This window comes from Phaseolus vulgaris, chromosome 5 (assembly GCF_051622355.1).
Source record: "Phaseolus vulgaris cultivar YP4 chromosome 5, ASM5162235v1, whole genome shotgun sequence".
Lineage (NCBI taxonomy): Eukaryota > Viridiplantae > Streptophyta > Magnoliopsida > Fabales > Fabaceae > Phaseolus > Phaseolus vulgaris.
The window spans coordinates 1,261,074-1,391,953 of NC_143502.1; the positions used below are offsets into that span (position 1 = coordinate 1,261,074).

Sequence of the window (130,880 nt, forward strand, 5' to 3'; positions counted from 1 at the left end):
AAATCAAACTTTCTGCTGTGCATCTTTAGGACTGGAAGTGTTCTGTAAAATAATTGAGTTATGTTTCCCTAAGATTATAAGAAAACAATGAATAAAATTTAAGAGTAGCATGCATCCCTGATGCCAGATTGATTTTTAAATGATTCCAGACTCCTTAAAGGTATGAAGGTCAATTACATAGAGAAAATCACACATCTATCTTACATGTGATGCAAATGTAACATGCCTAGGAGTTCTAATCGTAATTGAGCATTCAATACACACGATAGAAAAGGACAAAAATAGTAGATAATGAAAATTTTATTTTAGGGGAAATGGAGAATCATATACTTTGAATGGTAACTGACAAGGTAAATTCCTTTATGCAAGCGCAGCAAAATTCCACAAAGTACAACAGAATTTTTCTATCATTATCAGTTTCATCACTTATTATAATACTGAAAATATTTTTAAACAATAACTCATTCTACTTCTTCCTTTTGTTTTCTTTCATTGAGATTTTCCAGACACATAACACATTGAAGAATCAGAGAGGTTAGTCAAGTACGAACCTATCTGTCCAAGGAGCTCAACTTTTACACCATTGTGATCAATCTTCTTCCCTTGCATTGGTTCTACAGTAATCTAAAAATGGCAGCAGATAAAATAATATTAACAGTGAGGTTGACAATATATCAAAAGTTACTGAAACGCACCATGGTTTAAACTTAAACTCAATGGTCCAATATTATGAACAACAACAAATAACATACCTTCCCAGCAATGTTTTCTTGACTTTGGAAAAGTGGGACTGTAACCGTTTGACCATTTTCCTTTTTAAAGGGAACCTAAAAACCCACAGAAAGGAAATCAACCAAAACTAGCATGTAAGACACTACAACGATACAACGAAAATCAAAGCTATTGAAAGATCACAAATCCCCTCCCACCACCCTGAACTTCCACTAGCATCAACCTTTGCCTTTTGCAACATTATTACAAAATGCAATTGCTACAATGCGATGTATACCATTACTTATAAAAACAAAACAAAAATAGCTGCTTACCTGCTTCCGGTTCTTCCCATCGTTAAACGAGATCACGACATTACATGCAGGCTTGAAAGCTCCAAGCAAGTAATTCTATATATTTTGTTTAAATTTGGTTCCCCAAAAATAACCATAAAGAGTCGTCACCATCACCAAATCAAGTGAACCAAGGTTAGAACAACAAACAAAGGAACATAACCAAAACAAGAAACCCAAGAAAACAAAACTCACCATGCTGCTCAAAATTCAGTATTCTTCTTTCTACTTCAGTGCACACACCAACACCTGAGAAGCACAAATCTACTAAATTAATACCATTCAAACAAAAAACAATGCTCCTGGTTCACAGATCTTCACCCGAACCCAAATCAAAATAAGTCAATGTCCAATTGGGTGTCCATGATCACACTAAAACCCCCTTTTCACCCAAATTATCAAGTCCTACCATTATCCCCCTCCCAAACCCTAAAACCCGATATCTAACGAAATTGAAGAGGTACCGTGTGCGCGATTCCACGGATCAACAAAAGGAAACGGTGGAGAAACCGCGATTATCTGCCACGTGGTTTGATTCGGTGAGAAAGCGATGAACGAAACGCATAATTTGAAGTGAATCGGAAATTGAGTGAGCCCTAACAGTAAAACGTGAAAGGTAGAAGAAGTTGCAGAATCTTGTCTTCTTATTCTTCTGCGTTTCCACAGCCAAAACGCATTGTCGTTTCGTTCACGCTTTGTGTCGTCTTGTGTTTTCTTTCCGAATTCACCTCTGCTATGTCCCATGTGGACAGCAACAACGACAAAATAATAATCTTTTTTTTTTCTGATAAGAAAATATAATGTAGTAATTTCGAAAATTTTAAATAATCAAATTTATATTTTTTTCTTAAAATAATAAGAAATTTTTAATTTATAATAACAAATCAAAATTTATCACCAAATTACAAGAAAATTTTGGATACCTAGATGAATAAAATAAAAAAGAATTTCTTTTGTAAAAATAACATTTTGTTATTAATATTTAAATAAAAATAATATAAGAATACTATCTGCGTAAAGTAAATCATATTTTTTTTACATGGTAAAGTGGTAATGATATGAATGAAAAACTAGAAAATAAACAATAGCATATAATTTTAGGAAGAATAACAAAGAAATTTAATAAAATAAGATATTTATTTATTTTTTGTATTTTTTAGGAGTGCAATTAAGAAATAGTTTTTTTTTTTATTTTGTGGTGTAAATAGTAATATTGAGATTAAGCTTAATTGAGTTTTTTGAAGTCCAAAAATAATTATGCAAAAAAATGTTCATAAAAAGGATTAGAAGAAAAGAAGAGAAACATAATGTGAAATTCAAATTGGAGTTCAATTAAGACTACAAATCTCAAACCAAGAGGAATTAGGAAAAGGGAAAGAGGGTGGCAAAAACTACCAAGAAAATATTTTCATGGATTTTGAATTATGAAACTCAAATTTTCTCTCCTTTTTCTTTATAATTTTTTTGGTTAATTGGAGGGTTCTAGTTATAGGAATTTCATTTCATTTCTAAGTGTATTTAAGTTTCATTTTCTTTAAATCTCCAACTAGTTAAAGACTATAAATAACCAACAATGCTTCTTGTAAATTACTTTGGTCCTTGAAACATCTACACCAAGAAAGTAGTGAAAAGAATCTAGATAAGATATTTCAAGGAAAAGTAATTACTTAGCATGAATATAAGAGAGTTAATGTCATTAGATGAGGAACTTATGATAATGATATCATCGACATAAACTAAAACAAAAGGAGCAGAGTTATCGCATAATTTAACAAAGAGATAAAAGTCACTCTTGGTTGAATTGAAGCTTAGATTTTATAAGATATGATTGAGTTTTTGAAACCAAGATCGTGGAGTCTATTTAAGACCATAAATTGCATTTTTTAAGCTTGCAAACCTATGGCTAATGAGAAACAAAATTGAGCGATCGTTGCACATATACATTTTCTTTCAAATCTCCATTTAGAAACACGTTGTAGACATCAATACGATGTATTTTCCGTTGAGAATAAATGACACGAGTAAGAACCATACACATAGTAGTTGGTTTAACACTTGGATTAAACGTGTCAGTATAATCAAATCTTTTCGTTTCATTTAAACCTTTTACCACTGACCTTGCTTTGTGACGTTCAAAACTACCATCTACATTGAATTTGTTTTTAAAAATCCATTTACAACCCACAATAGATATTTTTTTGTGTTTACTTTTCAAATCAATTGTATTTTATTTTACTTAACATTTTTTATTACCCGAATAAAATTGAGTGTTGACTCATGGTTATTGACTTGAGGTTGAGTTATGTTGTCATTGGGTCACATATGCTTTATCAAATATATTAAAGACAATGCCAAATAAACGTGATTTAAAGTATACATAATGTAAAAAAATATAGTCTAAAATATCATTTAAAATACCAAAAATTTAAAAAAACATGATCTAAAGTACCCACAATTTATTAAACGTTGCTCATAATTGTCCACTATTAATAACCTATCACTTAAATAAATAAGCAACGTTTTTGCTATATTCTTTGATCTAAAGGCAAATAAAACTTACTTTTTAACAAACAACTAAAAAATATTGCTTAATCTCAATTTAAGTATTGTTTAACTGTAAACATGACCCTAAAGTAAGAAAATGGTGTAGGCTTTTCATCTTTCACTATGATTCTGACCACTCCTGTGATTCTGAAGAGTACTCTGTATGATCTTTTGAGGTAGAAGAAGGGCTTGATGAGATTAGAAGGGTATGATCTTTTCTCACAATGCAGCTACAACCTTTGCCTATCTGATTTAAGGCCTTCACCACCTATCATCAAATACAAAATCACCTTATAGAAAACAGCAGAATATGACAACTTTAGATGCCATTCAAGTTATGGAATGGAACTAGCTTGTGCAGTAGACTTACTGTACTCATGTGCAATCTCTTTTGGGGATCCCTCTGAAGACAATTTCCAGCCAAACGGCTCATCCAATAGAGTTGATGGCAATCATGGGAGTTGATCATTCTGCCATCAATAAGGGCTTGGCATTTTCCTTCCTTCAGTAGTGGTCTAGCCTGAACAAGAATCACCAACTAAATATCCTTGGAATTTGCATTTTTGTATTTTTTTTATAAAAGCTTTCATATTAGACATCATTATGCAACTTGACATATCAGTTAGGCTGACATCTCAAGTAACAACAATCATCTACCATCATATGAAAACAATATCATTCTTGTGTTTGCTTATGAACTCTATTTGCTAATTAGAGAGCTAATCATCAACTAATAGACATTTCAAAGAAATTTCAACTGTGACCAATCTAACTAATATCATGTTAGTTGGTTTAATATCCAACATTGCAGCAGAATTAAGCAGCAGAACATGCAGTGATGCCAAAAAGAAAGAAGAAATGATACTCAGTTTATATGCATAAAGCTTTTCTCTTACCCATCCCACCAGACCTTTATCAGCAACCCTTTTGTCTGTGGTCCTCATTCCAGTTATTAGCTGTAGCAGAACCACCCCAAAGGAATACACATCAGTCTTAATTGACACTTTTCCAAATTCTGCATATTCTGGTGCCATATAAGTCAGATTCCCAACACACTCTGTAGAGTATGAGGAGTCTTCAATCACAGTTCTAGCCAAACCAAAGTCCCCTAGCTGATAAAACACAAATATAACTTCTTAGTTGAACTTGATGAGGTGATGAATCTTTTGGCTGTGGAACCAAATTGCGAACTTACTACATGATCACTCATCATTAAAATAAAGTAAATAAAATGTGCATGTATATAGCAATATGGTGTTTCTAATATTCCATTATAAATGAAAGCCTATATGGTAGAGAGTAGATACTGCAATTTTGCAAAGGAAGAAGCATTGTTAATAAAATAAACTAGTTCTCCATTCTTTTGAAGACCATGTAATATGTATTTTGTTTTATATATCCTAATGTATTGACCGGATTAAAAAATGGATTTTAAGTTTAATTCAATCTTATAAAACTAACTTATAAAGTGACACCTAGTTATATACTACGAAATATCCTTATTTCTAGTCGAATTGATTTAAGATCTCCAACAGACTATGTATAGTATTACCAATACATCATGGTCATGTGTAAGAAGAATGTTGTTTGTTGTCATATTTCTGTATATTATGTTATTCTATGTAGTAAGATGAGGTTAGCACCCACTTATATATTACGAAATGTCTTTATCTATAGTCGATTTGGAATTTCCAACAGAGACTATGCATAATATTACCAATACATCATAATCATGGGTAAGAAGAATGTTGTTTGTTGTCATATCTCTGTGTATTATGTTATTCTCATGCAGGTATAGCAATCCTTTGGCAGCTCCATCAGCTACTTTCACCCTGTCTTGCCAATTAAGAAGTTTACGAGAATGTTCTACACAGTAAGAAGCCAAAGTTAGTATTTACTATCAATAAATGCACACATTCAAAATCTTGGTAGTGTAAGTTTGGTTTGATTTTTGTCATACGTGATAAATGTTGGTCCAATGAACCATTGCAGACATATTCATACACAAGAAGTCTATGGTTCCCTTCTGAGCATGATCCTAACAGCATCACCACATTCTCATGTATTGCTTTGCTGAGTGCATCAACTTCAGACTTGAATTCCTTCTCTCCTTTTCGGTTTGCACACATGTGTTGCTTAACAGCAATCTTCTGTCCACACAACTCCCCTTTATACACAGAACCAAACCCTCCTTCTGACAGAAAGTTCTTAGGGGAAAAACCTTGTGTGGCTGCATGCAACTCAACATATGAAAACTCTCTTTTTATGTTCCTTTCAAACTGTGGTCTTCTGTTATGGCACACAGAGCAAACAGATTGTGCAACCTTTTGGTGTGTTTCATGGTTGCTCATGTGCTGTTTTTCTTGTTCAACTTGTGGATTAGACATTTTTATTTGAGCATAAAGAATGAGAATGCACAATGCCCTTTTTGAAGGATTCTTCCAACCTTGAATATGGTGCAAGAAAAATTGGCCTTTTGTGAGACTATATATATATAAATATGCATGTTGGTGCTTGATTTTCCAAGGAATACTAAGTAGAAGAGCAATATAACTAAGGACCTTAAAACTATCTTTACCATATGACATTGTAGTAGATTCTTTTCACCCAGTCTTTGAATATACCTGAATTTTTAATGCTATCAGTTTTATTCCATTTGATCATACACTAATTTCTTATAATAATTTGTGGAGTTTTCATGATTTTATCTTGTGGGGTTAAGATTTTGAAAAGAAAAATGTTGAAGATAGAGACATCTCCATAGTAGGAGGAGTATTGTCTATGTGATGTTTTGGATTGAAATGTTTTAACTTTCGAAAACAGCTAAAATTAGAAACGTTGTTGAAGACACTGTTTGAGAATTCAAGATAAGAGTTGTACATGATTGGAATAACAATGTTCAAGAGATTGGAATCACAACTTGTAGGCTTTTCATGTATATTTTAATAATACCCAACAACAATGTTCAAGCAATTTCTTCACACACAAAAATCTTAAAAACGATTTTTAACCAATAAAAATAAGATTTAGAATATACAATTTTATGTTAGTTTTAATAAATTTTAACCAACTAAAATATTAGTATGCTAAAAAAGTGTGATCTTATGTCACTTTTCTTTTATACTAGTATTAGTTTTGGTTAACATTAAGTATAGAATTGGAATTGGAAAATGTAACATTTAATATCATAAACACACTTCCATGTACTATGATAAATTTACCTTCACCATGTTTGTCTAAATATTAAGTTGAGAGAGAACAAAGCTTAGAAATTGTACATAGAAAATGTCACTAAAATTTGGGGTTGGAAATTTTCTTAAAGAAACCATAGCGAATCCTTTTATTGAAATCTATTTTATTTTAATATGTTTCTATGTAAACAACCTTACAAGCAAAAAATATTTTTTCTATAAATTAAAATTAACTTATACTTTAATTAAAAATAAGATACTTTAAGTTATGGAATTCATAAAAGTGTTCCGAAAATTCAAATCCAGAAACATACTTTTTGAAAAAGAAATTTCAGTATTTAAATAATTGCCATGACATTATCAAATGGAGGGAGATTACTTTTAAATAAAAAAAAGTGAAAAGTATGTACCATGTCCATTATTATTTATGTAAGTGATTTTGAAAACATCAATGTAAACTATGTGTCCCTTGATGTTGAAATGTTAACTTCTCTATTTTTAATTTCTTCCAAAACAATTCCCATTTTAAAATAATTAAAATTTTCTATGACAAACGTTGCATAATAATTAAAAGTTGATTTCAGAGGGCTTCCAACAAAACCTAATTCAACTGGCATATAATTAGGTGTTTTATGCATGTTGGTCAGACAAAATTCACTAGCAATTCAAGTTGAATCTCCCTTTCATGTTTGACTTGAAAATACTTTAAGATTTTGGAGGAAATATTACAGATACGTTGGAAAACGAAGAAAGAGATAAAAACATTTTATAATATATAAGTGGGTGCAAACCCATCCTATAAGCTGATTTTATAAAGTATAATCGATAAAAACATTTCATAATATATAAGTGAGTGCAAACCTCACTTTCTAAGCCGATTTTATAAGTTGAGTTAAGTTTAGAGTCGACTTCTTAATAACTTACCTTATAAGCCGGTTTTATAACTGAAAACCTGATCATTGGAGAAAAACACCTTAACGTTTGACATCATACAGTTTATTGATAGGAGAAAACATTTTAAGCTGCAAGAGAGGATGAAACTAAATCCATCCATAATAATATTTCATCCCAGAAGATAAAATTCATCTGAACTCAACTGGGTAACCATATTATATCACAAAACAACCACTTGAACAAGTGGAAACTTTATTCCTTTGAAGGAACTAAACTTAAACATTCTCCCTTATTTCGCCTATATACTAAGCCTAGCATCTAACAATTGAGAAACCTCATTGGATTTTGAAATTTCCATTGCTTCACCATTACTAGTTGACTCATCATGAAAGCATGAGCTACTTAGAGGGATGCTCTGAATTGGAGGGGATGGTGGCTGTCTTAAATTCATGTGCATCATCAGACTTATGCTATTACTATCTATGGATTCTGAACTGTGGCTGTGAGCTATTAATTCATCTTCAAATTTGAAGGATTCCTTCATTTCATCTTCAGATTCATCAGAGTCTGATGCAGTATAAATCGAATCTGATCTTGCAGGGGAGTAATCTCTTAATATGATGTCACATGTTCTGCCTTCCACTATGTCAGTCAAAGCATCAACAACCTGTAGTGACAGATATGAAGTCAGGTAAAATAAAAAACCATCACCTTAGAATCTGCTCATACATTTTATCAAGTTGACCATGAATGTTATTGTTTTTCATATAATCTAGCTCTGTTTCTAACATATTCTTTACTTTAGATGATTGTTGTTAGTTGAAGTGTCACCCTAGCTGAGATATCAAGTTGCATAGTGATGCATAACATGAAAGCTTTTATAAAAAAAAACATATTAGGCATGTTCAAACTTGTTCAAAACTTATAAATAATAAAGAAAAGAAGATAATTTCCAAAATTGTAGCCTACCTGAGTCATATTTAGTCTCCTTTGAGGCTCCCTGCTTAGACATTTCTCTGCTATTCGAACCATCCAAAATAGTTGATGGACATCATGAGACTGAATGATCCTTTCATCAATTAAATCTGGATAGTTCCTCTTTCTTAAAAGTATCCTTGCCTGCAAGAAATTTTCTTTTGGATATTAATTGGCAAACTAATTATGATATTTAGTTATGTCTATTTATCAGAATGTTGGAGTTAAAACTTATAAATTAGACCAAACACTTCTAAAGAGTCAAAATAAAAAGAACATTATCAACAGTAGTTTTTAAAATTGGTTTAATTATTGTTTAAAATAATTAAAAAAATTGTCTTAAGCTTATAATAACCCTGAATTAAAGATTCACATAATAAATAATACATGAAAGTAAAAATGTGAAAGATAAATTATTTTTTATTTTAATTTGATGACTCAGAATAAGTTAGCCAGATTAAGTTAGGAATACGTATGAATTTTGGTATTTCATACTACCTAACTTTGCCCCACTCTCTAACTCAATATGGCCATTCTTGTCACATCTTCATACTATTATATACACACATATATACACACACACATATATATATATATATCACTCTTTTCTACCTACATGTGTATGAATGTCATATGAACTCTGAACACAAACCCCTGAATTTGTGTCTGCATTTTGATCCTATGACAGATAAAGATGACATGAAGTGGGAATCATGTGTCTAATCTAAAAAAAAAACAGCAGAATATGACAACTTCAGATGCCATTCATGTTATGAAATGCAACTAGCTTGTGCAGTAGACTCTGTACTCATGTGCAATCTTATGAGATCCCTCTGAAGACAATTTCCAGCTAAACGGCTCATCCAATAGAGTTGATGGCGATCATGGGAGTTGATCATTCTGCCATCAATAAGGGCTTGGCATTTTCCTTCCTTCAGTAGTGGTCTAGCCTGAACAAAAATCACCAACTAAAAATCCTTGGAATTTGCATTTTTGTGTTTGCATATGAACTCTATTAGAGAGCTAATCATCAACTAATAGACATTTTAAACAAATTTCAACTGTAACCAATCTAACTAATATCATGTTAGTTGCAGAATTAAGCAGCAGAACAACCAGTGATGCCAAAAAGAAAGAAGAAAATGATACTCAGTTTATATGCATAAAGCTTTTCTCTATTCACTGATCTGATTCTTACCCATCCCACCAGACCTTTATCAGCAACTCTTTTGTCTGTGGTCCTCATTCCAGTTATTAGCTGTAGCAGAACCACCCCAAAGGAATACACATCAGTCTTAATTGACACTTTTCCAAATTCTGCATATTCTGGTGCCATATAAGTCAGATTCCCAACACACTCTGTAGAGTATGAGGAATCTTCAATCACAGTTCTAGCCAAACCAAAATCCCCTAGCTGATAAAACACAAATATAACTTCTTAGTTAAACTTGATGAGGTGATGAATCTTTTGGCTGTGGAACCAAATTGCAATGAACTATATGAACTTACTACATTATGTGTATGTATTACATGATCACTCAACTGGTGTTTCTAATAATCCATTATAAATGAAAACCTATATGGTAGAGAGTAGATATTGCAATTTTGCAGAGGAAGAAGCATTGTTAATAAAATAAATTAGTTCTCCAATCTTTTCAAGACCATGTAATATGTATTTTGTTTTATATATCCTAAAGTATTGACAGAATTAAAAAATGAATTTTAAGTCTAACTCAACCTTATAAAACCAGCTTATAAGGTAAGGTTTACACACACTTATATACGACGAAATGTCTTTATCTCTAGTCGATTTTGGATCTCCAACAGACTATGCATAGTATTACCAATACATCATAATCATGGGTAAGAAGAATGTTGTTTGTTGTCACATCTCTGTGTATTATGTTATTCTCATGCAGGTATAGCAATCCTTTGGCAGCTCCAACAGCTACTTTCACCCTGTCTTGCCAATTAAGAAGTTTACGAGAATGTTCTGCACAGTAAGAAGCCAAAGTTAGTATTTACTATCAATAAATGCACACATTCATAATCTTGGTAGTGTAAGTTTGGTTTGATTTTTGCCATACGTGATAAATGTTGGTCCAATGAACCATTGCAGACATATTCATACACAAGAAGTCTATGGTTTCCTTCTGAGCATGATCCTAACAGCATCACCACATGACATTGTAGTAGATTCTTTTCACCAATATGCATGTTGGGGCCTTGGTTTTCCAAGGTTTACTAAGTAGAAGAGCAATATAACTAAGGACCTTAAATCTATCTTTACCATATGACATTGTAGTAGATTCTTTTCAGCCAATCTTTGAATATACCTGAATTTTGAATGTTATCAATTTTCTTCCATTTGATCATACACCAATTTCTTACAATATGGTGATTATTATTGGTTTGAGGAGTTTTCATAATTTTCATATGATGCAATAGAATACAATTTTCTATTACAAAATATAAAGTGTTTGATCATTAGTTCTCTTCCTTGATTTGATGCTTTCCATTAATTAGATAGTTGTAGGTCGCATTTATCAAGCTTGTGGTTGTGATTTTCTAGCTATATTTAACATTGTAAGAAGTTATATACAAATCAATATAGTTACAATAACAAAGACCAAGATTCCAAAAACCTTGATATATAGTCAACTTTTCTAAAATCTTCACACTTATGGCAAAAATGTGATATTTTGAAAAAGTAAAATCAAAAGAAAAGGAAAATTATCTTGTGGGGTTAAGATTTTAAAAATAAAAATGTTGAAGATAGAGACATCTCCATAGTAGGAGGAGTATTGTCTATGTGATGTTTTGGATTGAAATGTTTTAACTTTCGAAAACAGCTAAAGTTAGAAACGTTGTTGAAGACACTGTTTGAGAATTCAAGATAAGCGTTGGACATGCTTGGAATAACAATGTTCAAGAGATTGAATCACAACTTGTAGGCTTTTCATTAAATAGAAACCAATTTTAGAGACTAAAAATAATTAGTTGTTATATTGACTAAATTATATATTATTTTAGAGACTAAAAAAATTATTGGTTTCTAAATTAGTTTCTATTATTGATAAATAGTTTTAAATTGGTATCTAATTAGCTGCTAAGGTTTTAACAACTAATTATTTAGATTCTAAATTTGGTAGCAAAAATCTTGATAGCTTCAAGATTTTGGAGAAAATATTATTTGTCTGTTGGAGATCCAACATTGACTAGAGATAAGGACATTTCATAGTATATAGATGAGTGCAAACCTCATCTTATAAGCCGGTTTTATAAGATCGAGTTAGGCTTAAAGTCCACTTCTTAATATGGTATCTAACATTTCATAATATATAACTGGTGCAAACCTCACATTATAAGTCACTTTTATAAGGTTGAGTTACTTTTGTCACCATATAGTTTATTGATAGGAGAAAGCATTTTAAGCTTCATGAGAGGATGAAACTAAATCCATCCATAATAATACTTCATCCCAGAAGATAAAATTCATCTGAACTCAACTGGGTAACCATATTATATCACAAAACAACCACTTGAACAAGTGGAAACTTTATTCCTTTGAAGGAACTAAACTTAAACATTCTCCCTTATTTCGCCTATATACTAAGCCTAGCATCTAACAATTGAGAAACCTCATTGGATTTTGAAATTTCCATTGCTTCACCATTACTAGTTGACTCATCATGAAAGCATGAGCTACTTAGAGGGATGCTCTGAATTGGAGGGGATGGTGGCTGTCTTAAATTCATGTGCATCATCAGACTTATGCTATTACTATCTATGGATTCTGAACTGTGGCTGTGAGCTATTAATTCATCTTCAAATTTGAAGGATTCCTTCATTTCATCTTCAGATTCATCAGAATCTGATGCAGTATAAATCGAATCTGATCTTGCAGGGGAGTAATCTCTTAATATGATGTCACATGTTCTGCCTTCCACTATGTCAGTCAAAGCATCAACAACCTGTAGTGACAGATATGAAGTCAAGTAAAATAAAAAACCATCACCTTAGAATCTGCTCATACATTTTATCAAGTTGACCATGAATGTTATTGTTTTTCATATAATCTAGCTCTGTTTCTAACATATTCTTTACTTTAGATGATTGTTGTTAGTTGAAGTGTCACCCTAACTGAGATATGAAGTTGCATAGTGATGCATAACATGAAAGATTTTATAAAAAAAAAAACATATTAGGCTTGTTCAAAGCTTATAAATAATAAACAAAAGAAGATAATTTCCAAAATTGTAGCCTACCTGAATCATATTTAATCTCCTCTGAGGCTCCCTGCTTAGACATTTCTCTGCTATTCTAACCATCCAAAATAGTTGATGGACATCATGAGACCGAATGATCCTTTCATCAATTAAATCTGGATAGTTCCTCTCTCTTAAAAGTGGCCTTGCCTGCAAGAAATTTTCTTTTGGATATTCATTGGCAAACAAATTATGATATTTAGTTATGTGTATTTATCAGAATGTTGGAGTTAAACGTATAAATCAGACCAAACACTTCTATAAAGTCAAAATGAAAAGAACATTATCATCAACAGTATTGATTCTGTTCATGTACTTAAAGGTCAACTGAAGAAAAATATAAATTAGAATAAATGAACTACCAAATCTGCCTAAATGTCATAAATGATTGAAGAAAAGATCCAAAAGGGACTAAAAGTTTAGCATATTGGTGAAATTTATTTGAATCATGTTGATGCCTTGATGAGCTGAGGTTGTACTAAAGCATTAAGATACTTAAAATTGAAATTTCATGGCCTCTAGATTCTTACCCATCCCACAAGACTTCTTCCTTCAAGTCTTTTATCTGTAGTTCTCATTCCTGTTATTAGCTGTAGTAAAACCACTCCAAAAGAGTATACATCTGTTTTGCTGGACACTTTCCCATGTTCAGCATATTCTGGTGCCAAATACCCCAAAGTTCCAACAACTTCTGTTGAGTGTATTGAGTCTTCATTTTGATTTCTTGCTAATCCAAAGTCTCCTAGCTAATAAATTCACCAGGAAACAAAAAATGTTAGTTTCAATGAAGTTCAGCTTCTTTATGGAATTAACAGTGAGCTTATATAGTACTCTCAGGCTATCATGCCATTTTGCTGTCTCATTTTCACAATTGCATATTAAGTAATGCTCACAATGTATTCATTCTTAAATGTTCCATCAATTATTCAACAATTGAGCATTGTCAATAGTCTAGACTAAATCTTACAAAGCAATATTGCAATTTACATTTGAATATGTATGTCATATTTTAACTAGCATCATATGAGTGCATATATATGTAGATTCAAGACTTGGTGTATTACCAATGGTCGATGATCATGTGTTATAAGGATATTGTTTGGTCTCACATCTCTGTGTATCATGTTGTTCTTGTGTAAGTATAGTAACCCTTTGGCAGCTCCTATTGCTATATTGATCCTATCTTCCCAACTAAGAGGTGATCGAGAGTGTTCTACATCAATTTAACAAAAGTTAGTCTCTGATAAGATGTATTAAGAAAAACACAAGAAGAAACAAAAAATACTAAAAAAAATCCTGATTTCTTACCTGATAGATGTTGGTCAAGTGAGCCATTGCAAACATATTCATACACAAGAAGCCTATTAGTTCCTTCTGAGCATGAGCCTAGCAGCACAACCACATTCTCATGTCTTGCTTTGCTAAGTGCATTCACTTCTGACTTAAATTCCTTCTCTCCTTGGAAGCCTGCATTTTTATGCTGCTTAACAGCAATCTTCATTCCATTAAGCAGTCCTTTGTAGACAGATCCAAATCCTCCTTCTGACAGAAAGTTCTTGGGAGAAAATCCTTTTGTAGCAGCACAGAGCTCTGCATAAGTAAAATCTCTCTTCAATCCAACTTTTGGTCGTCTATTATTGCACACAGAACAAAGTGGATTTGCAAATTCTTCCTCCGTATGAGATTTTTCATTATTTCTACCGTAGTTCTCTCTTTTATTTTCTTTCAATTGGTTAATTTCTTCATTCTCTGAAATGTGAAATAGTGATTGGTTCCCTGCTGTTTCTTGTTCTATATTTGAATAGAGATTTCCCTCTTGGTATTGCTGGCCATACCGCAAGCTTCTGAAACTTGAAGTCGAGAGTTCTGTACTCCACTGACTTGAGACTCCAAATGATGTCAACATATCACTTGATGAAGACCTGGACACTGCTTGATGTAACATTGGTCATAGTCAGTTGTACAACTTAATCAACAAAAACAAATATATAGGATTTAAGTAAGTATCATACATCATTGGTTTTGGTCTAGTTCCCCCATTTTTTTTGTATTTTTTTTAATAATATTTTTTTCATGTGATGACAGATGATTGTTGTTACTTAAGCTGAGATGTCAAGTTGCATAGTAATGCCTAACATGAAAGCTTTTATAAAAAAAAAAAAGAGTAGTATCATACATCATTGAATTAATGGAGATTTTACTCAAGTTCTTCAGCTGTTTTATTTAGCAGTGAATGTTGCTAAAGGTTGTTAATGTGACTATTACCTCTACAAGAAGTAACTCAACAATGATAAACTTCCACCATAATTTTTGTTTGCAAGATTCTTGAGTAAAAATTGAGAATCTTCAGTACATGAAATGGAAGTAGATAGGATTGATTGACCAAAAGACTATCTATTCAAAGTTAACACAAATTTACCATCTCAGATATATTTGCAGACTCTTTGACAGATAGGGTATGACAGAACAACAGGATTCCTTGTGTTTATGGCAAGGATTTTCACTATTTGATAGCAATGACCACCAACAAGATTCAAATAAATATTTACTAAGTTATAATTGAATCTTCATGACTTTTCCATAGATTTGAGAAGTGATATCAATGGTTCAGTTAACACCAAAATGGAAGTATATTATTACAGTTCATCTAATTAAAAGCTTTTGACATTGTAGGTGGGGTATTGCAGATATTGCTGTATGAGGTTTGTTATGCTTTCCAATTTGTTGATACAATGTTTAGGGAAAAAGAGAGAAAACACATAACCTGTCTTTGACATTACATAAATATTAATTTAAATATATTTCTATACTTAGACAATATTGTTATGCCAAAAAATACTCACTCTGAAGAGAACGTTCTTCCTCTTCACTTCCTGGAAACATTTCTTTATAGCTTACATTTTCTTGCCTGTCAACAGGTGATTTGGTGCTGGCTGTTGATTTTGGATCTTTCAACCTCTCAATTGAATTGTCACTTGTTATCCTATACATGCCACAAGGATGCTGGCGCATGAAATACTTCAAATCTTTGTGGATCTGTCTGCTTTGAGGCAAAATGCTATAGCTTTAGCTCAGTGTATACACATAACATTGCATAGGTAGTGTATGAATTATTTGATATCATAAGCTAGTTTCTGTTTTTGTTAGAGAAACTAATTCTCCTTGCAGCAGTTGTGCAAGGTTCAGTACGAATTTCGCTTAAAATAATCTGCATAACTGAGTTCTGAAAATATTACAAATAATGGAAGATCCTATATATTGATTCTAGACATCATCTTTTTATGCTCAAAGTGGGATTTTTTTTGTACATTTTGTATTTGTTCTCTGAACATGTGCAATTCCATCATAAGTATAGAGCAAGACAAAACCATATGGGAGTTAGAAATACACCTAAATAAAATCAAAGTAGTCGCCTGAAAATCCTTGGCAGCATTAGAAGCAACTTCTGCAGTAGGGCCTACAAGCACTTCAATTTGGAATCCAATCTGTGAAACATCATTCCAAAGAAAATTTTCATCAACCATTTTCTTCTTAAACACTGTGTAAAGTTCTGTTCAGTTTATCATTAAACATGCATAAAACATTCATCATATTGATTTTAGTACATCACAAATATGTATAGATTTTCGGCTCCACATCTTGTGAAATTCCTTCTCTAACTGTGTTATGTGATATTTCAGAATTATATGTTAATTATATGGATTGTGCTAACCTCATTCGATTTACAGTAGTTGGAGATCTCCTTGATCTTCTCGTTCATAAGATATTCTTTCTTTTTTTTGGTATGCCATTTTGCAATTATTTTCTGGTTTGTTGAGCTGGTATCAAGTCTGACCATGTAACCCACTAAAGAGAAAAAGAAGTGAAAAAGAAGTTAGCAACATCAATCACAATTAGTAAGTAAAAGGGCTTATTCAAAATTTGACTTTTCTTCAAGTACTTTATTTCATATCCTTGTTTTCTTCTCTTTTTTATCAGATCAACCATCCCTTTGGTTAGATGAAAAAGAAAAGAAGATAAAAATAGAAAAGCTGAATGAAAATAGCTATGAAGAAGAGGAAAAGTTAGTGTGTTTGGTTTTAAGAGCAATACTGAACAAATGGAACAAAACAAATCAGTGAAATTGGTGAAAAAAATGGACTGAAAATAAGATATGGATCCTAGAACTTTGGTTCTCTCTCATTCATTTCCTCTCTACTTTCCTTCTACCAGATAAGGTAAGGGACAAAGAAAAATTTTGTGAAATCTTACTAGGCTTTCTTGGAAGAAAAGAAAACATACTGGGACTGCTAATCCAATCAAGGATAGCAACAATTATAAGCTGATCTCCAGCTTTAACAGAAAACTTTTCCAGGGCTCCAAGGATAGCCTTTGAACTAACACCTCTTGATGCATCCTGGATCACCACTACCCTCTGAGTTTCTGTAGTCATCGTTTTTTCTGCTTCAAACACTTTCTCTTCAAGTTTCCAACAAGTTATTAGACACAAAAAAAGGTGTGTTGAAGTTTTATGTGAACCTGTACATTTCCTAGACCAAATGACTCCACACTAAATGCTTAGCATTGCTTCAAACTTTTCCCAAATATGTCTGATATTTGTTTTTATATGAAACAGTGAAAATCATCAGCTACTGAGTATAAGGGGTTGGTGTTATATATACAATAAGGATTTGATATATTAGATCAAACATAGTCAAGTTAGGAAAACTATAAAAGAACATATTTATATATTGTAATTCTATCAAAACATAAATAATAGGGGACCTCTGAGATCAAACACATTGAATGTCAAATTCTCAAAACTTATTCTTTCTCTGACACACACTGATACTTATAGAAAAAAAGTGAGTTAAAACAATTCCAAAGGATAAGGGTAGTGATGAATCCATCAGAGCCAAGAGAGTGTTAGCAATAGCATATTCGCATATCCAAAAGGAGCTCTGAAACTTTCCTCCAGTTTATGAGAAACCAAGAGAATTTATTAGCTTAATTTGAGAATATTATATTCTTTTCCATTTACTTTTATGCTTCATTCATTGAAGAAGTTTTTGTACACATGTTGCAGAAATCAAAAACAGGAAGAAAGAGCTTAGGGTGTGGCATAGTAATCTATGTTCTGGCAAGAAATGTAACATTGTTGGCAAGAGATTTGTTTAATCTTTCTGGTTCTGTCTCTGAGTATTGATTGAGACTTTGCACGTGTAAGAGCTGGACAAGGCAAAGTAATTCCTTAAAAATTGAATTGACAGAATTATTATATTGCTGGTTATGGTTTTTGTGTGATTATGTCATCATCATGTTCTGAACTTTTTTTTTTGAGGTAAGACAGACCAATTCGGCATGGACAATATCATTTCATAGTTTATTTTAAGGTTTGATTGTACTTTAGTCTTCAAAATTTATAATAGATTCTATTTTTTAATTTCTTAAACTTGGAAACAATATTTTAGTCTTGAACATAAAGTTTAATTCTATAAGTTTGATGTTTAAAGCTTAACAATATTTTTAAAAAATATTTCCCTCCTCTAAATTTAATGATCAAAAACTAAAAAAACATGTTTTTTCAAAATGTTCAGATTCTAAAATTCTAATGGTGGCAATAGAGCCACACTCATCCTTATTTGATCTACAAATTCATAACTCTGAAAGAGAAAAAAATTCAAAGATAGACACTTTTGAATGATCTACAAATGCATAATTTCTAAAGGAGAAAAAAATTAAAAAAATAGACGTTGTTGTAATTTAGGTATGAAGATCAAGAGGTTATGAAGTATTCATATTGCAAGTGATGTAGAATTCTTATAATCTTTTATGTAATGTACTTCCATAATTTAATAAAAAAATCTCATCCTTATTTGATATTTTTATGTGTATTCATGTTCATTTTATTTTAATTTAAACCATTATCCATCATCCGTAGTTAAGAGTTTATTATTTATAAGAATGAGTTTTCTTCAACATTTTTCTTGTGTATACAAGGATATTGAAAATATAATCACAGGAATTTAAATTCTAATTAATAAGAATTTAATTAGAATATTGATATTCATGCTTTAAAAGAGTATATTATTTTATAAATTTTACATTAATTCTATATTTGTCTAATCACATTGAATATCACTGAGGTTGACATATAGTAAAATTGTTGATTTTTTATAATGATTATTATGCAACTCATTCTAAGAATAATTTCTGATTTGATGATATTATATATACAAATCTTTTTTATTGATTGAGTATACATAAAAGTTCATACTTTAAAAAAAAATTAATCAGAAGAGTTCAATAGAATTATGTGAAAATTTTCGTAAATATGTTTATTAGAAATCATATTGTGTATCCAACTTTTAAAATAACTATTTTATATTCGTCGTTCCATACTACCAATTCGAAATTTAGCATGAAAATCGAAATAATATCTAAACAAATATTTAAACAGATATTTAACGAGACTAATCAGAAACATTAAGTAATACATTCTTAATTATAAATCAAATTTTTAATCAAATCTAATAACAAACGGTCCATGATAATTATATAAATAAGCATAAATTTTAAAGAGTGTGAGTAATCATTTAGTATTAATTGTACTGAGTGCCGAACACTGAAATCTTATTTGAGCATCATAGTGACTTTTGTAAATACTATCTTAGCCTGAAGTTCACGGAGACAAAGAGTAGATAATGAAAGAAGTGTAAGGAGTTTATTCGAAAGAAAGGAGAGAAGGGTAGACTGACCGACCGACTGAAAATGAAGATAATCGTTTTCTTGATTTTAACCCCGTTCAAAAACATAAAAAATAATCAATTTATGTAATTTATAGTTAAATGATAAAATACTTTTATACTATTAGTGCATAAATAATTTATTCTACTTAAGATATATTGACATTGAAAATACTCTATTTTACTGTACCCAATTGAATATTTTCTTATATGAAAAAAAATGTTAATTTGCATACGATTTACTTTAAAAGTTTTATCTAAGTGATCGCTGGTTAATTGTCAATTAAAAAAAATGTTAAGAACTTATGAAAAGTAAACTTAAGTTCTAAAATATGGTGCAATTTTGAGTATAAAACACCTTTCTATTATTGATGATTTCAATTATCCTAGTTATAAACTACTAAAAATATAAATATAAATTAGCAATGTCAACTACACCAAAATTATTGAATACTCTAGTGCGGTTTCTTAATGCCACATAAAGTCATAAACTTCACCTAACTATTGTAAATGATAAAGTATTTATTATTAAAATGTGATTATTTTTGTTGAAATCATAAACTTTTGACGATTTTTACAATGCTTCCATAAAATAAGACCCCTTTTAAATATTTGCATGTAGTCTTTGTACATAATTATAAGTTTTCACAATTTTATTCCTTGTTATGTTATGTCACAAAGGTATGAGGACACATGTAAATTATAGGAAGAAACACTTAAAATTATCAATTAACATATAACACACATTAAACACTTTTGGGAAGGGATAAAACTATAAATATTTGCATGGCTTAAATAAATTTATCCCCAATGTACTATGGATTTTGATTTTAAGTACAAAATAATATAATTTTTTTCAAATTGAATAGTTCATAAATTAAATATTTTAATTTAATTTTCTTCTTATTTGTATTATTTTATTTTCCACTCGTTATGATGAATCAAAATATTTAAGATATTATTTATTTTAAAATTTGATGTTTTTGTTATATATATATATATATATATATATTATCTTGTAATAAGCTTTAGTAATGAAAATTATTAAAATAGTAAAAGTTAAATAATAAAATTGTAATTTAAAATATCATATATATTTTATTCTCAAGTCATGACATTATTAATAATTCAACACATGGTAAAAATGTCAAATGTGTATAATTTTGAATTTAAAATAATACTTCTCGAAATTGAAAGTTTAAGATGAAATCATATAAAAGTGTAAAAAATTATTGGTAAAGTTGTTTCAGTTTACCTTTTAATCTTTCCTTATTCACAAAACATATTAATTATTCCTTTTGTGAGTATTGGCAGTGTCATCAGAATGTGTCTTTTTGTTAGACATGAACCACACTTCATTTCCACACTCCTTTCTCATTCTCACCCTCCTCAGGTATTGTTCATTTTCAGCCACATTCCACACACTTTTCGTACTTTTCGTTCCAAAGTTGTGATCTTTTTCATTTTCTGCCATCTGGGTATCTCTCTAGTTTGCGTCTGAGGCCTTCCCCCGGAGGAGGGTTGGCACCCTTTTCATGCAATGTCACTTCCCTGAATTGAAGAACAATTCCCGTTTGTGCCTCACCACCGATGGAAGAAGGCTTTGTTCAAGTCACAGCAATGACAGTGTAAGCAATGTAACTTGTTATTGTTTTTTTTATGTTGATTTTGTTGTGTATTTTGATTCAATGCGTGTCATCTTTATTGCCAACCAATTGAAACCCATGTTGTGAGATGTTAGTTAACCTTGAACAGCCTGGTAAAGAAGAAAGGATTTGGAAGGGTAAAGTAAGTAATGGCAGTAGTAAATGAGAAACTAAGTGTTGATACTCCATTACATTTGATCATGATTTGTTATGTCCGTACACATGCATACTATTGGTTTTCAAATTAACGATCAAGATCACTTTACACCCTAGTGAGTTGCTCATTTTAGAGAAGTTTACTCCTGTGTCAAAAGGAACTAGGCTTTGGAGTGTGTATCTATGTAGCACGAATAATCACACGCACACTGGACACTAAAATATAGGACACGAAAACACGGATTTATATATTAGATAATTTCGAATCATCGTCCTTGAAAGACACTTTAGTTTAAATTTATTTAATGACAAATTAATTTGAATTTTTGGAAAAGTACTGTATTTATCTTTTTTATGATTGTGATAAGAATAGTGAGGAATTGTCAGAGAACTAAAAAATGTCTTTTAATTTGCACAATTATCCGATACATGTGGTATGCGTGTCAGTGTCCAATATGTGTAACCAACTGCACATTCCCTCTATTCGGACCTGAGGCCTTTTTATCTGGTTCCAATCATTGCCACCCTCTTGAATTACAGCCTTGTTCTCAAGGCTGGATGTAAGGTCTATCAGCCTTGTAAAGTGATTCTAGCATGCATTGGATTGACATTATCTGGTTACTACAACTAAATGCTTGTGATATTTCATGGAATCTTCTTTTTGCACCTTTTCTTGACATTTCTTCCACATTACTTTTACCATTCATAATTTATCTGTTTCTTTTACTTTTCCTTTGTGTGCTTATATTTTTACTAATTGGACTGTTGTGTTATCTGTCATTGGTTTAAGGTCAGACACCAGAGCTATCAGATGCATACAGCCATGAAGGTATATTTGTATTTCCAAAATTATGCAGTAAGTAGGATTTGCATTTTTAAATTGTTCCTAGTTTCTAACCATTATTTTAAATGGGGGACAATATTGGATGCTCACATTTGGAGGTCCAATTTTTAGATTGCCCATTCACTTTTTGAATTTTGATTAATGTGTAGAAGTTGAAACATGCTTTTAGCAGTGGCTGTGCTGTTGAAACATGATTTCTTGAAAAAAGTTTGAATAGTCTAAGAATGTACTTATTTGATGAACTTCCATTGCATATGGACCAAGTTTCCGTTGCCTATCTGGTTGATTATGCATGGGAATTAGAAAGAGATGAGTTAAACTGTGCTCATAAGGCAAAAGTAGTCAGCTAAATCGTTATATTAGTTTATGAATGTCAATTTTGTTTAGCTCTTACATTGAATTTTAAGTATCATAATTACCAATGGCAAGATATTTTCAGGTTCATCAGAAAGCGCAGAGAATAAGAAGGGAAAGTCAATGACAAGCAATGAGTATGTACAACTTGCCCTGCAATATTTTTTCATCGATTGTAAGAGACTGGAAAAGATGTTTTATCTGATGATATCTTGGTATATGTATTATTTTCTGCTTTGCTTCTAGCATCCTTAAGGTTGAAGAAGTTTATGAACAGTAATTGATGCTTAACTATCCTGACTAAGATGCTATAAATTCAAAAACCAAGTATTTGATCCAGTCTGGTTCAAAGCACTGAACACATGTTATTGCATTATCTTCCGGGGAAGAAAGTGGAGGAAGTGGGGAAAAAAGTACTTGATTGATAATGTAACCCATACTTATTTATTATGGCAGGATCCTGAAGAAACTGAGGAGATATGGAATTTCTGGAATCCTTTCCTATGGACTACTGAACACTGCATATTATCTCACAACATTTCTTTTTGTGTGGTATGTGAACATTTGTGTCTCTTATCATGCATTTTTGCTTCGTGTTTTCTTGGAGAACTAGTTTGTATAAGAAAGGAACTATAAAATTGTATTGAAAGTTCTTCACATCTTCCTTCTTCTCTATGTTCTCTCGGCAAGGATTGTTACGTGGAAAGTTCAAATTGCTCTACCCTTTATAACTATTTCAAGTCTGCACCTAGAAATAAACACGCTTTATGTTTGCTAGGTTTTTTTTTGTATGCAAGGGAGTCAAAAGGAATGATAAGGACATGATGGAGGATTCTGTTTTGATGTGTCTTATAACAGACCAATGGAGGCAGGGTGTATGCTGGTTCAGGTTCTTTTTGCAGGAAACAAAAACTGTGTTTTTTATGTGGTGTTTTGATTGTTGTGGAAATCCCTAAGTGTGTTTGCTGATCATCTAGTGGTCTCACATGTGGATGGTAGCAGTAGAGGTTGTGGTGGGGATTCAGACTTGTTGGGGGATGTAAGTCGAAGTTGTAAACTCCAACCAATCTAAGTGCGAGATGGACCCTGGCAAGTAGGAAGTTGGTTTCTGATAAAAGTGAGCTTAAAAGGAGCAAACAGGGAAAGCCAAAATCCAAAAAGGAGCGAATGGAAGATGCTGCATTGAAGTGATTAATTCTGTGACAAGTGCTACAATCGTGCCACTGCAAACTGGGTAGAAGGAATGTCATTGAGGTGGTGGAGATAACCAATATTTTGGTGTATTTTGATGGTTTTGTAGCTGCAGTTTGCAGTGCTTATAGCATTCCAATACGAGCACGGTGCTAGCTGAAATAGGATGTCTAGCTTATGCAGCAAACTTTATCTTTCTATTGCTTCTGGGGTGTTTGTTCATCTCTTTATTCTTTGGAGATTCTTAATGTGGTTTGGTTTATGTAAAAGGGTTGGGATACCCCTTTTGTATCTCTCTTAATTTAATTTCATTCTTTGCTGATCAAAAAAAAAATGTTTGCTAGGTTTTACATTGCTCCAGCACCTGCAAAGATGGGTTATGCTGCAGCTGTACAAAGGTAAGCACATATTACTGTCATTTCTCCTGTTGTTTGTCCATTATGGTTTGTTGGTATGAAGTTTAACAAATTCACAATGATGTGTAGATTTCTCAAAGTGATGGCCATGGTGTGGGCTGGTAGTCAAGTCACTAAACTTCTAAGAGCCGGAGGGTGAGCTACCTGAACCCTTTCACATTGTTGGTTTGGTTGTGTAATGCATGCTGATATGTTCCTTTCTCGTGCCCCAGTTAAGCCTAAAACTTTGTAAATATAGTTAGAAACAATAGATTGTAACTTTGTGATTAAGTTTGAGCGGTAAGGATGACATTTGGCATTTAGCTTGTAAACATTGTTCCGAAATTCATGAAACTGTAAATTTCGTGTCACGTGGTGGCACAGCGGTAAGGTTGTGCCTTGGTGACCAGTTTGTCATGGATTTGAACCCAGAAGCAATCTCTTTGCATGTCCAGAGTAAGACATGTGTAGAATGACCCTTTGGCATACCTTTGCATAGTGAGGAAACCTATGATTGTAGGGTATGTTAGTTTATTTTTTCTAATTTCCATGCTTCTAAGCAATCGAAGTTGTTAAAAATGTTTTATGTACTATATGTTGAAGATTTCTGAGATTTCACATCGACTAGAGATAAACATTTTATAGTATATAGGTGAATGCAAAACTTATTTTATAAGCCGATTTTATAAAGTTAAGTTAGACTTAAAATTCACTTCTTCTTAATATATGCTAGATTGTTCTGTCAGTGTTAGGTTTATTGTTTACATCTATGATCTGTAAGCACATTTAAACTAGGAAAATCCCTTTGTAAATTGGAATACATCAACATCTGAGGTTAGCACATGACAACCATTTGAAACAATGGAGTTACTTCTTATGCAGAGCATTGGCACTGGCACCTTTTGTTGACAGAGGATTGTCCTGGTTTACTGATAAGTTTAAGTTTGGATCACAAGGGAAGGTAAGCTTGAATTGAATAATACCTTTTTGTCCTTAAATTATTTGATCATTCTTGTTGTCTGTTGTGAGTTATTTGGTTTGACATGTTCAGGCTTTCATGGCTATAGTGGGATTCTGCCTTGCATTGGCTCTCATTGTATTTTTGGTCATCACACTGCTTTGGGCTTGAAGCTCTTCTCTTCCTCCTTAATAATAATTGTTGCCACATAATAATTGTTGCCACATAATAATTGTTTTCCTCTAAAATACACTATTGTTGAAATTTTAGCTTGTTATATATGACAATGTCTCACAAAATTGCACCTTTTTTTTAATGTATGTGTTACTTTTATGTTGTTTGGTTTCAGAAAAAACTAAATTATTCTTGCAAAGTAGGAGTGCAAGTGGAGGCAATTGCTTCCTGAACCCAATGATTTTTTACCTGCAACCAATCAACTTTTGAATTTCCTAAATTGACTTTCATTCCAGAATGAAAAATGTGGAATTAAAAAATATATTTTGGAAAAAAAAAATTGGAAAACCAAAATCTCATTCTGGAAAAGATATTATGAAATATAGAGAATGTATTATGGAAAACAAAATCTAGAAAAGAAATTTTGGTATTTATTTTTAAATATTTTTTTGAAGGTGATAATTTTTTTAAGATGTTGATGATCCAATTCAACATAATTCAATTACAATTGAATTGCTAAGTAAAAAATGAAAATCAACTTCTTCTAATTTAATTAAATTAAATTGAGTTATATTTGAAATCATATTAAATTTGACTCATTCATGATATCTTACTCCTAATGAAAATATCTCTTTGAAAAATACTTATAAATGAACAAAATTTGAAGAAGAAAAAAAAGCAAAACATTTTTTTCTAAAATTAAAATTTTCTCGTACATAAATTAAAAATGTTTTTTTAGATAAGTTAGTACACGCAAACAAATTCACTAATAAATAAGTTAATTAGCATTTCAAAAGGTTTATTTTTAATTTTTTTTTCTATAAGCTCTTAAGAAAAAAATTAATACACGTCTATTTTACAAAGGAGGCTTTTAGATCAACTTTCTCTCTCACCCAAATTTCATTATTAGTCTTAAATTTGGAGTGGTTTATTAAATTTAAAAATATTTACAGTTAAAATTTTACTTGGAGACTTAGTAGGATTATTTCAAAATGTGGAAGGTACAATGAAAATTTCAAAAGCATAAATATATAACCTCTATTACATATTCAAATTAAAATCATATTTTCTAAACATTATCAATATATGGTGTAAGAAGAATATGCCTTAATTTTTCTTAAATATACTCAATGATAGATCTTAACCAATAATTTTGGATTACCAAAATAATATACTTAAACTAAGCCTAATATTAATATGTCTAATTTTCATATAAAGCTACTAGAATCCATTTTTTACTAACTTCTGTTCTTCTTACACACATCCTTACCTATAACAAATGATATGGAAAAATTGCATCTTCCTTGATCAATAACAATATTGAATCCTAACTCTGCTCTTGAAGCAAAAACTTCTGATGAGAAGGTTCCCCCCACCCTTTATAAGGCCACTGAATATACTTATGTTTCTTGTAGTCTTATATATATTTGTGCTTCATAGGTTTGAATAAATACAGGTAAAGTGCCCTGGAGAATGAGTATTAGATACAGATACATAAAGCAAATTGAAGTATGGGGTATCAAAGACTGTGATCTTACAATGTTGAAGCAAAATTTGTCCAAAATTATAAACTTTTGAAAAAGAAGGAAAGGCCAAAGGTTAGTATTTTAGAATCAAACTCAAGGGCTCACAGCAGTATCACTGTGGCCATCTAAACTTTCCACTAATCTCCTTTTGGCAGATTTGGTTCTATAACACCACACCTCAAAAGCCTCACTCAAGTCAGGGTATCCAATTTCCCTACTTCTGATCCAGTCTGCCAAAATCTCTGCTTGATCATTTGATGGCAAAGTCAATATCAGTGACACAATTGCTCCCTCAATGGCCTGACACAAATCTTCACTCATCTTGTAAGGAAAACCAGTCTCCTCAACAGCTTTTGAATCCAGCAGTGGCTTCATCTTTCTGACATATGGAAACCAGGTCTTCAGCAATTGCACTCTACATGGAGATGGAAGAATCACACCACCATAACCAACTGCTTCCAAAACTTTACATGCTACTTCTATCAATTTCACTTTCAGCCCCCACATGGCATGGTCAAGTTTCTTGTCTTCAATGATCCCCAAAATTTTACTTGAGACTGCAGCCCAGTTAGAAACAAAATTCTTCATCAAATCCATCTTTGGGAGCACATTACACATCCATTCAAGATCAGATACCCTTTTCATTATCCTATCATACACGCCCTCCGGCTCAGGGGAAGTGTCCAAAAGCAAGGAACACAGATCTGTTTCAAATGAATGAATGATGTTGTACACACCCATTGTTACTGCTGATTGTACTTCGCTGTCGGATATGATGATTGTAGTATCTCCATCTTCACCCAGCATGAAGTCAATTTGCTCTTGGGCCGAGATTCGTAGCTCATCTCCGAATGGTAAACACGGCCCCTCAATAGACACTGCAAAGCGAACGGCTGAAACAAATATTTCTTTTGTAGAGCTTAAATCTCCAGGTTTGATGTTAGGTACTTTTGACATGGCCATTTAGCTGTTTCAATACTAAAATTTTGCAATTCTCTGTGCTCATCCACAAATTACCTCCATGTTCGGAAAATACACGCTTGAACAGCAATGAGCGATTTCTACCTATTGATTATGCTCATTGCAACAGAATAGCTTTAAGTGGGAACAGCATGACCACAGTCTGAGTCTCAAGTGCATTTCAGAGTTGGAAACATAATGATATGATCTATACGAAGTCCACTTTCATTTGTCAGTGAAATACTTGAAGGAGAAGAAGCATTCAGATTCTCAGGTGACACTAATCTTTCACCAGTAGTATACTAGTATCATGGCCAAGCTTGCAATGCAGATTTAACTAGAAATATTCATGTACAATACGAATCACCCTTCGAGCAACAGAATAATTTAAGCCTCTAATAAGCATGATACAGAGAATTAAAAACCAGGCATAAATTCCAGAAGGGTGCACATGCATTTTTCAAGCACAAGAAAAACCAGCAAATTGACATAAAACATAACAAATAGTCTCTTGCAAACTTTAACAAAAATAGCTCACCAAAATAAAGGTATTTAAATTAACCAAAGTTTAAGAAACACAATCACATCACAAGAAAGTACAGGGCAACACATGCACAGTCTTTAACATAAAACAAATGTAAAGGCTCCTCACTATGCTAAAATGTATGAGGGAAGGTCGTTGTATGTAAGCAGCTTTACCCTTTCATTTACAAAGAGTTTGCTTCTGAAATCGAACCCATGACCAACTGGTGACTAAGCACAACTTTACCATTGCGCCATGGCATGCCCTCTACACACACCAAAGTGTTTAGAAATGGAAAATCAGAGAACCTGCTTACACCACATCCATATTCTTTAACTCTGAAATGAACTAAACCAATACTCCTACCTACTGCTGGTCATTAATCAATTGAACATGATCACTCCTTTTTCAAAAATCATTTTGGACATATTCTGGTTAATTAGCATAATTTTTCAATCGAACAGTTTAACAAACAACACATACAAACTAGAGTATGAATATACTTTCCTTCACACAAGCATAACCATTCCATGATACAAAACATTATCAAGTTGAATTGGAGCCTATGGTTATTGTGTGCAGTGACATACTAATGCTTATTTCATGAGAAGAGATGTTATAGAAAGAAAAAAACACAAAAGGAAATAAAATATTACCCACAGATCACAAGCTTTCAAACTAAAGCCAGCATAAATAAAAAATAAAAAATAAAAATCTGGTCTCTCAGAAACATGTTACCAGCACCCATGACTTTTTTTTTTCTTTTGTCAAAGTATAAAAGAATATTTCAAGTGGAAACATAGACAATGACGAAGACCATTGAAAATATGAACCGTGAAAGCCAAATAAATCCAAAAGATATGAAAAATTCAAGCTAGGAGAACAGATATCAACACCCCCACATACACAAAAAGCAACAAAAAAGAAAAGAAAAGAAAAAAAGAAAAACAACATAAAGTAAAATAAATACATAAATAAAAGGAGAAAGTAATCAATTTGCGACTTGGGAAAAGCTTCAGTATCTTAATCAAACAAAAAAACTGGTTATCTTTGTGCTAAAAGAGTGTTTTTTGATAGATCAAAAAGCAGAGATTTTTACTTAAAAACACAAACATAACCATGTGACAGCATTAGAAAAAGAAAAAGACAAGAAATTTACCTTGCAATCCGAAAAACAGAGGAGAAAGAGTGCATGATTTCATCTTGGTCCTATCCTCACATATCACCACCAGCTTCATGGCTAGAAAATAGAAACCCTAACAATACTGTGTCGTTTAACTCCAAACTTTTATCATACAGAACTGAGATGCACTAAGTGCTGTTTAAGAATTAAATGATTCAGTAATTATTTAACATAAAAAATTATTACATATTTTTAAAAAAAAATAATGACATGATTTAATGATCTATAATATTATAACTAAAATTTATAAGTTGGATTTTAATGAATTTATATTGTAAGAAAGTTGTAACGATACAAAGGTTTTTTTCTTCAAAATTACAAGAAAGAATGAAAATTAAAAAAAGGGGTTTGTATAAAAATAATCTCAATACAAAAGTTTCAATCTTCTAATAATTAATTAGTTTTATTTTCATGTTTTTATTATTCTTCTTATATTTATTTAAAGTTATAGTTTTTATTATATAATAAGAGTGAAGATGAAGATTTATTTATTAATTTAATTGAAAATTTATCACAATAATGTTTTTCACATAGAAAGTTAAGTCATATACACGAGTATCTATATATCCAACAATTAACATAAAAATTCTTCTCATAATATATTCGGATAAAGATTTTTTTAAGAAGTTTATTTTTATATAAAATTTTAAATATTTTATAAAAACATACTTTGTTTGAATGAGAATTTTAAAATAAAATAAATTCTAAATATTAAATTATTCTATTATTTAAAATTATATAATTTTACAATTTTATGTGAATTTCACTTAAAAAAATTAAAATCTTTTGTATTTTTTCCGTATATATATCTCTCTTCATATTTTTAATTCTCAACTTTAATTAGAATGTTGTAGATTCAATTTTTAACAATAAACACAATATTTTAACATTAAAGAAAAATATTTATATAAAAATATTAGTTTTAAAAAGTCTATATTTATAATACACACATTAAACTATTTTCTTTATTTATAACAAATTCATGTAAGCATCTCCTCCCCAACTTAAAAATTGCTTATTTTAATGCTTACACAAGCCTTTTTTTTAATTATCTTTTAATCTCTAATTTTCAAAATTTTAAGGATTAAAATATATTAACACAAATTATTAAACTAAAATTAAAATCACAAAAACCAAACAATAATTAAATACATCATTTATGATGGAAGAGTCTATCTATTATATTTTTAATACCATTATAAATACATTTATATTCATGACTTAAATAAGTTTTGGGATCTATATTTTTTTTCAAGTATACTTAATTTGTTGACATTATTGTATTTTTAGATAATAGTAAAGTGAATAGATTATATAATGAAAATGGACCATATCAATCTTTTTATTAAGTACTCAAACTAAAAAATCAGAAGTGGTCCACAACTTATTTAAGCCTCTATTAATTAATTAATTTAATATTTTTTTTTCCAATAAAATGTTTTATGGATTTTTTAATATTATATTTGAAAATAAAAAGGTTGTTTTTAATATTTCTTTACCAAATAAAAAACTTAACTTTAAGAAAAAAATAAATTATAAAATTATTGAATATGGATAATTTGGTAACCCTATGAACATAAGAGAAAATGACAAAGTACTCTTGCTCAATTGAGCTATTGTGAGTTGATATAAACTCCTTTAACTTTTCAATTTCTATGGATACAAGAAAAAGACAAAAAAAAGTGAAAATGTTAAAAATACAGAGAGGAAATTGGTGTAAGAAACAGGGAAAACAGTTCTAAAGAATCTTCTCAAGATGTATGTTATTGAAAAGATCTTCCATCAAAATCAAGTTGTATTTGTTGAATGTTGTCTTTAGGCAACCTCTTCAAGATAGCAAGACCTGGTGAAAATTGAAAATAGAATCAGCAAATTCAGTGGAAAAAATAGTTGTTTAAAGTAAAAGATTGATAGTTGCAGAAACATTATTGTTAAATTTCACACTTAATATTACTTCAGTCATTGTATTTTATGATTACAGCATCAATTTTGTATTGGTTTGATGGAAAAACTGTGGTACCAACAAATAATTTTACTTGTGTGTGATTTTTTTTTTCATCTCTTTGTTAAATAGTATGATCTGGTTTGTACAAACTTTTTGCTGAGTACTTAGAAGAGAAGAAAATAAAAAATGAATCAAACTTCTTACTCTAGTTAAAATTAACTTTGCAGAGAGAAATTTGTGACAGTTAAATGGAAAGGTTGTATGAAAGTAAAAGTGAATAAACTGATTTGAACTTAGCAAGAAGTTTAATTCATTTTAGCTTCTACAGAGGTAGAAGTACTCACTGAAAAGAGAAATGATAGATCATGCATTGTTGGAGATCTCACATCAACTAAAGATTAAGACATTTCATAGTACATAAGTGAGTGCAAATCTCACCATATAAGCCGATTTTATGAGGTTAAGTTAGGTTTAAAGTCCACTTCTTAATATGCATGTGAGCCTTTCAGAATATTATTTTCATATGATTCTAATGTTTACCTTCAATAACTTTGTTGAGAGTAGACCACCATCTATCTGTTGGAATATGGTATTTATGCAGTGTCTCTTCTATGGCTTCATCATGCTTCCCCATCAGAACCTCTTGAAGTGTTGTAGCTGCATCCTTTGTTTTATCAAGGATATCTCCATTGTCTTCACCACTTCGTTTTTGAAGCAGATGGTGTAATGAAGAAAGGGTAGAAGCTATGGCAAACTGTGTAGCAGCAGTCCAGTGAGTAGAAGCTAATTGTCTCATATGGTTTTCTAACTCCTTCTTATATTCATCATTGTTCTCTGTTCTTCCAAATACTAGGCTACATAGATACTCAGCATTTGCTTCACCAGTACTTTGAACCATCTTGTAGAAAGCAGTTCCTTCATTTTGCAGGAGTTCCTCTGGTGAACTGTATTCAAGGACCTGGAAAGAATCGAGGAAGATGAATCTTAATGTTGAATCATCTTTATTGTCTTACACAATGTAAAAAAAGAATCCCCCAAATCTGCTAGGAGCAAATATGATATGAGCACAGTAAATTCCTTGGATTCAAGGTCAAGGATTCCTCCAAAAAGAACAAAGAACCTGATAATTCTCTTCTCCTTATTCATTTCAATTCATGGTTTATACAGTAGATGAATTACTACAGTAGTGACAAAATACAATAACAAAATGCAAAAAACAATATCAGAATGCAGAAACAACATTCCTCCTATCAAAATATGACATATGAGTGGTACAACAACCATACATGGATGACTAAGACTTTGAAAAACTCACATGACTTTGGTCTTTTAATTTTATGAGTCATGACAAGATCTAATGATCAATATTTATTCCTCTCACTCTCAAAACACTTGAGTTCAAATACATTTCCTATGAATGTAAGCTTTATTTCTTAATTGAGACTCACTTCCAAGTTGGTCCTCATACTAAAAAGTTTCCAATTTGGTCTCTAGTATGCAATTTTATCTAAGGGGTTGTAATACTGTGAAGTATAGGACTATAGGGACCAAGTTGAAGGTAGGTGTCATGTGTAGTGACTTAAAGTATTATATTTTGGTCCCTACACCATTCAATCATGTTCAATTTGGTTCTTATACTTCATCATAACTCCATGCCAATCTCATTGTTATAACAGTAACCACTGAGAACAACATTCAGGTATAGTGAGAACATGTTCTTCTAGTCCTTATAGATTCACAATACTTGCTGTATGAAAAAAATTAAATTTTTGTTACTCATGGTACTTGATCATACCCGGCCAGAATCAAGCAGCAGAATCCGATTGCAGTCAATGATTGTATTTAGTCTATGTGCAATGATGAGCATTGTACAGGACTGAAATTCCTGTCTGATAGTTTTCTGTATAAGGGCATCAGTTCTAACATCTACAGCAGCTGTAGCTTCATCCAGGACAAGAATCTTCGATCTCCGAAGCAATGCTCTACCTAGACTCAGAAGTTGCCTCTGTCCAACACTGAAATTATCTCCTCCCTCTGAAACCTTCATGCAGTGCAAAAGATTAGATTCTCATATTTCATCTTTTCAGTTGATAATTCAAAAGAAAATGTCTCTAGGAAAAAACCAATCATACAAAGGTATTAATAAGATTATGCCACAATCTTGATATGGTATGTTAATGTGGCTGATGTGTTGTAATGTCAGTTGGATTGGATCCTTAGCTGGTTGGGTGATAAGAAACTTGTTTTGAGATTATTTGTACAAGGGTTGAGACACCTCTGAAGTGTGTCATTTGATTTTATTTATTCTTTGTTGATAAAAAAAAAATTGTGTAACCTACCTGAGCATCTAGACCAAATGGATTTCTTCTTATTACGTCCTTCAGATGTGCCCTTTCTAAAGCCTCCCATAGATCAGCATCATTGTGCTCATTAAATGGATCAAGATTGAAACGAACAGTCCCTTAGAGAAAGGAAGAAGAGTTTTAGAATGGAGAAGTTTTACTGAAGCTAACAAACCATGTTTATTCACACCTAATTGAAAATTGAAAATTGAAAATTATACTACATAAATAATCATGTCTTAATCCCTGTATTCTCATATGGTTAAGAAAGAGAACACTGACTGACAGTTTTCTAATGCAAACATTCTTCACATTTCAATTATAATTCACTGATGACTAACATGCAGGTCTCAAAACAAACAATTCCTGATTTTCAGTTTTTTCCATGGTTATGAAAAAAAAAGGTATAAAAAAAAGCTTATTTTGGTCTATTTGCAGTGTTTTTCAAAATCATGGAATCATTTACTGCCACATTATGATAATTTGATTATCAGATCAGAACCACTTAAAAGGTCTTTTTTTTCCAATAATATGCTAATTCATGATTGGATGATAGTGTATATACCTTTACACTCATGACATCTTGGCATAACAACACCTTCATAAGGATTTCAATCACAATATAAAGCATTGCTTACATTGGATTAAGACCAAACTCATGTTTTGATTATCAATATCTGAGATAGAACAAGAAGTCTGTTAATGGAACATACCAGAGAAAAGAACTGGAGACTGTGGTATGATAGTAAGAACTTTTCGTAGATCTGCTAGTCCAAATGTAGAAATATCACAACCATCAATGATGATTCTTCCTTTTGTTAGTTCCACAATCCGAAATAATGCATTAAGCATGCTAGATTTTCCTGCACCAGTTCTTCCAACTACCCCTATCTTCTCAGTTGGAGGTACTCTGAAGGACAATCCATGCAGCACTGGAGGAAGTTCAGGCCTGTATCTCAGAACAACATCTTCAAACTCAATTGATCCGGAGGTTGGCCATCCGGGTGGCGGCCGGTTGGTCTCGATTACACCTGGAGCCTCACTTTCCAGATTTATATATGTGTCAACACGCTCAACAGCATTTAAACTGTTTTCAGCTCTACTTGCTTGCCTAAGGACACCACTCAAGAGATTTGTTATGTTCAAAGTGTAACTGAGAAGTAGACCCATTGTAGATGCAAACAAAGCCTGGTTTGAAGCTCTTGCATTCTGCAAGACTGCAGATGTTGCTATCATCCAAATCATGAGGCCTCCTAATGTTTCTAGCCTTATGGTGAGCCAACGATTTGAGCTTATGTTCACAAGAGTGAATCTGATGTTGTTATCCATGTATTTTCCATTAATGTGTGCCATTCTGTCATATGCTTTATAAGCACGGATACTTGACAAACCATTCAGTGATTCACCAAAATGTGCATAAACAGGAGATCTTGTAATGGAATCCATGCGCTTTACCTCTCGAGCCGTGCTCTGTCAAGCAATGTGTTAGCAGAAAAATACCAATAACTCAAACTAACACCACATTGTGTTAACTGAGAATACTAAACTCTAGTGGTATTAAGAAGTGAAATTTAAGCCTAACTCAACGTCATAAAACTGATTTATGAGGTGAGGTTTGTACCCACTTATATACTATGAAATAATATAATATCTAGTCGATGTGAGATCTCCAACAGGTCTTAATTTCCAGAAGGGTGTTTTCTTTTGTCTCGCCTTCACTTGCACACCATTTTGATTTTTGACACATTCATTATGGTTCATAATTCATTAGTAACTTATACTTTACTTTGCTCTAACTTGTTTTTCCATTCCATGTTGATAAATTTTCCTTCTTTTAGAAATTAATATCTTCACAAAATTTTAAATCATAATAGCAATATTGCAAAAACAATGAGATTAGGAAGAAGTAGGTTATGACTAGGAATCTAGCTGGGATAATGCTACTGTGATTCAGTTATGAAGTTTGGATACTATATAATGAAAAATGTTTACAGTGGATGTAGAAGAACTTCATTCTACAGACATATGAAAGATTTCCCTTATAGTATCTACAACAACAAAGTACTAAAACTTTTAACCAAATAAATTTTAGTTAATCCTGATCAGCCAATTCATGGCATGTAAATAACTCGGCATGTAAATAATTCTAATGAGACAGCTCTAGAACAAAGGAGAAGATATGGAGCATACCTGATAATATATATAAGCTGCATAAAAGAAGATCAGAAGTGGCATTATGGCCCACAGAGAAATGGTGCTCACAGTGCCTATAAGAACAAATGTGGAAAGCAGTTGCCAAACTTGCCCCAAAAAGTTGTTCACCAAGTTAAAAACATTGGTATCTATATCTCCAGTATCTTTTGCAAACCTATTAATTATGCGACCAACCGGATTAGTTTGGAAGAATACCATAGGAGCTCGGAGGATTTTATCCAGCATTGCATTGTGCAATCTTTTGGCAGCACGAAGACTTGAAACAATCAACCAATAAGAGTTGGCAAGTGCCACAGATACCTGAATGCAGCAAAAGAAATTCATTTCATTTTCCTTAAAACTGAAAAATGAGCAGAAAGCTACCATATGGCAAGTCAGAAAGCTTGTTGAATGATGAATATTTTCTTGAACAATGCAAATTCCTTAAGGGTAAGGTGAAAGATGCTAAGTACCAAGAGAAAAAAGAAATAGAGACTCATTGCATAATACCTGTCCAAATGAGAAAAGTGCATAGATCAAAAGAAAATATGCCGGATTACTATCTGCAGTGGAATCTTGAGATGTCCACACGCTTAACCATGTGCTACTTGAAATTCTAAGAACTTCTGTTAATGTATAACATCCAAAGAGTATGGAAACTACCCACAGTCCTCCCAGTGCTGATTTGTACCTGTAAATTTGGATTTATAATCACAGGTCATAATCAAACTAGAGCATCTAATTTCATTCAAGCAACAAAGAAGTTTATTATATATTATAAAATATGACAGAGATGAACAAAAAGAAAAAAAAGGAAGGCAAAAGATATGAGAAGAAATATTTCTTCTATTTTATTTTCCTTACTTAAATCAAAGCAAAGAGTCTGAATATATACAAGCAGTACATTTATTCTAGGTCTAATTAAAGAGACATAATGTAAAATAAAAGCTAATAAAGACTAGAATAAGAAAAAACAAAATAAAGACTAGACATAAGTACAAAAAGAAACCGCTAAGAATTAGAAAAGACAAAATTAATATTAGCTTTAACAATAACTCAAAGGAAATAGATTCATCTTTTTCTGAGCTTTCATGGCAATCTTACCGCATTATAACTCTCCAACTAACCACGCCTGTTTCCCTCTCCTCTTTCTTAACAAGTACTGATTTTCGTAATTTTCCTTTCTTCTCATAGCTTGCATCACTTGGTAATTCAACAACTGCTTCATTATTCAAGGGTAAATTTGTATCCTTGTCATGACTTTCAGTATCTCCGTTATTATCTGCTTGTTGTTCCATTTTCCCTGCATTTTCCATTAGTTTCTGAAATAGAGGCCCACTTTTTGATAACTCCTCAAATGTTCCCTGCTCCTTAATCATTCCTTCACTGACCAGAATGATTTTATCCACCTGAGGGAGAAAATGTAGCTGATTGGTGACAAGAACCCTGGTTTTTCCTCGCAGTTCTTCCTTTATACAGTTCCTGAAAACCTGAAGGCAATTGCAAATCAGACTATGTGAGGTATGATCATAGCTATTTTCAAACTTTTATATGGTCAACCATTAAGGTGATTTCTAAAATTCAAATACTTACATACACTATAGAAAAGAAAGGCAAATCTAATAATGTACATGAGCAGCCATTCCTTATATCAGTTTCTTGATAATGAAATTCAGTTGGTTTGAATTAATGTCAATGATAATATCTGTTAAGATGGAAGTAACATTTGATAAGAAATAATAAGAATGATACCTCTTGAGCAATATGAGCATCAAGAGCACTCAATGGATCATCGAATATATATACATCTGAATTTGAGTATACAGCCCTGGCTATGGAAACTCTTTGCTTTTGTCCACCACTAATATTGACTCCTCTTTCTCCAATCTCTGTAAAATCAAGTCCCTGAAAGGATATAAATGGGATGATTACAAAAAGAAAATTCCCATTAATTTAGAGAAGTAATAGAGAAGATGACATTTATAAATTATCTTACAGGTAGTGAGTTGAGATCATGCTGTAAAGCAGTGATATCAATGACCTTCCGATATCGTGCATGCTCAAATTTTGATCCAAATAGTATGTTTTCACGAACCTGGGAAGAGAAAGCAATCAGAATGATAAATGATGACATACATTTTTTTATATGAAAATTTAGTTTAACAAGAAGAAATGAATCGAAAGCAAGCTTCAACTCACTGTGGCATTGTAAATCCATGAAATCTGAGGCACATAAGCAACAGTGCCTCTGATTGTAGCATTTCCATCGGCTAAAGGTGGTAACTCTCCAATCATTGCTGAAATGAGAGACGTTTTGCCTTCTCCAGTACCACCAATGATTGCAACTAAGCTGCCAACTGGTATTTCCACATTGATATTTGATAATGTTGGTTTTTCTTCCTGTGAATTGAATACAATTTACATGTATAAAGTCAAGTGTGCATTACTAATACCAAAGTAATAAAATGTATTTGAAGAAAATGAAAACTGTAGCTTCATATTCATCAAAAGCAACATCATGGTGACCTCTAAAACCTAGCAGGAATATTAATATTCATATTCCTGTTGACTTAGAGTTGGCTTATTTAGAGAGGGTGGAAGGTAGAGGGGAAGCCTAATCAAAGCTTTTTGTAACATGATCTGACATCACACTACCATCTTCAAAAACTCAGATGAAAATGTTGGCTGTTGGTAATTCTTGTCTATAATGCTTCTGTTAGCTGTAACACTTGAGTTGCTAAGCCAGGGACCCCATGTAAGTCATGGAGAGCCAATTCCAAGGTGTGAATTTTTTACAATGCTAGAGACAAAAATGTTTCATAAATCTTTTTTTTATCCGCAAAGAATAAATAAAATAAAATGAGACACTTCAGGGGTGTCCCCCAACTCTTATACAAAAATGACCTTGACCAACCTGCTCAACACCTGACCTATGTTTCATAAATCTAATCATTTGTGTTAATGGTGAATGTGGAGAAATGGTGTCACCTAAACATATCCATGCCTTCTAATTTTGAAAATTGAAATGCAATGGTGTACTCCTTATATACCAAAAGGTTAAGAAAGCTTTAACAAAATTGTGGCTGCTCAAACAAGGATAGTTGAAAATTTGACCTTAGGATCCCACGAAAAGTATCCATTCTCAATTGAGATGGCTGGAAGACCAGTTTCAATAGGTGGATTTTGTTGTAAATTTCTCTCCTCTGCTAAGAACAGTTCCTCCAAACGTTGCAACGAGACATGTGCATTTGCTACCTGTAAGGACAGAAAATCAGTAAGCAATGACTTGACACATAATCAACTAGAGCAAGTGTTAACTGAATGCGACAAGGGAAAATACCAACCTGACTTAGTAAGTTTGGTAGCATATTTAAAGGAAACCGCAAAACTGCAAACAGAGATAATGAGGTAAATGCTCTTGCAGGTGTCAGTTCTCCACCCAGTAAAGTGAAAATTCCAAATGTGGTAACCGTCACAAGAACAGGGATGCTGTTTAGTATAAAAGAATTAAGCTGCAAAGGAGGACAAGTAGTTAGCAGGAAAGCTTTAAATTTTCACAATCTAGGAGAACTTCTATGCTGTAGAAAATGTTTACAAGCATTCTAAGAAATTGTTTAGTTGTGTAGCAGATACATATATAGAAGTATGTATGTTGTGTGACAGACAAAGATGTATCCAAAAAAAGCAAACTGATATTAAATTCCAATTAAAGAACTTGTGTTGTGGGTCCTATCAGCATGTGACTTTGCACAATACTTTTGAAGAAATAAGAACTAGTCACACTTATAAACAATCTTGAATTTGGAGTGAGATCACAAGATATTACAATACAATGCTGGAAATTCATGAATGTTATCCCCGAATGAAGAATCAATAGCATGTTTTACCACATATGTCAAGCTTAAGAACACTGTCAATATGCTTTCACATTCATCCTTGATATAGCTTGAAGTCCTTAAGAACATAAAGAGATAATATGAATACTATTACCCGCTTGAGGTCTACATAACAATGAAGTGTTATTATTATCTTAGAAACCAGTTTCTTGAATCATACCAGGTGATTTTTTCCTTGAAAACAATTTTACACTGATAAGGTATTGTATATTAAATTAGAATGTACTTATTGACCTTGAAAATTCATGAATCTTGTGCTACTTTTACTTAAAAGTATATAGTTACTTCAATTATTGTAAATGAATAATACTGTGCATGTTACTTAAGGTGTTAACCTAGCTAAGATATCAAGTTGCATAGTGATGTCTAACATGAAAGCTTTTATAAAAAAAAGGAATAATACTGTGCTCTCAATACAGAATATGGGAAAGCAAAATTCTAAAATTGTGCCAAGGATCATTCATACAGCATATAGCAGCTGGGCTTTGCGGAACCATGATAGCTCGTCATCTCGTATGCTTAGAATTCTAGACTGAAAGCTTGTTTCCCATGCATAACATCTGAATCATATCAGCATATCACAGAAACTGTTAAAACACAAACTAAGCTTGAATGTTGTGAGTGAAGATTTTGGAAAGTGTTTCATACTTTACAGTATCCATGGCAGATAGAATTTCATTCATCAGACCAACCCTTTTGTCTGTCTGTTGCAGTCCTTCCTTTGTCAGTTTTCTCATCCTGCTAATCACAAATGTCTGCTTGCAAAAGCAATAAATTTAGTTATTTATTCATTACATCAAAACCTATAAAATATAGAGAATCATTATCATTTGGAAGACGAACAAGATACCAAATATACGAGTTTCAACTTAAACTAAATTCAAAACTCCCAAACATAACAATAATTTTATTTATTTATTCATTGAGTCAAAACCTGCATAATAAAGAGAACAGTTATCATCTGGAAAATGAACAAGATGCCAAATACACCAGTTTCAACTTATACTAAATTGAAAACTCTAGAACATTTTCACTCTTATGTATTTAAATTAATTGAAGAAAAATCTTAGAATGTGAATTTAAACTTAACCTCATCCTACAAAACCAACTTGTAAGGTGAAAGTTGTCGTCAGTTATATAATTTATATATATCTCTTATTGATGTGGAATCTCTAACAACCATAATACACATGTCTGAGGCTATAAAAGAAGAGACAAAACTTGCCTGTAGTGGGATAATAAGGACTAACATTAATGATCCAATAAGTGAAGCAACCCCAAGTTGCTGGTATAGGAGAACCATGGCTACAGTGATACGGAATGGTGCTGACCATAGCCCATGAAGTTGTTGACATATTTGCTACAAATAGCAAAACAAATTAGCAATAAGGTTTATACCATGGCAGCATTTCACACTCCAAATCATACTAATATTAAAAGTTCAACATATAAGTTGACTTGAATATTCAGTCTAAGCAACAAAAGAACCTGTAAGGCATTGGCATCTGTTGTGATCATATTCATAAGCTTCCCAGATGTGCACTTCTTTCGACCATCATTAGTTAGCCTCAAGGATTTTCTAAATATAGCAGCCACCTATAATTAGACAACTTCACATCATATAAACTGTGTTGATAAATAAATTTGGATAAACCAGTTTATCGAGGGCTGAGTATATTGGATGAGTAGGGTAGCTGGACTCTAAAGAGAAAGAAAAATCATACCAAAGTTGATCTAAGCCGAAAACCAACACGCATAACATTCTGAAAATACTGTGCTTCACAAAGAACACCAGCTGTCTGGAAAGAGTGAGTTGAACCACTAGTTAGTATTTTTAATAAAAGCTTTTATGTTAGATATCACTATGCAATAGGTGAACCACTAGTTAGTTGTTTTCTTTGTGTTAGTAAATGCAATCAAAAGTATAAAATAGTTATGACATTAAAAACAAATTCTATTCATTGTGAGAAAAACAAATATACTCCTCCATCATTCTTCTTGCATTAAAGATACCAGGGAAGTTCTAATCCTAGTTTTTGCCATGAGAATACAGAAAAAAACTAGAGTGGAAATATTCATTTTGGATATGAATTATTTGTATATGAAAATACAAACTAGCATGAGAAGGTAAGGGTGATTGCCCTTTGATCTGAATGAATAGCACACCACTTGATTATTCTGAGGCATGCTATAGAACACATACTAAACGAAGCTTTTCTGTTTTTGCCAAGATCTTTGGAAATTATGTGCTCATGCTGCTCATATACTGTAAAACCCTTAAAACGTTTTACATTGGACCAAAACTCTTTAAGCTATAATAGACAGAAGCCATACCACTCCAACAAATATAGAGAAGGCGTAGATGTAACCAATCCAGGATGGATCTTCTCTTTGCATTGACTGTCATTCACAATAAGAGTAAAAAGTGATGATGTAGCTAGAACAAGCCAGAAACATACTTGTAGAAATGAAATCAGAAGCATAACAACGAAATTATCATTTAAAAAGGTAAGACTGTGATTATAATTTATAACTAATATTGATTCTTTAACATTACATGAATGGTCAAGATTGAAGTGACTTGGTAATGGCAATGTTTTATTTGCAATCAAATACCTCTGAACAAGGAAATTTGCAAGACAATACAATCCAAGTTTGAAATTGAACTAAATCTTCATGTTTTTTATTTATAAAGCTTTCATGTTAGACATCACTATGCATCTAGACATATCAGCTAGGCTGACATCCCAAGTAACAACAATCATCTACCGTTCAATCTTCATGTTTTAGTGCTTAAGATGTTTCTATGTAGTAAAGGATGATATGATCTCAAAACAAGTAGGCATGTAAATTAACAAGTTTTAATTCTTGTGTTTGTGTCCATTCTTTTATTTATCAAGTCTATATGTTGTTGGGTTTATCAATATATGATTGTGCTTCTCTGTGCCCTTTATTTTCCGTTCACATCAAATCTAATTTGGGTATAAGGAGAAATAAACTTACATCTAAGAGGTGATTCAGCAAAATAGGTCCCACAAACTGAGAAAGATCATTACCAATCTGCAAAGATCATTACAAATTTCAAGTTCCAAATGTGTCAGTGCTATAAAACTGCATAATGTTATTATATATATGCCTTTTCATCTACAATTTTTTGCAAACTCTACAAAGAATCTAACTGTTTATACAAAGAAAGCATTTGTAAAAGATGCTCTAATGAGATTACTGGTTACTAGAAAATGTTTATTGATTCATTTGAACTTTGAAGCAATCAAGTTAAGCATCAAAACTGAGGGTCAAAATGTTCACCTTAAAGATGCCTCCCATCCAAAACCTGACCAAACATTGAAACCAAATCACATTAAAATACTAGAAAATAATATTGCTAAGCTCATCTGGTAGAGTCCAAATAAAGACTAAACAACTAATAAAAGGCAAAAAAGTATTATCAAAAAGCTGCATTTATGAACCTTTTCCCCAGGCTACTGTTCAATGCTCTTAAAAGACACGGGTTAGAGCTTTGAAATTCTGACTTCCAACAGTTTTGGAACCTGCATTAACCATAAACTAGTTTCAATTATGCATATAGGGTGTGAGAATTTCATAGAACCATATAGTAAGCATGGAGAAAAAGAATACAAACTTCTCAGTTAATGTCTCTGCTTCATCCCATTTGTCTAGCTTCCAAACATCCTTTTCAGTTACAGGTTTTCTGTAGCCTTGCTTCATGAGTGGAGTTATCCATCCAAAACTTATTCCTACACAGGATGCAGAAAACATGTTAGTTAATAGATTCACAAGGATAGAGACTACTTAGTTGCATAAAAAGGAAAAAAACCAAAAAATACACTGCAACTTGTAGTCAGTAAAACAAATTGTAAAGCTAAGAAATTATTGATACTACTCACTAGAGAATACATTGGCTTGCCTCTCAGGGCAAACTTGATCTTCTCCACAAAGAGGTTCATATTCACCATGGTCGGGTAGATCGGTGTGCATTGTCGAATGGCCAGAATAAGGAACCAAATTAGGAATGTAAACAAAAAGTAAGGCACCAAACAACACCTGCATCAGAAAAGTAGCCACAATAAGTTCATTGTGATGTATCTGATTTGCTTAGTGATAAACATGTAACCCTCTAATTGCTATTCCATCCAAATCTGCATTAACTTACAAGTTGCTACTTGTATACCATGCTACTGTAGGATCACAAGTACAAACCACTCCCAATCTGAGACGAATTACCTCATGTTTTCCCAACATATACATAAAACCATTTGGCATTATTGGCCTAGGTTTGCAACTATGCAATGAATATCAACATGGTAGTCAGTTTTAATAAACCAACACACTTCCTAATATTGCAGTCTAGAAATGAAATCACTGTACATTGTGGAGATTGTTTTGATCTTCATCAATGAGGAAATCAGGAATTTACCTGGCAGATGACACTGCTAATGTACAGAAACAGAGCAGATCTGAAAAATTGAAATCGAAGTTTAATTATCTTGCTGCATATACAAGAACGAAGTACTTTTTTTCTTTCCACTGATTCATTTCATTGAGATGTCCAAAATTCATTTCCTCTTGCATTAATTTCCTATCCTAATCATGACACACTGAAGGTAATGAACTTTTTGTACAAACAACTGACATTTTTATTTGCTTTGAAAAATATAAATGAAACTATCGTTTGCTAATTCAAAAATTCAATTGACTTTCCATGCATACTAATCTCAAACTGGTAACCCTACATTCATTAGATTCCAGATTCTGTCAGTACACTGAACAAGCTTATTAACATACATTTCAGTTGGTATGTTCATCACATATTAAAGTAAAATATTACAGGAAAAAAATGTGCTACCAAAGCAATAAAAGCTTACTTCTTAGACAGTATGAAATAGAATGCATTATTGTCCTAGAAGTGAAAAGACAGGGTATTAGGCTTAATTGAAAGCTAACCTGCTGCAGTAATCTCTCACTGATAGAAGAAGGTTAACCGCCACAATATCTGCCACCAAAAGATATAAAACTCCACAGCGCACTAACCATCTAAATTTTCTGATATAAACCTTCGTTTCCAAGAGGATGAGAATTATCATTGAGCTCCAAGTAAGTGTTTCAACAACCAGTGCCGCTATCTGCAAAACCACAAAAGAAAAAAGCAGTTAAAATTGCACATTTCAACCAAATTGTACAATTTTTTATTTCAGTATGACATCTAACTCCCAGGTATCAAACTGAAGCCATCATCAAACAAATATCAACTTTGAATGATGGAACAGTGTGAATTCAAGCAAAGGAATCTCATTTGTTATTTGAGGTGTCAGCCTAGCTTAAATATTAACTTACATAGTAACATGAAAGTTTTTATATAAAAAAAAGCAAAAGAATCTCATTGGAGTATAGTATGCAACTATGCATGATACACCCACCTCAAAAGGAGCGAAGCCTGTTTCCCCACTGAGGTTGAAAGCTGAATTTCCAGTAAACAACCTCAACAAAGGTTGAGCAGCACAATAAGCAGCCAACATTCCCAGAAGATAATTATAGTAATTTGATCTCAAACAAAACCTCTGAACCTTAGCATTGCAAGTGATCAGCCATATCCGATACAAGCACAGGCCTATAAGAACCAAATTGGAAATGGAGATAACAAGAGTGTTGATTGCACAAGGTGTATAGGATCCAAAAGCACCATCCACTGCTTTATCCCAAATGCTGTTTTGTGCTGGCTGGCAGTACCAATTCAATGGTTCAAACCCCATCTTTTGCTCACTCTTCCAACACAAACCTTCCACAGAATTCACCAATAATGCTCTAAGATCTCTTTTTCAAGTAGTAGCTGCAACATCAAACCAAAACACCATCCCATCAGAACAAGAAAAACAAAGTGGGGTGGCAAAATAAATGAGAAGAAACACCACTCTCTGCTTAACCATAAAAAACTTCAAACACAACAATGTGACTGTGACTCCCACCTTTTCGGTTCACACCATAAAACCAACATGAGCCAAAGCTACACTTTACAATCTTAGTGTTAAAGCTGCATGAAGACCCCTCTTAAACTTTTGTACCTAAACTGAAAACAAGGAAAATTATATTATCAGTGAGGTTAGTTTCTGACCCAATTCACACACAGTACTGTGAATAGGATTCATGTGTGACCCAGTTCACAATATCACTAGAAAGACCAATCTCTGGCTTAAGTTTGAGAAACTGTGACAGAAAAAAAAACTGAAAACAAGGAAACTAAATGGTACCAAAAAGTGACAGTTACAAAAAGAAAGTGAAGGTTGAAAATAAGTGAGAGCACAATGGTGGGGTGGTATGAAAAGACATATATGGAGTATACCATTTGACTTATTGTTGTATGACAAACATTATTTGATACTTTATAGATAACATAATGTTTTAGATTTAGTGAGTGATGAATATACGTTTAGTATAGGTCTGTGATACACGACAGAAGACAACGTTGAAAAGGTTGAACAAAAATCTTAATGAGACAAACATTGTTCCATATGAAAACTCATTGCTAACGTCACGGCTTACGGGTTAAATCTCATACCTTAGTTAACCAAAATGAAAATGAAGATTCTCTGGTTTCAATATAGTTTTTTTATAACATTTTACGAAGTTATGAAAATTGATAAAAAAAATTATTATGTGTTCAATAATGAGTTTTAATGTGGGACCAAATCCACGACCTCAATGACGTCAATGGCTAGTGCCCGTGAGTGGCCACTGAGACTCCAAAGAGAAACATTGAGAACTTAATTCTTAAAATATTGAAGTTCTTAAAATATGAGACTTCATCATACAAGTCTTGAAAAAAATCTTCAAAATGATACAAATTGTATTGAAAATGTGTTGTTAACATCGCTTATTGTTATAATATATATGATTTCTCATAGTTTGTCATTAATCCTTACCTCACCCTTGAAAATTCACTTCATACCCAACAAATGTGAAACCATACAAGAAAAACCAATTTTGTGGTTTTTGAAAGCCAAAGTAATTTGTGTTGCATTTATGGTGAGATACCTTTTTTTTTTGGTGATGGTTGGATAAGTAAGAAAAGTAATTACCATCTATTAAGTAAATAACTAATGGATAATTTTTTTTTCAGGTACTTAATATGAAAATTATGAAAATAAATCATTTTATATATGAAATGATTGTTAATTTTTTTTTTTAATTTTATATTATAATACATAGGAGAAGAAAAAAATATAGTTAATCTATAATTAATCGAATAAATGATGTTATAGAAAACTAATTAAGTTAAAGTAAAATAGTTACCATCAATTAAATTGTATGATAATAATTATCCTAATTTTATATAGAGAAAGATCTCCACAAAGTTGTGGAAATATTCACATGTGATGCCTATGCACGACACTAGGTCGGCAATGGATTGAATATTTTATTAACGTATGTTTGAAATAAATAAAAAATGAATATGTCGTTTACTATTTTATTAACTCATTTCTAAATAATGGATATATAATCATACGTTTAATGAATATTTTAAATATTAATAATTGTATGTTTTTTTTATTATTGAATTATGAGAAATCATAGATAGTTTATCAATTTTATAAATAAATAATTATGATAAGTTTCAATAAAAAAAATTATTAGCTAAAAAATCGCATTACCGATTTGTTATATAAATTTTCAAGAATATCAATTACATAAGCCTTTTTAAGCAACTATTTATTAAAAAAAAGTGTTGTTTTTAACGTCATTTCCTAAGTAGAGGTTATTAAAGTAGTACATAAATATAAAAATATGATGTTTTCCTTGTGAAATGATTATTTAGTATATGAATAAATAACAAATAGTAATATAAACTAGTATTTTATGGTGAAAAACTTTTTATAAAAAATATTAATAAATAGAAATTAATAATGTAAAAAACATATAAAAATGTATAAGATTTGTCATTAAATAATAGTTATTATATAAATAAAATATAAAACGGTAATTTTAGTAAATTATTAGCTATTTTAAAATGTAGTAATTATTCTACTAAATAATTTGAAAGGCTTTAATGATTTCAAAAATTATTTATTTAAATAATGAGATAAAAGAGTAGAGACACGTGCTTATCTTATATTTTACACTAAGGATAATTTTTTTTAATCTTTTACACTCAATAGTTCTGATGTTGTGCAGTGCTAACAGAAAACGAGATAGGAAGGAAAAAAAGAGAACTAAAAAAATTTATAATGGAGAATTTTTAATAAGATTTTATTGATTTGAAAAAAAAGATAAATATTAAAAAATTATTACTTATGTTACATATTAATTTTATTTTTCCAGAATAAAAAAATATTCATTCAAACTAAAAACACTGGTTCTTTAATTGAGCTGAACAAATTTCCAAATAAAATTCATTTAAAACATAATAATTAAATAAAAGAAATATATATTAAAAAACGTAATTTTCTTAAAAAAAAATTGTTATTAGAACAAAACTAAGTATATGCCTGTGTAACATTGTGGAGACGTAAAATAATGCTAAGGAAGTTTCTTGAAAAGAAACTTTATACACCACAACATAATATTTATGCTGAGTTTTACAACATTATTTGTAGTTACAGTAGAATGTTTTAATATTATTTTAATTTCAAAATAAAATAATAATAATAATAAATATATAGTAAAAAACAAATTATTTTTTTATTATAATTTTTTTTTAATTATTAGCATCTACATCAATTTTAAAAAAATCATAAAATATAAGTAGATAGAAATTTAAATCCAGACTTTATAAAATTGAAAAGATTTAAAATCGATTTCATAATAATATCAGAATAATTTAAAATATATTTTATCGACAAAAATAAATAAAAAATCATATTGTATTATATAAGTTGACTTAATACAAACAATATTTTTATTTTTTACATATTTATCATTTTTATTTTTCATTTTCCCTTACTTTTCTTCTTTATTAAATAAAGGCTACTAAAGAAAGAAAAAACTATGATAATACTAGATCTATTATTTAAATTTTGGTACCAAGATGAAAGGAATGAAAAGTGAGCATGATGAATTTATATTCTCAAATACATAATCTAAAATAATAAATATATTTTTGAATGGTGATTATTGAGAAGATCAAATATAAAAAAAAAAAACAATCTCTAAACAATAAATCTTCATTTCTAGAAAGGGAAACTACCAACTACTCGGGTGAGTATTTCTTACCAACCTTGACCACCTTTCCATCCCCATCCACCTCCACCACCAGCAGAACCACCACCACCACCACCAGAAGGAGCTGCATTCTTCCCCCATCCTAAGTTATCACTTCCAGATCCACCATTACCTCTGTTCTCTTCGTTCCTGTTCCAAAAATCATTTTTCACATTGTTCAATAAAACTAACACAATTCAATGTAAATTTGTAATATTTTATGGTGATTATCCTTCTAAACAATAAATCCTTCATTTCTAGAAAGGGAAACTACCAGCTACTCAGATGAGTATTTCTTACCAACTTTTGCCACCTTTCCATCCCCATCCACCTCCGCCGCCTCCACCTCCACCTCCACCACTACCAGAAGGATCTGCATTCTTCCCCCATCCTAAGTTATCACTTCCGAATCCACCATTACCTCTGTTCTCTTCGTTCCTGTTCCAAAAATCATTTTCACATTGTTCAATAAAACTAACACAATTCAATGGAAATTTGTAACTATTTGAGCACATATTCAGTTATGTTCCAGAGTTCAAACTCAATTCTAATGAACTTCAAAACAAGCTCACTCACCTCTCTTCGTTTGAGTTATTTCCACCCCAACCACCATATCCTTGGCTATTGCCTTGGCTTCCTCTCCATCCTCTTCCTTCATCAGGACCTTGTCCCCAATCACTACCCTTGTAGCCATCACTGTAGTCACCATCGGAATAGTTCCTACTCCCATGGTTATTTCCACCCCAACCACCACCTCCTCCTTGGTCATCACTACCTTGGCTTCCCCACCTTCCTCTCCCCCGTCCTCGCCCCCTTCCTCTCCCTCTTCCTCGATCCTCACCATGTTCAAAACCACCATCATTTCTATCACCTTGCCTTCCTCTACCTCCTCTTCCTCTTCCCCTGCCCCTACCCCTACCTTGTCTCCCACCACCATTGCCTTCACCAGAACCCCTCACTTCCCAACTCTTGCCTGCAGCAAAGGAATCATCACCACAATCATCACGACAGCCAGACCTAGGGCCGAATCCACGTCCACGGTCTCCACGGCCACGTCGAGGACCACGACCACCCCGATTATCATTGTAAGCTAAAGAAGGGAGAGATTCAAATCAGTCAGGTCAAAATATACAAACTAGAATAAAAGAAAAGAAAATTACCATTTGACACGCACCTTTATTTTCTTATATCTACTTTATAATCTCTTTAAATAATAAAATATTATATTTAATTCATAAAAATAAATATAAATAAAATTTTGGAACAAAATAATAATATTTATAATTGTTGGATGGAGGTATAAAATATGATAGTTTTGCAAAAAAATCTTCAAGGATATTGAAGTGTGCATAGAAACTCAAAGTATAATTCAATCTAAATTCAATAATCTTCGTAAATTTCTTCCAGGAATTAATGTCACACCGTAAAATTATAATGATAGCATGCATGTTTGACAATGGTATATAGGGCTATGTTATATTGCAACAACATTTGCTTCTTTTTATTCTCTATGATGCAGTCTTTTGTACACAGATGTGGAGCAATTGGTTGAAGTAAGCTTGCGTATGAAGAAAACATGATGCTGGAGATCATGAAATGCAATATTTAAGGTGGTTAATACCTAGTAAATTTGAACTCCATTCCTTGAACGAATAAACATACTATTTTCCCCAAATTTCAAAACTTTTATGGTTTGTATGTTTAATAAATTAAAAGCATCAAAACATACAACTTTAAGAGTCGTAGTTATACCTTTTGATTCAGAGTGATCTACACTGTTGTTTCTCCACCCTCCAGACAAGGACTCACTAGCTGAACCAACTTTTATGCTGGATTTTGCTAGCGCAACATTATCATTGATATGATTTTGAAAATACCCCACTAGCAGCTCAATATTTTCGAAAATTTGCTTCCTAAACTTGAATCCTTTTGGATGGATAGCCACAAACTCATGATGGGGATTTGTACTTCTAATGTAAGACAAGATGAAAGTGCCAGGATGCTCATATGAAATGCCAAAGCCATATGCTATCCTGTTTGGATATTCGTCCTTCTCATGTTTTAACCGTTCATCAACCTCAGCTTTTGTGCCATTCTTAAATTTTCGGAAATTAAGCATAGCTTTCAGGTGAACTACCAGTGGATTGACATATAGTTCAATAACCTATTTCCACGACAGAGGAAATAATTAGCTGAAGTAAAGAAGTAAATCACAAAAGCATCAAGAAACCACAAACACAAACACAAACACAACGTACACTAGGAATACAAGTATGAGTCCTATTGATATGAAAAAGTTTAATAACATATAAAGAAAAGACCCACAAACACTAAACCATAAAATTTTGGGTTGAAAATGATATTATATTATCTTATATGAACATTCATACATCATTGGTGATGAATCTCTCCAATAGAAAAAATCCCAACAAGATAAACAAAATCTAAATTGAATTGCTTTTGAATTAATTATCCATGGACCAATATACAAGTAACTAGGAAAAATATTCTAGCATTACTTGCTAATGTCTTAAATGTAAAGGCATTTATATTTTACGCATAAATTGACTGAATTTAAAATAGGAGCCTAATAAAAAAAAGAGAGAAATTTCAAGTGTGTAATAAATTGGTATGTTTGAACGCAGGGAACAAAAAGCACGTAGATGGGATATGGAGGAATTGAAGCCTCTGAAATGCATCTGAAATCTGAATTAAGGATGCTGACCTGATTTATGTCCTCAAATGTTTCCTCTCCTATTTTCAATGTCTCTCCAAGTTCTGCCAACTTTTTAAAATCACTACCCTTTCCACCTTCCACGATGTCTTTGTGTACATAAACACCATTGCAAATTTTAAGAGAGATGGTCAAATAATATAGACCCCTTGAACTTGGGTGAAAGATATATTTCCCAAGTTCCTGATCTGCAAGGAACTGTCCAATAAAGAATATATGAAATGAAATCATCACAAAGTGTCTGGAAAAATTACATTAACTCAAATATCAAACAACAAATAAATTAACCTGTTTTGCTTGATCTGCAGTTATATTTTGAAAATTAGGGTGAGAAATCATCCTGGGCATTAAATGTTTATTTCCAAGCTTCACCTTGTTTGTTCCCTCCAATTGACTCGTTGAAATGGTCTTTCCTTCATGGTAATAAGGATCCATGTCATGGAAACTTTGGTCGCCATTATTCTTCAACTCACTCACCTTACAAGTCAGATTTACTCGGCATTTGCTCTTGTCAACTAGTTTGATCTTGCATGCTAGAACAGCACCTTCACGCAATTTTTCTGTTAAAGAGATATTCTCAGTTTCATCTGAAAAGTCTTCCTTAAAAAGTACTGCAGTCAATCCAGAGTGAAGGACACAAAATGCCAGTGGAGGCAGCACCTTACGAACTGTTGCCTGGACTCTTTTTCCTTCTACTAGCACATCCTCAGTTTCTCCAGCTATCATGCAAAACTCCTCATCTTGGGTTGGTTCCGTATAAGGCCTCCTAGGATCTTTAAAACCATGGAGTAATTCCATCTTTATGTCAAAAAGGGTAACCCTTTTGTTCTCACCGTTTTCTATTTCCAATCTATCAGCATATTCATTTAAATCAAAATTTTTGAGCAGGTCTGGATCATTTTGAATACATTCAATTGCACTCTCTTCGGAAACATCAGCTTCTGGATTTTCCTGAACAAGTTTCGTGTAAACAGCTCTTGCTAATTCCTCAGAGAGATTGTACGACTCTGGATGAATTCTTGTACGGTCCAGAGTATTGACAACTACATCATCGCAATTAGAAACACGTAAAAAGCCAACAGCATTGCAGAAAACCCTCTTTGTGTTCAGCCCAAATTTAGCGAAATCGCTTCTATTTCTCACACCAGCACCACCAAGTAATTCTCTACTCAAAATACCCGCTTTCTTGGGTCCAAGACCAGAAACAAACTGCAAAGGAGCCAACAGCCAGTCATGTCTGACGGCCAAATTTATGTCTATGCCTACTTGATTTGTAACATCTGTCATGACCCATTCAATTATCCTCAACTTCTCATCACTTGTTAGGAATTTCTCCAGGGGGGTCACCTTCCAAGATACAATTTCATTTTTCACTCCACATATTGTTGCCACCATAGCCAGTGGGTTTAGAAGGTAACGCCCAAGAGCCACAGCTCGCCTGACAATGCCTGAAAAATTTCAAAAAAAAACAGGGATACTATATAAAAAGTACATTAAAATGTCAGTAAATAAAAGGGAGAGAGAACAGAAAGAATGCATGGCAACTGCTTTCTTAGCTTCTTAATCTCCTATGGATTACCATGTTGTCTAGGAAGCTGTCTCGTAGAAATTTCTGAATCTTCATAAAGACGAGGCAAGCCTTCATCCCCTAATACAACTGTAGGTGGTCCTTTCATTCCTTGACTGAAGTTTTGAAAATTGTGCTCTGAGTCTGAGATCATGGAAATAATCTGATTGACAGTAGAAATAATTCATTCAATTCATGGTGTCTATTAACAAAAGGAACAAAAACCATGTACTAAAGATAAAGAAGCTAAGGAAGCAGTAGCGATATACGGGCAACAGTAAGATAAAATAAATACTACAGAAAAAAGTGTTTCTGACATGGTGCAGCAGGGTACTGAGCAAAATATTTCATCTCATACTATGAAAATAACTTGGTTTTAGCTACTGCTTTTTTACCTACAAAAGCCAAAAGAGAATCCAAAATAGCATCCTAAAGTATTTGCATCTGCCTTGCAACCCAAACCTTCGTAGAAAATTTAAAGCAACAAAGCGGTTATCTTGAGCTTTGATGTCTCATTCGAGCCCAAAATAAATACGATTTTCTTTAATTGAAATGCATTCACATCACTCAAGGATGCTATGACAGATTCTTCCCATTAAAATGCATGATCAGTATTAAGTGGGAGGAAGGGTTAAAAATCGTGTATAATCGAATAATTAGTCCCATCAAGGAACCCAGGTATGCTTAAGGATTTAGCTTACCTCGTTAATCTCCTCCCTCAACCTTAAACAGGACGCATTATCTGCTCCTATTACGATAACTTGTGGTTGATGTGTCGTTAGGAACCTGAGGACACACTGTTGATCATTTTTCCTGCTCTGCTGGTCAATGATTTGTTGAGATCGCAGTGTAAGCGACCGAGCATGCATCACATCAAGCAATTCTCCTTCAGAGTCCAACATGACAAATGTTGTACCTGGTTTTCCATTTCCCCAACAACACGCCATTACTCCCTTCTGCTGTACAGTGTCACTCACATCTTTCAAATACGGTGCCACAGAGACCCTGTTCCATAATTGCATTGCATACTTCATTAATGCGCAGTTTTTAGCCTTAGCATTTAACAACATCCGTGCTTCCTTCTCCATAGAAGGCAAAAGGAAATTTGAAATGACATCTTTCAGGATTAATTTACGCTGTTCATTCCAAAGCCTAGTTGATATTCCTTCACTACCTTTGAGGTAGGCATCATTACATGTCATTGTCAATTCATTTATGGTATGATCAGGCAATTGTATTTTAACTTGGAGAAGCTTCTCTTCTTCAGCCTTCTGAATTAATAGCCACTGGGAATCCTCAAACTTCGGGAGAGGTTTGTCCCGCAACCACTTAACACCAGCAAATTCATGAAAGGAATCTATAGTTCTATTTCCTTCCAGTGTAGGGTTAGTTGAAACTAAAGCCTTGTCAAAAAACAGGGTGCGGACATATTTCCTGAAAGGAATCTCATTGCTTAGCATCACTGCAGCCTGAAAAATAAATTGTAGATTAGTAAGATAAATTTATCAATAGACTTTGAGTTATGAAAGACGAAGTAATGAATTCAACAGAATACCATGTGCCTAGCCCCTTTAAGTACAGCTTCGGAAGTTTGAAAGGTTTCACACTTGTACATTGAAGCTATATGCTCTGGAGATTCCTCAGGATCTTCTTCTGTGTTTGTTCCCTAGAGTTCAAGAATCACTTGAGTCAATTGTCACCTAAAAGAGCAAATGTAATTAAGAAAATATTCACGCAGATGTAAACATAGTCAAAATTTACCACTTGAGAAAGAGTAACTAAAGAACTGAATTTCTCAGGATTGCCAAATTTGCTTGAAAGTGACCCAAGTCCTGCCTTATTGCAATTGTAATAGCATGATTTCGTCATAGGCCTTCTAAAACCGTCATCGAAAAACTCCTCGGCAGGGGGAAACTGCAAATTAAACCTCCTATCAATATCATCAATCTCAGTCTCTGTTTCAGCATTCTTGAGCATATTGGTGATTGAATAAAAGATCTGCGCGTGAAAACTGGATTCTTCAACAAGGAAAGACAGTTGATGTTTTTCCTCAAAATGTTTGTTATAGTATTCCATGAGCAGGTCCTTCCGCTTCTGAAGAAGCCACCACTTTTTATCCAATTCTTGGATTATCCAGAGCATCTACACGAAGAACGAAGGTACTCCAACTATTGTTATGGTATTCCATCAAGTTCTAAGGCATTAATTTATTTCATTCAGTAAATTTTCTATTTTAACCATATGCCTCTGCAACACAAACAGTAAATTTGAAATCACCTTGTGCCATTTCAATGATATATTTTCTGATTCATCGTTCGATTTTGGATCTTCTAGAAGACTAAGGCATTGTTCCTTCCGGTACATCGCAATAAAAGGAATCTAAAAGAGTAAAGAAAAGACAATTTTAAGAAAATCTAAAAGGGAATCTTAATTGCTGTATAACCCAAAAATGTAGGTAAAATCATATAATCCTTACATCATATTTCATTGTATGGTGTAATTCCAAGAAACTAATAATATCTTCCCTTTTTGCTGTATCGACCAGTCTGCAGGAGTTAGCCTCACTAAATAATGGATTTATGTTCGATGCTAGTTGACCTAGTATCCAAGAGCTTTCTTCTTCTAGACTCATTCTGTCAATTTGAGATCCTACAATGTCCTGAATTATCTGTGAAAAATTGGAACATATCATAATTCAAATCAAAATATTTTTATTAAAATTTTTATATTCGTATTTAGTAATCAACAAACATTTTGAAATTATGACCTGCATCCTCTCAGGTATATCTATGTCATGATCCTCTCCAGCTACACACATGTCAGTAGGGATGAGCGATTTATACTTGTTAGGATCAACAGGCTGAATTTGATAATTCTCTATGTGCTTTTCCAACCGACCTTCCTTGCCAAAACTACGTTTGACTCCTTTTGAAAGTGAAGGTGAATGCTTTATGCCTTTAAACTTTACTTGTCTATAGTCAATGTTGACAAAAAAATCACATTAAAACTTATATGACATAGGTAATGAGATCAGAGTAGAGCCAGTAAAATAACTACAGCATATAATTTCACAAGTCTTCATGTTTGTTAACCGCTAAATACCTGAGAAAATCTGCCTTCTCGAGGAAGACAACCTCTTCATCCACTATAAAATCTGCCAAGTCATCTTCAGCAATATCATCAAAGAATGATTCTGGAATAAAGGACTTCTTAATCAATATACAACGATAGTACACAGATGATTAGATTATCGGATCACACTGCAAGCTATCATACCTCATTTTAGTACCCAAATGAAAGAGAAAATGAAGATAATAAAACCATAAGCATTTACAACTCACCTCCGTCATTGGAAGAGTATTCTATCAGTCCAGAGTCTACACGACCCTTCCTAAGCCTCTTCAATTTTCCATCTCTCTGGAAAAACCGAATGAAGATGGAAGAAGTATGATATATGAAAAAAATAAGACTCTCTGGTGCTTAGAAGTATACACACAGAAGAAGTATTTGTAGAGTAGAGGCGGAAACTAACCAATGCTTCTTCTTCATCGATGTGCTTGTTCTCACGAATTAACTCAAGATCCTCATCATCAAGGACAATGGTTCGCAATGATTTCCTGAGAAAGGGTAGCAAAAGGACACGGTTTAATAAACAATGCAGATGTATGGAATTGCATAACAGGATTATGATGTATGCAACCTCTTTTTCTTCTTTTGTGCTTGTTTTTGACTTTCTTCTTCAACATCTTCTTCATATTCCGGGTCATCGACAATAAACCCATCAGTATCAAAATCATCCAAGTCTTCCTCTGCTTTTCCAAGTGAAGCCAATAAACAAATAAATCACAATTTGTTCATTCAAAGACCACCATCATCAATGTATAAGTGTTCAAGTAACCATGACAGATTCAACATGTGATGATAGCAATGTAATAAAGCTAAAAATTGCACCACCAGTAGAATATAACAAAACCTCAAATTGAAAAAAATAAAGAATTTTGCGCCAAATACTGCCCTAAACAAAAGGGTAAGTACTCATGTATATATCTAAATTTGAATTTCTAGGAAAAACACAATAGGAGAGACAATGCCTGGTTCTACTGAAAATTTGACTTATTACAAATTAAATTGATTAAATATAATAAACAACTACAAAACTGGAAACAGTAATATTTAGAAAATATAGAGTTTAGTTGGTATGAATATCATTGTAAACTTTTGTCCTCAAAAAGATATTTATTTTCAAAAGTTCATTTTGATAATTTATTTTAAATTTATTGATGGTTTTAACGTTGCGGTTGTTGTTTTATTTTTTATTCATGACTTTTTTATAAAATGGACTAGCTTATTTGCGTTTATTTTTAAAAAAATAAGTATTAATTAAAAAAAGCCAATTCATTTTTATTTTTATTTATTTTAAAGATAAAAAGACTTTTCTGTTTTTTAATAAATAAGTAGTTATTTCAAAATACTTATGTTAATTTTGAACAAATATGTACTTTTTATACAGAAGGAACAAAAAGGACAAGAAAGAAAAGAAAAACCTAATATCTAACACAAGAGGAGATAACTCAGATCGGCATTTCATCCGAAATCCATATTAGGATATTACTATATTATATTAAAAATGTAAAAGATAAATAACGTGTTATATTAAAAAATATAATATACTCTCTTTTAAAAACAACAACGACACTATTATATAATCTTTATATAACTTTAATAAAATTTTCTAATATTTCCTATTTATAATATTATTTGCTGTTGATAAAAAAAAAGTTTAATCAGATTTTAGGTTAAACTGGAAAACTTTTTATTTAAATTCTTAATGACAATACAGTAGTTGTAAGAATTCATAGGTTATAACTCTTAACAGCTTAAGTTGGTAGGAAATTCCAGTCATAATATATACCACTTCTCTATGGTTAATATGACCATTTAAGAATTTAATTTAACTACTTGGTACAACTAATTTTTTTTTCATATTTTTAATATAAAAAACCACATAATTAACTTTTTTACACTTTCATCTTAGGAAAACCACCAATAAATCCCTAAACATGTAAAAGTTATTGAAAGAACAGAAATTCTACTCTAGTATAAGAAGTAAAAAATAACTCTTTCCAATTATCAGGTTAATAATAAAATAAAAAATTTAAATTAAATTTTTAAAGCAACATTACCAATGTACTAAATTCATCATTATTAATGAATTTTAATTTTTTTAGAATTTATTAAAAAAAACACATATATTCATAACATTCAATAAAGATACATAAAAAATAATTCATATAAACTATCAAATACACAAAAAAAAAAAAATTCTAAATCGTCCTTTTCATTGAGTATGAGTGTAATAGTAGGATATTTTGTCATTAGATTGCATCATAAAACTCTATAAAAAACATTCTTAATATTTTAGAATAGATTTGACATTAAATAGAAAAGTTCAGATCTATTGAATATGACTTTATTAATATTTTTCAAAAAAAATCTTCAACTATCATTTAACATTATCAACCATAACAGAAAACTTCACACTACAACACTTCTTACTACTAACTCTGTGTTTGTTATGTGTTATGTATATATATATATATATATAAACAACAGATAGAGAAATGGAGAAATGGAAGAATAAGATGATATTGAGCTTTGAAGAGTTTCATAAACAGTTCTCACCGTCTTCTTCTGCGTAGTCAGGATCAGGTTCTGCATTTCTTCCTATGCTTTGGATTTTCTCTGGAAAACAGATATAAGGTAGAAGAACAACAACGGAGAAAAGAAAATGCAAATGAAAAGAACATAGCATTAACAAATGAATATGAGTAAAGTAAGTATGCAAAGAAAGAGTTAAGAGGCGTTGTTATTGATTTTCACCTTGTTGTTCGCCGCCGCCACCATGTTTCTCTATTCTCACAACCTTCCTCATTGCTGAAGCTAGCAAACCCTAGACTCTGGTGAGAGGTTTTGGAAATGCAAGAATGCAGTGTGCAATGCAGAAGGCGTGAGTTAAGTGGTGTTTCAGAAAACTGTGAGAGTGTCACGCTGGCGATTCGGTTTTTGATTAGCCAACGAATGCACGCGTCTCTTAATTTTCAGTGTACAAGAGTGCCCTTTATATTTCTGTTTATATACATGAATGCCGCCGAGAATTTGTATTACTTCTACGGTTGTGATCTTGCCACGTCAAGATAAGGGCTACGTGGCACGTTATATGAGATTGAGAAAGCAACAGGTTGCAAAGGGTAGATGAGTCATTTTGAAGACATGGCCATGCACAAACTGGGAAAAGCATTGTAACACCTTTTCAAATTTTTAATAAAAAATATGTTATGTGTTCATTTTGATGAATGATAATTAATGTTTAACTAACCTTTAGTATTATTATTATTATTATATTATTATTGCCGATAAAAAAAATATTATTATCATTATATGAATTATGTAACATTGATTTTAATAATTATATAAAGTATTATAAATTTTGCAAGTTTTTGTAACTAAATGCTGATAATATTTGTGGGGGAACCAAAATTTGCATTGATAAAGCTGTAACTACTACAATTTAAACATATAAATTTTATATTTTATAAAGATTAAAACCAAATAAGATCATGATTAAAATTAAATAACAATATAATGCAAGATGGATGAAAATATAATCTATTAAATATAACTTAATATTATTTTTTCATATTAATTAAGCTAATTTACATAAGAAAAAAATATCATTGAAAATTATTATTTCATAAACTAAAATAAAATTTTCACATTTTTTATAATTTGAAATAACTGAAACCCTTCTTTATAATACAAAAAATTTAAAATAAGTAGAAAAAAATTTCACTTGAAATAATTAAACATGCATTGATTAATTAATGAATTTAAGTCTATGATTAAAGGTTAGTTAATGTTTGTAATGTTTGAAAATTTTGGATCTACCTGAAATTCTTATATGGGTATTTGACACAGTAAGATATATTCTTAATGTAAGATTTAGAGTTTTTAGAGATAAATTTTAAAAGAATAAAAACTTGACAAGTCTATAAATAAATTATAAAAGTTCCTTCTTTATTTAATTAAAAATTATATCTCTTTAAAACAAGAGATTTTTATTTGATAGATGTTGCTAGTAAACACATTACTTTAGATAAGAGGAATCTATTTTAGTATATATTTTAATATGAATATTGAATTAAATATGTGAAAAGTATTATTGATACATGTATCTGCATGTAGAAGTATGATTAGACAAGTATGTCTATGATTGTGAAAAGTTCAAAATATGAATTTTAAAGGTAAAAAGTTAAGATTATTATTTTGGATGAATGGAGGGATTGTTTGAAAACATGTGTTAGAAAATAGGAATTTTAAAGGTAAAAAGTTAAGATTATTATTTTGGATGAATGAAGGGATTGTTTGAAAACATGTGTTAGAAAATTTTATGTTATTTTGTTGTTGGAGAAATTTGTATTTCTAAGTTGATATGGTTCAATGGGTGAATTATCACTCAAGTATTGTGAGTTATAATTTTTTTTATCAGCAAAAAAAAAATAATAATGGAGGTATTTTAGGAGTACATCAACCCTTATATAGAAAACATAGATGATTGATCTATGACTTGAGAGAGATTAAAATTATTCTTTATTCTCTAGAGGGAGAGTAACTTTCAAGTGGCAAGAGGTCACCCAAGCCCCAAGCGCTAATATGTGATGTTGGGGCATGAGGTTCTGAAATATGTGAGGCCAATATGGTATGGTTGCTTAAGTGTTGATGGGGCAATGTGATTGATGTTCTAGAAGTTATTAGATTCTATGATAAGTAGCAGAACTCAAGCGTTGAGAGATGATGCTCAAGATTTTGGATGATGTTCCAGCAACGAATGAACATTTGAGTAAGAGAAATGTTATATCAATTCTTTGTCCTCTGTAATTGATAACCGGTGTAAAATTGCTCAAGCAAAGAAGTATTTATTTGTGTAAGAAAGCTAGGCTGTTCAAGCAAAAATAACTCACTTAAACGTTGTGTCTCTAGTAGCAAGATGATTTGTTGGTTTATGCAAGATGTTTTTTACATAGGTTGATAATTTTAAATGCATGTGTGTAGAGACAAAAGTTTCAAATAGAATTTTAGGGAGTCAAATATATTTTAATATACATTTTTTCAAATATTTTTTTTTTTACAATATAAGAGTAAGAGAGGAGAAAAATAAGAAATTGAAACATATTTAAAGTAATATAGAAAATACAATTATGTATTTATCTTTAATTCAAATACAATTTAGTTACATAACAATGCTTTGGTATATACTTATGACATTATAGAGAAGTATTATAGAATACAAATACTTAATCACAATAGAAATTAATGTTTGAAGATGCTATAATCAAAGAATGGCACAAGGTGGTTTTGGCCTCACATCCCCAAAAGGAAAAGGAAGCAATATGTTAAAAGGAAAAGGAAGACCACGAGGTTGATTCCCTAATTTTTCTCTTAATCTCTCAATTTCTTCTTTTGATTGAATTTGAATTAACTTGTAATTTTCTTCTGCCTTTTTCCTTGCAAGTCTCTCTTCTTCCAATATTTTCCAAAGATTTGCAGTTTCTTCCTTCATCTTTAACTCCACCTGTATATTAAAATAAAATTATTTAAAAAACCAAATAAATTTGTTAATATTAAAAGATATTTAGTGATGGATTTTAGCAACTAAAATAAAATGGTCTTAAATTGCTACAAGATAATATGTACCATGTTAGTCATTCGTTTTAACTCATCTTCATAATTTTGTTGCATTTGCATTTTAATTTCCATCATTTCTGCTTTTGAGTATCCTTTGAGAGAGTCAACTGTTTTTTGTTGGTCATCCCTCAGTTTTGCTTTTTCCTATGAAATCAAGTCACCAATTCATTGTTATTATATACATAGTCTCAATATATTTAATAACTATTTTCAAGTTTATAATTTCACCTTCAATTGCATAAACAATTCATTGGTAAATGGTTGTCCACCATTATGTGATATAACCATGTTCACAAGATTCAGAAGTTCTTCAACTTGTTGTGATTGCTTTTCTTTATCTTTAGTCTTATTATCAAAAAGCACTTTTCGATTCCCACATAGAATCAAAATATCCTACACAAATGTTACAATTCGATCAAAGTCAACAAAAATCTAAAAAATAATATATAAATATTTATTTGAGATATTTAGACAACTAATATTTGTAGTAAGAATGAGATTGAATAAGAGGTGTTTAGTTAAATATGAAAATAAAATTAAAATTTCAAAAGAGGTAAGAAATATAATAATGATAAAAACTTTATGTCGTATTTTATTTTTTATCTTGAGAATTATGAGAATGAATATAGTAGGTATTGACAAAAATAATAATGATAAAAAAAACCTTCAGAGGTTGTGGACACTCAAAACCTATATAACCCTCAAGTGTTTCCTCGTTTTCTTCTAGCTCGTCTCCTCCAGTGAAGACAACAATCATGTAGTCAACAATTTTGTGACCAAATAATGCTTGCAAGGCAAGAAAAGTAGCTTGTTCCTCTTCTGAAAAACGAGTTTTAATAGAAAAAACCATAAGAATGGCATGAATCCCATCCTTAGCCATATCAATACATTTAACTATTTCCTTTCCAACTGAATGAGTTCCATCGAAAAGTCCTACAAAACATATTACAATTTAGATTTATCATTCATGAAGGTATAATTTATTTATTTGTAATCTCTATAATTCTTGGATTTTGATATATGTAATGTCTTCTCTTTCTTTATTCCTTATAGTAAAATTATGTAACGTAGAATAAAAACAAAGAAAAACAACCAATTTTATAGGATTCAAAATATAAATCATCATAGATTTTAAGTAAATAAAAATAAATTTCTTTATACTCAAAGAAACAACAATTTTCTAAGGATTCAAAACAAAAAGGCACCATATTTTCCAACCCATATTTTCCAAATACATAAAAATAGATTTCTTTATATTTGTAGGGATAAGAAAATACATAAACTAAATTAAAGTGATAAGAAAATAAAAAATTAATAGAACAAAATATATAATTGTTTATTTTACGTGAAACTTGAAACACATTTAGTACTTATAAATTTTTCAAGTGAAGAGATAACAAAGATGAAATAATCACACTCATTTAAAATTAAATTAAATATATGATAAATATTCATTTAAGGCATAAAAATATATTGTATTATACCTGGAGTATCAATAACATTAATAATTGGTTTATCTTTAGTTCTCTGTAATTCACAAACACGTGTTACACCAGATGAACTTGTCTTTGATTTGAAAGTTCTTCTTCCAAGAATACTATTTCCTGTTGCACTCTTGCCATTACCAGTACGTCCAACTAAAACTAGGGTTTTAACTTCATTAGAGGAGAAAGTTTTATCCATCGCACAACTCTGCAAGAAAAAGATATCTTCAATAAAATAAATCTATGTACAATATAATGACAAATAATATGATGAAACATTTCCATAAAAAATAAATTTTGAAATAAAAAGTAGAGATCTTGATTAACAATTGTATTAAATTAAACAACACTATATATTAATAATTTATTATAAAGATACAAATGATATGCATGATGTATACTATGTTTATGACAAGCATAAGAAAAAATGAGTAAGATTAGATATAGTACATGTTATATCTCAACTTTTCAATTATATGATTATTTGATTTTTTTTCCTAACATTGAAAACATTTTTATAGAAAGAAATTATGCTTGCTTGAAATAACAAGAAATCCTAGCATATAACAAACCATTTAAAGTGTGTTTAAGAGTAAGAAGAAAATAATATACCTAAACAAAAGACTTGGGAAAAGAATAACGAAATTTGAAGTTGAGTTCAAATGAAACAAAATAGTGAATTATAAGTTCTCCACCTCTTGAAATACTTGGAAGTTAGAAAATTACCTAAATAAAAGAAAAATAGCTAAGATTCATAAAAAATAAAGTTTTTAAAACATGAAAAAATTCACATGTAACTTTTTCCAAGTCCCATTTTTTTATATATACTTTTCTTGAAAAATTTATTAGGATTGTTATTTTCATAACGCAAATTTACGTTAAAAACACAAACATTATATATATTTGATATTTATTTACCAACCAAAAATTATATTCTCAATTAAGTTAAAAAACACATATTTATAAATAAAAAATAAATGATATATCATTATTAATAAAATAACATAAAATAATCAAACAAGAAGTTAGGAACATCCACCAAATAATGATAATTATAAATAAGATAAAATAATTAAATCAAATGAAGTTAGAGACATCCTATTAAACACAGATAATTATAAATAACACAAAATAATTAAACAAGATGAAATTATAAACACTCTATAAAGTAAAAATAATTATAAAACAAGAGAAATTAAATAAGATGATATTAGAAACTCTTACAAAATTTATAAAAACACTTAACTTTTATTATTTACAACCTATCCTCTGAATATTTTTAATAATTATATACAAAAAGTGATATGTAAACAAATTGGATCAAACCCATTTGTATCACTCTTTTTGGTCAAAGAAAATAAGAGAAAAACAAACAAAATTCAACATAAATTACTATTTATTATGATGTGGTAAGCTTTATTGCATTTGATAGCTATAATGGAATTTTCTCATTCTCTTCTTTGTAAATTATTTTAGTGTACTGTGTAATGCAAAATAACTGTTTTTTTTTGTGTTTAAGGTTTAAGTTCTTTTGTCTTTTGTGTTATGTCAACCTTGTCAATAGTTGTCTTTTCCTTTATTTCTTTGTTGTTGTCCAAATCTAAGGAAAAAGAGGAAAGTAAGGTGAGTTATCTTCTTCTTCCATTCTAGGATTAGGGTATTGTTGTTAGGGTTTGGGGTATTAAATAAATTTTAGTTTAATTTTTTTTATTCATCCTTTGTATTACTTCCTATTTTTATCACTTCTCTGTGGTAATTTTTAGTCTTCATTTCTTTATGATTCTTTCTTCATTTGCTTACCATTATTTTAACACCTTGTTTCCAATATGTAGAATTTGTAATTTGGAGTTAAAAAAATGATTTAAAAAATCACATAAACTAGAGTTATATAGAAAATGTTATAAGGAAAACAAATTTTCTAATTTTGTTATGAAATTGAAACCTTAATTAGTTGTTTTAAAATTTTGATGAACTTTATTTGTATAAAGAAGTGATATGCAAATCATTGATGATATATATATATATATATATATATAAATTATTTGTGATTGCATATGATGATGACACTAAAGTATCTAAATAATTATTTTAAAAAAACTATACATTTTATATTAGATTAATCTTTATAAATAATGGTTAAAAAAATTAATCTATCTTTTTTATAAATAAATATACATTCATTCCTGGATTCATTGCTGGATAATCATAACACAAAACATGATATGCATACAAACTTTACCACTAAAGCATGAGAGAAACCATTAAAAAAGGAATACAAACAACTTGAGGAATCAACAAATTAAATGCAAAATCTTGCAAACAGCATCTCAATTAGTTCATCAAATTTCCAAGTTCATTCCAAGAACAGCATCTCAATTAGTTCATCAAATTTTCAAGTTCATTCCAATAACAGCATCTCAATTAGTTCATCAAATTTTTAAATTCATTCCAAGAACAGCATCTCAATTAGTTCATCAAATTTCCAAGTTCATTCCAAAAACAGCATCTCAATTAGTTCATCAAATTTCCAAGTTCATTCCAAGAAAATAATAAATCAATGTTCAATGGAGGATCAACTTAAACACAGCATTTCCAAGGGGCCAAAGCTAGCTTTCAATGATATCCCTAAAGGTTCAAGAAAGAAAAAATCTTCTAAAAGCTCTTAAAAACATTCATTCAGATTCATCAAATGGCTTCAACAAAATTAAAGTTCATACATTTTAATCACTCTAGTTTCAAAATTTTAACTTAGATCTCAAACCCCAACAACAGTTCAACCCAAAAACAGCTTTCAAAATGGGGTCCAAACATATGACCAAAGCTAATAAAGAATTGATCTACGCTACCAAGATAGAGAACTTGAAGAACAATCTCCAAAAGATTATTTTGCACATAAACACAAGGAGTCATAGATTTCTGAAAATATAATACTCACTCATTACACAAATTCCATGTACTTTTCCAAACAGAATAAAACCCTACCACACACCTTCCTTACACAAGATCAACCTAATACTATTTCTTCAATTAAAAATGTATCTACCAATGCAATCTAACAATAGGCCTAACAGATACATGGAAAACCCTGGAAGCAAGAAGTTACTTAGTTCAAGAGCTGGTGAATTTGGTAACTGCCTTGGTTCCTTCTGAGACAGCATGTTTGGCCAATTCTCCGGGCAGCACAAGCCTGACCGCGGTCTGAATTTCCCTTGAAGTGATGGTGGGCTTCTTGTTGTAGCGGGCAAGTCTAGAAGATTCTTGGGCAAGCTTCTCGAAAATGTCATTGATGAAACTGTTCATGATACCCATGGCCTTGCTTGAGATACCAATGTCAGGGTGAACCTGCTTCAGAACCTTGAAGATGTAGATCTTGTATGTCTCCACGTTCTTCTTGTTCCTCTTCTTCTTCTTGTCAGCGCTGGCTCCTCCCTCCTTCGGGAGCTTCTTTCCGGCCTTCGGCTTCTTCTCCGCCGGAGCCTTGTCTGCCACCGTGGACTTCTTCTCCTCCGCGGGCTTCTTCTCCGCCGGCTTCTTCTCTGCCTTTGGTGCCATGGCCAATTGAGAATTGAGCACTCTGGAGAAAACTAGGGTTTCGAATTGGGAATTGAAACGATCGAAACTGTAACAGGTAAATTGTTGAAAACTTGAATGAAAAGAGCTTGCAGAGATTACTAATATATATAGAAAGCTTCTCGCGTTTTCATTGGTTAAAGGGGTTTGGCGCGGATCGATGACGTGGCTGTCCTATAATCTGTGCGCAAGTAAGAACATTGACGGACAGGATTGATTAAAATTGAATCCAATGGATGCAGATTGATGAGTTCGCTCGCGATTAAACACTGATAAATGAACGGTTGAGATGCTTTTCTGATTTCATCAAGATGCATTTACGTTTTATAGAATATTAAATAAAGTTCACAGGATATACCTATTCCAATCTGGGATAACTTCAAACCACACCTCATTCCAAACACACAGTTTTGTCAACTTGATAATATTTGAACTTATAGTAAAAACTTGAAACAAAACACAAAATATAAAATTAAAATTACCATTAACATTAACATGAAAGCCAAGTGAAAAAAAAAAAGTTACATGATCTAAATAAATAAAAAAACATTGTAAATATTGTATTGCATATCATCGAAACGGTGTATAACTTATATTTGACTAAGATGCTCTAGAGTGTTTAGTTGAGTAGTCTTCAACAACTAGATCGAGTGCATATTGTCAACTCAAAGCAAAAGCCTCTTAAACATAGATTTTGTAGAGAATTCATACGTAAATGTTAGATTAATGTAGGAATTAACAGTGATATTTGTCCTAATTTAAGCTCATAACGAGGATCCAACGTATCTTTATAGTATTTACTATCTTCAATTATCGAATACAAAATAACGAATACTAACTTGAGTTTTGAAAAATCTTTTATAGATACTATTTTGTCCTTGAGTACTGAATATCGAAAATCGTTAAGAGTCTACATCAAAAAGACCAAAATTCATACATCGAAAAATATGTGACATTCCTGATTCATAAAAAAACAAATATGAAATTAAAATAATAAAAAAAAACAACTATGATAATGAAAGAATTGTTACAAAATAACAAATTTAATTCAAAGACAATCTAGTTAGATAACAATCCTTGGCATATGTTTACAACATTTAGAAACATTTCATATATTTACACAATTTGAAAATGTTTGAAGATGATATGATCAAAGAATGTGACAAAGTGGTTGAAGTGGTCTTCGTCTCTCAGAGAATATATTCAATAGGTTAAGTGGAAAAGGAAGTGAAGTTCTTCTATTTGCTTCCACCAAATCTTGTTTGAGTCTACCAATTTCACCATTTGATTTCATTTTATATGACTTATAATTTTCTTCAATCTTAAGTCTAGCAACTCTCTCTTCTTCCAATATTTTCATAAGAATTGCATTTTGTTCTTTCAACTTTAATTCAACCTATATATCAAAATAAAATTATTATTTTAAAGAGCAAATAAGCAAATATAATAAATTGTTTAAATTTAGGTCTAAAATTGTAATATAAAAACCAAATGTATGAAATGAATAATATAAAGATATTTACCATGTCAGTCATTCTTTTGATCTCTTCATCATATTTTTGTTGTAATTGCATTTTAATTTCTGCTTTTGAATATCCTCCTAGTAAGTCAAATGATTTTTGTTGGTTTTCTTGCATTATTGCTTTCTCCTACACAATGAGTGTTAAATTCATTGGTAATTATAAATAATATATTCCAAAATATATTTTCAAAAAATATATAAAAAGTTTTTACCTTTAATTCCTTGAATAATTCATTGGTAAAGGGTTGTCCACCATTATGTGACATAACCATGTTCACAAGGCTGACAAGTTGTTGAACTTGTCTTAATTGTTTTTCTTTATCTTTAGTATTATTATCAAAAAGTACTTTTCGATTGCCACATAGAATCAAAATATCCTACACACCAATATTAAAATTTTATTAAAATCAATAACAATAGAAATTTTAATTGCATTAAAATACACGATAAAAAAATTATTAAATAACAATCAAATTTAGAGACAAAAAATAATTAGTCACTATATTAACTGAATTATATATTAATTTATAGACTACAAAATTATTGTACCTAAAGTGGATTCTATTATTAATAAAAAATTATAAAATTGCTTCTAAATTAGTATCTATAATACCAAAGATTTTAGCAACTAATATTTTAGATTCTAAATTAATTTCTAAAAGACTAATAGAGACCAATTTAGAATATAAAGTAGTTAGTAATTAAAACTTTCGTATTAGATACCAATTTAGAAATTACATTAACAATAGAAATTAAGTTAGTTATCAATATTTTTTTTTTTACTTTATGAAATAGTCTCTAATTTAATATATATATATATATATATATATAATATTAGTCAGCAATTCTTTTATAATATGAAAAATCTTATATTTTATTAATGAATATAAATTTTAATCATATTATTGTTATAAATTTATCTAATAATAATAATATACCTTAAGAGGTTGTGGACACTCGTAACCTAAATAATCTTCAAGTGTTTCTTCATTATCTTCTAGTACATCTCCTCCAGTGAAGACAACAATCATATAATCTACAATTTTGTGTCCAAATAATGCTTGCAAAGCAAGAAAAGTAGCATATTCTTCTTCAGAAAAACGAGTTCTTACTGAAAATACCATAAGAATAGCATGGATTCCATCCTTAGCCATTTCAATACATTTCACTATTTCTTTACTAGCTGAATGAGTCCCATCATAAAGTCCTGCAAAAAATTTGTAACATGTATATAGTTAAATATATTTTTAATCTCTAAATAATTATTACAATTTTCAAATAAAATGAAATACACAATCATATACATTACTAGAAAATAATTAAATAGAACCCAATTTTAAAGATAAAAAATAATTAGTTGTTATATTGACTAAATTTTATAGATTAAAAAAATACTGATATCTAAATTAATTTATATTATTGATAAATAGATTTTGTTGATAAGAATTAAAGGTTATTATATTTTACCTGGGGTATCAATAACATTAATAAGTGGTCCATTTCTTATAATAGTTCTCTGCAACTCACAAATACGTGTTACACCAGCAGCACCAGCCTTTGATTTGAAAATCCTTCTTCCAAGAATACTATTTCCTAAAGCACTTTTACCATTACCAGTGCGACCAACTAAGACTAGGGTTTTAACTTCTGAGGATGAAATTTCTCTCATCTTAATAAACTCAAGTTACAACTGCAAGGAAAATATACCTTAGATGAATTTGTTGCAATAGAATAAAAAAATGTGAATATGATGCAAATAATATGTTAAACATTTATGAGAAAAAGGTTTGAATAAGAACTTCTAAATCAACAAATGTGTTAAATTATATAACATGATGATGCAGTTAGTAATTTATTATAAACACATAAATGCTATGCATAAGAGAAAATGATCAATAATATAAAAAAAATATAATACATGTTGTATATTTCTCAAGCTTTAAGTGTATGATTATTTGAATTTACTAATCTTGCAACCTTTTTATAGTTTCTGGTGAAAGAATTTACTCTTGCTTGAGGAAGCACTAATTAACAAAACCCCTAACTTCTAAAAAAGAGCATAAATCTTTGTGTGTTTAAGAGTAACAAGAGAATAATATACCTTTACCTAAACAAAGGGTGTGGGAAAAGAATAGTACAACTTGGAATTGAATTAGAATGAATTTTTTTTCAAACCACCTCTTCGAATACTTTAAAAAATAGCAAAATATTACCCCAATAAAAGAAAAGTAAATACAATGCTAAAAAAAAGTTTGCAATACATGAATGCAAGGAAAAAATGAGGAATTTTCCTTCCCACTAGACAATACCCTCATTTTCCACTAAAAATGGATGTGTTTTTATTTTAAAATTCATTTAAATTAGCATTAACCAAATTGACACTAGATTTATTTAATTTTTTTAAATGAATGTGGATAAATGATATAAGTGTGGATGAAGATAATAAGAGGTGTATGAAGGAGATGAGAGTGTGAATTAAGGAGACCAATGTGAGAAATTATATAGAAAAGTGAAAGAGAAAAATTATAAGTAGAGAGATTTGTGATTGTTAAATCTAGATCTTTAGATTAAGAATAATTATGATTCATATTGGTTGTTATAAAGATGCACACATGCATACTATATAGATCAATGTCAACTAAATTGACTTAACTTAAATAAATATTAAAAATATCTTATATTAGTATCGGTCTAATCGACGCTATTAAATAAATAATAAAATAAATAAAATTTATGTTGGTCTAACTTAAATAAATAAGACTAGTGAACTACACTGTCATTAACCTTATTTTTTTTAATATTTATTTCAGTTAGCATTAACTAAGGCGACACTAATACTAATATAAATATTTTTACTTATTAAAAAATTAGGATTAGGGTTACTCATATCTTTCGTGAAGGGAATGTATGTGCTGATAAATTGACTAATTTATAATTTATAAATAGATAATATTTTCATTGGTATAATAGACTACCATCTAGTCTCTTCTTAGAATTTTGTATGAATAGTCATAGTGATGCCTAATATGAAAGTTTTTATTTAAAAAAATGTTAAAAATAGTTAATTTTTTATTAGACCAATTCTATTAGTGTCTTAGATTAAATAAATTCTATTAGGGTAAGTTAAGCTAACATTAATTTAACACTAATACAAATACTTTTTTACTAAAAATTATCATCAATTTATAATGAATTAAGTCGTCTTTATTTTTGTAATTAGCGTCAGCTTAATTCATAAAAAATATATGTTTTACATAACATAAAATTAAATTTAAAAACAATTGTATGCCTTTTAAATCTTTTTAAAAAAGTTAGTCTTCTATACTTATTTTTTATATTCTGATTGAAACTATTATTTGGAAATTAATTTGATATTTTCTGATAATATTTCTATTGTATACATATTATTGTGTATGTTTATGTCACCTTATGTTTATATTGTACCGGTAGGCACCGACCGACCGACCGGATGCACAATAAATGTAAGGGCATTTATGTAACAAGCTAAGGTGGTTAAGATACACCTCCGAAGAATAAGGAATATGAAGATATGTTCCCCGGGTATTCCGGAGCACGACTGGCAAGACATATCCATAACCACCCTGAGCCCAAGGGACAGAAAGCCCATTAGGCAACCCTATAAATACTGTGATCAAGCCAGAGAAAGGTACATTTTCATTCACTTACGAAACTGCGCTTAGAATCTCATACTTACTTGAGCGTCGGAGTGCCTTCGCAGGTACCCTCCCCCGCCCGACCGAAGTGGATAGCACGAAGGGACGACCGACCAAAGGAGACAGCAAGAAAGGACAATCGACCAGAGGAGAAGAAGATCAACACGTCAGCAATTACACCACGTCAACCGACCGTGCCTGGGCCCCATCTCTCCACTCAGGTACAATTGGCGCCCACAAAACGAGGACGTTCCCCCACACGGCGTTCCGGACGACACATGTCCCGTCGTCAAATGATAGCCCTTGTTGACCTCGACCCTCGCATGGACGATCCCCGTATGGAAGCAGGAGAAGACTTGCATCCATTCCCGCTTCGCGATGATCGCCACACTACGCACATCGGTACTTCGCTGAAACCGGACGACCGAATAGCCATCGGGACGACACTTGTTAAAAATGCCGATCTTTTCGCCTGGACGGCCGCTGATATGCCTAGCGTAGACCCACAGGTTATCACTCACCGATTATCACTGTATAGAGAAGCTAAGCCAATAGCTCAAAAGAAAAGACATATAGGCGAGGAACGACGTCAAGCCGCACGTGAGGAAGCCGACAAATTGTTACAGGCTGGATTCATTCGGAAGGCCCATTACACCACATGGCTAGCCAACGTGGTTATGGTGAAGAAAGCGAACGGAAAATGGCGTATGTGTGTTGACTACACAGACCTCAATAAAGCTTGCCCAAAAGACTCGTATCCTCTGCCTACCATTGATCGTCTCGTCGACGGTGCAGCCGGGCATCACATCCTCAGCTTCCTTGATGCCTACTCTGGCTATAATCAAATCCAAATGCACCCGGCCGACCGGAAGAAGACGGCCTTCATGACTGATTCCGGCAATTTCTACTATGAAGTGATGCCTTTCGGACTCAAAAATGCCGGAGCCACTTATCAAAGACTAATGGACCACGTATTCCACGACATGATTGGTAGGAATGTTGAAGTCTATGTCGATGACATCGTCGTTAAGTCCGACTCATGCAAACAACATATTGCCGACCTAAAAGAAGTTTTTCAGGCCCTCCGCCAACACCAGATGCGACTCAATCCGGACAAGTGTGCGTTCGGCGTCGAGGGGGGGAAGTTCTTAGGTTTTATGCTAACTCATAGAGGCATAGAAGCTAACCCCGAGAAGTGCAGAGCTATCTCCGAAATGCGAAGTCCCAACTCCATTCAGGAAATTCAGAGACTTATCGGCCGACTCACCGCACTATCCAGATTTGTTCCTAAACTCGCCGAACGAACGAGGCCCATCGTCCGACTACTGAAAAAAGCATCCCGCTTCGAGTGGTCGACCGAATGTGAGGAAATTTTCCTCGATTTGAAAACTTTTTTATCAACCCCGCCGGTCATCCAGAAACCGGACGCACGAGAACCCATCATAGTCTACCTCACCGTTTCACACGAAGCTGTCAGCTCAGTCTTAGTGCAAGAAATTAATTTTGAAGAACGGCCGGTTTACTTCGTCAGCCGCGCCCTTCATGGAGCCGAAATCCGATACCAGACGATCGAAAAGGTAGCCATGGCCCTCATCATTACCGCCCGACGAATGCGTATGTATTTTCAGAATCATCGGGTTATTGTTCGGACAAATTACCCTATTGTAAAGATCCTCACTAAGCCAGATTTAGCCGGACGAATGATCGGTTGGACGATCGAACTATCCGAATTCCATATTCAGTACCAACCACGCGGAGCGATCAAGTCGCAAGCTCTCGCCGACTTCGCAGCTGAACTCACTACTTCTTCAGCCGACACCGAACATTCATCATGGATCTTATATGTTGACGGCTCCTCCAACGAGAGGTCGTGCGGCGCTGGAGTTGTTTTGGAAGGCCCCGGCGAGATTGTCATCGAGCAAGCCCTCAAATTCGACTTCAAAGCTTCAAACAATCAGGCCGAATATGAAGCCATATTAGCCGGTCTACGTCTCGCTCAAGAATTAGAAATCACTAAGTTAATTTGCAAAAGTGATTCTCGGCTTGTCATCGGTCAGCTTAACGACGAATATGAAGTCCGAGAAAGCTTTTTACAGCGATACTATCACTTAGTCAAACAAGAGATGAGCACCTTTTCCGAAATTTCTATGCAGCACGTTCGACGCGATCACAATACCCGCGCGGACGCCTTGTCCCGATTAGCAACCACGAAGTGTAAAGGAATGCATCGGTCGGTCATCCATGTTACGCTTGCACGCCCAAGCATCGACCTACAGGAATGCCTGACGACCGACACGGAATCTACTTGGATTACCCCAATCAAGCAATATTTACTCGACGGCACATGTAGTCCTCTCGGCGAAAAAACCATGAAGCTGCAGGCCGCCCGTTTTGTCTTAATCGGCGACGACCTTTATCGCCGAGGTTATACCCAACCACTCCTTAAATGTTTGACACCAGACCAAGCTTCCTATGTCATCCAAGAGTTGCACGAAGGAATTTGCGGAACCCACTCCGGCGCACGGACAATGGCTGCCAAAGTATTCCGGGCCGGATACTACTGGCCGACCGTCCTGGGTGACTGCACCAATTTCGTCAAAAAATGTCTTAAATGCCAAGAGTTTGGCACTTTGTCCCATCAAAAGCCTGAGGAACTCCATTTTATGTTATCACCTTGGCCGTTCGTCCAATGGGGTATGGACATCATTGGTCCTTTCGCCCCCGGTAAAGGCCAGTGTAAATTCTTACTAGTCGGCATTGATTACTTCACCAAGTGGATCGAAGCTGAGCCCCTGACTGCAATCACCGCCCGCAATGTTCAAAATTTCGTATGGAAAAATATCGTTTGCCGCTTCGGGCTTCCACAAATCATCATCACCGATAACGGTCGGCAATTCACCGACCGAACATTAGCTGAATTTTACGAGAAGCTCCACATCAAACACATCGCTAGTTCAGTCGAACATCCGCAAACAAACGGACAGGCTGAAGCTGCAAACAAAGTCATTTTGAACGAACTGAAGAAACGTCTCGGCCCAGCAAAGGGCAACTGGACTGAAGAACTCTTAGAAGTCTTATGGGCATATCGCTGTACTCCTCAGACAACTACACAAGAAACGCCGTACAGCCTAACGTATGGCACCGAAGCTATGATCCCCGTCGAGATTGGCAAACCCTCTCTCCGCCGGCAAACCCTTGATCTTGATCTAAACAAGGAAAGCCTCTCGGTCGGCCTCGATCTCATCAACGAACTCCGGGACAAGTGTAGAATTAGAGAAGAAGCATGCAAAATTCGGGCGGCCAGACGATACAACTCCAAAGTTAAACCAAGATTGTTCCACAAAGGCGACTTAGTATGGCGAATGCGGAGCAGCGCACGGAAGGAAGGAGGCAAGTTCTCCAGCAATTGGGAAGGACCTTTCCGCATAGCAGATACGGCAGCCGGTGGAGCCTATTATTTAGAACATTTATCTGGGAAGGAAATACCGAGAACGTGGAATGCCACGCATCTCAAATTTTATTACAGTTGAACTTTAATAATAAAAGTGCACTCTTTCCTCGCTCGGTCGGTTTTTCCCTAAGGAGGGTTTACGACCGGGAAGGTTTTAACGAGGCACTAAATTAAAATCCAAATCTCCTAGTCCTTTACTCAATTTATATCTCGTTCGGTTTCATAGGTATTTAACGAAATCAGAATTATATATGCCTCGTTCGGCATCAGAATTATTACTTTTAACAGAATTATATATGCCTCGTTCGGCATCAGAATTATTACTTTAACGTAATCGGAATTATTTATGCCTCGTTCGGCATCAGAATTTATCGGATTTATATATGCCTCGTTCGGCATCAGAAATATTACTTTAACGTAATCGGAATTATTTATGCCTCGTTCGGCATCAGGATTTGTCGGATTTATATATGCCTCGTTCGGCATCAGACTTATTACTTTAATGTAATCAGAATTATTTATGCCTCGTTCGGCATCAGAATTACCTTATTACTTTAATGTAATCAGAATTATTTATGCCTCGTTCGGCATCAGAATTACCTTATTACTTTAATGTAATCAGAATTATCTATGCCTCGTTCGGCATCAGAACTATCTTATTACTTTAATGTAATCAGAATTGTTTATGCCTCGTTCGGTATCAGAATTATCTTATTACTTTAATGTAATCAGAATTATTTATGCCTCGTTCGGCATCAGAATTATCTTATTACTTTAATGTAATCAGAATTATTTATGCCTCGTTCGGCATCAGAACTATCTTATTACTTTAATGTAATCAGAATTGTTTATGCCTCGTTCAGCATCAGAATTATCTTATTACTTTAATGTAATCAGAATTATTTATGCCTCGTTCGGCATCAGAATTATCTTATTACTTTAATGTAATCAGAATTATTTATGCCTCGTTCGGCATCAGAATTATCTTATTACTTTAATGTAATCAGAATTATTTATGCCTCGTTCGACATCAGAATTACCTTATTACTTTAATGTAATCAGAATTATTTATGCCTCGTTCGGCATCAGAATTATCTTATTACTTTAATGTGATCAGAATTATTTATGCCTCGTTCGGCATCAGAATTATCTTATTACTTTAATGTGATCAGAATTATTTATGCCTCGCCCGGCATCAGAATTACCTTATTACTTTAATGTAATCAGAATTATCTATGCCTCGTTCGGCATCAGAATTATCTTATTACTTTAATGTAATCAAAATTGTTTATGCCTCGTTCGGCATCAGAATTATCTTATTACTTCAATGTAATCAGAATTATTTATGCCTCGTCCGGCATCAGAATTAACTTACTATAACGAAATCGCAATTATGTATTACTCGTTCGGCATCAGAAATATCTTATTACTTTAATGTGATCAGAATTATTTATGCCTCGTCCGGCATCAGAATTATCTTATTACTCTAACGTAATCGGAATTATCTATGCCTCGTTTGGCATCAAAATTATCTTATTACTTTAATGTAATCAAAATTATCTATGCCTCGTTCGGCACCCAAATTATCTTATTATACCATAATTGGAATTATTTGTGCCTCGTTCGGCATCCACATTACCTTATTCTTTCGAAAATCGAAATTACCTATGCCTCGTTCGGCACCCGAATTCGTAAATCATTACTTTCAAACCACGTTTAGAAATTATCGTTCGGCCTACGCACTACAAATATTAGCTGAAATTATAAAATATTCAAAATGCAAGTGTATATTGCCCACATGTCGGGCCCAGCAATTTTCTATGGCACATTGTTCATTACTCTTCAAATGAGGCGTCCGGCTGTGGGCCAGGGGTCTTCGCCTCGGCCTCCTCATCTAAATTATCATCGGGGTTGACCGGCACCAGCTTTCCATCAACTACTATTTTTTTTATGTCGTACCGGTCGTCCTCCAGGGGTGCTCCATGAAGGCAGGCCGCTTTTCCGATGCCTAACCGAAAATATTCTTCGCTAATGCGAACGTCCCGTCATTCCGTTAAATTTAATGTCTGACACCTCGAAAGGCACAACAATCATTACGACTCTTCGGCTTTTATTCACCTCGAGCCTGGGGGGCAAGTGTACCGGTAGGCACCGACCGACCGACCGGATGCACAATAAATGTAAGGGCATTTATGTAACAAGCTAAGGTGGTTAAGATACACCTCCGAAGAATAAGGAATATGCGTTTAAAGAAGATATGTTCCCCGGGTATTCCGGAGCACGACTGGCAAGACATATCTATAACCACCCTGAGCCCAAGGGACAGAAAGCCCATTAGGCAACCCTATAAATACTGTGATCAAGCCAGAGAAAGGTACGTTTTCATTCACTTACGAAACTGCGCTTAGAATCTCATACTTACTTGAGCATCGGAGTGCCTTCGCAGGTACCCTCCCCCGCCCGACCGAAGTGGATAGCACGAAGGGACGACCGACCAAAGGAGACAGCAACAAAGGACAATCGACCAGAGGAGAAGAAGATCAACACGTCAGCAATTACACCACGTCAACCGACCGTGCCTGGGCCCATCTCTCCACTCAGGTACATATATGACTTATATTTAAATAAATAGAAGATTGTGTTAAGTTGTTTTTAATTTTATGTTTGGGTGTTATGTTTAAACATTTTTAATATTATTTTTAAACGATTTAAGAGTAAAATTTCAAGTTTTTTTATTATGATGAGATATCAAATACAATATGTAGTGAAATATAGAAAAAAAAAGTACTAGTGCATAAATCAAAATTTGATGTAACGCGTCAATGAATAAAATAAAAATTACACGTTGAATCTTTTACCAATAGTAACATGAAGGTGTCAGTCATAGTTAAATAATATATATTACATGTGTTAAAATATGTATGCAAATTTCATAATTTTTTTTTGGAATGAACTATATACTAAATGAATAAATCAATTACCTCGTAAGAGATAACTTTTATATTAATTTTTTAATTATTACTTTTATTGATTTATTGATTTTGTATATACAAATAAAGTACAAGTAAGAAATGAAGTAAGAAAATGAGTAATAATCACTAAAAGAAAATCATTAAATTTTATTATTAAATAGAATTTAAATTTAGTCAAATTAAATTATATACTATTTTAAAGAGTAAAAAATTATTAGTATATAAAGTAATTTTTATTATTAATAAAAATTTATAAAATAATTTTTAAATTTGTATCTAAATTAGTTACCCTACTAATATTTTAGATTTATAAATTAGTCTTTACAAAAATAATAGAGACTAATTTAGAATATAGAGTAGTTAGTAGTTATCTTGGTAACTAATAGTTAGATATAATAATTAATTATTTTAATATCTAAAATTAGTGTTTATTTAATGATTTTTGTGTGTGTAGTGATTAATTACTATATTTACTAAATTAGAGACCATTTTATTATTAGTATCTAAAATAGTTTCTATTATTAATAAAAATTTATAAAATAATTTTTAAATTGGTAACTATTAGCTACTAACTACTTTATATTCTAAATTAGTCTCTATTAATTTTACATACTTTTGTTAATTTTATATAGAAATAAAATAAGAAGTTGTTAAAATGATATATTGAATTATAAGATTATGTATTCTATTGTTAATCTTCTTTTATATCTTAACTTATTTTCAACCAAGGTGACATAAGATAATTTGTCATGATCATTTAACAATAATTTTTAATTGTGATTAACAATTACAAGTTTTCAATATAATAATCTACTTCAACTTTGTCCTTTTATTATAAGTATTCATTGATCACATGTATTTTTCTTACAAATATTGTTATGTATAAAACAATTAAATAGAGGAACTAAAATAGTTTTGAACTAAGAAAATCCAAAATATATTTATTAAATAACTCAACTTATCCTTTATTCTTAGGATTTTTTTTATTAGTAAAAAATAATAAATAAATATGAATCAATTAAGGGATAATTCAATCTTTACACAGAAAAAAATATATAGAACATGATTCCTTACTTTATTTCAAACTCCATCTACTTGTTTTTCTTATTCAAATTTATCTCTTAAACCTTTGGTTTGTCTACATTCAATTTAGTTTTGGTTTTAGCTTATTGATTTATGGTTTATGGAAATTTTGGTAGATTTTAGAGTTTTTTAGCTAATTTCCTATTGAGTGACTGTTTTTGATAAGTTGCATAAGAGTTAGTTTTCTCCTCAAGTGTTTCATATTTATTTATTTATTATTGTCGATAAAAAATTCTATTTCAAAGTCTCAATAGTCTTATATATGATGATGTAAAATGTAGAAATAAGATGATTTTTCTAATCAATAGGATTTAATAATAAATCAACAGATGATTCATCTACTTCAAGTCATTAATATTTCAATATTTCATTCTTGAATTCAAAGTGGTTCTTTCTTCAATTACCTATGACTTGTGATGCTTTCATATTCTAGAAAGTTAGCCTGAGTTGAAACCAGAAAGCACCACTTTAATATTCTATTATGTTAGGGAAACATGAACAATCATCCACTAACCACCTTATTCAACATATCATTTTAAATTCAAAGTAGAACATTTCTTCACTTAGCTCATGTTTTTGGCAATTGACTTTGAACACACACACTCATTTTTATACATATACACCTTTTTTTATTGTTAATACTCTACTATGGCAACCCTAAATTGTCCTATATTGATACTATAATTAACATGTTGCTATGCCAATAGATGATTTCATCACTCAACAACAATGGCAACAAGAATCCCAAGATTTGTTGGCTTCTTCATGACCCTTTTCACTATGGCAAGTGCACAATCTCTGAGCTATGTGAATGATGACTGCCACAACTCAACAACAAAAGAACAAGCCATAACCCTAGCATTCAGAACCAACCTTAACAGCACCCTCTCAAGGCTCTCTTCTGATGCTGCAACAAGCAAGGGTTACAACCACACCACCACAGCAAATGGCAGCACACCGGTTGATGATGATGCTGTGTATGGCCTCTATGACTGCAGGGGTGATGTCACAGGACCCTTCTGCCAGTTCTGTGTCTCCACTGCAGCCTCAGAGATTCTCCAGCAATGCCCTAACAGATCCTCTGCTGTCATATGGTACAATTACTGCATTCTCAGGTACTCAGATTGAGTCCAATGTCCAACTACTTGTATTAACATACGGTAGTAAATCGTTGATTTCAATATAGTTTGAGAGTTCGAATATCTGTTCCAAATGTTTGTATAGACAGATTACATTTGTTGTAAGAGTCTTAAAAAAATTGTTTTTTTTTTATTCAATTTATTGATTGTTATTAAAAAAAAATATCAGGTACTCAAACAACAACTTCTTTGGGAACCTTACCACAACCCCATCATGGGAAATTGTGGAGGCCAAGAACAGCACTGACCCAGAAGAGCTTCAGAAAGCTGAGAGCTACATGCAAAGCTTGAAGAGAGAAGCCACTGTGGAGAGCAACAAGTTGTATGCAATGGGAGGGTTCAATTTGAGTGATGGTGAGGAAAGGTATGGGTTGGTGCAGTGCAGCAGGGACCTCACCAATGATGAGTGCAGCCAGTGCTTGGATGCCATGATACAAAAAGTTCCTCAGTGCTGTGGTACAAAGAGATCATGGCAGGTTTTGGCTCCAAGTTGCCTTATAAAGTATGATGATTTCATGTTCTACCAGATTACAGATCAAACTTCTTCTCCTTTGCCTAATCCAGGTACATATATAATTACATAATCAAGATCACTTTGTTTAGATAAACTTTTTATCAAACTAAAAATCATACTTACATTTAAAATTCATATGTGGAATGATTGTTGAAATCTAGAGTGTCAGTTACATTCATATGTGATGATTTTTGAAATTATTCATGTGTGATATGATAGTTGAAATTTGAAGCCTTAGATTTCATTTATGTGTGATGATAGTTGAAATCATTTGTGTGTGATGCTAGATCATTGTTGAAATCTCTAGGTGAGTTGTGAATTTTCATTTTTCATTAAGAAAAAATCATACTTAGATTTGATGGTGAATGTATTTTAAAGATTGTGAACTTGTCCTAATCACAGATCAGTTTTTCAATTTTGTTTACTTATTGGTTTGTTCAATTAGTAACAGTAAAACACAGTTATGTGTAACTATCAAGGTAAGCTCTTGATTAAGTTCTGTAATAATGACAGTAATAAGTGTTCAACAGGCTTGACTTTTGAACATGTATGGCTTAGAAAACATTTGTGTTTGATAGAGAAAGCTTGCATTTAATTTATTGGTGAAAAGACAGCTTCACTTTTTTTTTAATTGTGAATCATTCTTCTTGTCACTTTCTATCAGAAAAGTATTCATATCAGATTAATGTTTTTATTTATATTTTTCTAAAGTATTTCAAATCACCTCAAAAATATTGAAAATGATTTTTCAAACACTGGACATCAGCATGGGAAAATAATATAAATAATCAGAAATATAATATTTATGTGTAATTTGTCACTGTTCTGTTTCACTTTAAATCTGTAGAAATACTTATCTTTGTGATAAAAGATAAATGGACTCATAATTTTGGGTGAGTATTTCCTACACTTCAAAAAAAATTTCTACATTTTTTTAACCTTTTGAATTGATTAATTTAAAATATAAAATTATATTTAAAAGGGCTTAAATATATATTTTTTTTCTGAAAATTTTTGTACTTAGTTTTTAATAAAAAAATATTATAAATATGCTTTTAAAATTAATTAATAAAAATAATAATAAAATTAGTATATCATCTATAGTTAAATGGGAATGTAAAGCTTAGACAATGAATGCATTTAAATTAAATTCTAATAAATTTATTTTTAATTTCTTATATTTTGATGATGGAAAACAATATCCAAACAAGAATTATAAATATATAGTGTCTTTAGTCATATTGAACATATTGAACTCGATGGAAATCGACCGGATATTAGAGTCTTTCATTGTAATTGTATATAAGTAGGTGTAATCCTCAACCTCATGAGCCGGTTTTATGGAGGTTAAAAAGTTAGAACTTTCTTAAATTATATATATATAGAAAAGAATTTGCATGTTCATATTTTTTACTGTTGCACTTGCAGCTAAGAAGGGAGGTTCCATTGGCTCAAAAACATTGATCATAATCATTGTGACTGTTTTAGTGGCACTGATTTTTCTTTGTTGCTCTATCTACTACTTGTGGAGGAAGTATGTGACAAATAAAGGTGATTACCATTACATTCACATTCTGAAAGCATTCATATGTGGAAATAAAGCAAAATACAAACTGAACAGTTTCTTTGGTAGATGGATTGATATCAGTGAACACCCCCAGATCTTTTCGTGGTTATTTTCAAAGAGAAGAACCACTGAATGCAGACCTTCCAACAATCCCTTTAATCTGGATTCAACAGAGCACTAATTACTTTTCAGAGTTCTCTAAATTGGGAGAAGGTGGATTTGGTTCTGTTTACAAGGTGTCACTGAATTTTGGATTTGTTTTCACAATTTTGCTTTGACTCTTTCTTGGCATTATCCTTATCTGACCTTTTCATGATTCTGTTTCAGGGTAATTTAGAAGATGGAACAGAAGTTGCTGTCAAAAGACTCTCTGAAGCATCTGGTCAAGGTTTGGAGGAGTTCAAGAATGAAGTGATCTTCATAGTCAAACTGCAACATAGGAACCTTGTGAGACTCTTGGGGTGCTGCATTGAGGAAAATGAAAAGCTGCTTGTGTATGAGTACATGCCAAATTCTAGCCTTGACTCTCACCTGTTCAGTATGTTTTGACAAAACTTGACCCCTTCATTTGTTATAGCCCTCATTGTTTCTACAACTCTATAGAATATTGCATGATTCTTGGTCTCATAAAAATGGCTAGAGGGAGATTAAGTATGGCATTAGAAGTTGCAAGAGAATTTCATGCAACTCTACAGAGAACATGCTAATAGTAAAGCTGGTTTTGCAATTTGGTAGGAGTTTGGAGGTGTAACTTTTGTCAAAAAACTGAATTTTTTTAGATGTAAGAAATTATTTTATACCTTTCTGTGAAGAACCATATGTGTATGCATATATGATGAAACATAACCACAAAAGTTTATTATTGGCATTCTTCCAATTCTGACATAAACACCTTGTTACTAATAGCTTTGGTGAGAATTATTACTTTAAGAATATCCAAATCTTGATTATCTAATTTTCTGATACATGTATAGTGGTGTCTTGGTATCTTTTATTTTGTACATTGTTTTTGGTGTGTTTAGAATAAATAGTTTCTCATGAATCACACAAGTTCCATAGACAAGTTGGTCATGGTTTTGTATTCCACATATTACAGTGCTAACAACCCTTTCCTCTGTCACTTGCATACCAGATGAGGAGAAAAGAAAGCAACTAGATTGGAAGTTAAGACTGAGCATTATTAATGGAATTGCCAAAGGACTTCTGTATCTTCATGAAGACTCCAGACTTAGAATAATACATAGAGATCTGAAAGCCAGCAATGTACTTTTGGATCAAGAGATGAATCCAAAAATATCAGATTTTGGATTGGCAAGAACATTTGAAAAAGGCCAGAGTCAAGAAAGTACAAGGAGAGTTATGGGCACCTAGTATGTGTTGGTGGCAACTGTTCTATATCATGACACATTAATAATATGTAATCAATTACACAAATTTGCTATGCTAAGTGTTTTTTGATTTTGAACAGTGGATACATGGCTCCAGAATATGCTATGGAAGGATTGTATTCAGTAAAATCTGATGTCTTCAGCTTTGGAGTTCTTCTGTTAGAAATCATATGTGGGAAAAGGAATAGTGGATTCCATCTTTCAGAACATGGTCAAAGCCTTCTTGTACATGTGAGTTTCATGATATCATAACATCAAGAAATAGATACTAAAGAGATATTCTTGTGAATTTCTAAACAGTTTTATCAGCTCTGATCCATCTTAACTCAATCTTGTAAAACATTTTTAACATTTTTCATGAGGCTGATGCACATACAACAATTTGTATAACATCATTTTTTTTTTGTGTCTGTTTCTATAATATCATTATTTGATTACATCTGAAATTTCTCTCTCAGATAGAAACAACACTTCTCTTTGCATGCAGAGTTGGAGACTTTGGGGTGAAGGAAAAAGCTTGGAAATGTTAGATCCAATGCTGGAAAAGACATACAAAGGCAGTGAAGTTATGAAATGCATACACATTGGTTTGTTGTGTGTTCAAGAAGATGCAGCTGACAGACCAACCATGTCCACAGTTGTTGTCATGCTGGCAAGTGACACAATGGCACTTTCCAACCCTAATCATCCTGCATTTTCAGTTGGAAGGAAGACCAAGGAAGAAGAATCAACATCAAAAGGATCCAAGGATCCTTCTGTTAATGATGTAACAATATCAAACATTTTACCAAGGTAGTACAAGAAGAAATTACAAGTTTACTACAAATAAATAAGTATCTTAAATTTTCATTTCTTTACTACTAATTAGTTGTTAAACTTTATCCTATTTACTACTAAAAATATCACAACAAGAAAATCATGAAATAAAAATCAGTTTTAGAGACAAAAAATAATTAGTTGTTATAGTGACTAAATTAAAGATCATTTCAGAAACTATTTTTTTTAGTTTGTAAATTAATTTATATTATTATTAAATGGTTTTTAAATTGTTATCTAATTAGCTACCAAGGTTTTTGTTATCAAATTTAGAATCTAAATAATTGGTAGTTAAAATCTTGGTAGCTAATTACATACCAATTTAGAAATTATTTAACAATAATAGAAACTAATTTAAAAATAAATAAAAAAAATTATTTATTCTTTTATTATAGATTATATATTATCAATGTGCCATAAATCACTACAAGAAAATCATGAAATAGAAACCAATTTTTAGAGACCAAAATAATTAGTTACAATAGGAACTAAAATAAAAACTATTTTAGAAACTAACAAAAAAATTGGTTTCTAAATTAGTTTCTATTATTTTCTATTATTGTTAAATAGTTTCTAAATTGGTATCTAATTAGCAACTAAGGTTTTAGATACCAATTATTTAGTTTCTAAATTTAGTCTCTAAAATCTTGGTTGCTAATTAGATATCAATTTAGAAACTATTTAACAATAATAAAAAATAATATAAACTAATTTAGAAACCAAATTTCCTTTTAGTTTTTAAAATGGTCTCTAATTTAGTTACTATTGCAACTAATTATTTTGGTCTCTAAAAATTGGTTTCTATTTCATGATTGTCTTGCAGTGAATACATTATATTAATTTCTTTTAATGTATTTTTTTAAAATTCAAAAAAAATATGAATGATGTGTCTTACACAGAAAGATCTTTCAAAGAAAAATTATGCTTTCTACTTAAATAATATAAATTTACTTAATTATTATTATAATTTAATATATCATTAACACTTCTTTTAAATCATAGAGAAGTTGAAACATACAACACCCATAGTTGTTTAGTCTCTCACTCAAATAAGGATTTATTATTGTAAAATTATGACATTACAAATTACTACTTTCTTGTTATAACATATATGTATATAGAAATATATATTACAATTTATAATGATATTTATAAATATACCATATATTAATTGAAAAATATATAACGTTTATAAACTTACAATTTAATAATATTATATAAAAAAATACGGACACATGCATTTCCGCTTAATTATAAATAAAGAACACATATATTTAGGTATTACACGTAAAAATATGCTACTTTGTGGCAACCATGTAGGGCCAATATTTGACCTTATTATATTCAGTAACCATATGTTATTATTTAGCAAATAAATATTATTTATTTATTTACTTGTGATGTCAATTTTTTTTAATGAATGTTGAAAGGTTGGCCTAATCATGAAATAATAGAAATTAATTTTAAAAAAATAATAATTAATTATTATAAATTTTGGTAATTAATTAAATACCAATTTAAAAACTATTTATCAATAATAAAAATAATTTAGAATTTTTTTTTTAAATTTTTTTAAAATAATCTCTAATTTAGTCACTATATTAACTAATTATTTTTTTGTCACTAAATTTAATTTTTATTTGATGATTTTTTTTTCTACTTTTATATTTAAATTGACAAATATATATCATTTCAAACTTAACTTTTGTATTTTATATTATTTAGATTCATCTTAATTAACTTTATATTTTTGTATTGCTTTGATGTTAAACTATCTTTTTTAATTAAAACTTTAAACTCTAAACCTTAAACAATATATACTATAGATAAGATATTTTGGGTTTTGATGTTATACTTAAATTTCACAAATGGTGTTTTGGTTCTTCTTGGGAGTAAATCACAATGCTATATTAGAAATAGATCTTAATGATTTCCACTTTCAAAATTATATTATATTATATTTTTTTTTAACAAAAAAGTTAGAAGTAAAAAATTCTGACATTATCTGTTTTTATTTGAAAAACTTAATAAAAATTTATTTTTAGTAATTACATAAGTTTCCTTTATAAAAATATATTGTATGATTATTTTAAAACAATAAAAGAAAAATTAGTGTAGAAAAAGAAAAATAAGTAATACTGAGAGAAATTGACGAAGCCATATACTTTATTAAAATATAAGTCATTAAAGAATTATACTTAATCTACATTTGTGAAGTAGTTATTCAATTTTAGAAAATATTTTAAATTCAGACTTGATTTAGTTTCTATAGGAACTATATACAAAAGAGTTAGATTAAAACTCTAACTATCATCAACTCTGTGGATGGATAAAAAACTTTAATTAGTTTTCTACAAACTCTTCGTTATTTCTTTGTTATTAATATTTATCTTCATTCACTCTCAATTCAAAGTGACAAATTCATATAATAAAAATTAAAACAAATTTTTAATGAGAAAGTCACTACTAAATTGAGTATACAAAAGAATGTGTCAATGTGTTGAATCAATAAAAAAATATTATTATTTTCCAAAATAAATCAATAAAATAAAAATAATCAAAGAATAGAGAAAATCCTAAACATGATATTAATTAATAATTTTTTTTAAAAAAAAATCATCTCTTTTATCACCAGTCAAGTATCGTCTTCTTGTGCCTATAATGTTTGGGGATGCCAGGGAAGCAAGGAATCCCAGTAACCTGAATCCAGTTAGTTCCATGAAAGAACTTAGAAGGTGAAAATGAATGTGCGGCTTTTGAATTGAGATTCCAAATCCCAGACCAATTCACACGCTTGGATTTGTCTGAACCAGGGCCAGTATTGTGATACTCGGCATAAAAGCAAGTATCCATACCAGTAGGGCCTTCTGGTCCTTGCCATGGCAAATACCCGTCAGCATGAATCAAATCATCAATGTTAGTATCCATGATAATGGTCCTAGAGTAATTCTTCCATGGACGAGCTAGGTAAGCTTTATTCTCAAATCTTACTGAGTAAAACTCAGGGTCAGACACAATGGACCCCCCTTGGATTACTATTCCAGATGGTTGTTGTTTCTCTTTTCTACCTTGTGCCGTCACAATGCATTGTTGATTTTTCATTGGCTTTCGAACCACAAAAGTGCAATTTTGGAAAACAGCAAGTGCATTTCCAAACACAAAGTCGATGGTACCTGAAATGGTGCAATCCCTATAGAATTGACGCATGGTGTGTACATAAAGTGTATCTTGATACCCATCCATTGAACAATTGTAGAAGATAGACTTGTCTGCTTGGACTCTCAATGCCACTGCCTGATGTTTGTGAGGTCCAGCAAAGTTCTCAAATCCCATGTTGATGGCCACAAAGTAATCTCCTTGAATAGCTGCATGGATAAGGCAATCAATTAGTTTATTCAAACATCAAAAGTTCCTTACATTTTACAATTTTTTTATACTTTTACTCATTAAAACTTTTGTTTCACTAAATTTTATGATTTCATGTTTATTAATTAGTTTATTTTGGATCAATTTAAAAGAGTTCAAAAGGAAACATTATATTTCCTTAAAATGTTAAAAAGGAAAAAGACAATTCAAAAAGTGAATTAAATTTTATGAAAAAGTAGCATATGACCTTTGTATGAACACAAAATAGTGTGATGGAGAACATCATTAAAAAAAATTGATCTTATTTTCATAAGCGAGTAAACATGATAGCAGACATACCAACGGTGGCAGTTCTATAAGTGTTGATTCCATCAATGAAGTTTTTGTTTCCTATTATTCGTGTCTTTTTTCCACCATCACCAATGAAAACCACATGAGTCATATCCTTTGTAACTTCAACATACTCTTGGTAGGTGCCCTCCTTGATGTAGATCACAAATGGCTTTTTATTTTTCTCAGGCACTTGCTTTAGTGCCTCATTAATGCTTTTGAAATCTCCATTACCATCTTGAGCTACCGTCACATTAGGCTTGTGATTAAATAGACTTGTATTTGCATTGGGTAGTCCTTGATGATCAACCCATGAAGGTGACTCAGAATCTTGAAGGAGGCGACGTCCGAGTAATTGTGTGACATTCAAATTTGTAATAGTATCACCCAGTTCTGTTACAAGGGCAAGAGCATTGCTACTCATATGCATGCTTGTCATTAATAAATCCTTCATCTTTTGACCAGCTTCACTAGTGGTATTATCAAACCCATCCAAGCAAGTGTCTTGGTATGTAATTGCACCACTAAGCCAAACTTTTATATTCATGAGGATTTTCTCGATATTTATCAGCTCAAACTCGCTTATTCCATCAATTGACCTTGACAACTCCCCAATTGAAAGATCCATGAGTTGTTTGCATGTGTCAAGTGCCATCTTGGCTCTAGGCTCCTTCTCAACGTCATGCAAGAGATTAGTTTCTTTGAGTTTATCACCAATTTTTGTAATAGTTATATTGAAGGCAATTTTGACAAGTTCTCTTGGATCTGTGGTGTTTCCAGCCCCTGCTATGAGGCTTTCTTCACATTCTTTCTCATAATTTGTGGGATGACAAAGACTTTGGACGGCTTTTACGGTGGAGGCAACATGGTTCTTTTTGTTATCAATATTCTCTTTATCACCATTTGAACCATTATCAATAAGGTTGATACCAAATATGACAACCCCAACTATAGCCATAAAGAATAAGGCTGAGACACCAATGATGATTCTCTTTCCTTTATTTTCATTTCTCTCAGACATTTCAAGTAGCTCCTATCATATATGGATTTAGTGTAAGATTAGTCGATGTGAGAAAATGAAAATAATCATGATTGTTCATAAACAATGTTATGAATTCTAGATGTTTGAAGTTTTAAAATTGTCATTGTATCATCTTTTAGTAGTAGCACAACATCCAACTAGTCATCTAACATTAACAACAATTATGAAGTAATAAATTATGTTATAATTATTTGCATATAATGTCATCATCAACAAATTTGAAAAATCTAAAGATATAAATAAAAAAAAATTCTTCTTTTAAAAGATTCAAAATCTAATAGTCACATATGCATAAAATAATCATATGTGAAACAAGAACCTTGAACAGAGGTCGAGAGAAATGAAAGATCTAACAAAGTCTTTGAAAGAATTTGTTTTCGTATATTGAGGTTCATAGTAAAGAATTATTTATACACACCAAAAATGGTATTTAACCCCTAATTAAGTTGAATCATTCCAATGCAATTAGTGTTTGTCAAAATTCCAAATAGTTTTCTTTTCTAAAATAAGAGTAACAAACCCTAAAACACCGTTACTAAGTTTTATACATAGTTGGTGTTAGTGTAATTAGTGTTTTCTTAAAATGTCAAATAATTGTATCTTCTAAAATAAGAGGAATGTATGTAGAACAGAGATACTATGTTATATATAGTTGCTTGCACACGTCTTAAGCAAGTGTAAAAATTAGAATTTTTTTTATTTTTATCTTACTATTACATGCTCATAACAAAAAATTTACATAAATAGTTTTTTTATTTGTATTTCAAATAATTAATATCGTGTGTGATATTTTTGTATCTATATTAATTTTATTCTCTCCAAAATTTAGGAGGAAAGAAGTGTATTGAAGTTGTTTTATTGTAAACCAAAATTTTTCACAATTTAATAATAGGTTTCCCAACATCAAACTAATTAGTTTTTTAACTTGTGGTTGACAAGGAATTTTCTAAATTTATTGAATATAATTATTTTTCAGATAATACAAATTTTAGATGTAAAAAAATTATATTTTTTTTAATAACATTTAATGTTTGGAAGCGTTTTTCTAAAACAAAAATTAATGTTTGAAAGGGTTCTTCTACAAAAATTAAAGTAATGAAAATACAGTAAAAGAAAATTCTTTATTTGCGGGTGATGGTTTTTTTATAAGGGTTAGGACACTCCTAAAGTATCCCGTTTTATTCATTTTATTCTTTGCCAATAAAAAAAAACAGTAAAAAAAAATTATTAAATAAAAATTAATTTTAGAGACAAAATATAATTAGTTGCTTTATTGACAAAATTAAATACTATTTAAGATACTAATTTTTTTAATATCTAAATTAGTTTTTATTATTGATAAATAATTTTTTTTATTATTGGTAAAAAAATTTGATAAATAATTTTTAAATTAATATCTAATTTGATAAATAGTCCAGAGTGTCTATTTATAAAATGGAAAATTAATTTCGAATGCCAATTAAAAATTTAAAGAAATTATTTACCACAGCAACATAATTTTAGTATTAATTAGGCTAAAATTAAAATTTGGGGATGAATTAATTTAGATGAAATTAAAAGTTAAAGCGTTTATTTGTAAAAAAGGTAGTGTTTAAATATTAATTAAGATGAAAGTAGACTTATAAAAAATAATTCATATAATTAGTAAATAACTTATTTCTTAATTACGTAGTTAGATGCTTAATCTCTATTCTATGCATATGAAAATAATATTAGTCAAAAGAGGTTAATCTTTTAAATAGATGTCAATGTTTTTTAAAAAAAATAGTTCAACACTCTTCTTTGACCAACCAATATCGTAATTAAAAAGTTGACCTTCAAACTGTTGTAGTCATTAATAAATAATTAAAATATATTATATGATTTAACAATTGAATTTATAAACAATAACTTCTAAAGAAATTTTATTTTATTGTTATGTTATGTTTCATATTCACAAATTATTGTCGTGTACTGAAGATTCAACATTGATGTTATTTTCAAACTACATTACTAACCTACTTTTTTTTAGAACAATTTACTATTATAATTGCATGTGACAATTAACCTACTTTTTAAAGAAAAATTAACTAATTTAATGTTAAACATTTTTTATTAGTGCTAATTAAACTTAAATGGAGTAACGAATATAATTTTAATTTATTATACCATGCATATTGTTATATTTAATTATAAATAAAAGGTCAATGTTCTTAAAATTATTTGCAAAAATTTAAATAGGTTCTTAACATTTTTTTAAAAATTAAATTAGATGAAGCATTTAAAGAATAGACTCCTCCAATCAATAAATTAAACCAAAATTGTTCACAATCCCAATAATTACAAATTTATATTTATTATTTTTAATTCACGTTGACATTAAATAGTTACACAAACTAATCCATTATTCTTTCTCATAAATTATAGATAATTTTGTTTTTGAAGTAAGCACATCTTATTTTATTAGTTTAACAACCATGTTCATACTTATTAAAGAAACCCTTCCAACACGTATCAAGTTTGACTCATAATTGCATTTAAACTATAATATTGAGACAAAATTGGTTATTTTTCCTTGATCATAGCCAAATTACACTTTCCCATTTCATCATTTTTTTTGTTTTTATGTCATAATCAGTGTAGTCTCAATCTGTCAGAAAAATTTGAAAAAAATAAATAAAAAATGATCAAGTGTTTGGATCACCCAATCCAAGACTTATGCTTTCAACATTTATCAATATCTTAATCAAACATGCTGCATTGCCATTTGTAAATTTTACAAAACACACATGGAGCTCCAAAATTGTTTTAAGTTTCTCAGAGGTACCAATATTGAATGTTGACCATGATTATGCTTTAAAATATTTAATTATATTAAAAAAATTGAAGTTTAACTCAATATTATAAGATCGATTTATAAAATAAGATCCAAATATACTATTTATCCTCATGCTAATAGAGTTAATTCATGTGTTAGACTATATATTTATGAGTGATTCGATTATATTATTAAAAAATAAATTTTAAGGTTAACTCAAACCTTACACAACCTCCTTATATACGCTACAAGAAAATCACTATATAAAAATCAATTTTAAAGATAAAAAATAATTAGTCACTATATTAACTAAATTATATACTATTTTAGAGACTAAAAAAATTATTAGTATCTAAATTAATTTATATTATTAATAAAATTTATAAACTAGTTTTTAAATTGATATCTAATTAGATACTGAGATTTTAGCTTCCAACTTTCAAATCTAAAGTATTTAGTAGCTAAAATCTTAATAATTAATTAGATATCAATTTAAAAACTAATTTATAAATTTTATGAATAATAAAAGTTATTTTATATACCAATACTTTTGTAGTCTCTAAATTAATATGGAATCTAGTTAATATAGTTAGTAATTATTTTTTTGTCTCTCAAATTAATTTTTATTTAATGATTTTTTTATAGTGATAAAGTGATGTTCGCATCTTATGAATTATCTTTATCTCTAGTCGCTTCTCGACTCTTGGCATCTCGAACAAACTATTTCTATACTTTTTTTTTTGAAGCTTTGTTCATGAGCTATAAACACCAGCCCTGTGGTATTGATTTTTCAACGTGAGAAATTTCTATCCTATCTGGCCCAGCCTCACAAATGCACGCGCTTCCTAATAGGAACCAAGCTATATGAAAATGGTCAAAAACTTTATGCTACAAGCATCTACTTTAACCAGATTCTCAGAACATGAAAATGAGCATGATATATTAATTCAAACGTTTGACAAAATTGACCATGCATAGCTTCCAAATCTAGCCCTCTGAAGCACTCCTTGCAGAATTGTGCTGATACACAGTGGTGATTGCAGCAAAAGAACAATGATCTATCAATGGTTGTTCATCATCAAATTGGTGTACCTTGTTTGCTTTGTTGCTGGTCAGAACAGTAGCAACTCACAACCACTTGATTATAGATATGCTTGTTTGGACCAATCTTCTGTTCCTCCCTCTGCTGCTTACAAAACCAACATCAACAATTTGTTCACTTCCCTCTCATCTGATTCTGCTACCAGCAATGGTTTTGGGAATGGAACTTCAGGTATTGATCAAGACATGGTTTATGGACTCTACCTTTGCCGTGGTGATGTGAACACCAGCCTTTGCCACTCATGTGTTCAAAACTCTAGCATCTTGGTCATGCAGCACTGCCCCAACAATGCCTCAGCTATTTTATGGTACCCCTTTTGTCTTGTGAGGTACTCAAACCAGAATTTCTTTGGCAACCTCACCATTCGGCCAAGGATTCCTATGTTTGATGCCACACAGAATTTCACCAGTGCTGGAGAATATGACAGTGATGCTCAGGTTCTGATGAATGGTTTGATACAAATAGGGTCAGAGGCACCCTTGATGTTTGGGACACATATGTTCAACATAAATGGCACTCAAAGAAGGTATGGTTGGGTGCAGTGCAGCAGAGATATTACACCTGAGGAATGCAGAACATGTTTGAGCAACATGCTTGAGGATGTTGAAAATTGTTGTCAGGAAAAGAAGGTGTGGCGTGTCTTTTCTCCAAGTTGTATTGTGATGTATGAAACTCAACCTTTCTTCTCGAATGGTACTGATTCTGCTCCAGCACCTCAGCAAGGTATGAGTTCAGTCTTTTTCACCTTCATTCTAGTGCCAATTTTCTATGGTTTATAGGATTAGTGAAAATTCATTCCCCTAAACTTGAATTGATGGTTAAAATATTGTTATTAACATCTTTTGTTGAAGCTTATCTTGTCACAGATTTTTATTTCCACTTCTCACCATTTTACACAAATGAATCTTGCTATTTTCTCTAGATAATGAAGCCACAGATGGGAATAGCAGAAGGTGGTGGGTTATAGTAATCATTGCTGTAGCTGGAACTGTAGCACTAGCTCTATTGGCTATCAGCATATACTACTGCTACTTGAAAAGGAAAAAAGGTAAGCAAGCATAAAGAGCATTGGATAAACATGTTCAGAAGCACTTTTAGGAGAAGAAAATAGATAGAAGAAAAAATGAGATAAAGCTTTTCCATAAACTAAAATTAGTAAACTAATTTGTAAAAGTTTTCTCATGTTAAGTACTCCAAAAGTTGATGTTGAACTTTTATATAAGCTAATTTTAGTTTATGGAAAATTTAATTTCCTATTTTCTGTTTTTACAAGTGTTTCTAGAAAAAAGAATTATCCAATCATATCATAACTCTAAAAAGTTCTGAAAGCCAAGGCTATGTTTATGTCTGATAATTTCATTTTTGCAGATAAACAAAGTATACAAGAGGAGGGACTAAATTCAATTTTTTCTCAAGAACAAACAGATAGGGAGGAGAGTATGAACACTGACTTTCCTATGATGCCTCTGAGTACTATTCTAAAATGTACAAACAACTTTTCTGAGGAACAAAAACTGGGGAAAGGTGGATTTGGACCTGTCTATAAGGTACATAACATTTACTTGTTTGATTTCTCCCCTTGCAACATTCTTACTTAGAAATTTGAAAAATGTTCTAGGGTACATTACCAGATGGAAGACAAATTGCTGTTAAAAGGCTTTCAAAAACTTCAGTTCAAGGTGGTGAGGAATTCAAGAATGAAATCATATTGATTGCAAAATTGCAGCATCGCAACCTTGTGAGACTGTTGGCTGGCTGTGTTGAGCAAAATGAAAAGCTGCTAGTCTATGAATACATGCCAAATTCAAGCCTTGATTTCCACCTATTTGGTATGACTCCAAAACAATGCTCAAGATCTTAATAAATATACTTAGATATGAACTTCTCGGAGTTTGATTACATATAATAGAAGTTAGTTCATGCACACAGTATTTTGCTACCTAGTTCATATTTGCTATGGATATAGTTATATTTCTTACTTAGAATGAAATGTTTATGAATATAGTGATCATATTTCTTAGAATTGCATTGTTTTGCTGTCAGATACCAACAAGGGTGTCCATCTGAATTGGATAAACCGATTAAACATTATAAATGGGATTGCTAAAGGGCTTCTATATCTACATGAAGACTCAAGACTGAGGGTTATTCACAGAGACCTGAAAGCTAGCAACATTCTTCTAGATCATGAAATGAATCCCAAAATCTCAGACTTTGGATTGGCAAGAACATTTGGAGGAGACCAGAAGCAGGCAAACACAATTAGAGTTGTTGGAACTTAGTATGAACCATTTTCTTTCTTTCAATTGTGCACCAAATTCTTCACATTAATATGTAACTATGAATTGCCATATAGCATCACATCTTATTTTCCAGCCTTTTTCTCTTGCTGAATTTACTTGCAACATGAGATTGATAAAGTTTACTGTTACATTGATTTTGAGCAGTGGATACATGGCTCCAGAGTATGCTATGGAAGGTTTGTTTTCAGTGAAGTCAGATGTTTTCAGCTTTGGTGTTCTTTTGTTAGAGATCATCAGTGGAAAAAGGAACAGTAAATTCTATCTGTCAGACCAAGGCCAAAGTCTTCTCGTATATGTATGTTTCCAAACTTATGTTTAGGTTTAAATATTCTTGCATCCTATCTATTTATCACCTTGGTATCATCTCGTATAGGTATGTTTAGGTTGAGTTGGGTTTAAAGTCCACTTTTTAATATGATATCAGAGTCATTTAGAGCCTATCCTAACGAGAATTTGTTGAGTTTATGAGACCATCTGTTATCGGGTCTCTATCGAACCACTCATAACGAGAGAGATGTGAGTTGGAGATCGCACATCGACTAGAAATAAAGACATTTCATAGTATATAAGTGAGTGTAAACCTTACTTTATAAGTTGTTTTATAAGGTTCAGTTAAACTTAAAGTCTACTTCTTAATAATATGTTCATGCCACTACTCTAGATTTTGTTGTAATTTTTCCATTGACATGTTTTATGTCCCTATTAATTTTGGTTTTACCTGTTTTTTCAATCTAAAAACTTCATTCTATGCATGGATGTAAAACATATTATCTAGAAGAGTACTAATAATAAGGGTATTAGAAATGAAGTGTTTGAGAAAGTGTTGCTAGGATTTCTCTATTATGTAACCTTATATTCTATTCATTTTCTTGAATTGGTTCTATCTAATCTAAATCATATACATTTACAATGGTAGGCATGGAACCTGTGGTGTGAAAGCAAAGGGTTGGAATTGATGGATCCATCAATAGAAAAATCAAGTGTACACAGTGAAGTTGTAAAGTGTATGCACATTGGACTACTGTGTGTGCAAGAAGATGCAGCAGATAGACCAACAATGTCAAGTGTTGTTCATATGCTTGCAAGTGACACAATGAGTCTTCCCAACCCCACACGCCCTGCATTCTCTGTTGGAAGAACAGTCATTGAACAAGAGTCTTCATCAAACACTTCTATGCAATACTCTGTCAATGAAGTAACAGTGTCTGAAGTGATACCAAGGTGATAAATAGATGAGATGCAAGAAATGTGTGTAAGTAATGTCTTTAGGAACATGAAATCATTCTTTGGTGTGTCTATAAAAGTGATTGAGTTTTCAACTGTTAATTCAACTTAGTTGTATTTTTATGCTTTAGTTTTGCAAAATGGATTAGTTCTTCTGGTTTCAATTGCTAAATTTAAAACAATGAAATTTAATCAATAATTAATTTATCATCAAATTTTGAAACTTGAAAAAACATGTTTAAGTTGGATTCAAACTTGTGTCATCATTCTAACACAAGAACTTTAGATACTACTAATAAGTTTAAGGAAGTATGCTTGAAAAATATTTTGCATATGTAACAAAAAAGGCGTGATAAAAAGTCTGGATAAAGATAAATCAAATTTTAATACATAAATGAATAATTTACGTTGATTTTATAAGATTAAATTAAATTAAATTAAATTAAATTTTATATAATAAAAGATAAAATATATATTTACTTGATTTAGTCATTTTTGTAAGGTTAAATATTTTTTTCGTTTTTTATTATAACACAAATTTGATTTTTGTTTATAGTTCAAATTTTAGTTTTTCTTAGTATTTGTAATAAGGTAACTATTAGAACTAATTTTTACTTTTTTTTTACGTAACAAATGAATTTTCAAACGTGCATTATATTATAATATTATAACATTATAATATTATAACTTATAAATCAATATGAAATATTTTAACATTTTAGTCTATACTTGAAATTTAGTTTGTCACGTAAAAAATGAAAAGGACCCAATCCAATAGTTATCTTACTACAACTAACCAGGAGGTTTAAAGTTTCGACTAGTTGGACGAAAAACAATATCGCGTGAAAATACAAACATATTTAACTATTTTCTAATTATGAATTTTTTTTCAATTTCATTTCATTAATAATAATATTATTATTACCATAAATTTAACGACTTATTTACATCTTTTTAAAGCTAAGTTTAATTTGAAAATATTTAAAATAATAACATGAAATTGAAAAGAATCATCAATAATAATGATAAAAAAACTACTAAACCTATTTACCTTTTAGAAAATAAATATAAAACATTGTAAAACTAATAACATACACTACAAGAAAATCATTAAATAGAAACTAATTTTAAAGACAAAAAATAATTAGTTGTTATATTGACTAAATTAGAGACAATTTTAGAGATTGAAAAAATTATTGGTTTCTAAATTTGTTTCTATTATTGATAAATAATTTCTAAATTAATATCTAATTAGTTTTCTTAGATTTTTTCTAGCTATGTCTATCTTTTCCTTTTGCTTATTTTACAAATTTGTCCTCACTGCTCTATTTTGTACTTGATCTTATGTAGTATCCAAGCAAAACTCTGTTTTCTAATTCATTTTTTCATTACACTGTACTTATAAACAATTGTTCATTAATAAGCACATCTTAAAAATATACAAACCAAATAACCCAACTGTGTTTTGTGGTTACTGATATTACAACTTGCATCTGATGTTTCTTCTAGTAGCAATGGTGATTTGAAAGCAGGCAAAAGAAGATGAAAAACTTATAATGCAAAAATATAGTGGCATAACTACTAATAAAGTGAAAAAGAAAGAGAATATTCTAATGAATCTTATTTGAGTAGGTTATGATCCCATAAAAGGATAAGATTCACCAGTAATCCCCACAAGAACAGTTTCCATTTTTGAAATGATGGAACCTACGTAAATCACGCACTATAATTTCTCTTCCTGTCACAAGTGAAATGTACTTGGTGGCTTCATGGCAATCACCACAAACTCTTAGATTCTTCCTAATGTGTATTGTTGTGCCAGGGCTTGTATTCAGAAGTCCATAAGCAATAGCAAGCCTCTCACTATGGCTACTGAGCAATTGTTCTTTCAGGTTTTCTTCTACATCCTGAATTGAATTGGTTTCAGGCACATAACCAGCACCCTTGATCTCATCTCCAAGAGTCTCAAGAAAAGCATATATTCTTTTGGATTGAGGATGATTGGTACTTCCTGAGTAGAATGTATGAACTTCATTTCTCATCTCCACCAAACTGCAGCCAGGAGTTTTCTTGATCCCTTTCTTCTCCATGGCTGTCCTCACCCTAGCAACCTTTTCCCACATTGAAGCAGATGCATACATGTTTGCAAGCAACACATGATACCCTCCCTCATCTGGGTCCAACTCAAATAGTTCATCTGCAACTTTCTCACCCAATTCTACATTTTTATGGATTTTGCAAGCACCTAGCATTGCTCCCAGAACTGAAATCCCTGGTTTGACAGTCATCCCCTGGATGAAATTCCAGGCATCATCTAACTGACCTGCACGACCAAGGAGATCAACCATGGCACTATAGTGATCCAAATTAGGCTCGAAGTCATAATCTTCCTTCATGCTTTTGAAGAGGAAGAGACCTTCTTCCACAAATCCCGAGTGACTACAGGCTGAGATTACAGACAAAAATGTTATATCATTTGGCTTAACAGCTCCCTTCTGCATCTCTTTGAAGAGATCCAGAGCTTCTTTTCCGAGGCCATGTGTCCCATATCCATCTATCATTGCATTCCATGTTATCACATGTCTCTCCTGCATCATGTCAAAAAGCTTTCTTGCAGTTTTGATGGCTCCACATTTTGCGTACATATCAACAAGAGCAGTGGAAACAAAGACATTCTTGTCCATGTAAGTTCTTATTGCAAGGCCATGAATCCACTTAGCCTGGTGGTTGACTGAGAATTCTGCAAGAGCAGTAATTACCCCTACCAACGTAAAGCAATCAAGTTTAGTGCCTTGAGATTGCATCATACAGAACAGATTCAAAGCCTCCTCTACACACCCGTTTTGTGCATATCCTAATATCATGGCATTCCAAGTGACATTTGTTTTCTCCTTCAAATGATCAAATATTGAGGACGCTATATCAACTCTCTTGCACTTGGAATACATGGATATTAATGAGTTCATGACCGACACATCAAAATCAAGTTTCAGCTGATCCAATAATTTGTGAACAAACCTCCCTCCTTCAAGATCACCTAAATTAGCGCAAGCAAGTAAAGCCCCCATAATGGTAACACGCGTAGGTACCTCCCTTTCATCCAACATCTTCAGAAAAGTTGCGAAGGCTTCTTCAGATTCTCCATTTTGCGCACTACCACCAATCACTGTATTCCATGAAACAATACTCTTTCTACTCATCCCCTCAAAAACCATCCTTGCAATCCTTGCAGACCCGCATTTGAAGTACATATCAAGAAGCGCATTTGAAACATTAACCAGTGATTCAAATCCTGATCTGAAAGCATAACCATGAATAGACCTTCCAATTCTCAAAGCCTTCATATCTGCAACAGCCGGTAAAACACTGACCAATGTGACAGAATCAGGCTTTTGGCCAGCTTCCTGCATCTGCAAAACCAAATACAACGCTCTCTTGGCAAAGCCATTCTGAGCATATCCCGCTACCAATGTTGTCCAAGTAACCAAATCCTTCTGCGGCATTTTCTCGAACATCTTATACGCATCATCAATCTGCCCACACTTAGCATACAAATTCACAGTAGCAGTCATGGCAAACAAATTGGAACCAAACCCATTAGTTATTAATTGCCCATGAATCTCTCTACCCCTTTTGAGGTCCAAATTCCCTCCACACAATTCCAACAAGCAAGTATAATCACCCACAACTGGTCTAACCCCATCACACATCATCCTATGGAAGAAAGACAGGGCATCATCCAAGCTTGAGTTTTTTGCATACCCTTTTAGCAGGGCATGGTAAAGCACATCGAGCTTGTGCTCAACAGGTTCAAAGACAGAAGCTGCTTCACTGATACTGCCAAATTGGCACAATAATCTGATAACCTTGGCCAGAAAAATGTGCTCATTGTAGAAACCGTTTTTGATGACAAGGGGAAGGATTTGATAAAGCTCTTTCTTTGAGGTGCAGTTTTCTAATAGTATAGCTGAAGGGTGCGTATGGTAGAAAGAGGTTGCTGTTGTGCTACTTTTGGAGTTTGTATGGGTAATTGTGTTTGACAAAAAGGGTAAAGGGCACAGATCAAAGAGCTGCAAGCTCATTCTGGCTCCTTTAGATTAACAGTTCCAAGTTCTTTGGATTCATGGTACTGTTTTGTGACCAAACAATTGAAGATTACATGCATGAAACCATGGTATTGGTCTTTGAAAGTCACGTGAGTGGTGTTTGAGTTGGTTCTTGCATGCATGGGAACAAACATCAGACATAGAGTAGTTGAATATTCAAAGGTCATATTTTATTTTATGATAATAATAATAATAACAATAGTAATAAAATAAAAGCCTAATAAAATATTAATATTAATAGTAATAAAATCATCTTGAAAAATTAACTTTTACTCTTTCTTTTCTAATATCAATAATAAATAATATAATATTAATATTAACTAATAATAATAAAATAAAATTTGTATTTTTTTACTTTAAAATCAAATAATCTAAAAAAGTTATTTCATTTCTTTTAAACAAAAACCCTCTAAAACTTTACTCTAATGAATTTCTTTTTTTTTCCCTCTCTTTATTTCTTCCTGAAACGAAACACTTCATTGTTCGAACATATATTACCAAATTTGAAAAGGTATGACATTTCTATTTTACTTTTATCCAACAAAATATAGAGTATATATATATATATATATATATATATATATATATATATATTATTGAGTGCATAGTTTGGCTATATTTGATAAAGTTACTTCAAAGTCCAAGAAAATTAGTCACGGTATAAATTAAATTAGATAATATTTTAAAAATTTAAAATATTATTAGTATTTAAAATAATTTTTATGATTAATAAATAGTTTTCAAATTTATATATAATTAATCACAAAATTTTTAACTATCAACTTTAAAATATAATTAATTAGTAGTTAATTAGATACTAATTTAGAAACTATTTATTAATAATAAAAATTACTTTATATATCAATTATTTTTTTAATTTATATAATAATATCTAATTTAATTAATATAATAATTAATTATTTGTTATTTCTGAAAGTAATATTTATTTAATGATTTTCTTCTTGTAGTATTGACCTAAGATGAGAGCTAATCGGATATTTGAAAGTTATTAATCTAAAGTATTAAACTACAAGTGTTTGATAAAATTATTTTTTTCTGAACTTTTTTAAAGAATAAAACTCTGTAAATTTTTTAGAAGAACATGTCAACCTTTACAATTAGTTAAATGGTCGATAACAATGTGTTTTCTCTGAACTTTCTCTTATTCAGATTCGATCAGTGACATCTCAATCCTCTTATTTACAAGGGATTTATTTATGTATCGTTGCCTCTGGTCAAATCCTAATTTAAGAGAATCATGTTAACAGAAAGTATAACATAAAAAGAATAAAGAAAACTTCTCCAAAATCCTTTTCAGAAACACTGATAAACAAAGAACTTGTTAACATGTTTATAACTTGGCAAACCAATTTGTATGAACAAAGGACTTTCGCAGACCAAGACAGCACTATTAACATTTTTATAGGATCAGATTATAAATTTGTTCAAAAGAAATATACAACTCAAGAATATAGTGGCATTAAAACATGACACTACTCAGGAAAACAGTAGTATGATCACTGCTAAAACTTGGCACTAGAATAACCATTGATTTGGTCAAAGGTTGATGCAAATAATGCCATTGTTCTAGGGTAGCAAATTTCAACTAGTTCTTCCAATGAGGTACTCAAGTTACCCTAGTCTAGGTCCTTGTAGAAGGAATAATGATGGAATGATGATAACAAAGGTTTAGTGATTCACCAGTAATCCCTACAAGAACAGCTTCCATTCTTAAAATGATGGAACCTTCGTAAATCACGCACAATTATTTCCCTTCCTGTCACAAGTGAAATGTACTTGGTGGCTTCATGGCAATCACCACAAACTCTTAAATTCTTCCTAATGTGTATTGTGGTGCCACGGCTTGTATTGAGAAGTCCAAATGCAATGGCAAGCCTCTCACTATGGCTACTGACCAATTGTTCCTTCACATCTTCTTCCACATCATGAATTGAATTGGTGTCAGGCACATACCCAGCAGCCTTGATCTCATCTCCAAGAGTGTCAAGGTAGGCATAGATTCTCTTGGATTGAGGATGATCAGTACTTCCTGAGTAGAATGTATGAACTTCATTCCTCAACTCAACCAAACTGCAGCCAGGAGTTTTCTTGATCCCTTTCTTCTCCATGGCTGTCCTCACCCTAGCAACCTTTTCCCACATTGAAGCAGATGCATACATGTTGGCAAGCAATACATGATACCCTCCCTCATCTGGGTCTAACTCAAATAGTTCATCTGCAACTTTCTCACCCAGTTCTACATTTTTATGGATTTTGCAAGCACCTAGCATTGCACCTAAAACAGAAATTCCTGGTTTGACAGGCATATCCTGGATGAATTTCCAAGCATCATCTAGCCTTCCGGCACGACCAAGGAGATCAACCATGGCACCATAGTGATCCATTGAAGGTCTCAAGCCATAGTTTTCCTTCATGCTTTCAAAGTAGTAGAGGCCCTCTTCCACTAAACACGAGTGACTACAAGCTGCTATAACAGAGAGAAATGTTATCTCATTTGGCTTAACAGATCCCTTCTGCATGTCATCAAAGAGATCCAGTGCTTCTTTTCCATGGCCGTGTGTCCCATATGCATCAATCATTGCATTCCATGTTATCACATGTCGTTCTTCCATCATGTCGAAAAGATTTCTTGCAGTTTGAATGGCTCCACATTTGGCATACGTGTCCACAAGTGCTGTACAAACAAAGACATTCTTGTCCATCAAAGTTCTTATAGTGAGTCCATGAATCCACTTAGCCTGCCGGGTAACTGATAAATCTGCAAGAGCAGTAACTACGCTCACCAATGTAAAGGAATCGGGTTTGATGTCATGAGATTGCATCTCACAGAATAGATTTAAAGCTTCATTTATACATCCATTCTGTGCATAACCTAATATCATGGCATTCCATGTAACGATTGTTTTCTGTTTCAGATTACCAAACAGTGAGGCTGCAATATCAACCCTCTTACACTTTGAATACATGGATATCAAAGAATTCATAACTGACACATCAGAACCAAGTTTCTTTTCCTCCAACAGTCTATGAACAAATCTCCCTCGTTCTAGATCACCTAAATTAGCACAAGCATGCAAAGCCCCCATCATACTAACATTAGTCGGTTCCACCCCTTCATCCAACATCTTCAAAAACATCGCAAACGCTTCCTCAGATTCGCCGTTCTGCTCAAAACCATTAATCATCGTATTCCACGAAACAACATTCCTGCTACTCATCCCCTTAAACACCAGCCTTGCATTCTTCACCGACCCACATTTGAAGTACATATCCAGCATTGCCGTCCAAACATTAATCTTAGACTCAAACCCAGCTCTGAAAGCGTAACCATGGACAGACTTTCCAATCCTCAAAGCCTTGACATCCGCCAGGGCCGGCAAAACAGTGACCAACGTGATGGAATCTGGCTTCTGGCCAGCCTCCTGCATCTGCAAAACCAGCTGCACAGCCCTCCTCGCAAGGCCATTCTGTGCAAACCCCGCCACCACCGTGTTCCATGAAACCAAGTCCCGCTGCGGCATTCTCTCAAACATCTTGTACGCATCCTCGACCTGCCTGCACTTAGCATACAAATTCACCACAGCAGTCATGGCAAACAAATTGGACTGAAACCCATTAGTTATAACCATTCCATGAACCTCTCTCCCCCTCGTGAGGTCCAAACTGTCACCGCACAGCTGCAACAAGTAGGTGAAGTCATACACCACAGGACTAACCTCATCAAACCTCATCCTACCAAAAAACTTCAGGGCATCACGTAAAGCTGAGTTTTTCGCGTACCCTTTGAGCATGGTGTGGTAGAGCACGTCGAGCTTCTGCTCCACAGGCTCAAAGACACGTGCTGCTTCAGTGATGCTGCTGAACTTGCAGAACAAGCTGATGAGCTTGGTCTGGAAGAAGTGCTCGTCGTAGAAGCCGTTTTTGATGACGAGGGGGAGGATTTGGTGAAGCTCTTTGAGAGAAGTGCAGAGTTCTAAGAGTACGGCTGAAGGGTGTCTGTAGACATGGGAAGGGATGAAGATTCTCTGGTAAAGAGGAACTGATGTTGGTCTTTTCTTGGTGTTTTGGTTTGTGATGTTGGGAATTGGTGCGGGGCGTAGAGTGATGAATTGGGTACACATTCTCCTCTGAGGTGTCTCACCTTGGACGCAATGCAAAGGTACCCAACTTCTTTGGATTCATAAGTAAGAATCGAACTTATATCAGCATGTTCTCAGAGACATGAATAAAATGTAGAACAATTTTCTCTGTCTATTTTTGTTTTCATTTACCCTTTTATTTGGATAATCTATACAAATAACTTTATCTTAAATAATTATACATGTTACCAAAATAAAATTCTAAATTTTGCATTTTTTTTTTGTAATATATGTATTTTCTTCTTTTTCCCATATACTTTTTCAGAGTCAATTTTGTTTAAACTACAATTTGACACTAAATTTCCTTTCTTGAAGAAAATTAAAAAACTTTGATACACCATGTTAAAAAAAGACTAATCATTTAGCATAGGTTGAAAAAAAAAGTTCATGTCTGCTATGATTCTAGTTTGTAAAAGGTGTTGAAAATAAGATGGTTAGATTTAATTTGAAGCTTTCTCTTTTTTGAAGGTTGGTTTCAGCAACAAGAGACAAAAGAGCATAAGCCACTAGTAAGTAATTGATGCATTTCATTGGAAAACAAGAACAATCCATGAAGATAGCCATTGCAGCAATTATAGAAGACTCAAAAAAGTCCTACAGTCTCATGAGAGGAGGAGAGGTGACAAAGCTCCTAGGAAGACTGAATATGTCATTCCCTTCAAAAGGGGATGTCCACTCTCTCAAACCACCAAAAGATGAAGTGTTCCTACTCATGCCAACATTTTGTAGCCTTGCCATGCATGAATTGCTCATCCTGTTGCCTGAAATGTTTCTGGACAATGCTGAGATCCCTACCCTCAATCCACCTTGCTTAGAAGACAGGGAAGTGCAATCCAAAGTCCAGTCAACTCGGGTGTAGTCGAACTCCGGCATCATGCCGTCGGTGTTCCAATCCACATTTGAATGTGAGCTGAATGTTCTTGCTGCACTCTGACCAGAAAACAGTCCAAGGGAAGGTGGAACTGTGAGAGAAGGTGAAGGTGCACTTGTGCTCCACCGAATGGAAGGCCAGGGTGATGAAGTATGCATTGGCTTACAAAAAAACCCCACCTCAGATGATGAGGAATCTACATGTCCAAAGACATAGGGATGTTCTTTATAATAAGCTTGGTAAAATTGCTCCAAGTTCCCATTAGCCACACTTCCTCTGATGTGGTTTTGTAGAAACATCCCATTTGACCTTACATTTTCAGCAGATGGATAATTGTTTGCATACAAACCTGCTGTCCCTGAAGATAAGGCATCTACCCTAGAAATAGGGTCCTGCTTACCATTTGTCAATAGTGGATGCCGCTGCATCATCACTACTGGCTCCCTATCCATTCCTTGGAGGAACATTCTCCCCTTATTCCCAAAGGAACTAAGCTGAACCTCTATTTTAACAGATGGGGATGATACTTGTGTGGAGGGTGCCATAGTATATGCAGCAGAAGGGCTTGATCTTGTAAGAACCCATCTTTTATCTGGCTGTGCAATTTGATGATTCAAGTGTAGAGACAGCAGATTCTTGCTTTGAGGATCACCTACACTGGAATACTTGAAATCACCTTCACCCTTTTGTCTTTGCTGGGTTGAAACTGAAACAGATGACCACCCTTGTGATCTCATCAGACCATTGATTTGAGCAGACTCTTCTGGCTTCAATTGGGTCACTGAAGATTCTTGCTTCTGAGACTTTAAAGTATTTTCTGCCTCATGAAGATACCCTTCACAGGCAACAACTACCCTTTCAACTTCTTGCTTAGAACAATTGTACCTTGTCTCCATTTCAGATATTTGCAGAAGCTCCTCACTCACATCAATTTTCAAATTAGCCCTGAGTCCAACATTGGAAGCACTCTTGGTGTGAGCTTCATTTGCTTCAAACAGCCATGCTACTGATTCCTCTATCTTTCCATCATTTAACATTAAGGCCAATGTTGCTTGATCAGAAGAGAACCCCATTGCCACTAAGAGTTGTGCAAGTGATTCTAGTTTCCTGGACATCAGATACCCACAACATCGTCTATGCAGTTCTTGAGCTCTCCTTTCCCTCTGGCGCTGGTGTTTCCTCTCGTTCTTCAGCCGAATCTTCTCCCTTCTGTCATTGTCAGAGCCTGGAACACTGTCCTTCCCAATAGAAGACTTTCTCACTTTCTCTTTATGGTCTTCTGATTCGCCAGAGCAGCTGCCATTGTTAGAAACCGAGTCACACTCAGACACTGTCCCTTGAAGACTACTTGGATGCTCATATGTGTCATCTATCCTTCGAAAATGACTATTGTTATCAGTTGGACTGAAAGTAGAAACTAGTGTTGTTTCCATGGAACGAAATGCACTTGAAACTGGATTATATGCAGTAACAGTTCCATGATTACTAGTTGGGGTGGCGTTCCTTTGATCCTTACCAGCCTTGGATTTTGATTTCGATTTCATAGGAGACATCTATTCAGTTTTCAACTTGTTGCTTTGTTCCTGCCACAAGTACAAATACATAATCTGGAAAATGGAAGAATCATTGAGAACCAAAACCATCAAATTTCAAAGATAACATACATGAGATCAACCAATCCATATAGATGGGCCACAACTCACAAGAAACCCCAGAAATAAGGTTAGCATCATCATAGATGGTCCTTAATTTTTTTTTTTGTATAAATGGAGTGGCACTAACACACACACACACAACAGAGTGTGCTTAAGATGAAGGTGTTATCAACTCCAAACTGATAATACCTGTTTCAATGGCCTGTTTCACCTTCTTGGTTGAAAAACAAAGCTAAGCAAAACATCAGAACACATCTAATTGATGAAAAAGTTCCAAGAGTTTGATTACAAGCTTTCCCTCAGCAGTTTAAACAGATTAGTAGGAGGCAAGCACCGTTGAAACCATCAATGCAAACACAATTTGAAACCTAAAAGACAGAAAAATGAATGAATAGATCAAGATGGGTTTTAAACGATAATGACACAGTGAATTTTGCAACAAGTGTTAGAAAATCAACATTAAACCATGAAAACAGTCCATGATGGAGATATTCAAAAGTCAAATGTTAAGGGCAATGGAGAGCACTGTTAAGAAATTAAAAGTGGAAAGTTTTTTATTGGAATATGTATAAATATGTGCTATGATTTCTTAATGCACTTCCATATGATTTCTGATAACAAAATTCTTCTAGGTCAATGGTTTAGGAGCCCTATTCCAGCACTCATTTCCATAAATTTCTAACAACTGCATTTCACAGCCCCATTTTCTCTTTCAAACTAGCCCATCACACAATGCACCATGAACACCCCATCTTCTTGTTCTCAACCCTCTTAAAACATGATTATAACCATCTGAAAAAAACAGAGATGGGTTTAAGAATAACATCTTCAAAAATCCAAACTTTAGTCCAATTCCTTCACCCCAACCAACCAAAAGATTCAGATTCACACCCCACAAGAACAAAATGAAGAAAAATAAGACACCCATCAACAAACCAAATTCCCAGATCACTGGGCAATCTGCATCCTTCAAGCTTCAACAGATCACAGAAGCATACCTATGTTGTTGTTATTATTGTGTGTTTTCTGGTGTTGCTTCTCTTTCTTACAATACATGACTTGTCATAAATAAACCGAATAACAATGTTTTATAATATCAAACATAACCACCATTTCCACTTGTCTATTTTTGTGAATTACACGTGGCACAAGGTCCAAATATAACAGGGTCAAATGTGGTAGTTTTTAGGATGAACATTGAAAATGAAAATCATATGAAGAAATAAAAAAAATAGTAAAATTGATTAGTTGAATGTCCGAGTCTAGCGAAATAAACCAAAACCATTTTTTTTATTTGTTTTGAATTACAAATTTAACCTAAAAAACAAAACAAATGTTCATAGAAAAAGAAAAAGTCTTTGCCTTTCCGTGGCTCACGTTCAGTCACTCACTTAGAATGTTGTTAAAAAAAGGAATGTTAAGAAAGACCAGTTTGGTTTAATAAAAAGTCAATTGAAAATGTAATAATAATTAAACAATATGTGTGCATTTATGTGTTATATTAAATTGAATTTATGTGTGTATTTAGAAAATTACAATAGTATATATTCATTACATTTTAAAATTATTACAACACTATATTATTACAAAAAAGCATTATTATTATCATCATTATTACAAAATAACAATGATTACTTTATTAATAAATAATGTAAAATTATGTGGAATAGCACTCCTATATATATATATATATAAAAAAAAGTCTTTTTTACATGGGTTAATTTTTTAATTAGCATGTAAGTTTTTTTTACATAAGTTGTTCTAAGTTTTTATAAAAAACTTGTCATTTCAAACACTTTTGTGTTTACATATGTTGTTTCATATTATCATAATATCTCAATTTGAATAGCATGACACTCTTCTATGAAAAGTTAACATAAAAATGTTATTTCACTAGTTTATTAATAAAATGAGTATTTTTTTTTAAATTATGTAAATGGATAAGTTGTGTAAGGTGATACAACTTTATTCTATTAAAGTTGTGTGAGTTTGAAACGACTTACATAAAACGGAAGTGAAATCGTGTGACCTAAAAATATTCATGATAAAGTGATGTAGAATAGAGACAATTTTTCGGTGCAACAAATTTATTTAATAGTTTAAGTGAAATCGTGATACATTATAATGATTTTCGTTGTTGAAGGTTAACAATTAAACTACTTCATTAATATAAAAGTCATGCATTAGACTGAACTCATCAAAATGTAGATCGAATTCTTCACTAAAATGAAGTCACGAACGCTTTCCATGACTTTTGCTTCATTAAAGTAATTAGTGCTTGCAAGACTTTTAATATTGGTAGAGATGAGTTAGACTGCAAGAGGTATTTTTGGTTGATAAGTAGATGGAAATGTACTATTTGAACTCCATTATGTTGTATAAGGGTTGGATCATCCCTAAAGTGGACGCATTTAATTTAATTACTATTTGTTGACAAAAAAAAAGTCCTCACAAGACTTTCTTCATTAAAATATCTAGTTATTTAATTTTAGGAAACTAAACTAGAAACATTCCATGGTGACTTAAGTATTTTTATTTTTTTTTTTAAAAAAAGAGTGAATATTTAAATAAATAATAAATAAGATGGAATTTTAAAATACAATTCACAATATAAAATAAATTATTGCACGTTTATTTAAATTAAAACGAATTTAAAGATTTCAATTAAAAGTTATAGTCTAGTTTTTGGATATTCTCGTAGGTAACAATAATATTTATTAACAATATTATTGAATTAAAATAATTTCATAATGTTAAAGAGATATAACAAGCAAACATTGAACTGCAAATAACTACAACCAAAAATTACGAAAGGGATATGAAACATAAAATAAAATAAAACGTATGATAATAATATTCATTAAAACGTAAAATTAATGAATTATAAAAACAAGAATCAACTCTTGTTGAACCACAACTTTTAACAAAAAAAGTTGCATGCAAATGTAAACATTATGAATAGCAGTTCTAAGAAATCTCTAAAGTAGTCTAATGGTGTCAGAATTTCAATGTTAATCTTTAACAAACGAAAATCATTCTGACCGAGTATGTTTCACTTTGCTAAAATAAATTCGTTGTATTAAGCAACGTCATATCTGTTTCACTTTTTTTTTATCAGCAATCAACAATATATATACACAAGAATCATTTCAGGAGTGATTCAACCCTTATACAAAAAGGTATGAGTAACCTAACTCATATAACACCTTTCAAACAATTAAGAAACAAAACAACTCTTGACATATCACTACAAGAAAATCATCAAATAGAAACCAATTTTTAGAAACCAAAATAATTAGTTGCAATAGTAACTAAATTAGAGACCATTTTAGAAACTAAAACAAAAATTGGTTTCTAAATTAGTTTCTATTATTTTCTATTTTTGTTAAATAGTTTCTAAATTGGTATCTAATTAGCAACCAATGTTTTAACTACCAATTATTTAGTTTCTAAATTTAGTCTCTAAAACCTTGGTTACTAATTACATACCAATTTAGAAACTATTTAACAATAATAGAAAATAATAGAAACTAATTTAGAAACCAATTTTTGTTTTAGTTTCCAAAATGGTCTCTATTTTAGTTATTATTGCAACTAATTATTTTGGTCTCTAAAAATTGGTTTCTATTTCATAATTTTCTTGTAGTGTATCCTGACAGAAACTACCCTCCAACCTTAAACCTGTTCCACATAACTTCACCATACACACTGAAGTCATTCCTATGTCACATGACTTCATGATAGCTAAGTTGGGACACTGTCCTTTTATGATTTACTTGGTGATACTAACAAAATTGTTCAACTTTTATCCCCCAATCTAAATACTCTTCAACATTTTCTCTGCCGTGAAAGAGAGAAGAAGGGTTGAACTTAGTCTCTTTAGAATAATTATGATGAGATCTAGGTTTATTCTGCCTAGGAAGCTTTTGGTAATAATCCATATTATGATGGTTGCTAAAAGCTCTCTCACTTTGAGAATATGGTTCTCTAGAATGGTCTCTTTTGTTGTTAGAACCCACCACATGTTTGCTCCTAGGTTCATCATGAGTGTTTAAGTATCTAGACCTTAAGTTCATATTTTTTTTTTAATTTCTTTCCTAAGATTATAATTATCATCTATCCTAAGATTACTATGAACATTAGATCTATGGACACTAGACCTATGTTAACAATCACTCATCTTATTTTGAAAAAACATAAGTTTGTAAGAAGGTTGAACTGTCAAATATTTTCCAAATTTACTCATAGGAAAGAGAAGTGAGTCATTAAGATCACCTAAAAACCAAGCTAAAGTTTTCCTCAATATTAGCTTTCACCAATCTCCCTTAATGGAAACTCCAATTAAATTTTCTTAAAAAAAATATTTTTAAAATGAAAACAAAATATTAAAGGAAAATTTTGTTCTACTCTATGGTTTCCTAAGTAAGGTTCAGTAGTCCTATGGACCCTTGACACACACACTCACAAGCATATATATATATAGAGTAAAAACATAATATCATATTTGATAGAAGTAACTATCATTATAGTTGTTGAATATAAATATATCTCAAAGATCTTTCAGAATTATAAAATTAATTTCTAACAAGAATAGACTTCTTTTAATTATCATGGAGACAATTCTCCCATCCTCCATATTTTGAGGTGAAGGTTCCACCACCATGAAGTTGTGCATATTCACATATTGTTTCTCTAGCACAATGATCCCATGATATTGCAATATCCTTTAGTGACAAGGGTTGACTTAGCATTTTAAGAGAGAGTTTTAACTTCAATTTGGCTTTGAATGATAGATCCTCTAAATCCTTGCTGTTCAAAATGGAAAAGAGAGAAGCTAAGAATTTTCACTTTTTAAACACAAATATTAGGGCAACAATGGAAGAAGAAGAGTTGTTATATATGAGATATAATTATAATTGTTGAATGTAACGGGTTTAATTCATAGTTTATGTTATTCTTTTCTTATTTTCAATTTATAAATAAACACTTCTATGCGTGTATTTTATATAAGGGATATCAATCCTATATTTATTTTCTTGATTTTTAATAATACATTACAAGAAAATCATTATATATAAATCAATTTTAGAGTTGTTATATTGACTAAATTAGATACTATTTTAGAGACTAAACAAATTATTAATTTTTAAATTAGTTTCTATTATTGATTTTTGTTGCCAAATTTAGAATCTAAATAATTAGTAGTTAAAATTTTGGTAGCTAATTAGATACAAATTTAAAACTATTTATCACTAATAAAAACTAATTTAGAAAACAATAATTCTTTTTAGTCTCTAAAATAGGATCTAATTTAGTCAACATAGCAACTAATTATTTTTAGTCTCTAAAATTGATTTTTATTTAATAACTTTATAGTAATGATAATAAAATAAACTACTAAAACTATCTTGATAAATAGAAATAGAAGAAAAGATAATTCAATTCTCAAACCTGGCTTGTGATGGAATTTCATCTAGAATGACAATTGAGCAATTTGGATAGCTTATGGGAATGTGCAACCAAAGTGGGTTGATTATTGGCTACATGATCAAGATTATAGTCAAGAAAAGGAACAAAAACAAAGCAAAATAAGGTTATATATGAAAATTAAATATAAATCAATTCACCTTTTTGTGAAAATCATGCTTTGACATTGGGTTTAGATTAACAGTCACTGAATTGAAAAACAATTTGACAGTTAATCCTTCAGCAGGTGCAATTTGTTCTTCTGGAAAGATTTTACTTGTGTCAATGACTACCTCAGTGTCAATTAGTTGCTTGTTTATCTCCTTTATCTCTTCTGAAAGAGTATAATTTTCCTGCAAAAGTTACCAATGTTCATGTTATATGAAATGTGTTAGTTTTTATATACAAACATCATCATATTAATGGTTACTGGAGCAGGATCAAAAATTGAGGTTGTACCAACTGTGATCATGCCTTAAATCAATGAAGGCATGAAAAAATATATCTGTAGTTAAGTATACATGTTTTTAATAATATAACATGTGACATTTTTTAGCAAACAATATTTTTGGTAAACACAAATATAGTTTATATATTTGTTTCAAAATATTAGTTTCTGTTATGATCTCAAGTCCGAGAGATAGCATCGCTAGGGTCAATCACCGCATCCGAGGTATTGTTTGCTTTGGAGGTCGGTGTTCCGTCACGTTTTTGTCCTAAAAAGGCACTTCAATGGGTTGAGGGAGAAAAGAGTATATAAACTGTCATTGGTCTCGACTCCGGAGTGATGTGAGACTATATTGGCATACGAGAACAAACCCTCAAGTCGAGGTTTAAGGGAAGTGGATTCCCCCTAGCTGAGGGGCTAAGGAGCCTCTTCGGCCTCACGGTGGGCGCCAATGTTCCGACCTCAAGTCCGAAAGATAGTATAACTAGTGTCAATCACCGCATCCGAAGTATTGTCCGTTTTGGAGATCATGCTCCGTCACGGTTTTATCCTGAAAAGACGTCTAGAAGGGTTGAGGGAGGAGGGAGTATATGAACTGCCCTTGACCTAATGTTCTGACCTCAAGTCGTATCAGGTGTTTTTGATATTATTTAGGTGATGAAACTATAATATTTTGAAACAATATTTTTGATAAACACAAATATAGTTTATATATTTGTTTCTATCCGGAGAAATAACATCGCTAGATAAATCATGGTATATTAAACACAAATATAGTACATTATCATTTAGGAAGTTTACCTGAGCAATGCTTGAATTTGATGAGAAATGTTGATCTGAACTAGTTGCTTCCATGAAATTATCACCAATAGTGATTGCATTAACAAAACGATTGATTTTTGTTTCTCTTGGACCAAATTTGGTACGAGTCAAATATCTTGCTTGTGAATCTGTGACAACAACACCATCTGAGTCTGAGTCTATTACACCAATGGGTGGTCCATTCAATGGTTCAAGTGTTGACTTGTCATCACTCAAATGGAATATCATTCCAATCTCTCCACAAGAAGCCACCAATGCTTCTGCTGATATGGAAGTCAACTACAATTTTACCATAATTATAAACCTTTTAGTATGCATATAAAAGCCTTTTGTCATGAAATATAAATAGGTTTTTATCTAACCACTTTAATCAAGTGTTGCATTGCAGGGCTTGAATCATCAGAAATGGAACTATGATCTTCAAGATTTTCTTTCACTTCTTTAGTGCAGTTTTCATGTATTTCATTGCAGTTTTCATGTATTTCATTGAAGTTTTCACGAATTTCAGAACTGCTAATGAGAGGTGGGGTTTCACCACCTGTTTGTTCTTCTTCACCATTTCCAAATTCTGGTAAATAAAAAAAAATGTTTGTTATTAACCCTTGTGTTAATATAAATCATTAAAAAAAATTATGAAATAGAAACTAATTTTAGAGATAAAAAATAATTAGTTCTTATATTAATTAAATTAGATATTAGTTTAGAAACTAAAAAAAATTATTGATATATAAAGTAGTTTCTTTTTTATCTGTAATGAACTAATAACATTAAATAAAAGGCAAATTCTTCCCGCACCATATCAATTTTAACCTCCACCATATCAATTTTTTAAATTTCCAAAACTATCCTTATTCCAAATTAAAAAAATCCAAAATAATAATTATAATTGAGAAATAAAAAAATACATGTTGAAAAAAATTTTCTGAACACAAAACTAAAAATATATTCTGGATAAAAAATTTCAGAATTCAAAAAGAAATCCAAAATATTTTAGATAAAAGTTTCAAAAATAATTTTTCCATTCTTGTGTAAGGTTATTTTCGTTATTTAGGAGGGGTATTTTTGTCATTTTCTAGAGCTGATTGGGTGCATGCTGAAATTGATATGGTGGAGGGAGAAATTGTCTAAATAAAATTGGACAATTAAGGAATACCCCAACTCGTATACCCAAAAGAGGTTAGATTCTATCAACATACCATCTCAAAAACCTATATACATGTTATGCAATCTTATAAGGGTTGATCTTTGTTATTCTTTTTTATTATTGGTAGAGATAGAATAAACAGTAAGGTTTTTTTGATTGATATGTAGATGAAAATGTACTCTTTGAACATCATTATGATGTATAAGGGTTGGACCACCCAACCCATTTAATTTCATTGCTATTTGTTGGAAAAAAAAATGTTATGAAATGACTTAAACATAAAAACCTAACTAGAAGTCCACAACATCAGATAATGGTGCAACAACCAACAGAAAAGACCAAAACCACAAGCTGTCTAGAGTTCTCAGTTTCTTTGGTAATTTCTATAATTGATAAATAGTTTCTAAATTGGTATCTAATTAGCTACCAATGTTTTATATTCTAAATTTGATAGGTAAAGCATTGATATTATGTTTTTAATCTTTAAAATAGTATCTAATTTAGTCAATATAATAACTAATTATTATTTTTCTTCTAAAATTAGTTTTTATTTAATGATAATGAATATATTAATTGGATTGAAAAAATCATACCTGGTTGTATAATATACTCTTCTGGTGGATGAGAAGTGATACTATGCAGGTCCAATACATGTGTTATTGGTTTCTTTGCAGATGCATCTTCCACTTTCTCTGCAGATGTTTCTCCCACTTGAGAAATTTTTGGTTTGGAAGTGACAATTTTATGTTGCTCAATAATTTGTATATATTTTTCCATCTTATCTACTCTTTGCTCAAAATCAGAGGCAATTTCTCTTTTATTGGTTTTGAACACTGCAAAAGTAAATTCCAGTGCCCTCATATGATGCTCACATTTTATCATGTCAGGTGTCTTTGGTTGTTCAGGAATGGCCTGAAACTTTAGTGCAATCAAAAACATTAATCAGAAACAGAACACAATATTCTAAATCAAAGTTTTCAAATTAATTTATAAACTTTAAAATCTTATCTACCTGCTCAAATCTTTTGCTCAAACCTTTGTAGAGAATGTTGAGTTTTGTGCAATATTTGTTTTTTGTCTTTTGGACCTGCAGTAAGAATATGCACACAAACATTTTCACTTCATAGAGCTTCAATTTTGCTTATAACTAACTATCAACAACAATAACTAAATTGAACGGTTTGATGAAACTCTTTAAGTAACTTTTCATATTAGTAATATTATAACTCTTTCTTCTTCCTATTATTAGAAAATGTACTTTAAGTCTAACTCAACCCCATAAAACCGACACACCTCTCACACCAAGAGTGACAGCTGCTCGTGCGTGGGATAATATATTATGGGTGGTGGCTTGATAAACCCAACAAATACTCGCTAGGATAGTATCGAAATGGCTCTGATACAATATTAAGAAGTGAACTTTAAGCTTAACTCAACCCCATAAAATTGGCTCATGTAGTTGAGGTTTGCACCCACCTATATACAATGAATTGTCCTCATCTTAGTTGAAGTGGGATCTCCAACGCCTATCTTTTTTTTTTCTTTCTATAACATTAACAGAGTATGTGTGACACTTTCTCTTTATTTATTTATGATGTTTTTATATTATCATATTAAAAAAATTATATTATAGGTATGGGGTTTTTACAATATAATATTAAATTAAGCATGATAGTTTAATTCATGTTCTACTAATTATATTCAATACTAAGATCGTATTTTTTAACTAATAGCCAATAATCAAGATATAAAAATTATGCAAGCAACAAAAGTCACATCAAACGAAACAAAGTATATGTTTAATGTTACCTTCTGATACATTTGTGTCTGCCATTCTGCACTTACTTCTTTCTCTTTCTCTTTCTCTTTTTCTTTTTCTGTTCCTACAAAAAAAATAGAATTAACACATATTTAGTCAACTATTAGGAATATTCCATGCACAAAAATTCAATCAATTGAGTTATAGTTCAAAATATTATCCAAAATATTATAATTTCATTGGTTAAATAACAAAAGTTGTCATTTGTATACATCAAACCAAAATACCAAACAATCATACAACTAAGATTCTTAATGACTCAGAAACCAATAGTGTTTGTTATACCAACAAAACTACATGTTAGGATGTCATGACTCAACACAAAATCCTACAAATCCAAAACATAACAAGATCCAATAAGGAAAAGTAGTTCAAGATCATGTTGTTGTTAAAGCTCCCAAAATGACCCTTCAACTATGTTCTCAACCTTTATAATCTATTCTTTCTTACTGATAAAAATAACTATAACAAAAAGTTCAATTTTTGCAAGATGTTTGGTTTGATAAGGCTAATTTATTCTTCTCACTTGTAACAAGTTTCACTTAATACATATGTCTATATATACTTAACATGGGAGAATGATCTTGGTGTTGGTCATGGAGGTGAATGAAGGATTTTTTATAAGGAAGATAACCTAGTAAGAGTTGGTAATGTCTTAGGTACTCTTCAATTTGTAGAGATTCACCAAATCAATAAGTGTGCTAGAAACGTGTGCTACTCATCTTTTGATAGTTAATCAACTAGTAATTTTCTATAGCCTCAATTGTTGATAAAGAGTTTGCACTAGCTTAAAAAAGAAATTGGAAGAGTTGTGTTCTTCCAAAAGTTCCTATATAATTTTAGATGGATAATTTTGACTAGGTTCTGAGTTAATTTATGTAAAAAAAAATACAATCCAATGTACATATATTTTTTATTTGGTCTACCTATAATGCATACTATGTACTTAATATTTAGTTTAATTTTTTTTATTAGTAAAAGAATAAATAAAATAAAATGAGACACTTCAGGTGTCTTCCAACCCTTATATAAGACACTTCACGGGTATCCCAACTCTTATATAGACACTTCAGAGGTGTCTCAACCCTTATACATACACTTTAGGGGTCAACCTGCTCAACACCTGACCTGCAGACAATCTTCAGACTCTACAGACCACCAAAACAATCCTCAAGTTGAAAGGAATGGTAAGCCAGATCAAAAGAAAACATCATTTACCATATCAATTAATTTATCTACACATTTTAATCATTTTTAAAAGGATGAAAACCAATTCTAAAATATAAACTAAACAAATAATTAGTTCATGTCACTAAATTGAGCACACCTGAGGTAGAGACTTTTGAGGATAAGATATTGGATTCCTCACTTTGAAATGGTGGCTTTGTTGCCTTCATCTTTGCTGATATTCTTGTGATGTACTCAGCCTACAAATATATATGCAATGACTAAAATATATTTTTTTCACTATATATATAAAGTATGAGAAATTTAAGCTTTTATAATGATATGATTTTCATATATAAATTTAGGAAAACATGTAATTATAAAATAAAAATGGACACACAAAATAAAAACAATAAGATGAGACATGTAAAGTAAATTAAGGTACCTCCTCTTTGGCTGTATCAAACACCTCTTCTTCGAATCTTTCAACAGACTTCATAAGCTTAGGTACATTTTGTGAAGAGAGAGAATCTCTCTTGATAAAATATTCAGCACTGTGAAATCATTATTTAGTGCAATTAGATTCAAATAAAAAGTTACAAAAACTACACTAGAAAAAAAAAAAGTCAATCAATCAAATATATAACCTAAAAAAGAATCTTGATTTAGGGTTTAGAGTTTACTAACCCTAAATAAAATCAAACTCTTTGAATCAATAGGAATCTAATGGAAAGATACATACAAATAAGAATATAAATTTAATTAAAAGTACATCAATGAAATTATTATTACTAAACATGATTTTTCTTAAAATAAAGCTGAAAATCATTTGGTATAATTTTTTTGACAAAAACTGCAAACATTCTCATGCAATTTTTCGGGCAAAAAATATAAACTCTTTCATGACACATAATTACACAACTCCTTCTACACCTAAAAGACTTATTGAGTTATAATAACAACTTTCATATTACTCAATGTCGAACTTTGATGAATATTCACTAATACTAACACTACTAGAAAATCATTAAATAGAAATCAATTTTAGAAACTAAAAATAATTAGTTATTACATTGACTAAATTAGATACTATTTTAGAGACTAAAAAAGTTATTGGTTTCTAAATTAGTTTTTATTATTGATAAATAGTTTCTAAATTGATATCTAATTAGCTACCAAACTTTTAATATGTAAATCAGTTTCATGAACAATCCATGCTTGAATTCACCTACCTAACGTGAGAATAGACAACACAACCAAATTCTCATATTCTTAAGGTTAGGGGATAGTATTTCACTATTCCAAGAACATTATGTTGAAAACTTCTCACAAAATTTCATTATTATGAATCTAAACAAATAAGTATCCCTAATGATGTTAATTCTCAATTAAAGAATAACAGAGGAGAAACAATTTCCTAAACTCAATATGCCCAAATCATTTGAATTTTACCATATTTAATGAATTTCATTAGACTTAACATTTCTTATTCATTAAGTAGATTGACTAGAGATACTCTTCATCTTAATCAGGACTAGAGGGGAGAAATATTTGAGAGGTAACATGGAATGTATTATTGAATATAATGAATTTCCTATCATACTATAAAGGCTAACTAAATTTTATGAGACATAGTTCACTAGTGGTTATATGTTTATACAATCTGGTGGTGATGCCGATGTATGGAGTCAAACCAAGCAAATTATTATAGCTAGATCATCAATGAAATCAAAGTTGTTAGCTTTGAAAATGTCTGGTATTAAAACAGAGTGATTGACAAACTTCTTAATTAAAATTTCTTTGAGATGAAACCATTAATTTTTTCTTTTCTCTCATATTTTCTCATTTTTCTTTTTATAAATGGTTTAATGAATCACATGGAATACTCGAATTAGTTATAGGTGTAAAATAACAAAGTTGTAGATTATATTATATGTTTAAAGATTATATAAAAAAAATTATGATTGATTTTATTGATAAGGATAAAGAGTATTGGTAATATTTTTTTTATGTGTATAAAGGTTGTTCCTTACAACTCATGTCTATCTAGTTGAACAAAGATAAAGAGTGTTGGTAATATTTATGCCAATTTCCATCGTACATTTTGTAATAGTTACACAACAACCCAAGTAAAAAGAATTTCAACATATCAAACTATATTTAACCAATGTTATTATCATCAACAGTTAACAATAATTTTGTAAGTAAATTCTTCTTACATTTTCTTCACCATCATGTTACGACGGTCTCTAGATCTCCATCCATTAGCCTCAATAGTGGTTGCATTTGAAATAGGTCTCTTTTTGTTTTTCTCCATTTTATATGTGAAGATACTCAATATTTATCTGAAGAATTCACAAAAATGTGTGAAGGATATAAATAAAGAATAAAGGAAAAACTATAAATTGAAACTCTTCACCCTAAAATCTATCAAATTGAACATGAATCCAACAAATTTTATGAGTCGTGTTTAATTTTTTGAAAAGAGATTGTAAAAACATGCACACACACTAACTAATTTCACCTTATTATGATTCTTAACAAATATTCACTACACACCAAAGTGTCCTTTTAAGAAGAGTTCATCATCAAATGAGATTCAAGATTTCAAATTCATCACTAAAAAATTGGGAATTTGATTTAGATCTTTTTTAATACTCTTTATAACCTATGTCGACTCATTCTATCTAAGCAAATGGGGATGTGAACCCTAAAAATGTCATTGAAAACTATTAGAACCCTTACCACTAGAAAAAAATTATTAATACAAAGAATAAAAGAATAAAACAAGCACAAATTAAGCACCAAAGAACAAAAAATAAAAGAAAATTCTTACATGAACAAAAATAACATGCATAGAAAAAAGACACACAAAATATTGGTACCTATTTTCTACTTCACCAAGGAAGAAATGTGTGTATAAAGTATATTAGCTTCGTATAGTGTAGAGGTCTATATATTGTGTATAAAGATGGCACAAGCATTCATACGCGTAATGTAGTGTTATTTAAATAGAGACGTTACTTTTTAGACTTAATAAACAAGTTTGAGAGTTTAAAAGTGTAACGTTTTAAGTATAATTAAAGTTAAATTTATACCATTAGACAAATGTTTATGTCATTTTTTTGTTATTAAATACAAAATGGTTCATTAGGATAATTAAACTAGCAATTTGAAAATATGATTTAATGAACCATCATATTAAAAAATTAATGAATTGATAAAGTATTTGGTTCAAATAAACCTCAAAAACCAATTCATAAAAAAGAGATAAGAATAAATATGTTGGAATTTTTTTTTAATAAAAATGTCATTATAATTATAATTTTTAGTTTTTTTAAGAATTTTTTTTAATTAAAAAATAAATAAAATAAACTAAAACTAACCTATTAACAAATGACATTTGTCAATTTAAGAAAAAATTAACCTTTTCAATTTATGAAATGTGATTAATTATGATGAATTGATTATGGTATGATGTGAAATCTAAGTATCTTGACACATGTATTATTGAGTTGGTAAAGTATAATATGTGTATTAAGTTGATGTATTTTAAAAGTTATTGAAAATATAATCTTAATTAATTAAAATATATTTTGTAGTGAAATAACTAAATAGGGTGAAAGTATTTTTTTTAATATTCAATTTGGGCATACATTTTTTTTGTTTTTTAATTATGAATTATGCATCGAATATAGGTGCTAGAAAAACTTTGATTCGGTAAGTTTTAAACACAAAAACAATGAATTGAAGGTTTTATAATGATGTATAATGAATTATTAGACAGAAAAGATGTATAATGAATTTTGTAAAGCATAGAAAGGAAATAAATAAAGGGAAAATAAATTTGATTGTAATATCCAAAGTATAGATAAAGTATTAAAAATAAAGGAAAATGTTGCAAAAGAAAAATATTAAATGCAAGAAAGAAAGAAAGAAAAAAATTAAATAGTATAAATAAAATATATCTATAAAGTATACAAAGGAGTTTTCCTTTTTCTTTATGCACATCTAATATTTTTGCAACATTTTCCTTTATACACATCTAATATTTTTTCCCATAAAAAAACATCTAATATTTTTATTTTATTTTAATTATATTTTAAAATTAAAATATATATATATATATATATAATAATATATAGAAGGATACATATTTAATATTTTTATTTTACTTTTAATTATATTTTAAAAATTAAAATTAAAATTAAAAAACTATTCAAATATTAAAAGTGATTTAGTTTGAAAAAGTAATTTAAACTAATCCTCTTACTCTTACACTTTGTTTAAATTAGAAAATAAATTTGATAGAATGAAAAAATAATTAATTTAAGAGAAAACATTAAAGAAAATAAAATTATTTAAATTAAGATAAATAGAATAAAGGTATTGTATACTAAAATCAATAACAATAATAAAATAAAGCCTGAGGAAATGAAACCAAAGTGAAGTAAAAGAAAATGAAAAGTATAAAATGTCAATCAAACAACTAATACAGTATTTATTTAGTAATCGTTATAATGATTTAGTAATTGTTATAATAGCTAATTAGAGAATATTTTAAAAATTAAAGAAAAATTTGGTTTTTAAATTAGTTTATATTAGTGTTAAATTGTTTATAAATTAATATTTAATTAGTTATTGTTTTCTCTATCAAATTTAGAATTTAAATAATTGGTAGTTAAAATATTTGTAGTTAATTAGATACTAATTTAAAAACTATTTAACAATAATAAAAATGAATTTTAAAAAAATATTTAAATTTATAAAATAATTTTTAATTTAATCACTATAACAATCAATTATTTTTTATCTAAAAAATTAGTTTTTATTCAATGATTCTTATTTATTAATTACTTATTGCTCATAAAAAATATTAATGATAATAATAAAAATATTAAATGTATGTAGCAGTTATGTTCAGTTTGAGAATAATTTATAATTTAAAAAAATATATTACAGATTACTTTGATAGGTTTCGGTTTTTTTAAAATTTCTAAACACCAGTTGTATAAAATGATAATTTAAAATATATTAATAAAATATTTTTTTATGATGTAACTTTAAGTTTATATATATTATAAGTTACATTTATTTATTTTTTAGAATGGACATTTTTTTTAATATAGAAAGTGTAAGTTATAACTACAATTAGTTTAAACTGACTGAAACAAATACTAGTGATTCAAAATACATTAAATAAAGTTACTCCAAAAATTAAATTTAGATTACTTAATTTATATCTCTCAACTTTCTTTTCCTTTTTCTTTTAATATAATGGTAGAAAAGTAAATTTAAAAATAAACCTTTACATTTTACACAACATACTTTCCCAAAAATATAAAATTAATAAATCTAATTGTTTATATATATATATATATATATATATATATATATATATGTGTGTGTGTGTGTGTTTTAATATATAATTGTCTATAAATTAGTAGTAAACATTACACTTATTATCATTAAATAAAATAAATTATTTAATATCATTTTAATTAATTATAATATATGTATTGCATGGTTTTAAAATTAATAAAATAATTATAATAAATTATTCTAAATTTAATACCAGTAAAATATATAATAAATTTTATTTATTTCTTATTCTTAATAAAATATAAATTTTCAAATTAAAAAAAAATACATATTAATGCAATATATATATTGATTGTGTGATAATATCAAATATTAAAATATACAATTAAATTAAATTATAATATTATACTGGAAGATTAAATTTTCATATTAATAAAAATATTAGAAAATATAATACTAAGAAATAAACTATTACTAATTCAATAAAAAATATCTTTTGGAAATTTTACTACTAATTTATTATTATTATTATTATTTTATAAATTTTACTGTGTAAGTTTATTTTTTATTTATTCATTTCATCGTTATTTTGACTCTAATTCGTTAAAAAAAATTAACTGAGTAGTAACATTTAACTGAAAAAAGTTTAAAAACATTATTATACAACCATGATTTTAAAACCACATTGTATGAACTTTTCTTATTTTTATTTACAATATTTGATGACAAGTTATAATTTCATTAAAATTTAACAGATAAATAAAATATGCGAAAATTAAAAAGTCAGATTAAAACGCCTTAAAAATATTTAAGTAATAAAATTTGTAAAGTAATGATGGTTGAATTATAAAATATTCAATTAAGTCTTATATTTATTAATTAAAATATAAAATTAAATTTAATTAGTTATTATTTGTTATCTTTAATATAATATATTAGGAACGTTATTAACAAAAAAATATTATTAATTTAATATATTAAATGTAATTAAATATATAATAAATTTTTATTTAATAATATCTTTTATTTATAATTTATATTTTACTGTAAATTAGTATTAAATATACTTTTCGTTATATTATATAATTAAATTAAATAATTAATTATATATTCGCTAATTATAATATATTTATCAGATACTCATAGGAGTTTAACTTACCATTGCTAAAAAAAGTATGATGAAACTAATTTTTAATTATTTGTCATTATTATTAAAAATAAATTTATTGTGTTAAGATAAAAAAATATAATTATTCATTGTATTAACTAAATTAAATATTATTTTAAAAACTAAAAAAATATTGGTATCCAAAGTATTTTCTATTATTAATAAAAATTTATAAAATAATTTTTTAATTGGTATCTAATCATTATCTACCAAAGTTTAGTTATTAATATTTTAAATTTTAAATTAATAAAATTAGTCTTTATTAATAGTTTTTTTAATTTATGAAATGATCTCTAATTTAATCAATATAATAATTAATTAATTAATTTGGTTTCTAAAATTAATTTTTATTTAATAATTTTATTGTTGTGTTGAAATTAAAAGCTCACTTCAAAAGGTATTATAATGTATATTACATTTTTTTAATCACTTTGTTGTATATATTTCTCTAAACAAAATTCTTTATTTTTTTTTAAGAAAGCTCAACTTTTAATTTAACTATCACATTTTTATTTCCTCATCACCTTAAGAGTGATTTTTTTATCAATAAATAAATAAATAAAATAAATTTGTGAAAGTGATTGAATAGATAGAGGTATGACTATGGTTGTTTAATAGATAGAGGTATGACTATGGTTGTTTATTTAAACACGAGTTAATAGAAATATGTTTAAGGAATAAGATCTCATGTCTTTTGCAATTATTATTTAGCCTAAAGGTGTAAAAGAGTTTGAACACTACGAGAAAATAATCAAATTATAGTTAATTTTAAAAATTAAAATAATTAGTTATTATTTTACTAAATTAAAGACTATTTTAGAGACTAAAAAAATTATTGGTATTTAAATTAGTTTCTATTATTAATAAAATAGTTTTTAAATTAGTATCTAATAATTAACTACCAAGGTTTTACCTACTAATATTTTATATTTTAAATTAGTCTTTAAAACACTAATTGAGACCAATTTAGAATCTAATATATTAGTAGTTAAAACTGAAGTAGCTAATTTAGATATCAATTTAGAAACAATTTTATAAATTTTTATTAATAATAGAAACCATTTTAGATACAGATAATTTTGTAATCTCTAAAATAGTATATAGTTTAGTTAATATGGTGACTAATTATTTTTTGTCTCTAATTTTGGTTGTTATTTAATGAATTTATTGTAGTAGAAGGGTATGAACAAATTTTAGACTAATTTGTGAATGATCATTGCACATACAAAAATTCCTAAATTGATTTTAACTGTAATTTGCAATGTGTTTTATTTACTCAAGTAGTTTAAATCAGTCTATAATTGACAAGTGGTTAATTGTTTAAATAGCTTCTAGGTAGTTCAAATTTTAATCTAACCAAATTGAAAATTACTTGTTAAAGTAAAATTAATTAGGGAAGTTTGTATACAGAAAGATCAATATATGGAAGAATTTTTGGGATATAATTTTTGGCTTAATGATGTTAATTACATAGTCTATTAATTAAATGTTCAAATCTTTTCAGGACAAAGAATGTGGTTATTAATCAAATAATATACCATTTCAACTTCTATTTAGTTCAAATTTGATGTAAAAGCATAACCTTTGAAATTACTTGTTGAATTAAAATTACTTGGACATTCAAAAGCTTCTTTGGTGAAGAAATTAATTCTGTGATGTAATTTTAGCTTCAATAATGCTTGATATTGTCATAAACAAAATCCCTTGATTTCCTAACAAGTTTAAATATTTTTTAACCCTTAATTTACATAATTTTGAGGATCACCTATTAAGCCATATATTAAACTGGTAAATAACATATTATAATACTAATTTTCATGCATCTTTTCGTTTTAGTTTTAATTAAATCATAAATTAATGTTCATAATGGAAAATCATAAACTCATAATGAATGAGCAAATAAACTCATATACCACACCACCCATCTACAATTTAAAAAAATATCCGAGAATGTTTGTTTTTGAAATACAATTTGACATTAAAATATCACACTGTTGGGATAATTAAAATAAGAGAGTGATCTCCCATCAAACAACAACATTGATAATTACTCATATCAAAAACTAAAGTTTAAGTGATAAATCAATTTCATCAGAAGAAGTGGAATCCGAGATTTCTTCCTTTTTGGAGTGATCACCATTATCCTCTATATTCAATGGAGTCAAATTTGATCTGGTAGTAATATTTGTAGAAGATTCTCCAAGAAATGGAATATTGTTTCTAGTAGTACCATGATCATTTTGTTTCCTCAAAATTGTGTCATTTCCCATAATCCTAATTCCGGTATTTTCCCGTAAACCAAGAGAAGAAGAGTTTATCATCTCTTGTCTTGACAATGCTTGACCAAACCTCAAACCTAGTGAGGATGAAGGATACATAGGCTTGTGAATCATGGAATCCATCCGAACCCCAAGTGCCCTATTATAAGATCCATACAAGGAGTGTGTGGGATAAGGATAATAGAGAATATGAGGGTTCCCAAAAGTACCACCATCAATTCCTTGACGACGCTTTGCAAGAGCTCTTTCTTGTTTATGGGCATTTTGGTGTCCTCCCAGTGCCTGTGAAGAAGAAAACTCTTTCTGACAAAAATTGCAAGAAAAAGTCTTAGCCTCTGATGATTTCTCTTCTTTGTTGTTCTCATCTCTCCCTTGAGTGTGATTTGTCCTAGAAGATGAACCCGTGATATTTATTGGATTGAAAAAATCTAATTCCACTTTTGACCCACAAATTGATTGATCATTGGAAAACTTAGCAAAATCTAACACCATTTGAGGTTTGGAATTAGAAACCTGACCTTCTTCAAATTTGATACCCTTCTCCATCGTTGTTGTCACCTCGTCCTTCTTCCCTTCTTCTTTATGGCAAATATTTTGTGAGGTGCTAGAGGCTTCAGAGGAATAATCTTCCAAATTATGCGAGGATGCCATGAGATCAATTGAAGGGAAAAAAGATTCACTCTTTTGAATTTGTGGAAGTGATTGAATAGACAAAGGCATGACTATGGTTATTTATTTAAACATATGAGTTAATGCAAATATCTTTAATGAATAAGGAATGAGATATCATGTCTTTTGCAGTTATTATTTAGCATACAACTATAAGAAGAGTTTGAAGAGGTTTGAACAAGTTTTTGACTTATTTTTAGCATGATCTTTGCACATAAAAGAAATTCCTAAATGGATTTTAACTGCACCTTATATGTGTTATTTACTCAAGTAGTTTAAATCAGTTTATAATTGACATGTGGTTAATTGTTTGAATGGCTTCTAGGTAGTTCAAATTTGAAGTCAAACTAATTGCAAATTACTTGTTACTTAGAAAATTTCTATATAGAAAGATCAATATATGGAAGAAATTTTGGGATATAATTTTGGCTTAATGATTTTAATTGCAAGTCTATTATGGTGAATAATTACTTAAATAATTCAAATCTTTTCAAGACAAAGAATGTGGCTAACTCAAATAATATACCATCACTACTTCTATGTAGTTCAAATATGATGTTAAAGCAAAATTGGAAACTTTAAAATTACTTGTTGAATTAAAATTACTTGTGAGAAATTAATGGAAGTAATTTTGTGATGTAATTTTAGCTTCATTAATGCTTGATATTGTCATAAACAAAATCCCTTGATTTCCTAACCAGTTTAAATATTTCAAATATTTTTTAACTCCTAATTTACATAATTTTAAATGATTACCTAATTAGCCATATATTAAACTGGTAATTAACATATTACAATACTAATTTTCTAATAAAGATGCATATTTTTGTTTTAGTTTCAATTAAACCACGAATTCATAAATATTCTAATAATGACTTAGGTTTTAGTTTCAAAGACTTTTTTTTAACAAAATTGATTTTTCATTAAGGACTTATTAAAAAAATTTCAAATGGTCCTAATTTCTAAATTTTTTTCTGATGATTCACATAATTTCCTATTTTAATTACAATAATATTCTTGTCATTGTTGATTTTCAATGAAGAACTTATGACACACAAAACTTAGTGGCTCTCTAATTTGTAAATAATCAACATTTTTTTTTTTTAAATTTCAATAACATTGTTGACATATTTGTGGAAGTTTTACTTTTTAGGAAAGACACAATTTTGTATTTTTTGTGTGTATATTTTGAAAGATTAAAAATGTTTTGATATGATCATATACAAGTTTTTATGTATGATAAGTTTTATCTTTATAATAATTATTTTAAATATTATATTACCAAATATTAGTTCACAGTTTATTTTAATATTGATGGTTATCATTAAAAAATAGAATTATGATTTTTTAAAAATATTCATTACATTAAAGGTTATCAATTTATACTAATAACATTTGATTTGTGTTGAGTATAACAATCTATGAGTATATTACAAGGATTTGGATCTATATATACATAAATTTTAATAAGTGGTATGTTATATTTAATTAGTTACATCGTTCAATTCATTTTCACTAATAACCCAAATTTAACATTAAAGTGAGTAATAAAATTATTAATTCAAATTACTCATTAAAGTAAAATTATTTAGGTGTTTATGAGTTTATTAGTTAAAGAAAAAAAATAGAAGTATTGGAGTGTGTCTATATTTTCTAAAATATTTCTAACTATTTTATCTAATATTATATTTTTATTGAAGATTTTATGTTGATTAAAAGTATTGAATTGATAAAAACGATAACCATGTTCTTAAGGGGTGTAAATTAAAATATAATATGAAATCTATTTTAGAATAATTTTTTAATTTGGATTTTTAAAATATTTTTGTGGATTTTAAATATTTTTTTAGAATATGTTTCAAGATTTTTTTTCTTCTGAAATCTCTTTTCTAGAATGTACTTTTTATTCTAAATTTGTTTTTTTTTAATGAAAATTTGATTTTTCAATTCTTTTTCATAATTTTATTTTCGGAATACAAACTCTGTTCCACGTTTATTTTTTGTATTTTGAATTTTCAATTCCAAAATGAAAGATAATTTTGAAAATGAACTGATGGAGGTAACAATTCATCAGATGTGCATAGCCTCCCATAACTTGCACTCATGATTTAATAAAATGTTTATTATTATATTGTTATTATTATTACTTCTTTTAAATATCTTTAAAAGTTTGTTGTGTTATATGTATTATAGATACTGTATTATAAGTTTTAAAAAGAGTATTAAATTAGAATTAG

The 130,880-nt window shown here is 30.9% G+C and overlaps 20 protein-coding genes and 1 long non-coding RNA gene across 32 annotated transcripts in view; 4 read left to right on the forward strand and 17 right to left on the reverse strand.

The window, feature by feature from the left end:
* Window positions 1–1,834, reverse strand: part of LOC137834682 (vacuolar protein sorting-associated protein 26A) — a 5,945-nt gene extending 4,111 nt beyond the window's left edge. The window contains exons 1-5 of one of the 2 annotated variants that reach the window (XM_068642808.2): window positions 1,529–1,834; window positions 1,260–1,313; window positions 1,047–1,121; window positions 753–827; window positions 552–624 (exon numbers count right to left, since the gene is read on the reverse strand). In XM_068642808.2, the coding sequence (XP_068498909.2) occupies window positions 552–624; window positions 753–827; window positions 1,047–1,121; window positions 1,260–1,262 (226 nt within the window). In that variant the 5' untranslated portion in view covers window positions 1,263–1,313; window positions 1,529–1,834. The remainder of the gene's footprint in view (window positions 1–551; window positions 625–752; window positions 828–1,046; window positions 1,122–1,259; window positions 1,314–1,528) is intronic. The other variant, XM_090302035.1, reaches the window with a different exon arrangement.
* Window positions 1,835–3,568: 1,734 nt separating this feature from the next.
* On the reverse strand, window positions 3,569–5,995 carry LOC137836118 (proline-rich receptor-like protein kinase PERK8). The gene is made up of 5 exons (XM_068644977.2): window positions 5,569–5,995; window positions 5,326–5,474; window positions 4,505–4,720; window positions 3,979–4,128; window positions 3,569–3,876 (listed from the first exon to the last, which is right to left on the reverse strand). The coding sequence occupies exons 1-5, from the start codon at window positions 5,993–5,995 to the stop codon at window positions 3,730–3,732; spliced, it is 1,089 nt and encodes a 362-aa protein (XP_068501078.2). The 3' UTR covers window positions 3,569–3,729.
* A 1,891-nt stretch (window positions 5,996–7,886) lies between these two features.
* Window positions 7,887–10,906, reverse strand: LOC150027409 (proline-rich receptor-like protein kinase PERK15). The gene is made up of 5 exons (XM_090302623.1): window positions 10,756–10,906; window positions 10,513–10,661; window positions 9,867–10,082; window positions 8,663–8,812; window positions 7,887–8,360 (listed from the first exon to the last, which is right to left on the reverse strand). The coding sequence occupies exons 1-5, from the start codon at window positions 10,883–10,885 to the stop codon at window positions 7,992–7,994; spliced, it is 1,014 nt and encodes a 337-aa protein (XP_090158749.1). The 5' UTR covers window positions 10,886–10,906; the 3' UTR covers window positions 7,887–7,991.
* Window positions 10,907–12,168: 1,262 nt separating this feature from the next.
* Window positions 12,169–17,510, reverse strand: LOC137834683 (uncharacterized). Of its 2 annotated transcripts, none has more exons than XM_068642810.2 (9): window positions 17,218–17,510; window positions 16,649–16,782; window positions 16,327–16,421; window positions 15,780–15,976; window positions 14,245–14,865; window positions 14,001–14,149; window positions 13,467–13,682; window positions 12,937–13,086; window positions 12,169–12,642 (listed from the first exon to the last, which is right to left on the reverse strand). In XM_068642810.2, the coding sequence occupies exons 1-9, from the start codon at window positions 17,366–17,368 to the stop codon at window positions 12,274–12,276; spliced, it is 2,082 nt and encodes a 693-aa protein (XP_068498911.2). In that variant the 5' UTR covers window positions 17,369–17,510; the 3' UTR covers window positions 12,169–12,273. The 2 variants fall into 2 exon arrangements, with proteins under 2 accessions (XP_068498911.2, XP_068498910.2); XM_068642809.2 differs by having other exon boundaries at window positions 17,188–17,510.
* Window positions 17,511–20,952: 3,442 nt separating this feature from the next.
* LOC137834684 (Gag-Pol polyprotein/retrotransposon) lies at window positions 20,953–25,521 on the forward strand. Of its 3 annotated transcripts, none has more exons than XM_068642811.2 (9): window positions 20,953–21,054; window positions 21,152–21,289; window positions 22,259–22,319; window positions 22,747–22,798; window positions 23,118–23,213; window positions 24,197–24,250; window positions 24,338–24,403; window positions 25,130–25,208; window positions 25,299–25,521. In XM_068642811.2, exons 1-9 carry the CDS (start codon window positions 20,986–20,988, stop codon window positions 25,374–25,376), a joined length of 693 nt encoding a protein of 230 aa, XP_068498912.1. In that variant the 5' UTR covers window positions 20,953–20,985; the 3' UTR covers window positions 25,377–25,521. The 3 variants fall into 3 exon arrangements, with proteins under 3 accessions (XP_068498912.1, XP_068498914.1, XP_090158772.1); XM_068642813.2 differs by having other exon boundaries at window positions 22,259–22,292; XM_090302646.1 differs by having other exon boundaries at window positions 20,982–21,054; window positions 22,254–22,292.
* A 1,253-nt stretch (window positions 25,522–26,774) lies between these two features.
* Window positions 26,775–29,691, reverse strand: LOC137834685 (BTB/POZ domain protein). Of its 5 annotated transcripts, XM_068642817.2 has the most exons (3): window positions 29,548–29,691; window positions 28,565–28,655; window positions 26,775–28,202 (listed from the first exon to the last, which is right to left on the reverse strand). In XM_068642817.2, exon 3 carries the CDS (start codon window positions 27,866–27,868, stop codon window positions 26,999–27,001), a length of 870 nt encoding a protein of 289 aa, XP_068498918.2. In that variant the 5' UTR covers window positions 27,869–28,202; window positions 28,565–28,655; window positions 29,548–29,691; the 3' UTR covers window positions 26,775–26,998. The 5 variants fall into 5 exon arrangements, with proteins under 5 accessions (XP_068498918.2, XP_068498919.2, XP_068498915.2 ...); XM_068642818.2 differs by lacking the exon at window positions 28,565–28,655 and having other exon boundaries at window positions 26,775–28,073; XM_068642814.2 differs by lacking the exon at window positions 28,565–28,655.
* A 1,480-nt stretch (window positions 29,692–31,171) lies between these two features.
* LOC137834689 (ABC transporter C family member 12) lies at window positions 31,172–45,795 on the reverse strand. The gene is given in 28 exon segments (XM_090302644.1): window positions 31,172–31,342; window positions 31,344–31,414; window positions 32,057–32,474; window positions 33,312–33,557; window positions 33,856–33,977; window positions 34,572–35,328; window positions 36,049–36,372; window positions 36,562–36,742; window positions 37,156–37,541; window positions 37,804–37,956; window positions 38,048–38,146; window positions 38,251–38,451; window positions 39,166–39,306; window positions 39,396–39,563; window positions 40,414–40,507; window positions 40,596–40,702; window positions 41,173–41,307; window positions 41,436–41,543; window positions 41,672–41,746; window positions 42,282–42,347; window positions 42,951–43,007; window positions 43,257–43,281; window positions 43,418–43,498; window positions 43,591–43,705; window positions 43,856–44,012; window positions 44,386–44,425; window positions 44,913–45,091; window positions 45,386–45,795. Coding segments are annotated over 28 exon segments (4,872 nt in total). The 5' UTR covers window positions 45,719–45,795; the 3' UTR covers window positions 31,172–31,309.
* On the reverse strand, window positions 45,761–59,393 carry LOC150027410 (transcription elongation factor SPT6-like). The gene is made up of 21 exons (XM_090302303.1): window positions 59,342–59,393; window positions 59,144–59,203; window positions 57,162–57,270; window positions 56,994–57,078; window positions 56,803–56,878; window positions 56,564–56,654; window positions 56,229–56,433; window positions 55,938–56,129; window positions 55,739–55,840; window positions 55,223–55,603; window positions 55,017–55,127; window positions 54,163–54,930; window positions 53,474–53,624; window positions 52,183–53,342; window positions 51,886–52,092; window positions 50,913–51,324; window positions 49,737–50,250; window positions 49,461–49,598; window positions 49,173–49,310; window positions 45,932–46,032; window positions 45,761–45,795 (listed from the first exon to the last, which is right to left on the reverse strand). The coding sequence occupies exons 1-20, from the start codon at window positions 59,391–59,393 to the stop codon at window positions 46,014–46,016; spliced, it is 4,971 nt and encodes a 1,656-aa protein (XP_090158429.1). The 3' UTR covers window positions 45,761–45,795; window positions 45,932–46,013.
* Window positions 59,394–61,697: 2,304 nt separating this feature from the next.
* On the reverse strand, window positions 61,698–64,182 carry LOC137834694 (immune-associated nucleotide-binding protein 9). 2 transcript variants are annotated; one of them, XM_090302645.1, is made up of 6 exons: window positions 64,138–64,182; window positions 63,688–63,895; window positions 62,868–63,022; window positions 62,432–62,596; window positions 62,213–62,347; window positions 61,698–62,090 (listed from the first exon to the last, which is right to left on the reverse strand). In XM_090302645.1, the coding sequence occupies exons 2-6, from the start codon at window positions 63,884–63,886 to the stop codon at window positions 61,851–61,853; spliced, it is 894 nt and encodes a 297-aa protein (XP_090158771.1). In that variant the 5' UTR covers window positions 63,887–63,895; window positions 64,138–64,182; the 3' UTR covers window positions 61,698–61,850. The 2 variants fall into 2 exon arrangements, with proteins under 2 accessions (XP_090158771.1, XP_068498934.2); XM_068642833.2 differs by having other exon boundaries at window positions 62,868–63,136.
* Window positions 64,183–66,571: 2,389 nt separating this feature from the next.
* Window positions 66,572–67,387, reverse strand: LOC137834695 (putative histone H2B.1). Its single transcript, XM_068642834.2, has one exon. The coding sequence runs from the start codon at window positions 67,237–67,239 to the stop codon at window positions 66,796–66,798; it is 444 nt and encodes a 147-aa protein (XP_068498935.1). The 5' UTR covers window positions 67,240–67,387; the 3' UTR covers window positions 66,572–66,795.
* Window positions 67,388–68,320: 933 nt separating this feature from the next.
* On the reverse strand, window positions 68,321–70,736 carry LOC137834693 (immune-associated nucleotide-binding protein 9). The gene is made up of 6 exons (XM_068642832.2): window positions 70,698–70,736; window positions 70,247–70,469; window positions 69,718–69,986; window positions 68,992–69,156; window positions 68,781–68,906; window positions 68,321–68,653 (listed from the first exon to the last, which is right to left on the reverse strand). The coding sequence occupies exons 2-6, from the start codon at window positions 70,446–70,448 to the stop codon at window positions 68,408–68,410; spliced, it is 1,008 nt and encodes a 335-aa protein (XP_068498933.2). The 5' UTR covers window positions 70,449–70,469; window positions 70,698–70,736; the 3' UTR covers window positions 68,321–68,407.
* Window positions 70,737–74,036: 3,300 nt separating this feature from the next.
* LOC150027411 (uncharacterized) lies at window positions 74,037–76,138 on the forward strand. The gene is made up of 2 exons (XM_090302304.1): window positions 74,037–75,843; window positions 76,131–76,138. Exons 1-2 carry the CDS (start codon window positions 74,037–74,039, stop codon window positions 76,136–76,138), a joined length of 1,815 nt encoding a protein of 604 aa, XP_090158430.1.
* A 4,399-nt stretch (window positions 76,139–80,537) lies between these two features.
* LOC137834688 (cysteine-rich receptor-like protein kinase 15) lies at window positions 80,538–85,429 on the forward strand. Of its 2 annotated transcripts, none has more exons than XM_068642821.2 (8): window positions 80,538–81,074; window positions 81,268–81,662; window positions 83,041–83,163; window positions 83,246–83,415; window positions 83,507–83,717; window positions 84,312–84,549; window positions 84,648–84,798; window positions 85,055–85,429. In XM_068642821.2, exons 1-8 carry the CDS (start codon window positions 80,689–80,691, stop codon window positions 85,361–85,363), a joined length of 1,983 nt encoding a protein of 660 aa, XP_068498922.2. In that variant the 5' UTR covers window positions 80,538–80,688; the 3' UTR covers window positions 85,364–85,429. The 2 variants fall into 2 exon arrangements, with proteins under 2 accessions (XP_068498922.2, XP_090158959.1); XM_090302833.1 differs by having other exon boundaries at window positions 80,618–81,053.
* Window positions 85,430–87,828: 2,399 nt separating this feature from the next.
* On the reverse strand, window positions 87,829–90,519 carry LOC137836193 (putative pectinesterase/pectinesterase inhibitor 21). Its single transcript, XM_068645045.2, has 3 exons — window positions 90,441–90,519; window positions 89,089–90,112; window positions 87,829–88,748 (listed from the first exon to the last, which is right to left on the reverse strand). The coding sequence occupies exons 2-3, from the start codon at window positions 90,098–90,100 to the stop codon at window positions 88,012–88,014; spliced, it is 1,749 nt and encodes a 582-aa protein (XP_068501146.2). The 5' UTR covers window positions 90,101–90,112; window positions 90,441–90,519; the 3' UTR covers window positions 87,829–88,011.
* A 3,191-nt stretch (window positions 90,520–93,710) lies between these two features.
* Window positions 93,711–97,711, forward strand: LOC137834696 (cysteine-rich receptor-like protein kinase 10). Its single transcript, XM_068642835.2, has 7 exons — window positions 93,711–94,743; window positions 94,943–95,068; window positions 95,389–95,567; window positions 95,639–95,849; window positions 96,064–96,301; window positions 96,468–96,618; window positions 97,240–97,711. Exons 1-7 carry the CDS (start codon window positions 93,972–93,974, stop codon window positions 97,546–97,548), a joined length of 1,986 nt encoding a protein of 661 aa, XP_068498936.2. The 5' UTR covers window positions 93,711–93,971; the 3' UTR covers window positions 97,549–97,711.
* A 1,235-nt stretch (window positions 97,712–98,946) lies between these two features.
* On the reverse strand, window positions 98,947–101,775 carry LOC137834697 (pentatricopeptide repeat-containing protein At1g11290, chloroplastic). The gene has a single exon (XM_068642836.2). The coding sequence runs from the start codon at window positions 101,627–101,629 to the stop codon at window positions 99,206–99,208; it is 2,424 nt and encodes an 807-aa protein (XP_068498937.2). The 5' UTR covers window positions 101,630–101,775; the 3' UTR covers window positions 98,947–99,205.
* Window positions 101,776–103,041: 1,266 nt separating this feature from the next.
* On the reverse strand, window positions 103,042–105,928 carry LOC137834698 (pentatricopeptide repeat-containing protein At1g11290, chloroplastic). 2 transcript variants are annotated; one of them, XM_090302844.1, is made up of 2 exons: window positions 105,455–105,596; window positions 103,042–105,351 (listed from the first exon to the last, which is right to left on the reverse strand). In XM_090302844.1, the coding sequence occupies exon 2, from the start codon at window positions 105,301–105,303 to the stop codon at window positions 103,351–103,353; it is 1,953 nt and encodes a 650-aa protein (XP_090158970.1). In that variant the 5' UTR covers window positions 105,304–105,351; window positions 105,455–105,596; the 3' UTR covers window positions 103,042–103,350. The 2 variants fall into 2 exon arrangements, with proteins under 2 accessions (XP_090158970.1, XP_068498938.2); XM_068642837.2 differs by having other exon boundaries at window positions 103,042–105,928.
* Window positions 105,929–106,287: 359 nt separating this feature from the next.
* On the reverse strand, window positions 106,288–108,707 carry LOC137834699 (uncharacterized). Its single transcript, XM_068642839.2, has 2 exons — window positions 108,349–108,707; window positions 106,288–108,267 (listed from the first exon to the last, which is right to left on the reverse strand). The coding sequence occupies exon 2, from the start codon at window positions 108,235–108,237 to the stop codon at window positions 106,408–106,410; it is 1,830 nt and encodes a 609-aa protein (XP_068498940.2). The 5' UTR covers window positions 108,238–108,267; window positions 108,349–108,707; the 3' UTR covers window positions 106,288–106,407.
* Window positions 108,708–112,802: 4,095 nt separating this feature from the next.
* LOC137836194 (mediator of RNA polymerase II transcription subunit 15a-like) lies at window positions 112,803–114,277 on the reverse strand. Its single transcript, XM_090302305.1, has 4 exons — window positions 114,236–114,277; window positions 113,967–114,158; window positions 113,791–113,879; window positions 112,803–113,148 (listed from the first exon to the last, which is right to left on the reverse strand). The coding sequence occupies exons 1-4, from the start codon at window positions 114,275–114,277 to the stop codon at window positions 112,941–112,943; spliced, it is 531 nt and encodes a 176-aa protein (XP_090158431.1). The 3' UTR covers window positions 112,803–112,940.
* A 2,535-nt stretch (window positions 114,278–116,812) lies between these two features.
* On the reverse strand, window positions 116,813–118,102 carry LOC150027412 (uncharacterized). The gene is made up of 3 exons (XR_016521123.1): window positions 118,029–118,102; window positions 117,232–117,306; window positions 116,813–117,137 (listed from the first exon to the last, which is right to left on the reverse strand). It is a non-coding gene; the product is annotated as an uncharacterized LOC150027412 (long non-coding RNA).
* Window positions 118,103–127,758: 9,656 nt separating this feature from the next.
* On the reverse strand, window positions 127,759–128,694 carry LOC137836120 (uncharacterized). Its single transcript, XM_068644979.1, has one exon. It carries the CDS (start codon window positions 128,692–128,694, stop codon window positions 127,759–127,761), a length of 936 nt encoding a protein of 311 aa, XP_068501080.1.
* Window positions 128,695–130,880: the final 2,186 nt, after the last annotated feature.

Coding starts and splice junctions, on each gene's coding strand:
- LOC137834696 (XM_068642835.2), top strand. CDS start 93,972: ATGATCTATCAATGGTTGTTCATCATCAAATTGGTGTACCTTGTTTGC. Junction 94,744..94,942: donor TGCTCCAGCACCTCAGCAAG/GTATGAGTTCAG, acceptor TATTTTCTCTAG/ATAATGAAGCCACAGATGGG. Junction 95,069..95,388: donor CTACTTGAAAAGGAAAAAAG/GTAAGCAAGCAT, acceptor TCATTTTTGCAG/ATAAACAAAGTATACAAGAG.
- LOC137834695 (XM_068642834.2), bottom strand. CDS start 67,239: ATGGCACCAAAGGCAGAGAAGAAGCCGGCGGAGAAGAAGCCCGCGGAG.
- LOC137834693 (XM_068642832.2), bottom strand. CDS start 70,448: ATGAGAGAAATTTCATCCTCAGAAGTTAAAACCCTAGTCTTAGTTGGT. Junction 69,987..70,246: donor TAATGTTATTGATACCCCAG/GTAAAATATAAT, acceptor AATTTTTTGCAG/GACTTTATGATGGGACTCAT. Junction 68,907..68,991: donor AATTATTCAAGGAATTAAAG/GTAAAAACTTTT, acceptor CTCATTGTGTAG/GAGAAAGCAATAATGCAAGA.
- LOC137834694 (XM_068642833.2), bottom strand. CDS start 63,886: ATGGATAAAACTTTCTCCTCTAATGAAGTTAAAACCCTAGTTTTAGTT. Junction 62,348..62,431: donor AATTGTTTATGCAATTGAAG/GTGAAATTATAA, acceptor TTGATTTCATAG/GAAAAAGCAAAACTGAGGGA. Junction 62,091..62,212: donor TAAAACGAATGACTAACATG/GTACATATTATC, acceptor TTTAATATACAG/GTGGAGTTAAAGATGAAGGA.
- LOC137834688 (XM_068642821.2), top strand. CDS start 80,689: ATGGCAACAAGAATCCCAAGATTTGTTGGCTTCTTCATGACCCTTTTC. Junction 81,075..81,267: donor TACAATTACTGCATTCTCAG/GTACTCAGATTG, acceptor AAAAAATATCAG/GTACTCAAACAACAACTTCT. Junction 84,799..85,054: donor GTCAAAGCCTTCTTGTACAT/GTGAGTTTCATG, acceptor CTTTGCATGCAG/AGTTGGAGACTTTGGGGTGA.
- LOC137834698 (XM_068642837.2), bottom strand. CDS start 105,795: ATGTGTACCCAATTCATCACTCTACGCCCCGCACCAATTCCCAACATC.
- LOC137834684 (XM_068642811.2), top strand. CDS start 20,986: ATGTGTCTTTTTGTTAGACATGAACCACACTTCATTTCCACACTCCTT. Junction 22,320..22,746: donor TGTATTTCCAAAATTATGCA/GTAAGTAGGATT, acceptor AGATATTTTCAG/GTTCATCAGAAAGCGCAGAG. Junction 23,214..24,196: donor ACAACATTTCTTTTTGTGTG/GTATGTGAACAT, acceptor AATGTTTGCTAG/GTTTTACATTGCTCCAGCAC.
- LOC137836118 (XM_068644977.2), bottom strand. CDS start 5,995: ATGTCTAATCCACAAGTTGAACAAGAAAAACAGCACATGAGCAACCAT. Junction 5,475..5,568: donor ATTGGACCAACATTTATCAC/GTATGACAAAAA, acceptor CTTACTGTGTAG/AACATTCTCGTAAACTTCTT. Junction 4,129..4,504: donor ATAAAGGTCTGGTGGGATGG/GTAAGAGAAAAG, acceptor ATTCTTGTTCAG/GCTAGACCACTACTGAAGGA.
- LOC150027410 (XM_090302303.1), bottom strand. CDS start 59,393: ATGAGGAAGGTTGTGAGAATAGAGAAACATGGTGGCGGCGGCGAACAA. Junction 55,128..55,222: donor TAGTTACTCTTTCTCAAGTG/GTAAATTTTGAC, acceptor CTTGAACTCTAG/GGAACAAACACAGAAGAAGA. Junction 49,599..49,736: donor AATAACTCAAACGAAGAGAG/GTGAGTGAGCTT, acceptor TTTTTGGAACAG/GAACGAAGAGAACAGAGGTA.
- LOC137836120 (XM_068644979.1), bottom strand. CDS start 128,694: ATGCCTTTGTCTATTCAATCACTTCCACAAATTCAAAAGAGTGAATCT.
- LOC150027411 (XM_090302304.1), top strand. CDS start 74,037: ATGGCCCTCATCATTACCGCCCGACGAATGCGTATGTATTTTCAGAAT.
- LOC150027409 (XM_090302623.1), bottom strand. CDS start 10,885: ATGCATATTGGTGAAAAGAATCTACTACAATGTCATGTGGTGATGCTG. Junction 10,662..10,755: donor ATTGGACCAACATTTATCAC/GTATGGCAAAAA, acceptor CTTACTGTGCAG/AACATTCTCGTAAACTTCTT. Junction 8,361..8,662: donor GGAGACTAAATATGACTCAG/GTAGGCTACAAT, acceptor CTGTCACTACAG/GTTGTTGATGCTTTGACTGA.
- LOC137834697 (XM_068642836.2), bottom strand. CDS start 101,629: ATGAGCTTGCAGCTCTTTGATCTGTGCCCTTTACCCTTTTTGTCAAAC.
- LOC137836194 (XM_090302305.1), bottom strand. CDS start 114,277: ATGATCACAGTTGGTACAACCTCAATTTTTGATCCTGCTCCA. Junction 114,159..114,235: donor CAATTTTTGATCCTGCTCCA/GTAACCATTAAT, acceptor TAACTTTTGCAG/GAAAATTATACTCTTTCAGA. Junction 113,149..113,790: donor GAAATTCCATCACAAGCCAG/GTTTGAGAATTG, acceptor CATTTTGAACAG/CAAGGATTTAGAGGATCTAT.
- LOC137834685 (XM_068642818.2), bottom strand. CDS start 27,868: ATGGCCATGTCAAAAGTACCTAACATCAAACCTGGAGATTTAAGCTCT.
- LOC137836193 (XM_068645045.2), bottom strand. CDS start 90,100: ATGTCTGAGAGAAATGAAAATAAAGGAAAGAGAATCATCATTGGTGTC. Junction 88,749..89,088: donor TTATAGAACTGCCACCGTTG/GTATGTCTGCTA, acceptor TTATCCATGCAG/CTATTCAAGGAGATTACTTT.
- LOC137834699 (XM_068642839.2), bottom strand. CDS start 108,237: ATGTCTCCTATGAAATCGAAATCAAAATCCAAGGCTGGTAAGGATCAA.
- LOC137834683 (XM_068642809.2), bottom strand. CDS start 17,368: ATGACTACAGAAACTCAGAGGGTAGTGGTGATCCAGGATGCATCAAGA. Junction 16,422..16,648: donor ACTACTGTAAATCGAATGAG/GTTAGCACAATC, acceptor GATGTTTCACAG/ATTGGATTCCAAATTGAAGT. Junction 14,866..15,779: donor GGAAGAACGTTCTCTTCAGA/GTGAGTATTTTT, acceptor TACATCAAGCAG/TGTCCAGGTCTTCATCAAGT.